At 31.8% G+C, this 115,533-nt stretch overlaps 8 protein-coding genes, 5 non-coding genes and 1 pseudogene across 16 annotated transcripts; 10 read left to right on the top strand and 4 right to left on the bottom strand.

Annotated features, from left to right (window-relative positions):
• Positions 1-1,712: 1,712 nt before the first annotated feature.
• On the top strand, positions 1,713-3,424 carry LOC124917467 (peroxidase A2-like). The gene is made up of 4 exons (XM_047457895.1): positions 1,713-1,988; positions 2,084-2,272; positions 2,602-2,770; positions 2,884-3,424. Exons 1-4 carry the CDS (start codon positions 1,767-1,769, stop codon positions 3,294-3,296), a joined length of 993 nt encoding a protein of 330 aa, XP_047313851.1. The 5' UTR covers positions 1,713-1,766; the 3' UTR covers positions 3,297-3,424.
• Positions 3,425-3,477: 53 nt separating this feature from the next.
• TRNAA-AGC lies at positions 3,478-3,550 on the bottom strand. The gene has a single exon. It is a non-coding gene; the product is annotated as a tRNA-Ala (tRNA).
• A 9,010-nt stretch (positions 3,551-12,560) lies between these two features.
• LOC124920306 (delta(12) acyl-lipid conjugase (11E,13E-forming)-like) lies at positions 12,561-14,608 on the top strand. The gene is made up of 3 exons (XM_047460772.1): positions 12,561-12,703; positions 12,954-13,117; positions 13,226-14,608. Exon 3 carries the CDS (start codon positions 13,236-13,238, stop codon positions 14,391-14,393), a length of 1,158 nt encoding a protein of 385 aa, XP_047316728.1. The 5' UTR covers positions 12,561-12,703; positions 12,954-13,117; positions 13,226-13,235; the 3' UTR covers positions 14,394-14,608.
• On the top strand, positions 12,606-51,724 carry LOC124920305 (delta(12) acyl-lipid conjugase (11E,13E-forming)-like). Of its 3 annotated transcripts, none has more exons than XM_047460769.1 (3): positions 12,606-12,703; positions 22,663-22,813; positions 22,925-24,289. In XM_047460769.1, the coding sequence occupies exon 3, from the start codon at positions 22,935-22,937 to the stop codon at positions 24,093-24,095; it is 1,161 nt and encodes a 386-aa protein (XP_047316725.1). In that variant the 5' UTR covers positions 12,606-12,703; positions 22,663-22,813; positions 22,925-22,934; the 3' UTR covers positions 24,096-24,289. The 3 variants fall into 3 exon arrangements, with proteins under 3 accessions (XP_047316725.1, XP_047316726.1, XP_047316727.1); XM_047460770.1 differs by lacking the exon at positions 12,606-12,703 and adding an exon at positions 39,383-40,436 and having other exon boundaries at positions 22,026-22,813; positions 22,925-23,043; XM_047460771.1 differs by lacking the exon at positions 12,606-12,703 and adding an exon at positions 50,590-51,724 and having other exon boundaries at positions 22,112-22,813; positions 22,925-23,043.
• Positions 31,872-33,253, top strand: LOC124920307 (delta(12) acyl-lipid conjugase (11E,13E-forming)-like). The gene is made up of 2 exons (XM_047460773.1): positions 31,872-31,892; positions 32,008-33,253. Exon 2 carries the CDS (start codon positions 32,018-32,020, stop codon positions 33,173-33,175), a length of 1,158 nt encoding a protein of 385 aa, XP_047316729.1. The 5' UTR covers positions 31,872-31,892; positions 32,008-32,017; the 3' UTR covers positions 33,176-33,253.
• A 6,018-nt stretch (positions 51,725-57,742) lies between the features above and the next one.
• TRNAK-CUU lies at positions 57,743-57,815 on the top strand. Its single transcript has one exon. It is a non-coding gene; the product is annotated as a tRNA-Lys (tRNA).
• A 6,881-nt stretch (positions 57,816-64,696) lies between these two features.
• LOC124917453 lies at positions 64,697-66,155 on the top strand (annotated as a pseudogene).
• Positions 66,156-66,302: 147 nt separating this feature from the next.
• Positions 66,303-66,375, bottom strand: TRNAA-AGC. Its single transcript has one exon. It is a non-coding gene; the product is annotated as a tRNA-Ala (tRNA).
• A 5,678-nt stretch (positions 66,376-72,053) lies between these two features.
• On the bottom strand, positions 72,054-72,126 carry TRNAA-AGC. The gene has a single exon. It is a non-coding gene; the product is annotated as a tRNA-Ala (tRNA).
• A 1,475-nt stretch (positions 72,127-73,601) lies between these two features.
• Positions 73,602-73,754, top strand: LOC124923260. The gene has a single exon (XR_007098252.1). It is a non-coding gene; the product is annotated as a U12 minor spliceosomal RNA (small nuclear RNA).
• A 19,077-nt stretch (positions 73,755-92,831) lies between these two features.
• Positions 92,832-95,896, top strand: LOC124917442 (non-specific lipid transfer protein GPI-anchored 14-like). The gene is made up of 3 exons (XM_047457883.1): positions 92,832-93,225; positions 93,527-93,619; positions 95,621-95,896. Exons 1-3 carry the CDS (start codon positions 92,880-92,882, stop codon positions 95,767-95,769), a joined length of 588 nt encoding a protein of 195 aa, XP_047313839.1. The 5' UTR covers positions 92,832-92,879; the 3' UTR covers positions 95,770-95,896.
• Positions 95,897-97,190: 1,294 nt separating this feature from the next.
• LOC124917434 lies at positions 97,191-98,159 on the top strand. Its single transcript, XM_047457878.1, has 2 exons — positions 97,191-97,725; positions 97,946-98,159. The coding sequence occupies exons 1-2, from the start codon at positions 97,258-97,260 to the stop codon at positions 97,988-97,990; spliced, it is 513 nt and encodes a 170-aa protein (XP_047313834.1). The 5' UTR covers positions 97,191-97,257; the 3' UTR covers positions 97,991-98,159.
• Positions 98,160-100,398: 2,239 nt separating this feature from the next.
• On the top strand, positions 100,399-105,452 carry LOC124920304 (serine/threonine-protein phosphatase PP2A catalytic subunit-like). 2 transcript variants are annotated; one of them, XM_047460768.1, is made up of 12 exons: positions 100,399-100,714; positions 101,666-101,722; positions 101,965-102,048; positions 102,846-102,917; positions 103,449-103,520; positions 103,677-103,717; positions 104,120-104,186; positions 104,301-104,492; positions 104,580-104,669; positions 104,758-104,865; positions 104,985-105,094; positions 105,244-105,452. In XM_047460768.1, the coding sequence occupies exons 1-11, from the start codon at positions 100,622-100,624 to the stop codon at positions 105,048-105,050; spliced, it is 942 nt and encodes a 313-aa protein (XP_047316724.1). In that variant the 5' UTR covers positions 100,399-100,621; the 3' UTR covers positions 105,051-105,094; positions 105,244-105,452. The 2 variants fall into 2 exon arrangements, with proteins under 2 accessions (XP_047316724.1, XP_047316723.1); XM_047460767.1 differs by having other exon boundaries at positions 104,985-105,452.
• A 3,591-nt stretch (positions 105,453-109,043) lies between these two features.
• Positions 109,044-110,738, bottom strand: LOC124912299 (phytoene synthase 2, chloroplastic-like). Its single transcript, XM_047452898.1, has 6 exons — positions 110,405-110,738; positions 110,269-110,319; positions 110,028-110,200; positions 109,601-109,836; positions 109,315-109,513; positions 109,044-109,226 (listed from the first exon to the last, which is right to left on the bottom strand). Exons 1-6 carry the CDS (start codon positions 110,736-110,738, stop codon positions 109,044-109,046), a joined length of 1,176 nt encoding a protein of 391 aa, XP_047308854.1.
• Positions 110,739-115,533: the final 4,795 nt, after the last annotated feature.

The raw sequence follows: 115,533 nt of genomic DNA, 5'->3' as shown, positions 1-115,533 counted from the left end.
TCCAAGTGGTTTAACCACATAGATGATTGTAAAGTAAAAGATTTTTTTTGATAAAGACAAGTTTAAAATCTTTTAAAAAGTCTTTTTTTTGTGTACTTTAAGTCTTAGAAGAACCCAAGATAAGTAAATCATGTAAAAGTTGGTAAATAAAACTAATAAATAAAAGGGTGATTACAAAAAAAAAACTATATTTAATTATATTAGTCTACTCTTGCTAATCCTTTATATATACTTAGAATAATGAATAAATGAATTTATTTTTAATATATAAATAAATTATTTTAAATACAAATTTAAAACAATTTATTTCTTCTAAAATGTAATAGAATCAATACAAAATATTATAAGCTAAATATGTAAGGGTTACTTTAATTAGAAAATTAATTCCAAAGCAACATTTTAACTGAAACATATTCGAAATTTATCGCAATGAAAATTATAGATTTTGGGATATATTTGGTTAGACAAAGATCAAACTTAAAAATAACAAAATAAAGAAATAATTAAATCACATGTGTTTGAGTGAGATACTGAGATTAAGCAGTACCCAAAATTTGACCTAGGAGCTTAATTAAAATAAACAAGTTGCTACAAAATCAATAGCCGTTATCTTGGACCATTGATCAATCATTTGATTTTTATTATATAGTTTATTTATTTTAGAATATGAGTTCCATGTTATTAGATATATAGGGCCACTTATAGCGTCGATTTTCACTCCATTATGAAATAATCACTTATTTAAAAGTTAATTAGCCTTTAAATTAGTATTCAAATGATAAATTCTAACTTCTTTTTTCTTATGTTCGATCAAAATAAAATATATAATGTATTAAATTAGAATAATATTATAATTAATTTTTTACAAAAATGAAATAAAAGAATGGGAAGAAAATTAAATAATAAATATAGTTTTGTCTCTCACAATTTTTCTAAAATGTTTTTTGATTAATTAAAACTTTTGTCTCCACATTGCATTTGATATAGATTATATGAATAAAATTGAAATAAAAACTTAAACAAACAATTGATTTTTTTAGCAAAGAGATGGTGATATATATATATAGCTCCATAGACCTTTGCTTAACTTATAATAATTATAATAATAATAATTATTATTATTATATTTTTTTATGGAAATATGATTTCCCTTTTAAAATTAAAATAAGTATTATTGGTGCAAATAAAAATAAAATTGATTAGTTTTTTTTTAATGTTATCATTTGATTAAATGAGATTTCTAAGTTAGTAAAATATAGATTTAGACGATGAATAGTTTAAAACAAATATTTCATTTAGAAGTAGTTAGAAACAATTTCAAAGTGGAGAGTTTTACATCAAACAAGGCCTTAATAGAAGAATAAATGAGATAGATAGAAAAAGTTGTGATTATTAAAAACACAGATGAGATGAATATAATACACATCAAACAAGCCCTAAACTCAATTTAAATAAATAAATGTTTCTTTAATCTTAATTGATATAAATAAATAAATAAATAAATGTTTCTTTAATCTTAATTGATATTTCAACCTACATCATTTGATTAGTCAATTAATCAAGAAAAGTATGCAATAGATATTTTTCTAATGTAATCCCCACTTGGAGCTGCACATGGGACTCTCTAGTCGAACCATATCCTAATGTATTATTTTTTCTATATAAACCAAAGTTTTATTCTCATTTCATGCATCATTGATCATACCAAGCAAAGCCAAAGCTAGTATTAATCCAATACTATCTAATTGTTTGGAATAATATTCATCATGACAATGAGTAATATTAGAGTGGTAATAACAATTTTTGTGGTTGTGGCTGCTGCAAGTTTGTTTGGAGGAGGTGAAGCTCAATTGAGCTCAACATTCTACTCCACCTCGTGCCCTAATGTAACCGAGGTCGTCACAAGCATCCTCACGCCCGCTTTTCAGAACGATGTTCGTATTGGTGCAAAAATCATTCGCATGCATTTCCACGACTGCATGGTCAATGTATATATAATTCTTTGTTTTCTTTTATTTACTATATCATGACCTTACTTATATCTGACTGAATCTTACTTTGTTTACTTGACACGTGTATGCAGGGTTGCGATGGTTCTTTGTTGTTGGATGATGGAAATGGAATAGAGACCGAAAAAACTACACTTCCAAACCAATCTATCACTGGTTATAATGTTATTGACGATATTAAGGCGGCTCTCGAGAGTGTTTGCCCTGGTACCGTGTCGTGTGCTGATATTCTTGCCATTGGTTCTCAAATTGGAGTTGAATTGGTATAAATTATAAACTCTTCTCTTTTATTAAAAAATAATTAGATATATGTCATTTTCAAGCAATTAATTTATTACCTATTATATATTCTATAATATTTATAAATACAATGATATTTTAATTGATTAATATTACAAAAAAGAGAGAAAAAATCATGCATCATACTTGGGAGTTGTTTGTTGTGAGATTATTTAAAAACAATTAGATTATATCAAATTATGATATTTAAAACTTGTTATAAATAACTTTACAAACAAATGTATAACAAATCACAAATATTGAATATTTTGGTATCACACCAAATACTAATGTTTATTATACTTTGATATAGGCACAAGGGTCTCCCACTACATGGACAGCTGAGTTAGGAAGAAGGGACAGTACAAATGCGAATAGAGCCGGAACAACAGCTATCCCAAGCCCCTTTGATGACATTACCACGCAATTACGAAAGTTCGACGATGTTAATCTTAATCCCACTGACCTCGTCGCATTATCGGGTATGTGGTTCTATAGTTGTAAATTTCTTCACCATATATAACAAAATAAATTCAATTTTGTAAGTAATTCATTTGGACTTTTACACCTTATAACTATTTTTTTCTGTTATCAGGTGCTCACACTTTTGGGGTAGCCAGGTGTGGAACATTTGTTCACCGTCTATACAACTTCAGCGGTACTGGTGCCCCCGACACTAACATTGATCCCACATACCTCCAGACACTTCAACAAACGTGCCCAAATGGTGGCAATGCTAACGCGATTGAGAATTTGGATCAAGACACTCCGAATACCTTTGACAACCGCTACTTCACCAACCTTCAAACCAACAAGGGACTACTACAAACCGACCAAGATCTTTTCTCGACTCAAGGGGGAGCCACGGCTGGGATTGTTAACCAGTTTGCTGCAAGTCAAACCGCTTTTTTCAACGCATTTGGTACGTCCATGATCAAGATGGGAGCTATTAGACCTCTAACCGGGACTAATGGGGAAATCAGAACCATTTGTGGAAGGCCTAACTAATTTGTAGCTAATTAAAAGTATTATTGTTGTTGCTGCTTTGTGTGTTCAAATTGATGACAAGTATAAAAAATATTTACTTGTATCAATCATACTTATCATTTTAAATAAAATGTAATTTTTGTTATTGTAACTTTATTAATGGTGTAACAAATATATATTAAGGATTATCGATAAAAAAGATTGGAGATGCGGGGTATCGATCCCCGTACCTCTCGCATGCTAAGCGAGCGCTCTACCATCTGAGCTACATCCCCTTTGTTTTACCAATAGAGAATTAAGAAGTTTTATCATTATATTATTAAATAATAATTGTTAAAATAAACACAAATATATTTTATATTTTAAATTTATTAATTATTAAGATTAAAAACATTAATCGGGTAAAAATAAGTGATAAAACAGATAAGGCGATAACAAATTCAGATAGGTGACTAAAATGATCCATGTGCCCTCTCACAAGAGAACTTGATGTGACTAAAAAAATAATCACATCAATCTCTCACAAGAGAACTTGATGTGACTAAAAAAATAATCACATCAATCTCCCCGTTGTGAAAGGGCAAATCGATACTTTTGATCAAAGAGGATCTCTGCATAAAACTAGTATCTTCGTTTGCAACTAACACTTTTGTTGGAGTATTTATTTTTTATATTTGATTGAAATTATAAATTAATATTTATTTAAAATTATGATAACTATACCCATAAGTTACAATAAAATCAAAACTAAACTATTTTGTGGCATGTAATTAACATTCAACCCAACAAAGATCCTTCCAACCGACTTCTTATGTGGTCATGATTAACCTCATTCAGTAATGCTTATTTTAATCTCTTATCTCCCATATTATTTTAATGAATTTTGTATGATAAACAATGGTGTTTATTTCTTCTTATTTATTATAATATTTTATTTAATTATGTTTTGATTTTTAATTAAATAAATAAATAAAATTAAATTATTAAGATAACTTAATTAGAGTGATTCATCCAAAAATAAAATAAAATTCAAAACAAAAAATAAATCAAATACTTTTATTGAGGAACTAAAATTTATCATAAAATCAAATTTTTTATCTAACAGTATTCCATCTAACAGTTTATATTATAACCAAATAAAAATAAAATTATTTTTAATTTTTACTTAGACAGTTTTTGAAAATGATTGTGATTGTAATAAAATTAGGGCAAAATATTAGTTTTAAATAATATTATAATATATATTTTTTTCTATTAATTTATTGAATTCATTCATTTTATATTTATGTTACTGAATCTTGTGGGATAATGTAAACTATTGAAAAAAATAGTTATAACATGTGTAGTGTGTATGCATAATCTACCATAAAAAAAAAATTAAAGACATGGAAAATCGAACTAATTAAATTAGAGGAGCTCTTACTTTTATCTATAATATTATTTTGATGAATTATATTAATTTTGTAGGATAAAAATAGTTTTTATTTAATTTAATTAATTTATTATCTTTAAATTTTATTAAATTCATCATTTATTTTTATTATATAGGGCGAGAAAATCCTCAAACCGTAATAATCCAATTAATATAATTCATAATTATATTATTACATCGATTTTTAAGTTTTTTTTACGGAAAACTTGTAGAGTCGATAAGATAATTTATCGTCTATTTTTGATAATTTGATGGGCAACATTCTTTTTTCACGTTTGATAACTATTTTTTTAATTTTTAAATCGATTATCATTATGTTTAGAGTTGTGATAGGGACAACGAAATTGAGAACGAGACGAATCTGATGTGTCTGTCATTTGTGCACGATAGAAATAATAAAAAAAAATCATGTTAAAAAAATAATAAATTAAAAAAATGGCAATATTCAAGACAATGTCTCGAAAATGCCAAATTCCAAACAATTTTTTTAATTTATTATTTTTTTTAGAATGATTTTTTTTATTTCTCTCCTGTTGGATTTGTGCCCTTATTTTTATTATATTTTCGTTGCCTAAATTATTTTTTTTTATTTTTAAAATACACGACGATTAACATAAAAATCCTAAGAACCGGTCTTATGCCCTAACTTAGGGCGACAAACGAGTCAAGCTGAACACAAACCAATTTGAGCTCGAGCTCGAACGAGTTTATAAATTTGAGCTCAAACTCGACTCGACTCGAAAAACTTGAATTAAAATTATTTTTAAATATTTATGAAAAAATATTTATTTTAAATTTTAATATAAAATAAATAAAAATATATATTATCATGTTTTCGAAAAACAAAATCTTTAAATTATCGAACTTGTATGAGTATGAGTGTTGTATGAGTATGAGTTTGACTCGAATATTAATTGACTCTTCGAATAAGGTCAAAATGAAATGTCATCGAGCAGCTAAATAGTCGTAAGGCTTATATAAAAAGTTCATAGAATCCTAAATCTCTGCTTGACGTTTCTTCGAACAGGGCGAAGTGAAGTTAGTTCTCTTGCAAAGCATGGACTACGTTGATCCAGACAAGAAGAGACCTGATTTCAATTCTGAAACTGGACATGTTAGTTTCTCTATCTTTAAGTTATTTTCTTAAACGCATCGATCGTCCCTGTCTTATCATAACATGTATGGATTCTTGAATTTGATTAATCTAGTATAATCTTAGTTTCGATTCAGCCTCATTTTGTTTTTTTTTAAATTTCATGGAGAAACTGCTGTTTGCTTTCTAATAACAGTTTATAGGATTTGTTGGTTCAGAAGAAGTTCAAAAGTCTTTCCAATGTCAATGTATGCACTTAACCCTAGCTAGCTGATACAAGCAGAAGAAAATAGTGAAACAATCATATCCCTGAATGCTGTTACTTAAAGAAATGTAGATCTTTATAGTATTGTTCCATTCCCCCCTTCTTTTCTCTCTCTTCTGTAATGTCAAATTGTCAATTGCAACATTTATATAAAACACTCAAGGAAGTGAAGAAACTTTATGCTGAATGGCAGGATGATGCTCAAGTGCCTACAGTACCAGAACCAAAGAAGCCCAAAAGCATGAACCGTTAGGAATTTCAAGTTGAATAATACTTCCTATTGAAATCAATTGATCTGATTAATTTCACAAGTCAACCAAATCATACTAGCAGATCAGCAAAGTAATAAAGAACACCAGATTTACGTGGAAAACCCTCTCAACACGGAGGGTAAAAAACCACGGGGCAAAACCAACAGATTTCACTAATCAGTAAGAAACCGATACAATTGTTCCTCTCAACTTTAAACCTAAAGTTGAGGTATACATACAGAGAAACTAATTTCATTCAAACCCAAACAAATCTAGGTTTGAGAAAACATGAAATTCCCTTTACAAGTAAGAGAGAAATGAACCTGAGGGTAATCAAGACAAAGAAGGTGATACTCTGTTCTCCTTCTCTTCTTCTTCCTCTATATCTTCTTCCCTTCTTCTTCCTCTGTATTTTCTTCACTCTGTTTCTCTTGATCTCTTCACAGAACTCTCTCTGAAAATTGTGGTAGAGAGAGAAACAAAATTAGGGTTTATTTGGTTTTATATTGCCTAATTGGGCTGGACCCATAAGGCCCAACAATCTCCCCCTCCAGCCCACGGAGAGAGGCACACCGATCTTCAAGTCATCACTTGGTATTCACGCCGACAAACCGACAACAAAGCTCAAACTTGTCTTTTGGAACTATCTTCGTAAACATGTCTGATGGATTCTTATCAGTGTGAATTTTCTTCAGCTTCATCTGCTGGCTTTCTATTGCATCTCTTAACCAATGAAATCTCACATCAATATGCTTAGTTCTGGAATGATATGTAGCATTCTTGCTCAAATCTATAGCACTCTGGCTATCACAGAAAACAACTGCATCTTCTTGTTGCATACCAAGCTCCAAGAGAAATCTAATCAACCACAATAGCTCTTTACCAGCTTCAGTGGCTGCAATGTATTCTGCTTCTGTGGTTGACAAAGCCACACATTTCTGCAGTTTGGATTGCCATGACACGGCTCCCCCTGCAAAAGTAAACACATAACCTGAAGTGGATTTTCTGTGATCCAGATCTCCAGCCATATCAGAATCAGTGTAACCTTCTAGCACATGTTCACCATTTCCAAAACTCAAACACAAATTGGAAGTGCCTCTTAGATATCTAAGAATCCATTTCACTGCTTCCCAATGTTGTTTTCCTGGATTAGAAAGGAATCTGCTTACCACACCGACTGCATAAGCTATATCTGGCCTAGTGCAAACCATTGCATACATCAAACTCCCTACAGCTGAGGAGTATGGCACACTTGACATTTCATCCTTTTCTTTTTCTGTTGATGGACACAACTTCTTGCTCAATTTCAAATGGCTAGGAAGTGGACAAGTTACTTTCTTTGCTCCTTGCATGTTGAATCTTTCAAGCACCCTTTCAATGTACTTCTCTTGTGACAACCAAAGTCTCCTAGCCTTTCTGTCACGAGTAATCTTCATGCCCAATATCTGGCGTGCTTGACCCATGTCTTTCATTTCAAATATCTTGGACATCTCTTTCTTCAACATAGCTATAAACAGAGCATCCTGTCCTGCAATCAACATATCATCAACATAAAGTAAAAGGATTATAAATTTTCCATTAGGAAATCTTTTGAAGAAAACACATGGATCTGCCTTGGTTTTCTGGTACCCATGACTCATCATAAAGGAGTCAAATTTCTTGTACCACTGTCTCGGGGCTTGTTTCAAACCATATAGACTCTTCTTCAATTTGCAAACCATGTTTTCTTTTTCTTTCACTTCAAATCCCTCTGGTTGCACCATATAGATCTCTTCTTCAAGGTTACCATGAAGGAATGCAGTTTTTACATCAAGTTGTTCAAGTTCAAGATCTAGGCCAGATACTAGACCTAACACTGCACGAATGGAAGTCATCTTTACCACTGGTGAGAAAATTTCCCCAAAGTCGATGCCCTGTTTCTGTCCAAAACCCTTTACGACCAGTCGGGCTTTGTACTTCATAAGTTCTCCATTTTCATCTCTCTTTAGCTTGAACACCCATTTATTTCTCAAGGCCTTTCTGCCCTTAGGAAGCTCCACAAGCTCATATGTGTCATTTTCTTGCAATGACTTCATCTCGTCTTTCATTGCATCCTGCCACTTAACTTTGTCTTTATGAGCTTGTGCCTCCTGAAAACTTTCTGGCTCTCCTTCTTCTGTCAACAGGATATACTCTGAAGAAGGGTATCTTTTAGAAGGCTGGTGCTCTCTCTCAGACCTTCTTAATGGGGGCTCTTCTGGCTCCTCTTGACGATGTTGCTCCCCCTGCTCAGGAACACCATAAACACTCTCATCATCATTACTACCATTCATGTCAGAGGTTTCCTCAGTGGCTTCTTCATTTTGTTCATCTTCATCCGTTACTGTTGACTGTACATGTGAAGGAATTGGTATGAGTTCTATGGACTCATCAACCCTCTCTGACTTCTCAATTATTTCTGGACTTATCCCTGTCTGACCTTCAAAGAACACAACATCTCTGCACCTGACAATTCTCTTCTTTTCTGAGTCCCATAACCTGTACCCAAATTCTTCATTTCCATATCCAAGGAAAATACATGGAGTTGCTTTATCATCCAACTTGGATCTTTGTTCCTTTGGAATATGCACATATGCTTTGCATCCAAACACCCTTAGATGTGAGTATGAAACATTCTTCTTAGACCATACTGTTTCTGGTATCTCGAATTTCAAAGGAACAGATGGCGACCTGTTTATGAGATAGCAGGCTGTGCGAACTGCTTCTCCCCAAAACTGTTTTGGCAACTTTGCCATCTTCAGCATGCATCTCACCTTTTCTACAATGGTGCGATTCATTCTCTCAGCCACACCATTGTGCTGCGGAGTTCCAGGCACTGTCTTCTCATGTCGAATACCATATTTGGTACAATATGTTTTAAATTCCTTGGAGGTATACTCTCCCCCGTTATCAGAGCGAAGACATTTCAGCTTACTGTCTGTCTCTCTTTCTACCATGACATGGAACTCTTGAAAGTAATTGAATACCTGGTCTTTTGTTCTCATAAAATAAACCCACACCTTTCTAGACGCATCATCAATAAATGTTAAAAAATATCGATTGCCACCCAATGACTCCACTTCAAAAGGACCACACACATCAGAATAAATCAAGTCTAACACATTATGTTTTCTTTCTGATGTCTGACTAAAAGAGACTCGATGTTGCTTACCAAATGGGCAGTAGTCGCATAGATCCAGAACCTCATCTTTGGTTGAGGGGATGTGCAGCTTCCTCACCAGAATTCGCAGCCCTTTCTCACTCATGTGGCCAAGGCGTTGATGCCACAGATTTAGAGAGCTTTCAGCTTGTACTGCATTCAGATCATCTTTGAGTACCTTCACATGTGTTCTGTACAATGAATGCCACGACTTCCCTTTTGCTACAATCATTGATCCTTTGCTGAGTTTCCATTCACCACCACCAAGATAATGCTTGAATCCATCTTTGTCCAATGCATCACCTGATATCAAATTTAGACGTAAATCAGGAATATGCCGCACATCTTTCAGTGTTAACCGATGCCCCTGTTCTGTCTGCAAATAAATGTCACCAATACCCACAATGCTTGAGTGACTAGTATTACCCATCTTCACTGTACCAAGATCTCCAGCCTTGTACGTGGTGAAAAACTCTTTATTCGGTGTAGCATGATAGCAAGCACCTGTATCAACTATCCACTCAACTCCTTGGTGATCTTCTACATGTAGATATTGTTCCTTTTCACAAGAAAGAATAACTACATCCTCTGCAGTTACTGTGGCTGTGGTATTTCTGTTTTCATCATCTTTCTTCTGATTTTTGCCTTCATTCTGTAGTCTTTTCCAGGCTCTACAATTTTTCTTCATGTGACCTTCTTTACCACAGTGATAACATTCTCTCCCCTTAGATTTTGATCTGCCTCTTGACTTGCTATGGCCTCTTGATTGTTGTCGGTGTTCAGCTCTTCCCCTGTTCTCTGTGACTAGGGCCTGTGCACTATTTGTATTAGTTGACTTCCTTCTTGTCTCCTCATTGAACAAGCTGCTAGTAACTATACTCATAGTAAGCACACCATTCGGAGCTGCATTACTAACAGTCACAACCAATGTCTTCGCTCTGATACCACTTGTTAGGAATTTCAAGTTGAATAATACTTCCTATTGAAATCAATTGATCTGATTAATTTCACAAGTCAACCAAATCATACTAGCAGATCAGCAAAGTAATAAAGAACACCAGATTTACGTGGAAAACCCTCTCAACACGGAGGGTAAAAAACCACGGGGCAAAACCAACAGATTTCACTAATCAGTAAGAAACCGATACAATTGTTCCTCTCAACTTTAAACCTAAAGTTGAGGTATACATACAGAGAAACTAATTTCATTCAAACCCAAACAAATCTAGGTTTGAGAAAACATGAAATTCCCTTTACAAGTAAGAGAGAAATGAACCTGAGGGTAATCAAGACAAAGAAGGTGATACTCTGTTCTCCTTCTCTTCTTCTTCCTCTATATCTTCTTCCCTTCTTCTTCCTCTGTATTTTCTTCACTCTGTTTCTCTTGATCTCTTCACAGAACTCTCTCTGAAAATTGTGGTAGAGAGAGAAACAAAATTAGGGTTTATTTGGTTTTATATTGCCTAATTGGGCTGGACCCATAAGGCCCAACATGAACTGCATAATCTTGAAAGCGAAATTAAAGAAACAAAATTCTTATGATAACAGTTTGATTGCATTAGAAATCAAAATCTTGAATGAGGTAAGTTAACGTTTTAGCTATATTCTTATGTCATTCTATTTTGATGCAGAAAGTAGGGCATACATTGAGAGTTGAGTTCGGAAGAAAGGATAGTCGAACGACGAATCAAGTGCCATCCCAATGTTTCAGATGCACTTTCAATTCCCTCAGCTGCTATCTTTACTGAAATATGCTAAACACCCACAAGCCTATGTTTGGTATGAGTATCTAGATCAATGTCATAGTAAGATTCTATATACCCAACTTTTTTGTGGATAGTTCTTTCTAATGCTGTCTTGTTTCCATAATAAATGAATTTTAGTGACTATGTTTTACTTTTAGAAATTAGAACTGGTGAATGAAGAAGACCCTTTGATGCAATAGTATATGTTCAAAACTTACAATTCTTTGGAAGAACACACTAGGGTACTCTTGTCAAAGATATCAAATGTCTTAGGTTCAATTCTCACTAAAAATAACTTAAAGGAATACAAATCCGATCTGAAAATTTCAAAATTTACTTACTCCATCAGTAACTAATAGACAATAGTATTAATTTATTTACTTCATTAAGTTTTTAGTGTGAATTAAAAGTATCATTACATCATTCACTGAACTTGCCTTGTTTATTATTATTATTATTTTCTTTTGATTAGTTGGAAGCTGAGATTCTCATTAACAGGCACACAATTGAAGATTTGTACACATTTTTGTCAAAGATGGACAGCAAGGTTTGAATCTTGTTTTACTTTTTAAGTATCCTATCATTTGTTTATATATATATTTGTTGTTTGTTTGTCAACAATGCATTGTCATAGTTGAAGCTACTATAAACAAGATTTGCAATTCTAAACATGCCATTTATTCAAAAAGAAAGTGTTTTGTAGAACAACAAAGTAACTATTTATCTAAACTGATGAAATACTATCATTATAGCCAATTCTTAATTAAGTATAGGGATGACAATGAGATGGTTTGGGGCGAGGAATGCATTTACCATTCCCGCCCCATTTTACTTCGGAGATTTTTTTACTACCATTCCCGCCCCGTTCGGTTTCTTGGAATCCTGCGGGGCACCAGGTATACCATATTCTCTTAAAAAAAAAAAAAAGTATATAAAATTTATATTATTACATAGAAATAAACTTAAAATTATTATAAAATATAATGAATAAATAAATATATTGTTGATTTTATTATTGTTATAGTGTTCGGGGTGATATCAGGGAGAAGCACAAATACCATCTCGCCCCAACCCCGGTCAACTACCGGTCAAATCGAGGAAAACCCGCATCTAACGAGGCAATTTCGCGTTTCAAATTGCCATCCTTTATTAAGTAACTAGTTATTCAACTAACTGAGATTCTATTATGTGGGATATCAAATATGAGGTTGTTTAAGTTGAAGATCGTGTTAGTGTTAGTTTATTATAGATAATAAACTCTAATTTCTTTTTCACGTATTGACAGATTGGGGCTAATTTGAGGTTTAATATTATTGTCGGAGAAAACTAAGTGGGGGAACAAAATGATCGAACTCTTCTGCCTCTTCCTTTGGCCAAGGCGCCAAGCTGAAAAAAGAAGAATCAAATAACACTTGTCTCTCTTTCCTGGATCGGTCCAAACAAATGTGAACAAGTCGTTCTCAGGTTTGTTTGTTTGCTTGCTTATTTTGTATTATAGTACATGCATAGCCCATTGTTTGTATTACAGTACATGCATAGCCCATTGTTTGTATTACAGTACATGCATAGCCCATTGTTTGAAAACTAAGCGGTTTAAGAAGAATTCAAAAATCATAAATCAATAATCAGAAACCCACCTAAAAGACACGAAAAGATCACATGTTCAATTCTCACTGGAAATGTATTATTTATATTGAGATAATGTTGTGGGCAGATTACTTGTCAAAATAGTAGAGACATGTGTCCATGTAACAGGGCTATAAGCTTTGCATGGAGAAGAGTAAGCTTTTCCATGTGTCCAAATGAAGTGTTATATAGAAAGGAGGTCTTCCTTGTGTAAACCTCACCTGAGTCTCTTTGAACCAGAGATACAATCGGGTATGGATTTAATGTTGTTTGAAACCTTTGCACATTAATTAATTGTCATTCTTTATTCCATTTGCTTTGATTTAGATCATTAAAGGGTTATTGTTTGTTTGTTTGTAGTATAAACAAGATGGGAGAAGTTGGACCTGGTATGACGTATCGAACAAGAACCAAGTCTGAGGAGATGTTGCAATCATCTATTGCAAGAGTTCCTCATGAAAAACCTCCATTTACACTAAGTGATCTCAAGAAAGCCGTCCCTCTCCATTGCTTTGAACGTTCTCTTGTTCGATCTTTCTACTACGTGTTTCAAGATCTCGCCATCTTATCCTTTTTATATTACGTCGCCACTTACATACCCCTCCTACCTCAATACTATCGTGTTGTGGCATGGCCTTTGTATTGGGTTTGTCAAGGTTGTGTTCAACTCGGTATATTGGTCATTGGTCATGAATGCGGTCACCATGCCTTTAGCGATTACCAATGGGTGGACGATACTGTCGGTTTCTTCCTCCACTCATCCCAATTGATCCCGTTCTTCTCATGGAAATATAGTCACCGTCGTCATCACTCAAACACAGGCTCGATCGAGCGCGACGAGGTCTTTCCGCCCAAATACAAATACGAAACGGTATGGTTTGCCAAATACCTAGGCAACCCTGTCGGTCGTTTTTTCATTCTAGTCGGAGCGCTATTAGTGGGATGGCCTACGTACCTCTTGTTCAACGCAAACGGCCGTGTTTACGATCGCTTCGCGTCCCACTACAACCCTCAATCCCCGATCTTCAACAACCGCGAGAGGCTGCAGATACTTGTTTCCGACGTGGGGATTGGCTTGGCTTATCACATCTTGTATAGGATCGCCGCTGCAAAGGGCTTTGTATGGTTGGCATGTGTTTATGGCGTGCCGTATTTGATCCTCAACGCGCTTATCGTCACCATCACGTTCCTACAGCACACGCACCCGACGCTGCCCCGTTACGACGTTTCCGAGTGGGACTGGCTCAGGGGAGCCCTGTCGACTGTTGACCGTGATTTTGGAATATTGAATAAGGTGTTTCATAATGTAACGGACACCCACGTAGTCCATCATTTGTTCTCCACGATGTCGCATTATCATGCTAAGGAAGCGACAGAGGCGCTTAGGCCGGTATTGGGGGAGTACTATAGGTTTGATGGCACTCCGTTTGTTAGAGCATTTTGGAGGGAAGTGGGAAAGTGTATTTATGTCGAGTCGGACCAGAATAGCAAGACCAAGGGAGTTTATTGGTACAATAACGAACTTTAGAAAATAAGTTATCTGTTGTTTAAGTGTGTGTTGTGTGTTGTGTCTTTGTTTATGTGTTCGTTTTTATGTTTATGTAATGGTCAAACAAGGGAAACTGAACTCTTCGGCTCGATAAAAAAAGTCTTAGGTACATGATTTGTTAAAGATAGACTCGAGCTTTGAAGAAGTGAAGTGATTTATCAATGTCGTTTGGGGTTCATATATATGTATGTGGTAATGTGTTTTTGTTTTTTTCTATTCATGTTATTTATGTTTAAATACTCATGAATTAGGGAAAAAAATTATTTTCCTTAAAGTTCTTTTTTTTTGGCTCTATCTATATCCAATAATTGCTTAAATAATTAGATTTGATTATAAGTGGAATATATTAATTACTCATATTATTTTAAGTGAAAAAGTCTTACTTACATGATTAGTTGGATATTGGGAAAAATTACAAATCCAACCTTATTTTGTATTAGGATTTTCAACACTTTTATGTTAACAGTTTTGAACGTTTCACGAGTTTGAGTATATAAAAATGACAATTTAATTAAATTGGACAACCGAGTTTGAGTATATAAAAATGACGAGTATATAAAAATGACAATTTAATTAAATTGAAAAACAAGTTACGATAAGTTATAAGAAGATTGTCAAAACTATAGAGAACTTAAAAATTGATTAATAGGTATTAAATTTATAATGATGTAGACATAACTTAAAAATTGATTAATAGGTATTAAATTTATAATGATGTAGACATCCCTAATTAGATAACAAACAAAGACCATCAACTCCAACAAATTTCACTCTTGTCGACCCTAAAATGGCTTTTGCCGACGATTAATCCCGCGTCGCTATATAAGCGTCGATAAAGGTTTTAGCGCTGCTTATATAAATGCCGGTAAAATTAAATAGTATTTTTCATTGGTTAACATGTGACATATGACTTGTGAGTCCATTAATCCAAGTAAATCATAATCAATTTTGATAAATTTTTTTTATTAAAATTGGTTACAAGATTATATTTTCCATAATAATATTTTCTAATATACAACTTCTTGTTGAATTATGGAGCCTACACTTCTAATAAACTTTACAATTGTCAATTATAGTTTATTAGGTTTATATTTGGTTTTGACTTGGGCCTAACCAAGAGTTATTTAAATTTATTACCTAAATATTTACCCTATAAATATGTGATTATTAAGGGTTTACATTGGTTAGACATGATTTTAGAGAGATAATGTGTGAGGCAAAAACTTTGTATTCTTTTTTCTTCATAGTGAAATCTGATGGTGGCTGAAGTGAACGTAGCTCAATTTGAGTGAACCACTATAAATCTGTGGCTGAAGTGGACGTAGCTCAATTTAAGTGAACCACTATAAATCTGTATTTTCTTGTATTCTTTTTTCTTGCGTTTTTACAGATTGTTTCAAACTAGTCGGATTTGGGAGATACAAATTCTAACAACTAGTATCAGAGCAGCTAAGCTAGATCTGAGCATTGAAAACGATGGCAAGTGAGAGCAGTTTAGGACATGAGATTGGAAGATTCGATGAGACAGATTATGCCTTCTAGAGAATGCAGATTGAAGATTATCTCTATGAAAAAAAGCTTAATGTTTCTTTGAGTGAGAAACCTGAAAAGATGGATGAAGATGAATGGAAAATCCTTGATAGACAGGTTTTGGGAGTTGTTCGATTGACGCTAGCCAAGACGGTTGCTCACAATGTAGGAAAGGAGAAGACCACCATGGGTCTGATGAAAGCTCTTTCTGATATGTATGAGAAACCATTTGCTAACAACAAGGTACACTTAATGAAAAAACTATTTTACTTAAAAATGAATTTAATACAATTGTGAATCAAATGCTATTTGTTGAGATTGATTTTTGGGACGAAGTTAGTGCCCTAATTTTGTTGGCATCACTACAAAATAGTTGGGAACCTATGAGGGCAACAATTAGTAATTCAGTTGGAAATGTTAAATTGAAATTTGTTGAAGTTAGATATCGTATTCTTACTGAAGAGATTCGTAAAATTGATTCTGGTGAAACATTCAAAGATTCTGTTTTGAAAGTGGAAAATAGGGGCAGAGGTAATGATAGAAATTTTAACCGAGGTAAGAACAGATCTATATCGAGAAGTAGGAGGAGTAAGTCCAAATCTAGGCGGACATTTGAGTGCGAGAATTGTGGTAAACATGGTCATTTGAAGAGGAACTGCAAAGTACCGAAGAAAAACGGTGATGATAAAAATGATTCAGCCAACGTTGTTACAAAAACTGTAATTGATGTGTTACTTCTGTTTGTTAATAGCCCGATAGATTCATGGGTTTTGGACTCGGGAGCATCTTTCCACACCACTACCCTCAAAGAATTAATGGAGAATTATGTGACTGAAAACTGTGGGAAAGTTTATCTTGCAGATGGTGAGCCACTGGATATTGTTGGCATGGGGGACATCAAATTAAAGATGGCAAATGGTTCTGTTTGGAATATTAATAAGGTGAGACACATTCCAGGTTTAATGCGCAATCTGATTTCTGTTACACAACTTGATGAAGAAGGTCACAATTTCAGTTGTAAAATGGTGCGTGGAAGGTGACTAAAAGAGCAATAGTTGTTGCTCTATGTCACAAAATTGAAACATTATACACGACTTCAACTTGTAGAGAAACAGTTGCTGCTGTAGTTGATGACTCGAAGAAAAGTGAGTTGTGGCATTGCAGGTTGGGCCATATAAGTGAAAATGGATGAAAATTTTTTTGAAGAATGGACATATTCCAGAATTGAAGTCTGTTGAACATCAGTTATGTGAAAACTGCATTCTTGGAAAATAGAAACGGGTGAGTTTTTTAAAAATTGGGAAGGGGCTCAAAAAGAAAGGCTAGAGTTGGCATACACTGATGTGTGGGGACCTGCACCTGTTTTTTTCTATTGACGGATCACAATACTACGTGACGTTTATACATGATTCGACAAGAAATGTATGGGTATATTTTATGAAGCACAAGTCTGAAATATTTGCTATTTTCAAGAAATGGAAGACTTGGGTTGAAAATGAAACAAATCAGAAAGTTAAGTGATTGAGATCCGACAACGAAAGTGAATATATCAATTCAGATTTCAAAGAGTATTGTGCTGTGAATGAGACCAGTATGGTGAAAACTGTTCCCTAAACGCCTCAAGAGAATGGAGTAGCTGAACGGATGAATCATACATTGAACGAACGTGCTAGGAGCATGAGATTACATGCAGGACTGCCTAAAACCTTCTGGGCATAAGCTATCAATACTGCTGCCTATTTGATAAATAGGGGACCCTCTGTTCCTCTTGAATTCAGAATTCCTGAAGAAGTCTGGAACAATAAAAAGATAAACATTTCTTATTTGAAAATGTTTGATTGTTTATCATATGTTCATATTAATGAATGTGATAGGAGCAAGCTTAATCCAAAGTCTAATAAATATGTTTTAATTGGTTATGGTGATATCGGGTTTAGTTATCGTTTCTGGAATAATCAAAATCAGAAGATCATTCATAGCAGAAATGTTATCTTTAATGAACATGTTCTCTACAAAGATTGTGTTGGAAAGACATCAGATGGTGATTCAAAGTTGGAAGAGACTGATACAAATTTGAGAGAATTTTCAGCTAAATATATACCGGCTATCAAAGAAGAACAATGTGGTGTTGAAGATGAAATAATTGAGAACGTGACTTTAGAGGTAAATCAGCAAACACCGGTTATACAGTTGAGAAAATCGTCAAGGAATCACAAACCATTTGAGAGGTGGTCTCTATCTCTGAATTATATCTTGTTGATAGATAGAGGTGAACCTGAATGCTATGAGGAAACAATACAATCTGATGAATCAGTTAAGTGGGAGTCTGCGATGAAAGATGAGATGGACTCTTTTATGTTGAATCATACTTGGGAGCTCACTGAGCTACCAAAGGGAAAGAAAACACTTCACAACAAATGGATCTTCAGGATTAAAGAAAAACATGATAAAACTATGAGGTACAATACAAGGTTAGTTGTGAAAGAAGGTATTGACTACAATGAGATCTTCTCTCCAGTAGTTAAATTAATGACAATCAAAACTATTTTGAGTTTGGTTGTGAAAGAAGACCTTCATCTTCAACAAATGGATGTCAAAACCGTTTTTCTTCATGGTGATTTAGATGAAAAGATACGAAGGTGAAGTTTAGGCGGTCAGTTGAGGTGACTCGAGAGACGCCCAGATATGTTCACTCAGACTTGTAGGTGGCGGTAGAGATGGCAATGGGTACCCGTATGCCTGATACCCGTGGGTACCCGATAGTCGGGTTCGGGTATTTTAAATCGGGTTCGGGGTCGGGGTCGGGCATGGGGAGAGGGAGAAGGTACCCGGTCGGGTACGGGGTCGGGGATGGGGAGTGTGCTAAACCCAAACCCGATACCCGATACCCGGTTATATTAATATTATTGATTTTTTATTATTAAAGTTTAATGTGTGACTTTTCAAAAATACTTCATCATTGCAAATGTATCATAAATATGCATCATTTAATTTGATCTTATCCACACTTCACTCCAACCATAGTCATAAATACACTACATTCCAACTTTAATTATTTTATATTCCCAAAACAATATTTCTCTACATAACTTCAATTTTTATTTTAATAACAAAATATTACTCTCTCTCATAATTCTTCATATTCAATCTCTAATTTTTTTTTAATGTTCATTCTACTTTTTTTTTTCATTCTAGTTTATCTTCTTCAAGATTTACAAAAATTATGAGGTATGTAAGTAATGGTTTTATTTTTATTTTTAATATTTTGATATAACTAATGTTAAAATTATTTATTAAAGTTGTGTTTCTTTTTTTTCAAACTTTATAATTTTATAAGTAATTTAATCGGGTAATGGGGTACCCGTCGGGGATCGGGTACCCGACGAATCGGGGATGGGTATATAAGTAGAGATACCCGTCGGGTTCGGGGTCGGGGTCGGGTAGTGAAATGAAAATCGGGTTCGGGAATGGGTACTCCACTATCCGTCGGGTAGGGTACCCGTTGCCATCCCTAGGTGGTGAGGACAGCAACTCCAGCTTTCATATTTTTGAATTAATCATCTTTTTGAATTATTTTAATATTTTTTAATTTTCTCAAATTATGTTATTTTATTATATATATTATTTGTACTATATATTGACCATTTAAAAAAAAAAAAAAACAACCGGTCGTATGTTGTAACTTGGTAGTCGTACCCGGTTCGAACAGTCCAACCGTGTCTCCGGCTTGTTTAAGAGGTTCATAGAATCATTATTCTCTTCGAGTTCGAACAGGAGAAGTTAGTTAGTCAGTCCTCTTGGAAAGCATGGACTACGATGATGAACCAGACAAGAAGAAAATCCTGTATCTTCATCATACCTTCGATCCTTCTGTTAGTTTCTCTATTCCTTAAAAGATCGATCGTCCCTGTCTTCTCATAACGTGTATGGATTCTTATCATTGGAATTATCCGAACTAGGTTGAGTTTGATTAATCGTGTATAATCTTAGTTTCGATTCAGCCTCATTTTTTTTTTTTAAATTTCGTGGAGAAACTGCTGTTTGCTTTCTAATAACATTTTATTTGATTTGTTGGTTCAGCACTTAACCTAGAACCAACAGCTGATTAACCTAGATGATACATAACTCAAGTATTAACCTAGCTGATACATTTTATTGGATTTGTTGCTTTCTAATAACATTTTATTGAATCCACTTTCTTTTTTTCTCTCTTTTGTAATGTCAATTGCAACATTTATATAAAACACTCAAGGAAGTGAAGAAACTTTATGTTGAATGGCAGGATGATGCTGAAGTTGCTACAGTACCAGAACCAAAGAAGCCCAAAAGCATGAACTGCATAATCTTGAAAGTAAATTTAAGAAGCAAAATTCTTATGATAACAGTTTGATTGCATTAGAAATCAAAATATTGAATGAGGTAAGGTAACATTTTAGCTCTATTCTTATGTCATTCTATTTTGACTCAGACAGGAGTGCATACATTGAGAGTTGAGCTCGGAAGAAGGGGAAGCCGAACCATGAATCAAGTGCCATCCCAATGTTTCAGATGCACTTTCAACCCTCAGCTGCTCTCTTTACTGAAATATGCAATACACACACAAGCCTATGTTTGGTATGAGCATTTAGATCAATGTGATAGTATGATTCTATATACCCAACTATTTTGTGGATAATTCTTTCTAATGTTGGCTAGTTTCCATAATACATGGATTTTAGTGACTATGTTTTACTTTTAGAAATTAGAACTTGCGGATGAAGAAGAGCCTTTGATGCAATAGTATATGTTCAGAACATACAATTCTTTGGAACACAATAGGGTGTTCTTGTCAAAAAGAACAAATGTCACCAATGTTGATTTGTTTTTACTCTGAATTAAAAGTATCATAACATCATTCACTGAACTTGCCTTGTTTATTATTATTATTATTTTCTTTAGATTTGAACCTTGCTTCTACATTAATTGAGTTGGAAGCTGACATGCTCATTAACAGGCACACAATTGAAGATTTGTACACATTTTTGTCAAAGATGGATAGCAAGGTTTGAATCTTGTTTTACTTTTTTCATACACCTATTATTTGTTTATATATATATTTGTTGTTTGTTTGTCAACAATGCATTGTCATCATAGTTGAAGCTATTATAAACAAGATTTGCAATTCTAAACATGCCATTTATTCAATAAGAATGTGTATGCACATAAAAAGTTTTTCTTTTTCTTCTTCTAATTTTGCATATCATGTGTGAACGGTCTAAAGAACCAACTCCAAGGTGTGTTGCCGTTCAAGGATTATCTTTTGTTCTGAGTCTATCTGATTTATTTGTCCATTGTTTTTTTATTAGTGGTAAATTTCAGAGAAAAAGATAATGTATTAAAAACAATATATTATTTATCTGCAAAAAATTGAAATCTGAATACAAGATAATTTTTTATTTTATTATTTATATAGAATAACAAAGTATCTAGGGCGGTAAATGAGTCAAGCTGTTCGTGAGTCGCTCGCGAACCGTTCGGTCAAAACTAGACTTGAGTTTGACTTTGACCAAGTTCAATTCGAGCTCGAGCCGATTCGTTTAATATTTGAGTCGAACTCGAACTCATATAATACTTTTTCGATGACTTGTCGAGCTTTTTCGAGCATGATAATAAATAATATTTATTTATTTTAATATTAAAATTTAAAATAAATATTTTTTCTTTACACATATTTGAAAATTTAATTTAATTCAAGTTTTTCATAGGTAAATAGTCGAGTCGAGCTCGAACTCAAATTTATAAACTCGTTCGTGCTCGAGTTCGAGTCAAGCTAATAAATACTAATCGAGACGAGCTCAGACTGACTTGAGCTCAGCTTGACTCATTTGCAGCCCTAAAAGTAAGTATTATTATTTTTTTTTAGAACACTGAGTTCCGCTTTTCTTTTGGAATGCGACTAATCCTCGCGGATTAAACACATAACCCGCAAACACACTTAATCATTTAATCAGGCACATAACTTGTCGCCTGACGGGTTTGAACCCAAAATTTCAGGGAGACTAGGAATATCCACCTCTTGTTACCCTAAACTAGAAGAGGGGATAACAAAGTAACTATTTTATCTAAATTAATAAACTACTATCATTATAGCTCATTCTTAATTAAGTAACTCGTTATTCTACTAATTGAGGGTCTATTCTGATATATCTAAATGAGGTTGTTTAAGTTGAAGATCGTGTTAGTGTTAGTTTATTATAGATAATAAACTCTAATTTCTTTTTCACTTATTGACAGATTGGGGGCTAATTTGAGGTTTAATATTATTGTCGGAGAAAACTAAGTGGGGGAACAAAATGATCGAACTCTTCTGCCTCTTCCTTTTTCCAAGCTGAAAGAAGAATCAAATAACACTTGTCTCTCTTTCCTGGATCGGTCCAGCTTGCTTATTTTGTATTATAGTACATGCATAGCCCATTGTTTGAAAACTAAGCGGTTTAAGAAAACACAAAAATCAAAAATCAGAACCCCACTAGAGTGGCTCGGTGGGAAATGAAAGAGTCGATCTAAGAGACGAAAAGATCATGGGTTCAATTCCCACGGGTTCAATTCTCACGGGAAGTGAAAGCGGTGGGCCATGAATGTGGGGTGTTAGGCTAGTTCTCTATAATTTTGAAAAAAAAAATCAAAAAACAAAACAAAATCAAGTGTATTATTTATATTGAGATAATGTTGTGGGTAGATTACTTGTCAAAATAGTAGAGACATGTGTCCATGTAACAGGGCTTTAAGCTTTGCATGGAGAAGAGTGGGGTCCAAATGAGGTGTTATATAGAAAGGAGGTCTTCCTTGTGTAAACCTCACCTGAGTCTCTTTGAACCGAGATACATTCGGTAAGAATTTAATGTTGTTTCAAACTATGCACATTAATTGTCATTCTTTATTCCATTTGCTTTGATTTAGATCATTAAAGGGTAATTGTTTGTTTGTTTGTTTGTTTGTAGTGTAAAATAGATGGGAGAAGTTGGACCTGGTATGACGAATCGAACAAGAACCAAGTCTGAGGAGAAGTTGCAATCATCTAATGCAAGAGTTCCTCATGAAAAACCTCCATTTACACTAAGTGATCTCAAGAAAGCCATCCCACCCCATTGCTTTCAACGATCTCTGGTTCGATCTTTCACTCACGTTTTTCAAGATGTCGCCATTTTATCCTTTTTATACTACGTAGCTGCCACCTACATCCCACTCCTCCCACGAAACCTTAGGTTCATTGCATGGCCACTTTATTGGGCTTGTCAAGGCTGCGTTCAAACCGGTATATTGGTACTCGGTCATGAATGCGGTCACCATGCCTTTAGCGATTACCAATGGGTAGACGATACCGTCGGTTTCTTCCTCCATTCCTCCCAATTGATCCCCTTCTTCTCGTGGAAATATAGTCACCGCCGCCATCACTCAAACACGGGGTCACTCGAGCACGACGAGGTCTTCCCGACAAAACCCAAATCCGAACTCCCGTGGTTCGCGAAAGCCTTGGGAAACCCCGTGGGCCGACTAGTTACGCTAGTCGGATCGCTATTAGTCGGGTGGCCGTTGTACCTATTCTTCAACATGAACGGGCGCATATACGACCGGTTCGCGTCCCATTACGACCCTCGATCCCCTATCTTCAACAACCGCGAGAGGCTTCAAATATACGTTTCCGACGCTGGGTTGATGGTGGCGTACTTTGTCTTGTATAAGATCGCCGCGGTGAAGGGTATCGTTTGGTTGGCGTGTGTTTACGGTGTGCCGTATTTGATTTTGAATGCGTTTATCGTGACGATCACGTTCCTGCAACACACTCACCCGACATTGCCACGTTACGACTTGTCTGAGTGGGACTGGTTGAGGGGAGCCCTGGCCACGGTCGACCGTGATTATGGGATATTGAATAAGGTGTTCCATAATGTAACGGACACTCATTATGTCCATCATTTGTTCTCAACTATGCCGCATTATCATGCGAAGGAAGCCACCGAGGCGGTTAAGCCGATATTGGGGGAGTACTATAAGTTTGATAGCACGTCGTTTTTGAGCGCAATGTGGAGGGAAGCGAGCCAGTGTATTTATGTTCAACCGGACGTGGGTGGCAAGAGCAAAGGAGTTTATTGGTACAATAACGAGTTTTAAATAGGAAGAGATTCTCGATGTTGGTTAATTTGTGTTGTGTTGTGTTATGTTCTTGTATGCGTGCGTTACTTTATGTTTCGGTTGGGTACAATAAAGAGAGCTTTGAAGAAGAATAAATTGTCAATCATTTTGTTAATGTAATATATGGTTGTGTTGTTATATGTGAACTATATACCTTTGAGTGGTGTTTCTTTATGTCAAGTATAAGAAAAAACTAGGGGAAATTGGTCTTGTTCTCTTCAAACAACTTGGTCTTGATTTGTAGAATATGATGAAGGGTTTGTCGGTGTTTGGGACAAAACCTTAAAGATAAAGAACCTTGAATTTTGAACTCATTTAATGATGTCCCTACATAGTGGAATTGATGATGTAAAGGGCACTGAAAACATCACAATTAGTGACAAAAAAAACAAAAACAAATGGTGGAGATGTAATGTCTCGACACGTGCATCTTGTACGCTAAATTATACAATCTGAGGATCTTCATTAGAAAATTATGATTCCATTACAAACTTCATTTTAGAAGGTCTAATTGGAAAATGTCAATATTTTATTACAGGCTTATAAAATTGACTTTCAAAGTAATAGAGACTCTTACGACCGACCGACGAGAGTCGTGATATCTAGTCGAATAAGCATATATCAATAGATGCATGTGCGGCGTTGCACAATGCACACATTGATGTTATCTCAAGACAAAGGGAGATATGCCCAAAATCGTGAAACCACCCACGCCGTCAAACAAATATTGGGTTATGTACCATTTCTTTTATTTTTCGTGTTACTAAGTCTTCTACCTATGCACTATCCTAGTTCTAAAGGAATCGTTCATTCTATTCTTAAAGCATGCTTCTACGTTATATCAAAGATGGATAGCAAAGTTTGAATACTGTTTTGCTTTTCTCATACACTTATTACTGATAGGAGATCTTCAGCTCCCAAATGACCCATGCTCCCCTCCCCTCCCCTGTTCACTCTCACATAAGGAAGGGGCAAAACATACATTTTACACAATAATAATAATTAATTACACTTCTGTCCCTCCCTGTGAGGGAGAACAGGGCAATTTAATTAAATGACCCTCAAAAGAAAAGAGGGGTCATTTCAAAACTAACTCCCATAAAAGACATTTGCAAAAATATTTATTTTTATAAATTCTGACCATTTTACCTTTCTCAAATTTTACCTTTTTTTTCCCACGCAAAATGCTTTTTGCGCCTTTGCGTCCCCACGCAAAATACTTTTTGCGTCCCCACACAAAACGCTTTTTGCGCCCAACGCAATTTGCCCACCCTGCGCAAAATACAGTTTGCCCACCTCCTGCACAAAACTTGTTATTCGCATGAACTAGAGTTTTTTCATTTGTTTGTATAAACGAGCTGAAATATGATGAACAAATCCTGCTTTTGACTTAGCCATATGTTTAACTCTATGGACTAAAAGGAGTGTCCTTTAACAAGAATCAGTCATTTCCTTTGAGAAATAGTCCATTCTTGTAGTATGATCCTAGAGGAGATTGTCCCGAGTTTCTCATCAAACATTTTTAAGTACCTCTAGTATCGACTTAAGATTTTATTTACACGCTTGTTTTTTATTTTCATGTCAATGAAAATGCACCTAGTATTGACTTAGGATTTTATTCGCATGCTCATTTTATTTAATTTTCATGTAATGAAAATGCCCCTAGTGCTGACTTATGGTTGGATTTGTTTCAAGATTTTTATGCAAATAAAAATGACCTTAGTGTTGATTTAGAGTTGGATTTGCTTGATGATCTTTATGCAAATAAAAATGTCCCTAATGTTGACTTATGGTTGAATTTGTTTGTTTTTTTTCCGTATTTTTATGCAAATGAAAATGCCCATAGTATTGACTTAAGTTGTATTTGTTTAATAATTTTTTATGCAAATAAAAATTTCCCTTAGTGTTGACTTCGGGTTTGATTTGTTTAGAAATCGTGAGTTAGAAATTCAATTAAAACCCCTCTAACAATTTTCCAATTTCATCACTTTGTCGGATCAAAATATTTTCGAGGCTCGATTGTATGAATGTACTTCGATAGTCTTGAAGGATTCAAGACTTTGTTTTTTTTGTTTGGCTCTATTATTACATTTTTATTTTTTCGAAAATTATAAAACTTTAAAACCTTTGGACTTTGAGAGAAATAATTATACTCGGGGAATATCTAATAGAAACAGTACATTCTCGTTCTCGCTGTGACGACAATTATATCGATGATATGATGAGTTCAAGTGGTGATTTCAACGTCTCAACCAATTACGGTGTATCTAATAGAATCGGTACACTCAATTCTTTCCTTGGAGGCACTCATCATTTAGCTAAGTAAACAAAGAATGATGATTTCAATATCTCATCCACTAAAGAATATTTATCATTTTTAGCAACCATGGGTGTGTATCTAACAAAATCGGTACACATACATTTTTGTTTTCGCATTCAAGGTTAGGTCTAGGTGAACGATAAGTGGTGATTTCAATGTTTCAACAACTATTGGAGATTTTCTCTCTTCCTTTTTTCATAGTTTTCGAGCTTTTTTTAATCGTTCTAGTTTTGGCACAAAATAATCCTAGAAGCGAACAACCCTCTTAGATGCGTGGTTTTCAATCTAGCCTAGATGATTATTGATCATTGTTTCCTCGGATTTTAAACCCTCCTTAGCAATCACAAGATACGAGAACAAGAACAATCTAATATCTTTTGACATTTTCCCTCTCAAAGAATTCGGATCCTATTGACTATCGTGAGTGTAAAAAGATTTTCTCTTGCCCTTACTTTTCATAACATTCTTGTTTTCGTATGTTTGAAAGAGGATCACAATGTTATCATTTCTCACGATTAGGAAAAAAAATTATGATATGATTTGGAATGACCTATTAATAGGCTACATATGTATCCCCTTTGGAAGTGAATCAAGTCGAACATAGTTCATAAGATTTTGAAAAAAATGCAAAAAAATGTTGTTGTCTTTTTTATATATGTATATTGTAATGAAAACCTAAGAAAATCAACCATTTCAAAGTTCCTTCTTCATGACCATTTTGAGTTTCCAATAATGTTATTACTCGAGTATGACAAACTTCTCTTGTTTTGAAAAAAAAGTTCATAATATTTTCTTACACATTTTTTTTGTTTGGATATAGTTGAAATCTTATGATTAAGATCTTGATCAATGATTAAAAATTAGACATTTAAATTGAAAATTCATGAATTTGACATGTCATATTCAAAATTGTTATTGTTAGTTGCTCATACTCGAGTTGTTTTGGAATGTCATTGTCTATCATATAGAGCATTGTTAGAGCTACCGTCAAGACTATAATAAGTGTCTCATCAATATGGATTGCATTACCTCTTGGTTTATGACTGAGTTAATATTTTTTGCACGCTTGTTTGTCCACAATGCATTGTTCCAATGTTGTATGGTTAACTTTTGCACGCTTGTTTGTCCATTTCATTTGATTTATTTCTCCTTATCATTTATTTGATTTCTCTCTGCTAATTAATTAATTTATTATTTTTTCTCTCATCATCATATATATTTAAAATTATATATATTCTTTTCATAAAACAATTTTTTATTATATTTTCTCATCATATAAATATATATATTTTAGTATTTTTTTAATTATTAATCATATAAATTATATATCATACACAAAATTATAAATATAAATTAACAATATTAAGTGGTTTAGTGGTTACAGTGTTTATGGTATATAATAAAGACCATGGTTCAAAACCCATTACTCGCAACTTTACTATTAAAAAATAATGATGGTTTGCCAAAGTGAGGAGATGCTTGGATGCTAAATGAAATTGGTAACTTAAACCGAAGGTCACAAAATTAGGGGTGCATAAATATGTGGATGAGATGGTTGATAAATCGAGTTGTTTATTGTAAAATATATGATGATATTGGTAGTGTGACGAAGTGAAAGTGTAAAGTCGTGAGTTGTGAATGGGATGGATAAATATGAAATGAGTTGTATGGTTAGCCGAAGTGAGATAAGAAGGTTGAGTTGATATTGAGAGGTCAATTGAGGAATGGTGGAGTAAAATAATGGTAAAAAAGAGATTGGTAATGTTTGAAAATTTTGATTTAAACAAAGTGAAAGTGTAAGGTCACAAGATTAAAAGTCTATTTTGAAAGAATATGTGAGAAAATGAGTTATTTGACCGAAGTTAAAGTTAAGGTTAGAGGTCTGTAACCCCCGAAAAATTCTTGTCCCGAAAAAACTCGAGGTTCAAGAAATTTCAACATTGGTTTGCGTGTCAGAAATATTTTTAAAATAAAATATTATTTTAAAGATTAGAACAAATCCCGAAAGATTGAAATTAATAACAACTAAGTTTTGATTAAATTTGAAATAATCAAATAACAATTTTATTAAAGAATATTTTATTTAAATTAATTAAAAATAATTATTTTAAAAGATTTTTTATTTGATAAAGAGTCGCCAATTGATATTTAGTTTAAAATCCATTAAAAGGCATACGTATACAAACATATTTTTAATTAGAGATTCGTTTTGGTTCGTAGTTTGGTGATACTCGGGAAAGAGCTTTCACATTTCATCCTTCGTACCCATTTTAAAAACGGTTTCTACTTAAGAAAACCTTGGCTTTTGAAAATTTGTAGTATAACGTTTTATTTTAACCAATTATTCTTCCGGTTCTGGACATGCAAATATTTTTTTTTGTGTATTTAAAATTTAACGGCAATATTTAAATGCTGATACATGTTACTGACGATGGTGACTAAGGAGGAATATACCTGAAGAAGATCAGTTTTTAAAGACATTAGGGTTTAAAAATAAATCACAAACAAGTCCTTATCAAAATATTTATTTGTGGAAATATTCCCAAAAATATTTTGAAATCATTTTTATTTTTTTTTGGATTTTTTAAAAATGGTTTAGAATCCAAGAATTACAGAAATAATTTTGGAATTTGAAAAGTGCAACCAAAAAGACCCTAGGACCGATGTCCTTAGTCATATGTGCAATTTTTATCGGTCGGGGCCTAAGGCCCTGATCCTAGGTTGGTCGGTCGGGGTGCCGAAGTCCCTCGGTCGGGGTTTAGAGATCACCAGTTCTGGGTTAGTCTGGGGCTAACTTCGTCGGTCATATATTTGAGAATTCTCGGTTGGGTGCGAGATTCCTCTGTCCTGGGCTGAAAAATCTCGGTCGGGTGTGAAATTCCTCGGTCCTAGGTTAGCTCTGGTCTAGGTTTTGTTGGTCCTAAGTATCAAGAACACTCGGTCCTAGCTAAACCTATGCTAAAATTTGTCGGCCGTAAGGACTAGTATCCCTAGGTTCTAGCTAGACATGTGCTAAGTTTTCCTCGGTCCTAGTTTGACCTGGGCTAGTTTCCCTAGTCCTCAAGAACACAAATACTGTAAGTTTTCAGTTTTGATTAAGGCCTAAATCCTTTAATTCAGGGCCTATTCCTAGAAACATTATGAACATCATCCTGATGTGTCATTCAACCTGAATGATGTTCCATTTAATCAAAACAGTTCTGAGATAAAAAAATCGGGTTTTTGGTTTTTAGGCTTTAATGAGGTGTAAGAAGCTTGTCAATAGCTTCTTTATACTTCATATGATTGATTGGTACCAAAACATGAATATTGGTTGTTCGTTTTAACCAATTCAAGAACTAATTTTTTTTTTATAAAAAAATAGTTTTTGATCAAACATGATAAAGATGGATCAAACATCCAAATAAATTCTCAATATCATTAGAAACATGTTGGGAAGCTTTCTAGGTTGTTGTTCTTGAGCAATAACTCAAGAATAGAAAACCCGATTTTAAATTTTTCAGGATTTTTCTGATTTAAATCAATTGATTGTGTTTGATTTCAACAGAAAGCTCACAAATGATCCTAAGATCATTTCTCAATCAAGGAATCGAATAACCTGACAGTATACAAAACTGTCAAAATAGAAATGTAAAAATTCCAATTCAAACTGGTAATTCAATATAGAGGATGATTGAAATTTACCAAGAGTTAAAGAACACTCCTTAGACCTTAGGGAAATATGAGGGATGTCTGGATCCAAGATTTAAGGCCTTTCACATAATTCCGGAAAATCCAGAAGCTTGAAGCTTTAATGGCGGATTTCTGAAAAAAATTCGATCGGAGGTTTGATAGTTCATCTCTTGCCTTCAGATTGATTAAAGGAGGGTATTTATAGCCTCCAAAGGTCGGTTCATCGACCAAGTAAGCTTTATTTAGTCAAAAGACCATTGATGGTCTTTTGCTGTTTTTCGGCTAGTCGTCGATGTAGGCAGCAATGATGCCCCTATGCGTAAGGGAAATGATCAATGAAGTAGGGTGATCCTATCAGCTTTTGAACGATGTCAAAATGTGAAGAAAGGATAGAGTTCTATCTTTGAAAAATCAAAGATGGTTGTTGTTCTTATCCGTCGGACGTCACGAGAAAGACAACGAATCAGGACGAAACAACGTCGTTAGGGCGAAATTTGGACGCGGGACGCTTCATTGGAATTTCGTCCGCAAGGGAGCGTTCCGTCGCGTTTCGGCTAACGGCGATGAGGCATGCGTTAGTCGATCAAGTGTTTCACGGGCGCGCCTTTGCTTCATTGCAGTGGGCGACGCGGACAACTCCTGGGCGTTGGATGATTTCCAGCGCCTATCCGATGACTGTGACTCGTGTTGCAGCGATTCTTCTAGGTTTTGGCTACACTAGATCACATATTTATTTTTTTATTTAACCTTTAGTGATTTATTTGAAATGTTTTTTTTCACCCTTTTGCCTTTGTTTTTAAATCTTTAAAAATATACAATATATTTAAAATTAATATGACATATATTTTGCCAAATTTATTTATTTATTTATTTATTTATTTTATTTTGTATATTTTTGGGTTAAATGAATAATTTATTTGAGATAAAATTGATACAACATTTATCCTAAATTATTTTTTTAAAATTAATTTGAGATAAAATGAGTATAATATTTATCCTAAATTATTTTATTTGTTTTTTTGGATATTATCTTTAATTAATTAAGATTTAATTATCACAATAATTAATCTAATTAATTGTTTAATTAGGTTTTGACCTTTGTTTTAATTATTTTGATTTTATTTTATCAAAATAATTATTTTTAAATTTATAAATTAGTTGGGTATAATTTTAGTGTTTACAATGTCGATTATGATCGGTGGATAAAATGTGGAACGTGGGTGGTCCAATTATTTTATTTTAATATATTATTCAGGATTTTGTTAAATATTTAAAATATTGAATAAATATTTTAAAATCCTTGTAAAAATTAGTTATAGATAATAAACTCTAATTTTTTTGGTATTGACAGATTGGGGCTAATTTGAGGTTAATATTATTACCGGAGAAAACTAAGTGGGGAGACAAAATGATTGAACTTTTCTGCCTCTTCTTCCTTATGCCAAGATGAATGAAGAAGGAATCAAATAACAATTGTCTCTCTTTCCTTGATCGGTCCAAACAAATGTGAACAAAACTCTTTTAGGGTTTGTTTGCTTGCTTATTTTGTATTATATATAGTACATGCATAGCCCATTGTTTGAAAACTAAGCGGTTTAAGAAGAAATCAGAAATGACGTTGTGGCAAAAAAGTCACAGAGACATGTGTCCATGTAACAGGGCACTTACGTTTAAGATTTGCATGGAGAAGAATGGGATCCAAAGGAGGAGGAGGTGTTATATATAGGAATGATGTCTTCCATGTGTAAACCTCATCCGACCTCCTTGAAACAGAGATACATTCGGTATAGATTTAATGTTGTTTGAAACCTGTGCACATTAATTGCCATTCTTTATTCCATTTACTTTGATTAAGACATTAAAGGGTTATTGTTTGCATGTTTGTTTGTTTGTTTGTAGTATAAACAAGATGGGAGAAGTTGGACATAGTATGAAGAATCGAACAAGAACCAAGTCTGAGGAGAAGTTGCAATCATCTAAAACAAGAGTTCCTCATGAAAAACCTCCATTTACACTAAGTGATCTTAAGAAAGCCGTCCCACCCCATTGCTTTGAACGTTCTCTTGTTCGATCTTTCTATTACGTTTTTCACGATCTCGCCATCTTATCCTTTTTATATTACGTCGCCACTTACATACCCTTCCTACCCCAATACTATCGTTTTGTAGCATGGCCTTTGTATTGGGTTTGTCAAGGTTGTGTTCAACTCGGTATATTGGTCATTGGTCATGAATGCGGTCACCATGCCTTTAGCGATTACCAATGGGTGGACGATACCGTCGGTTTCTTCCTTCACTCGTCACAATTGATCCCGTTCTTCTCGTGGAAATATAGTCACCGCCGCCATCACGCAAACACGGGTTCAATCGAGCACGACGAGGTCTTCCCGACGAAATCTAAATCCGAACTCCCGTGGTTCGCGCAAACATTGGTAAACCCTGTGACCCGACTAGTCACGCTAGTCGGCTCGTTATTAGTTGGGTGGCCGTTGTACCTAATCTTCAACATGAACGGGCGCGTATACGACCGGTTCGCGTCCCATTACGACCCTCGATCCCCGATCTTTAACAAACGCGAGAGGCTTCAAATATACATTTCCGATGCTGGGGTCATGTTGACTTCCTTCATCTTGTATAAGATCGCCGCTGAGAAGGGATTCGTTTGGTTGGTGTGCGTTTATGGTGTGCCGTATTTGATTCTAAACGCGTTTATTGTGACGATCACGTTCCTGCAACACACGCACACGACGTTGCCACATTACGATACGTCCGAGTGGAATTGGCTGAGGGGAGTCCTAGTGACGGTTGATCGTGATTATGGGATATTGAATAAGGTGTTCCATAATATAACGGATACTCACTATGTCCATCATTTGTTCACAACTATGCCCCATTATCATGCGAAAGAGGCTACGGAGGCGGTTAAGCCGATATTGGGGGATTACTATAAGTTTGACAGCACGCCGTTTTTGAAAGCAATGTGGAGGGAGGCGAGCCAGTGTATTTATGTTCAACAGGACGTGGATGGCAAGAGCAAGGGAGTTCATTGGTACAATAACAAGTTTTAAAGAGGAGGAGATTCTCGATGCTGCTGTTTAGTTTGTGTTGTGTTTTGATGTCTTGTCTTTGTGTTGTGTTGTGTCGTGCTGTTGTCGGTGTGTGTATGTGTGTGTGTTTCGATTGGGCTCAATGAAGAAGTCTTCCTTAAATGATTAGCTATTACAATAAAGAGAGCTTCTGAACAAGAATAAATTGTCAATGTTGTTAGTTTGTTTATGTAATATAGGTTGTGTTGTTATAATGTGAAGTATTTACCTTTGAGTGGTGTTTCATTATGTTTTATGTACCATGTTATTTATGTCAAATAAGAAAAAACTAAACTAGGGAGAATTGGTCTTGTTCTCTTCAAATAACTTGGTCTTGATTTGTAGAATATGATGAAGGGTTTATCGGTGTTTGGGACAAAACCTTAAAGATAAAGGACCTTGAATTTTGAACTCCTTTAATGATGTCCCTACATAGTGGAATTGATTATGAAAAGGGCTGGTCCTCTGTCGGTCATGAATATGGTCACCATGCATTTTACCAAAAAAATAAAAAGGTGGAGATGTAATGTCTCGACACGTGCATCTTGTATTGCTAATTATACAATTTGAGGTTCTTCATTAGAAAATAGCGCAAATACATTTTAAGCTTATAAAACTGACAATTTTACGCTTATAAACCCGACGAACCGTCTTTAAGGGTAGTTCACGACCAATTTTAAATTGGTCGAAGCCGATGCCTTACCTTCCGCTCGTGTCCCCTAAGCCGGGACGAGACTTGAGAGATTTAAATAATGTAAAAGAATTATTTGTAATTTTTGGAGCCACCAAATAGAAGTTATTTATCCTGCAAGTTGGATAAAATAATAAAATTCAATCAAATAGGCTTAAAAAATATTTATATTTCAACTAATAATCGAGAATTTCTTTAATTTTATTATTATTAATAATAATATTAGATAAATATACAGGGAGGGATTCTATACGATGAAAATTTCTTTATTCCTTTTTTCTCATCTCATTCCCACCTAACTCTAGTCCATTCCCCTTCCCGTTTTCTCTATCTCGACTCTTCTCTCCTTTCCCTTCTAGCCTTCTGCCTATCAAAACCTCGAAGCGAATAAGACTATTAGAAGAAGAGTACGAATAAGACTACCCTTCCTCAAACAACGAGTTGTTGAGTGAGTTTGTAAATGCCTTTGGTTTATTGGAAGAGCAGGGGATCATCAAAAATTCACAATTTGTGTTAAAAATATTTTGAGAGTGTTTCTGTAAGTGTTTTAAAACTAAAATGTTATATTTTTACAACTTAAATATAATATTTTTAATACTTAAATGTTATGATTTGTAAACCGAAATGTTAAGTTTTAAAACTGAAATGTTATATTTTTAAAACTAAAATATTATGTTTTATAAATGGAGTGTAATATTTTTAAACTGCAATGTTATAGTTTTTAAACTGAAATTTAATGTTTTTAAAACTAAAATATTATGACTTTTAAACTAAAATGTTATGTTGTTAACTGAAATGTAATTTTAATATCGAAAATTTCTTGTCCCAGAAAAAACTCGAGATTTGAGAAATTTCAACAACAGTTTGTGTTAAAAATCTTTTTAATAAATATTATTTTAAAATATTTATAAAATTATGTTTTAATATTTTAAAATTAATTATAACAATAATTAATTTTATGATCAGATTTAAACAATTTTTAAATTTAAAATAATCAAATTATATTTTGATGAAAGAAATATGTATTTAAATTAATTAAAAATAATTAATTTAAAAGATTGTTTATTTAATAAAAGAGTCGTCAATTGATTTTTAATTTAAAGCCAATAAAACGTTTTGTATACGTATACAAACATATATTTGACCAGAGATTCTTTTAAGCTTGATGTTTGATGATACTCGGGAAAGGACTTTCGCACTATATTCTCTGTACCCGTTAAAGAACGATCTTTATTTTATAAAATCTTGATTTTAAAAAATGGATTTTATTAAATTTTATTTAACCAATTATTTTTTAAGTCTTAGACATGCACAAGTTTTCTTGCATTTAAAATTACAGAATAATATTTAAATGTTAATACCTACAATTAATGTAGACGATTTTTTTAGGAAAGTACCTAAAAAATATTCGTTTAAGTCATTAGAATTTAAAAATAAATTTCAAATGGCCTTTATCAAAATGTTTTTTATGAAAATATTTTTAAAAAAAATTGATTTTTTTTTCAAATTTTTAAAAAATGGTTTAATTAAAAAATTGAAATTATAAATCCAAACAAACGGACCCTAGGACCGGTCCTCTCGGTCGAGGGTGTCGATCCCTCAGTCTAGGGCTAAAACCCCTTGGTCATGGGTCGAGACCTCTCGGTCGGGTACAGGGAACTCTCGGTCGAGGTGCGGGGAGCCCTCGGTCCTAGGCTAGAGATCCTCGGTCGGGTGTTAGGAACTCTGAGTTTAGGTGCAGGAGGTTCTCGGTTGAGACTAGAAATTCTCGGTCAGGTGCGGGGATCTCTCGATCAAGGTGTGGGAAATTCTCGGTTTGACTAGAAATCATCTGTCAGGTTTAGGGAGTTCTCGGTCGAGGTGCGGAAAATTTTTTGTCGGGGCTAGAAATTCTCAATCGGGTGCGGGAAGCTCTTGGTCAAGGTGCGGAAAGTTATCGGTCGAGGCTAGAAATCCTCGATCTAAAACCATGTTGGGCTTATTTTCTCTGTCGAAAATCAAGCCCATGCTAAAAATTTCTCGATCGGGTGTGGAATTCATCGGTCGGGTGCAAGGGTGGGTTCGATTATCTCGGTCAAAAGAGTAAGTTTAAGAGACCAAACGGTTACGAGTTCGATTTTATCTGAAAACGTTTTTAGTTGAAACGGAGACAACAACGGTATAATGTTATGCTAATTCTTAAAATGTTAATTGAAAAAAATTAGGCTAATTAGAATAGAATTTATTGTAGTATATAATTATAGAACTTAGATAGTATTTTAATTAATATATTTTTCTATATTATTATCATTTTTGAAGCATATTTGAAAGTATATATATATATATTATTTAATAGATTTTTTTAATGAAAACAAATAAAATTGCCAGACTGAATGAATTAACCGATGATTGAACCGTTTAAATCATTATTAATTAAAAAAAATAAATTAATTTGTTGAAGGAAGAAAAAAACAAATGTGACGGTCTCTCTCCTTGATCGGTCAGGAATAACGCACGTGATCAACAAAACAAAAGAAAATTAATTTGTTTGATTTGTCCTTTTGTTTTGAGATTGACGTCTGTTTTTTATTTAGAGAAAAAGCATATTCCCTTATTTGAAATATATATATATATATGATATATATATATATATATGATCGGTTGGAGAAGAAATCAAAACATGCATGATTGTTTGATTTGATTATTATTGTCTGTTTTCATATCATTTAGTAAAACATATATTCCTTTTTAACTATATATACAGTTCAATTCTTCTTAAAATATTTTAAGTTAAAATGAGATATTATGGTTATTGATATCGTACTAATCTTTAAAAATGACGTAAATAAAAAAAAGAAAAATATAAATTTAACGTGATTTATCAATATAAAATTTGTATACATCACTCAAAAGGGAAAATATTATTGAGGAGATTAGAATATATTATTACATCATAATAATATAGGATTATGACACAAATCTATATATAATGATGCTTAATTTTTAAGGTATTCGGATTGTAGGGTCGAGGGCTGTGGTTAATTTGGATATATATGTGAGGGTAAATGAATACTTGGGTCGGATTGTGAGTTGACCCGCCCATAAACTTAAAACGGTTAAAAATAAAATTAAAAATGCTATATGTATGTTTCGAACTCACAACCTAACAAAACAAATACAACGTACCTTTTAACCAACTAGGTTAATAAGACCTTACATTTTCAATTCAACACCAAATTTGATGAACGCGGGACATTTTAACAATATAAGTTCAACTTTTTAACTAACTAATATATATATATAATGATGCTTAATTTTTAAAGTGTCCAGATTGTCGGGTCGAGAGTTGTGGTTAATTTGGATATATATGTGAGAGTAAATGGATACTTGAGTCGGATTGTGGGTTGACCCGCCCATAAATTTAAAACGGTTAAAATAAAATTAAAAATGTTATATGTATGTTTCGAACTCACAACCTAACAAAACAATATATATATATATATAATGATGCTTAATTTTTAAAGTGTCTGGATTGTCGGGTCGAGAGTTGTGGTTAATTTGGATATATATATGAGAGTAAATGGATACATAGATCGAATTGTGCGTTGACCCGCCCATAAACTAAAATCTGTTAAAAATAAATTTAAAAATGCTATATATATGTTTCGAACTTGCAACCTAACAAAATAAGTACAACCCTTTAACCAACTAGGCTAATAAAACTTTACAACTTCAATTCAACACCAAATTTGATGAACGTGGGACGTTTTAAAAATATAAGTTCAACTTTTTAACTAACTAATATATATATATATAATGATGCTTAATTTTCAAAGTGTCCAGATTGTCGGTCCAGATTGTCGGTCGAAAGTTGTGGTTAATTTGGATATATATGTGAGAGTAAATGGATATTTGGGTCGGATTGTGGGTTGACTCGCCCATTAACTTAAAACAGTTAAAAATAAAATTAAAAATGTTATATGTGTGTTTCAAACTCGCAACCTAACAAAACAAGTACAACCCTTTAACCAACTAGGCTAATAAGACTTTACATTTTTAATTCAACACCAAATTTGATGAATGCGAGACGTTTTAAAAATATAAGTTCAACTTTTTAACTAACTAATATATATATATATATATATATATATATAATGATGCTTAATTTTCAAAGTGTCCGGATTTCCGGGTCGAGAATTGTGGTTAATTTGAATATATATGTGAGAGTAAATGGATATTTGGGTCGAATTGTGGGTTGACCCACCCATTAACTTAAAACGGTTGAAAATAAATTTAAAAATGTTATATGTATGTTTTGAACTTACAACCTAACAAACCAAGTACAACCCTTTAACCAAATAGGCTAATAAGACTTTATATTTTAAATTCAACATCAAATTTGATGAACGCGAGACATTTTAACAATATAAGTTCAACTTTTTAACTAACTAATCTATCTATATCTATATATATATATATATATATATATATATATATATAATGCTTAATTTTTAAAGTGTCCGGATTGTCGGGTCGTGGTTAATTTGGATATATATGTGATAGTAAATGGATAATTGAGTCGAATTGTGGGTTAACCCACCCATAAACTTAAAACAATTAAAAATATTATATGTATGTTTTGAACTCGCAACCTAACAATATAAGTTCAACTTTTTAAGTAAGAATTAAAAATATATATATAATATGATGTTTAATTTTCAAAGTGTTCGGATTGCCGAGTATAAGTTCTACTTATATGCTTAATTTTCAAAATGTCTGGATTGCTGGTTGAAAGTTGTGGTTAATTTAAATATATATAAGAGTAAATTAAAAATATTATCACATTTTTACCGTAATTTTTTTTCTCGATTTTTATATTATTATCTCAATTGACACGTTTTATTTTAGAATGATAAATTTATCTCAAGTAAATCCCTACAACTATGGAAAAGAGGATGGGCGGAGGAGGGTGCAACTATTAAAATGGTCTCTCTCATTAATTACCTACTCCTACAAAGTACAAAGTCATATGTTACATCTTTAAAGTCATATTTTACATGCGTTACATCGATCCTTATTTAATGCAAGAATAATACTATAGTCTTCTAATGCAACAAATTAAGATAGGAAATTGAATATTATCCTTTTGGCAAAATAGGAACATAAGCACGTGTCCATGTAATAGTGCAGTTACGTTTAAGCTTGCATGAGAGTGGGGTCCAAAAGAGGTGTTATTTATAGGAATGAACTTCTATGAGTAAACCTCACACCTTAATATTAATTACTTGACCGATCAAAGAGGAAATAAATTTGGTATGTGTTTATATCTATATGCTTTAATTATTTCTGATCATTTGATTAAGTGTGTTCTTTAATAATATGTTCTCAATTTATTGATCAAAATAGCTAGGTTGGTGGGAACAATATGGGAGAAGTTGCACCTAGCATGACACACCGAAAAAGAACCAATTCCGAGTATGACAAGAGAGTTCCACATGAGACACCTCCATTTACACTAGGCGATCTCAAGAAAGCCGTCCCGCCCCATTGCTTTGAACGTTCTCTTATTCGATCTTTCTACCACGTTTTTCATGATCTCGCCATCTTATCCTTTTTATATTACGTCGCTGCCACTTACATACCCCTCCTACCCCAATACTATCGTGTTGTGGCATGGCCTTTATATTGGATTTGTCAAGGTTGCGTTCAACTCGGTATATTGGTCATTGGTCATGAATGCGGTCACCATGCCTTTAGCGATTACCAATGGGTGGACGATACCGTCGGTTTCTTCCTTCACTCGTCACAATTGATCCCGTTCTTCTCGTGGAAATTTAGTCACCGTCGTCATCACTCAAACACCGGCTCGATCGAGAGTGACGAGGTCTTTCCGCCCAAATACAAATATGAAATGGTGTGGTATGCGAAATACCTAAGCAACCCCATCGGTCGTTTTTTCACACTTGTCGGAGCCCTATTAGTCGGATGGCCTATGTACCTCTTGTTCAACGCAAACGGCCGTAGTTACGATCGCTTCGCGTCCCACTACTACCCTCAATCCCCGATCTTCAACAACCGCGAGAGGCTGCAGATACTCGTTTCCGACGTGGGGATTGGCTTGGCTTATTACATCTTGTATAGGATCACTGTGGAAAAGGGATTTGTTTGGTTGGTTTGTGTTTATGGCATGCCTTATTTGATCCTTAACGCGCTTCTTATCACCATCACGTTCCTACAACACACGCACCCGACGCTGCCCCGTTACGATGTCTCTGAGTGGGACTGGCTCAAGGGAGCCCTGTCTACTGTTGACCGTGATTTTGGAATATTGAATAAGGTGTTTCATAATATAACGGACACCCACTTAGTCCATCATTTGTTCTCCACGATGTCGCATTATCATGCGAAGGAGGCGACAAATGTGCTTAGGCCGATATTGGGGGAGTACTATAGGTTTGATAGCACTCCGTTTATTGTCGCGTTGTGGAGGGAAGTGGGAAAGTGCATTTATGTCGAGTCCGACGAGAGTAGCAAGACCAAGGGAGTTTTTTGGTACAATAACGAGCTTTGAAAAAGAAGTTATCTGTTTAAGTGTGTTGTGTCGATGTTTATGTGTTCGTCTTTATGTTTATTTGTGTCAAATATATTATGTTATGTATTGGTCAAATAAGGTAAAACTGGTCTCTTTGGCTCGATAAAAAAAAGTCTTAGGTACATGATTTGTTAAAGATAGACTCGAGCTTTGAAGAAGTGAAGTGATTTGTCAATGTAGTTTGTGTTGTTAAGTATGTTGTACTCAACCTATTTTTAGTAATGTGTTTTTGTTTTTTTTGTTATCATGTTATTTATGTTTAAATACTCATGAACTAGGGGGAAAAAAATATTTTCCTTAAGTTTTTTTTGGCTCGATCTATATCCAATAATTGCTTAAATAATTAGATTTGATTATAAGTGGAATATATTATTTTAGGTGAAAAAGTGTTACTTGGAGATTGGGAAAAATTACAAATCCAACCTTATTTTGTATTAGAATTTTCAACACTTTTATGTTAGCAAATTTTAACGTTTCATTTTTAATAGTTTATAATCATGTTACTTACTCAAAAAACTGATATTATTTAAGTTTAAATGAGCTTGGGTAGGTTAAAAATGAAAATTTTAATTAATATTGGGCAATAAGTTACGATAAATTCTAAGAGGATTGTCAAAATTTTAGCGAACTTAAAAATTGGTTAATGCCTATTAAATTTATGATGATGTAGAGACAACCCTTAGATAACAAACAAAGACCATCCACGCCAACAAATTTCACTTTTGCCGACCCTAAAAAAGACCTTTTCCGACGCATTAAAAGTCTCTAAACATTCACCGACGCATTAAAAAGTCTCTAAACATCCATCGACGCTTAATCCAGCGTCGCTATTTAAGCGTCGGTAAAGTCTAGCGATGCTTATATAAGTGCCGCTAAAATTAAAATTAAATTAGTATTTTCATATGTTAACATGTGAGCCCATTAATCCAAATAAATCAGAATCAGTTTTGATACTATTTATTGAAAATGGTTAAAAGATTATAGTCTCCACAATAATATTTTATTACATTTTCAAATCCATTAAGCAAAATTATATAACTGCATATATATAAGTGACTTTATAAACTTAAGAATTTGAAATTGAAGTTTTCACATTTCACCTAAATGCATATAAAACTTCTTAATTTATTTTTATTATGTTATGCTAGTTGACAATTCAATGGCATCTATAGTCACTAAGAATAAACTCTGATCTTAAGAAAAAATAATGTATTAGTTATCTAAGAATTTAAATAATAAAATAAGACATGAACTAGAGGTAAGTTAACTTTGACCTTGGAATTTATCAACTTTCAAATTTATCAACTTTCTACCTTTGGTGACATACTTATTAAGAATAGTAACTTATAGTAAGCAACCTTGAAACTTGGAATATTTGATTCTAATAAATCAATCAATTTATTAGTGTTGAGAAATGAACATTTTAACCCTAAAACTTAATTTTATAGTCTGATATTTGTCTCAAATTAAGAAAGATATTGCGAAATCGAATATTTTGAATAAATGTTTGGTTAGAATTTATAATGAAACCAAGCCATCTTTATTGTCTAAATAAAATATACATAAAGTTTGACCCTTTATGACAGTATCCACCTTAGGTTTTAAACCTATTTAATTTGATGAGCAATGTTTATTATCTATGTGCCGGAATTAATCTAATTTCATTAATTAAATGGAATTAAATGGAAGTGATATTTGTACAAAAGAAATCACATAAAATTCAAACATGAATTAAAGTGAAATAAATTCAAATTAAATTCACATCAAATTCAAATGTGAAATTAATCCAAATAAAATTCAATGTAAATTAAATGAAAATAAATTTGTTAACTGTTACAATTAACATTAATGACTTTAATGAGCCAATTAACAAATTGTGTTAATTGCTATTGTAACTACAAAATACTTATTGTTGGATGGAACTTGTAAGGATGATGGAAAGGCAAGTAATGATAAATGTTGAATGTATGAATGATGGATTAGTGGCCGTTATATTAAAGAATTGATTATGAGTTTAATTTTCAACATTAAATTAACAAAAAAAAAATGTATTAATAAGTTTGTTATTTTTTATAAGTTTGATGGTAGCATATGACCGGCCATATGTTAACCTAACCAGACTGAAAAGAGATAAGTTTCAAATTAGGTTATTTATTCATGATCTCGTCTTCTTATCCTTCTTATACTACATTCCTTCCACCTACATCTTCTTATCCTTCTTATACTACATTGCTTCCACCTACATCCCATCTTTTCCAATAGTCGGTTTGTGGCCTTGCCTCTTTAATGGGCCTTTCTAATGTTGCATGACCAAACTTATAAAAAAAGATAGGTAACCACCTATAAATAAATATATAAGTATTCTACCAAGGTGGCCTAGTGAAAAAAGTCGATAAAATAGACCAAAATATTACGGGTTGGATTTTCACCGGTGACGCTTTGAATGAAAATGGAGGGCATCACAGGTGTTGAATAGACTTGAATAGTTGGGTCTTTTTAATGGGCCGGCCCAATTCTCTATTTGTTAGAGTTTCTGTATTAGGGTTTCAGAGGACCGAGTGTTATATAAATTCGTGTTATAACCCTAGTTTGTTATATCATCTATGTAAACAATCTTCTCAATAATAATTTATCTCTTCTGGATGGACGTAGTCAAGTTTTATCTTGGTGAACCACGTTAAATCTCTGTTTTTTTATTGTTTACGTCATTCTCATAGGTTCCGTTATAACAAACTGGTATCAGAGCTTTAGGCTATTCGATTGTTTGTTCTTCAACTGAGATGACAGTAGTGAACATTAAAATCGACAAGTTCACGGGGAGAAACAGTTTTAGCATATGGCAGATCAAGATGCGGGCTTCGTTGAAACAATAGGGCCTATGGGGGGCACTGAAAGTGTCATCAGGAGCAAATATAACCGCTGAGATGGTCATTTTGGAGGAGAAGGCGCATTCAACAATAATGTTGTGTCTTGCAGACGATATTATCATCAAGGTCTCAGAGGAGGAGAAGGCCATTGGGTTATGGTTGAAGTTAGAGAGTCTCTATATGACGAAGTCACTCACCAACAAGTTGCTTCTAAAGTAACGTTTGTTCACTCTACGAATGTAGGAAGGTATGCAAATCAGAGAACACCTAGATCAATTATATTTTATTATGTTAGAATTAAGAAATATTGATGTTAAAGTTGATGATGAAGATGCTGCATTAATCTTGTTAGTATCTTTGCCTCCATCATATGAAAATTTTGTCTAGTCTTTTATTGTTGGGAAAGATACAGTAAGTCTGGAAGATGTCAGGTCTGCCCTTCATTCAAGGGATCTACGTCATATGGAGTCTGGTACAATTACAGATAGTCAAGCTTCAAGGTTGTTTACCAGCAGAAGTCATGGGCAAGGGAAAGAGAAGAAACACGACAAATCGTTTACTTCAAAGGGTCCTAAGCCGACTGATATCTGCAATTACTGTAAAGAGAAAGGACATTGGAAGAATGAATGCCCTTTGAAAAAAATCCCCAGAAATTTGATTCTGGTTCTGCAGCTATTTCAAAAGATAATATATTATCTGACGATGACATTGCTCTAGTGGTAGATGGTCATACCCATTAAACCGATGCATGGGTTCTTGATTCTAGAGCTTCGTATCATATTTGCTCTCGAAGAGAGTGGTTTGAATCTTACAAACAGGTAGATGGTGGTAGTGTTTCTATGGCTAATAGTTCTGTTTGTAAGGTAGTTGGGATTGGCTCAATCAAGATCAGGACACACGATGGTAGATTCTGTACATTAAATGAGGTTAGACATGTTCCACTTATCACTAAGAACTTGATATCTCTAAGTATGTTAGATAGTAAAAGATTTTGGTTCAACGGTGAAAGTGGAGTTCTGAATGTCTGCAAGGGTTTTGATGTTATTCTGAAAGGTGTCAAGAATGGCACTCTATATTTCTTGCAAGGCTCTACTGTCTCAGGTACTGTTTCTGTTGCATCCTTAGAGATTCACAAGGATGATATGACTAAACTTTGGCATATGAGGCTTGGTCATATGAGTGAAAGGGGGATGCAGATCCTAACAAAGGAGGATCTTCTTGGAGGTCACAAGATCACGAGTTTTAACTTCTGTGAGCATTGTGTTTTTGGGAAACTACATCGCAACAAGTTTCTAAAGGATATTCACACGACAAAAGATGCACTTGATTATATCCATTCAGATTGTTGGGGTTCAACTAACATTGAATCTATTGGAGGTCAGAGATACTTCTTGACAATTATTGATGATTTCTCAAGGATTACTTGGTTGTTTGTCATGAGAAATAAAGGAGAAGCCTTTAGATACTTCAAAGAATGGAAAACGTTGGTGGAAAATCAAACTGGAAAAAAAATCAAAAGGTTACGAACTGACAATGGTCTGGAGTTTTGTTCATTTGATTTCAATCAGTTCTGCAAAGATGCAGGGATTGCTCGGCATCACACGGTAAGGCATACGCCACAGCAGAACGGTATAGCTGAAAGAATGAATCAGACATTACTAGAAAGAGCAAGGTGCATGCTCTTTAATGCAAAGCTTGATAAAAGTTTTTGGGTAGCGGCGGTGACTACATCATGTTATTTAATAAATCGTGGGCCTCACACCGGAATTAACTGCAAAACACCTTACGAGATATGGTCTGTAAAATCTGCTAATTACTCGGGTCTAAAAGTCTTTGGTTGCACAGTTTATTATCATGTTAGTGACGGTAAATTAGAGCCAAGAGCAAAGAAAGGAGTATTTGTGGGCTATGGAGATGGTGTACAATGATACAAATATGGTCTCCATCTGAAAAAAAGAGTTATTCTGAGTAGAAACGTCATCTTTGATGAAAACTCTATACTTGACTCTATTGAGAAATCTATAGCAGAAAGCAGTAGTGTTAACAAACAGGTGGAGTTAGAAACTACTTTACAAAAGGAAAAAGAACCCCATGTTGAGGGTCAGTTGCCAGAGCCTGAACAATTAGATTCTCAACCGTCTGAAGTTATTCATGAGAGTATAGTTGAAGGTCGGTTAAGGAGGATTGGAGTTAGACCACCTCAGAGATACTGTTATGAAGATATGATTGGTTATGCACTACAGGTTGCTGAGGAGGAAGTGAATATATCTATACCATCCACTTACAAAGAAGTTATATCCGGGTTTGAAGTTGCGCAGTGGTTCACAGCAATGGGAGATAAGATGGAATCACTTCACAAAAATCATACTTGGGAGTTAGTCTTTTTGCCTACAGGGAGAAAGGTTATTACCTGCAAATGGGTTTTCAAGAAAAAGGAAGGTATAACAGTTGTTGAAGGAGTCAAGTTTAAGGCTCGAGTTGTTGCAAGGGGGTTCAATCAGAAGGAAGGAGTATACTATAACGAAATTTTCTCACCAATAGTCAAACATACTTCTATCAGGGTGTTACTAGCAATAGTGACACGTCAGGATTTGGAGCTCGAACAACATGATGTGAAAACAACCTTTCTACATGGAGAGCTAGATGAAGAAATATACATGACTCAGCCATAAGGTTTCCAAGTTCCAGGAAAGGAAAAATATGTTTACAAGTTGAAGAAGTCTTTATACGAACTTAAACAGTCTTTAAGGCAGTGGTATAAGAGGTTTGACAACTTTATTATGTCTCTTAACTATAAGAGGAGTGCATATGATTGTTGTGTGTACTACAACAAGTTGAAGGATGACTCATTCATCTATATAGTCTTGTATATAGATGACATGTTGGTATCAGCAAAGAGAAAATTAGATGTTCAGAAGCTAAAAGATTTTCTAAATGCTGAGTTTGAGATGAAAGATCCAGGAGCAGCTCGGAAAATTCTAGGAATGGAGATTCTTAGAGATAGAGGGCAGAAGAAACTTTTCTTATCACAAAAAGGTTACATTGAGAAGGTGTTGTAAGGTTTGGGATGTCATCTGCTAAACCTATAGATACACCATGTGCTACTAATATTCATCTTACTACTTTGTTTGCTCCTCAAACAGATGAAGAGAAAAAGTATATGACTCGAGTTCATTATTCTGGTGCAGTAGAGAGTTTGATGTATGCTATGATTTGTACAAGACCAGATCTGACACAGGCAATGAGTGTTATGAGCAGATTTATGGCATAACTAGGGAAGGAGCATTGACAAGCTGTGAAGAGGATATTCAGGTATCTACGGGGAATTTTCGGTGTTGGTCTCATATATGGAGGTGATACAAAATGTTTGATTACTGGGTATTCAGATTTTGATTATGTAGGAGACGTTGATAGTAGGAGATCTATGACTGGTTATGTATTTACTCTTAGGGGCTCAGTTGTTAGTTGGAAAGCGACTCTACAACCTACTGTGACTTTGTCTACAACATAAACAGAGTACATGGCATTAACAGAAGTTGCTAAAGAGAGAATATGGCTGAAAGGACTAATTAATGATCTGGGCCTACATCAGGATCAAGCAACTATCTTTTGTGACAGTCTGGGTGTTATATGCTTAGCCAAAGATCAAGTTCATCATGAACGGACTAAGCATATTGACGTGCGATATCATTTCCTAAGGACCAAGAAGAGGATAAAGGTGAAAAAGGTAGGAACTGCTGACAATCCTACTGATTTGTTCACCCAGCCAATTCCTCATAGCAAGTTCCAACATTGTTTGGACTTACTTAACGTCAGAAACTGTTAGTTGCCCTAGGGGCAACTTTAGAAAAGAGAGAGAGAGAGATTTTCCCAAAAAGAATAGAGAGATAGAGAAGATTGAACATCTAGACATTGACTAATGCATCTGGGCCATCTGGGCATTGACTAAGGTATCTGGGTCATTCGGACATTGACTAATGCATCTAGGCCATCTGGTATTGACGAATGCATCTAGGTCATCTAGTATTGACTAATACATCTGGGCCATCTGGCACCGGCGAGTGCATCTGGGCCATCTAGGCATTGACTAATGCACCTGGGACATCTGAGAGAATTCAAGTCAAGGTAAAGATTTGTTGAATAGACTTGAATAGTTGAGCCTTTTTAATGGGCCGGCCCAATTCTCTATTTGTTAGGGTTTTTGTATTAGGGTTTCAGGGGACTGAGTGTTATATAAACTCGTGTTATAATCCTAGTTTGTTATATCATCTTTGTAAATAATCTTCTCAATTATAGGTGGACGTAGCCAAGTTCTATCTTGGTGAACCACGTTAAATCTTTGTTTGTTTATTGTTTACATCATTCTCACGCGTTCCGTTATAACAACAAGGTTTAGATATTATATACCTAGATATTATATACCTAATGGTGGGATGAAATGACAAAAATAGGCACATAACATGTGTTCATGTAATAGTGAAGTTACTTTTAAGCTTTGCATGAAGAATAGTGGGGTCTAAAAGAGGTGTAACATATATAGGAATGAACTTCCATGTGTAAAACTCACACTTAAAATTACTTGATAACCCTTTGGTATGATATAATATATATATATATATATTAATTAATAATTTAATGTAAAATCAATAAAATTAACTTAATTTAATGCACTCAGGATCTTCTGTTGCTAAATATCCCATGTTCCTTCTTACAAAGGGAGGGACAAAATAATCTTTTCACAAAAAAATCCACTTTTACCCTCCCTTGTAAGAGGAACAGGGGATTTGGGCAACAGAAGATCCTGCTCCAATTTAATGGTCCAAAGATTGAATATCTCGCCATAGTAATTTTTATTTCATTTGATTTTTGTAATATTTTTAAAATGATATAGAGATATATAATAATTTAATATAAAATTAACTTAATTTAGTTAATTAGTTATTTACTTTATAAACTTAATGATTATAAACACAAGAGTTGAAATTTTAGGAAAACATAATTTTTAACCGTTTATTTTAGATATATATAAATACATTTTTAAAAAAAACTCTTAAAAAATCATTTTATTCTTGTCAATTTAATGACTTATTTAATAGTAGGTTTCTTATTTTTTTTCATCACTCAAATTTAAGTTTGTTATATTTTATTCGGTGTGGTATCTTTTTAACTGCATCAAATTTTTCATTCATATTTTGTATATTCCGAATAATACTTTTATTTGTTGGTGGTTCTTTTGTTGCTCATACATTCCGACTATCATAGTGATCAATTTTCAAGTACAAATACATGTTCAATTCCAGCTAAAAATGCTTTAAGTTAGGACGAGATATTATGATTATTGAGATTGTACTAATCTTTTAGAAAAAAACATTAAGTTGGGGAATATCTGAATAATTTAATTTGAACTTGTTTGATTAGATTGCGAAAAATTACGTAAATAAAAAAGATAGAAATTTAACGTGGTTCAAAAATATAAAATTTGACTATGTTATTTAAAAGAGAAAATATTATTAGAAAATCAGAGCATATATTATATCACAATTTATGACACAAATTAATATAATACTCGATCCTTCGAAACTTTAACAAATATAGAACTAGACCAAAAGTGGTGCTTTCAAAGCAAATACTCCAGCTTTCTAAAATGTATGGTTGTTGTTAAATAAATTTCAACTAGTCAATATTTGTCTAAAAGTCTCCAAAATATTGTAACAATATTTTTCTAATTGTATTATAAATTTATAATAGCAAATAAAAAATAAATAAATAAATTATGTTAATCTTATTTTCTTATATAAATATATAGTTTAATCTATTTAATATTATTTTTTCTTTGATCAAATAATTCAAAGAAAATAATATGAGAAAATAAAATAATAATATCACATAACATGAAAATAAGAAGAAAAAGAATACAAAAACATTACTCAAGATGTTTACCAAGCTTGTAAATTTTGAACAAGAACAGTTAACTCATTCAACACTCATCATGCTAATCACTTAATTAATTAGCTCATTTTGTTAAATAAAATTGAGCTCAATTGATTTTCGTTGAGAAAAATTATGGGAGTCTAAGATGTCTACCAATATTTTTTTTGATGTGTTATTCATAGAAGAATTATCACTGATAATAGATGTATGTGAAAATACGCAATTATTATGAGTCGTTGTCATATGTGTTACAAGGAGGTCGATATGTATTCTCATCTGTTTTTACATTGTCACGTTGTTGCGCGTATATGTAGTCTTTTATGAAATTTAATCGGAATTCAATGAGTTATGCAGTAGACCGTCAATGACTATTGGGAGGCATGGATGGAGCGGCTAAAAGAACGAGACTTAGTCTTTTAGAAGATAGACTTATATCCCTATAATTGTCTAGTGTATTATCTGGTTGGAAAAAATTGGAAACATTTAAAACCAAAGTATGCCGTTAAAGATTATTCACAATGCCATAATCGACGATGTTGGAGATTAGATCCGGAAAACTTATGTATTCGGGTAGAGACCCTTATCTAATTGTTTGAAGACTTTTGAGTCAATAAATTGTTATTTTAATTAATATTTACTCTCATGTTTTTATCGTGCATACTTAAACGATTTTTTTAATTAAATGAATTAGTTAGAAATTTTGTCAATTGACACGTTTTATTTAAGAATTATAACTTTAGTAAATCCCTAAAACTATGGAAAAGAGGATGGGCGGAGGGTGCAACTACTAAAATGGTCTCTCTCTCATTAATTACCTACTCCTACAAAGTACAAAGTCATATATGTTACATAAGTCATATTTTACATACGTTACATCCTTATTTAATGCAAGAATAGTACTATAGTCTTCTAATGCAACAAATTAAGATAAGAAATTTAATATTATCCTTTTGGCAGAATATGCAGTACATAAGAACGTACGTGTCCATGTAATAGTGCAGCTACGTTTAAGCTTGCATGAGAGTGGGGGTCCAAAAGGAGGTGTTATTTATAGGAATGAACTTCTATGAGTAAACCTCACACCTTAATATTAATTACTTGACCGCTCAGAGGAAATAAATTTGGTATGTGTTTATATCTATCTATTTGCTTAATTATTTCTGATCATTTGATTAAATGTGTTCTTTATGATATTTTCTCAATTTATTGATCAAATTAGCTAGGTTGGTGGAAACAATTAATATGGGAGAAGTTGCACCTAGCATGACACATCGAAAAAGAACCAATTCCGAGTATGACAAGAGAGTTCCACATGAGACACCTCCATTTACACTAAGCGATCTCAAGAAAGCCGTCCCGCCCCATTGCTTTGAACGTTCTCTTATTCGATCTTTCTATTACGTTTTTCACGATCTCGCTATCTTATCCTTTTTATATTACGTCGCGGCCACTTACATACCCCTCCTACCCCAATACTATCGTGTTGTGGCATGGCCTTTGTATTGGATTTGTCAAGGTTGTGTTCAACTCGGTATATTGGTCATTGGTCATGAATGCGGTCACCATGCCTTTAGCGATTACCAATGGGTGGATGATACCGTCGGTTTCTTCCTTCACTCATCACAATTGATCCCGTTCTTCTCGTGGAAATATAGCCACCGCCGCCATCACTCAAACACAGGCTCAAAAGAGCGCGACGAGGTCTTTCCGCCCAAATTCAAATACGAAATGGTGTGGTTTGCCAAATACCTAGGCAACCCTGTCGGTCGTTTTTTCACTCTAGTCGGAGCGCTATTAGTCGGATGGCCTACGTACCTCTTGTTCAACGCAAACGGCCGTGTTTACGATCGCTTCGCGTCCCACTACTACCCTCAATCCCCGATCTTCAACAACCGCGAGAGGCTGCAGATACTTGTTTCCGACGTGGGGATTGGCTTGGCTTATTACATCTTGTATAGGATCGGCGTTGCAAAGGGCTTTGTATGGTTGGCATGTGTTTATGGCGGGCCTTATTTGATCCTTAACGCGCTTATCATCACCATCACGTTCCTACAGCACACGCACCCGACGCTTCCCCGTTACGACGTTTCCGAGTGGGACTGGCTCAGGGGAGCCCTGTCGACTGTTGACCGTGATTTTGGAATATTGAATAAGGTGTTTCATAATGTAACGGACACCCACGTAGTCCATCATTTGTTCTCCACGATGTCGCATTATCATGCCAAGGAAGCGACAGAGGCGCTTAGGCCGGTATTGGGGAAGTACTATTTGTTTGATGGCACTCCGTTTATTAGAGCATTTTGGAGGGATGTGGGAAAGTGTATTTATCTCGAGTCGGACCAGAATAGCAAGAACAAGGGAGTTTATTGGTACAATAACGATCTTTAGAAAATAAGTTATCTGCTTAAGTGTGTGTTGTGTCGATGTTTATGTGTTCGTCTTTATGTTTATTTGTGTCAAATATATTATGTTATGTAATGGTCAAATAAGGGAAACTGATCTCTTGGGCTCGATAAAAAAAGTCTTAGGTACATGATTTGTTAAAGATAGACTCGAGCTTTGAAGAAGTGAAAGTGATTTGTCAGTGTCTTTTGGGGTTCATATATATGTATGTGGTTGTGTTGTCTATGTGGTATGTAACCTATTATTTTAGTAATGTGTTTTTGTTTTTTTTGTTTTCATATTATTTATGTTTAAATACTCATGAAATAGGGAAAAAAATTATTTTCTAAGTTGAATATATTAATTACTCATATTATTTTAGGTGAAAAAGTCTTACTTACATGATTAGTTGGAGATTGGGAAAAATTACAAATCCAACCTTATTTTCAACACTTTTATGTTAGCAAATTTGCACGTTTCATTTTTAATAGTTTATAATCATGTTATTTACTCAAAAACTGTTATTATTTAAATTTAAACGAGCTTAAGTATGCTAAAAATGACAATTTAATTATAATATTGGATAAGAAGTTGCACTAATAAGTTACAAGGGAATTGCCAAAAAAATTAGAGAACTTAAAAAATGATTATTAGCTATTAAATTTATGATGATGTAGAGAAATCCCTTAGATAACTAACAAAGACCATCCACTCCAACAAATTTCATTTTTGACGACCCTAAATAAGGTTTTTGCCGACGCATTAAACCGTCGCTAAAAAACACATCGACGCACTGAACCGTCGCTAAAAGACACGTCAGCACTTAATCCTGCGTCGGTCGGTATATGTGTTAGCAATGCCTCATTGCTGGATAAAGGAAAATGAGAGCAAAAAGAGGAGAGAAAAAAAAATGTTTCAGTCAATCAAATTGTGGCATTACATTTCCTTCTCACAGTCATTTCTCTTCTCTCTTTCCGTAATGTTAACATTTGAGTCCATTAATCCAAATATATCATAATCAATTTTAATATTATTTATTGAAAATAGTTATAAAAGATTATAGTCTCTATTTTATAACATTTTCAAATCTATTAAGACGAAAGTATATATATATATTAACTTAAGAATTTAAAATTTAAGTTTTCACATTTCACCCTAAATGCATATACAACTTCTTTATTTATTTTTACTTATTAAGAATAGTAAGCAATTTGATGGTAAGAAAATAAGCAATTTTTTTAATCAGAATTTTTTGGAGAATTACTCATTCTTCTTGAGTATTTACAAATTTATATAGAGATATATAATAATTTAATATAAAATTAACTTAATTTAATTAATTAGTTATTCACTCTATAAGTTTAATGATTATAATTAAACTCAAGAGTTAAACTTTTAGAAAAACATAATTTATTTATTTTAATAATGATAGAGAGAGTGACATTGGAGCAGCGACTCCACAGTAACCCTTACCTGACAGTCACGTGGAAAAAATATGTCACGGTGAGAAAAAAAAATTATCATAGATAAAAATTTAGAGAGAGAAAGTCATGCTTGGGAGCATTCTGTCCCGAACATGGTTTTCTCTCTCTAACTTTTTACATAATAATTTTTTTTCCATTGTGCCTTATTTTTTCTACATGGCTGACAGGTGTGGGGATCGCTGCTCTAGCATCGCTCTCTCTATCATTGCTCTTTTTTTTTAAAAAAATCCATATATATTAAAAATGAAAAAAAATTGTTTAAACATAACGACAAAACAAACTACAACAAAAATGACTTTCGGCGACGCTTAAAAAGACTTCTGCCAACCTTTAAAAGCGTCGCTAAAAACATTACCGACACTTATTCTTGCGTCGCCAGAAGCAGGGTGGGCGCAAGTTTTTACCACGCTTATTTAAGCGTCGGTACAAGCGTTGCCGAAAGGCGAAAGTTTTAACAACGCTTATTTAAGCGTTGGCAAAATTAAAAAACGTTGCTAAAAGTCTATTTTATTTTTAAACTATTTTTTAAAATTTGTTTTTTTCTATTTTCATTTTAGATGTTATTTTTTTATCTCTACTATTATCACATTTGCCCTTAATCTTCCTAATGAACATAACCATAAACCCTTCGTGTGAACCCATAGTCCAGGACATTATAACCTTAAAAACACTTCAAAAATTAATGAACTCTCTCATATTTTATATACCAAAACTTCTCTTTTTCTCCAATGTGGGATAAATGTCATATTAACACTTCAGAAACTACTGAACTCTCTCATATTTTACTTTTAATTAAATTTAAATAATAATTAAATAAAAGACATATATTAATAATACTATAAAAAGTTTTAAAATTATGTTATATAAAAAATATTAATTAAATTTTAATGTTAACAAAATTTTAAGTCAAATTTAATTTTAAAAAAATTAAAAAATTAAAATAAAATATTTACAAAGTTTAAAAATAAAACATAAAAATTATTAAAATTTAGAATATTTAAATTATAAGGTTTTAACAAAGTTACAAAGTTGGTATGTAAAAAAAATAAAGGTGGTGGTATATATATAAAGGTTGGCAAAAAAAAATTTCTTTTAATTTATACTCACGCTTAATATGGGTTGGCATATAAGGATCGCTGAAAGTATGTTTTGTTGTAGTGACATGACATGAAAAGAAAAATAAAAAATAAAACTCAATAAATTAACGAGTTCGTAAATCCTCGAGTAGACCGATTAACTCCCCAACTAACTCTACTAATTTTGGTCTGTTTATTGAATTTAGTGATAACGGATAGCAAGAAAGCTACTAAAGTGAGAAATATAGCACATACTATTTTAAAGTTGTTAATTAATGTTACAAAATGAAATAGGCTTAAAAAATCAATTATTTTTAAGTTCGATTCCAAAACTGTTGGATAATCGTGGTCAATAAGAGATAAATAATAATATGCCAATACAAAAAGTGCAAACAGAAATCGGATTGGAAAAATAGGTTTGGATTGCATTAGAGGAATCATCGAATAGTTTTTAATTAGTTCAGTTAACGTTTTGATAGGAACCATTGGAGTGTTTATTTTTATTCTCTTATATTCTTTTACTGAATTATCAATTTTGTATACTGGTATTTGCAATTGTATGGTTATAGTGGAAGCGGAAGAAAAGAAAATTTTAGTAAATTTATAATAAAGCTTTTGCTTACAATCATTTATAAGTAAGAATCAACCCATTAGGGTGTTTTAAATAATAAAAGACTTAGTCAAATATCTCAAGTTTGTTTTCCATTAAAAAATCTAAAATTGAAGTTGTTTTTAATGATTTTGGGCTTCCTAAATAAATAAAAGAGAAAATTTTATTTTATTTTTAAAAAATGATTTATACAATTATATTATGAAATGGATAGTCGTTTAAACATTGCGATAAAAACATTACATTTATGGGGAAAAATCACACAAATAATACAAAATTAACGTGTGTGAAGATCTTCGAAAAGGGCAATGAGTTCTCCAACTGAATTTGTTGGCTTCCCACATTGAACCACATATAAAGTAGGATGATAGCATTATGAAGGATCCGCAACGGTCGTTTGAGATTGATAAATATTTTACGATTTCTCTCAAACCAAATTACCCACTAGAAAATAATGGAGATATAACCCCATTGTTTTAGGCTTTCAAATCTAGCTGCCTCAATCCATGTTTCCCAACACGCACCAATGGTTTTCGGCATAACCTAATAATGAATACCAGTAATACTTCAAAAAAGACTCCAAATACTAGCGACATCATTACAATGTAAAAGGAGATGAGGATGCGTCTCTACATCCTTAAGACACAGACGACATTGACTAACTGAGATAAGACCATTGCGCATACATCTATCATCAGTTAAAATACCACAGTGGATTGCAGAAAACTCATAAATGATCCTGAGATCGTTTCCCAATCAAGGATTTTCGAATAACCAGATAGTATACAAAACTGTCAAAATAAAAATGTAAAAATTCTAATTCAAACTGGTAATTCGATATAGAGGATGATTGAAAGTTTACCAAGAGTTGAAGAATACTTCTTAGACCTTAGGGAATTTTTGGGGATGTCTAGATCCAAGTTTTAAGACCTTACACAGAATTTCCGAAAATCTAGTAGCTTGAAACTTTATTGGCGGATTTCTGAATTTTTTTGATTGAGGCTTGAGAGTTCATCTATTGCCTTCAGATTGATTAAAGGGTATTTATAGCCTCCAAAGGTCATTTCATTGATCAAGTGAACTTTATTTAGTCAAAAGACCATTGATAGTCTTTTGTTGTTTTTCGGTCAATCGCCCGTGTAAGCAGCAATGATGCTCATAGGCGTAAGGGATATGATCACCGAATTAGGGTGATCATTTCAACTTTTGAACGAGGTGAAAAGGTGGAGAAATGGCAGAGTTCCATCTTTAAAAAATCAAAGATGGTTGATTTTCTTATCAGCTCGACATTGCGAGGAAGATGACAAACCAGGACGAAACAACGTTGTTTTGGGCGAAAAATCGGATGCGGGATGCTTCATTGGCGTTCGTTCGCAATGGAGCATTGCGTCACGTTTTGGTTAACGGTGTTGATGCACGCGTTAGTCGATCCGATGCTTTGCAGGCGCACATTTGCTTCGTTGCAGTGGCAATGTAGACAGCTCTTGAGTGTTTGATGATTTCAGCGCCTATCTGATATGTGACTCTCTTGAAATGATTTTTTTGGGTTTCAGTTGCACTAAATCACATATTTATTTATTTTACTTAACCTTAAAGGTTTTTTTGAAATTGAATTTTTTTTCACTTTTTTTTCTTTATTTTTAAATCTTTGAAAATATATAAAATATTTAAAATAAATATAACATATTTTGTCAAATTATTTATTTTTTATATTTTTGGGTTAAATGAACCATTTATTTGGGATAAAATGGTTAATTTGAGATAAAATAAGTACAACATCTATCCCAAATTATTTTTTTTATTTTTTTTAGCCATTATTCTTAATTAATTAAGATTTAATTATCACAATAATTAATCTAATTAATTATTTAAATAGGTGTTGGCTTTTGTTTTAATTATTTTAATTTTATGTTATCAAAATAATTATTTTTAAAATTATTAATTAGTTGGGTATAATTTTAATGTTTACAAGGTCGATTATGATCGGTGGATAAAATGTGGAATAAGAAGAATTTACTTTTTTTTATTTCAATATATTATTCATGATTTATTAAATATTTGAAATAGTGAATACATGATTTAAAATCATTCTATTTTTTTTATTAAATTTATTTTTATTTATATTTGTATAATCTTATTAGTGAGAGATAATAAACTCTATTATTTTTTTTCGCATTGACAGATGGAGCTAATTTGAGATTTATATTATTATTAGAGAAAACTAAGTGGGGAAACAAAATGATTTTACTTCTGTCTCTTCCTTTTGCCAAGATGAATGAAGAAGGAATCAAATAACACTCGTCTCTCTTTCCTTGATCGGTCCAAACAAATGTGAACAAAACTCTTTTAGGGTTTGTTTGTTTGCTTATTTTGTATTATAGTACATGCATAGCCCATTGTTTGAAAACTAATTAATTAAGCGGTTTAAGAAGAAATCAGAAATGTTGTGGCAAAAAAGTCACAGAGACATGTGTCCATGTAACAGGGCACTTACGTTTAAGATTTGCATGGGATCCAAAGGAGGAGGTGTTATATATAGGAATGATGTCTTCCATGTGTAAACGGTTGAATTAAGATAAATTCAAACGTGAATTTTCAACTTTAATTAGCCTTTCAATTAGTTAACCGTATAGACTTTTTTCATTAGCTAGCAAGAATATTTAATGTTTAATTCTCTAATTCTCTGTCATATATATCCAATCTTTATTTATTTCATATCACTTTATTCTTTATTTTTTTTCACTTCTTGTTTTTTTCAAAGTCTGCCTAATAGAGCACAATGCTCTTTAACTTTGTGGTCGAGGGTTCGTGCCCCTCGGTGGGCGTCATATTTAGTGGTTTTAGATTTGACAGTAATAAAACTAATACATATATCTTTTTATTCGTTCAAACATGTGACAAACTAATTATTATTATAGTAAAATTCATAAAAACAAAGCCCGTCTAGCTCAGTTGGTAGAGCGCAAGGCTCTTAACCTTGTGGTCGAGGGTTCGAGCCCCTCGGTGGGCGTTTGTGTTTTATCATTTTTTTTTATTCGTTTAAAAATGTGAACTTAATTATTATTTTAATAAATTTCATGAAAACAAAACTCATCTAACTCAGTTAGTAGAGTGAAGAGCTCTTTACCTTGAGCCACTTGATCGGTGTCATTTTACTTATTTTAGATTTGACCATAATAAAAACTTATACATATTTTTTTATGAAAACATAGTCCTTCTAGCTTTCTTGGTAGAGCGCAAGGCTTTAGTGGTTAATGTTCAAGTCCATTTGTGTTCATCATTTAACTGGTTTTAGATTTGATTGAATTAAAACTTATACATATATTTTTTTATTTGTGTAAACATGCAACGACCTAACAAAACTCATCGAGCTCAGTTGGGTACAAGGCTCTTTACCTTGTTATGGAGTGTTTGAGCCTCTTAATGGGTGTCATTTTACTGATTTTATATTTGACCATAATAAAAACTTATACATGAAAATATGATCCGTCTAGTTCAATTGATAGAGTGCATGACTTTTAACCTTGTAGTCAAGTGTGAGGAGTTCAACTCATGATGGAGTCCATCCACTTAGTGGGCGTCTCGAGGAGCTCAACACATGATGGTGTCCATCCACTTAGTGGGCGTCTCGAGGAGTTCAACCCATGATGGAGTCCATCTAGCTTAGTTGTTACTTGTTTGAGCGCTAGACTCTTAGCTTGTGGTTGTCTAGCATCAAATAATTTATATTATAATTTTAAATTAATAATCAAGATTAATGTTTTAAAAATCATACAATTTAATAATTATAGTAAAACTGAAAAAAAAATTATATATATATAAATTTAAACTATATTATTTTGTGAAAATTCCATTGGTATGCATTAAAATATGTCAAAATTTATAGTATATAAGCAAATATTTATCTCAGTTTGAATATATTTAATATTCATTCTCTGTGACCATTTAAAATTAACATGCAAAAATATAACAATATAAAATAAAATCACATAATTAGGATATGATAGTAAAACTCACAAAAAATAATAATAATAATAAAATAGACATAAAATGATAATTTAATATATTAGAGTTATATTGTTTTATTGGACAAAAAAAGCATGTTAAATTAAAAATATGTTATATTTTTTTAACCTACAATTTATTTTAATTACATGATAAAAACTTTTATCTATTTTTAACTAGAATTGAGATATTTAATTTTTTTAGAAATAAAATTTATTAATAATATATATCCTTAAAAAATAAAATACATTTCTATTTATAATAAAATATTAATAAATTTATAATAAATTTAAATATTAACTTTATAAATTAAATAAAAGTCTCATTTATAAAATAAAAGGATTAAATCTCAATTTTATAAATTAAATAAAAAATCTTATTTATAAAATTAATATTTGATCCTAAAAATTCCAATACATTATTATATTTTCTCATAAAATCTCCATGCATTGCTTTTAACAAATTGATTAAATTTTAATTTACTAAAATTAATAATAGATAAATTAAATAATATAATATTCTCTTCTAAAAAAAATATACACTATTTTTATATAATTCATTATATATTTGTAATTCTGTAGTAAATTAATTATTTAAAAATAATCTTAATCATTCAAAACTTAACAAACTTTACTAAACAAAAAAATCATTTAAAATGAATCATCTTTAACTTTAAACCCTAATATAACACATTTAATATATATATATATAGTAACTTAACATATTAACTTAAGTTACTTAATTGAATTAATTATTTATAAGTTTTACAAACCTTATCTAATAGAAGTTGAGTTCTTGGTGATGGTTTAATCTATAGATAAAAAGTTTTTTATAATTAAATGTAACATTTTAATTCATTGTGTATTAAATTATCTCTTAAAATACATATTATTCTTCAATTTAAATTAGTCTAAATAACATATTTAGTATATTTAATATATTATACTAATTTAATATATGAGAAATGATTGATAGAAAGGAATTTGAGAGAGGGAACGACGTGCTAACAAATTTTCTCTTTCTACTCTCTCCATACCCTTTATCATTTTTCTAACTCCCTCTTTCATTCTCTTTTCCAAATTCTCTCCCCTATCACTTATCTTAATATATTTAAGTCGTAATTTTATAATAAATTAATAACTTTAAATACAAAATTCTCTTTAAAAATAATAAATATGAAATTAATTTAAATTATATTTAAAAATTAAAATTTTATTTTAATATATATTAACATATTTTAATACATAAAGAGTTAGGTCCTGAATTTTCAATATTTATTTTTATTGCCCTATATCTAACTTAAAATTGATATCGTGTGAAATTCGAACTCATAACTAAATAAAATTCAAAATTCTTATGTTAAACCACTAAGCTATAAATCTTTATATTTAGAAATACAACAAATTTATCAAAATATCTTACTATTTTTAATAAATGGGTTGTCTTAGCCCGAAGGCTTATCGGGTCTATCCTAAGGTCGGCCGGAATACATCCCAATGAAATTTTAATATATTATCAGAACTAATAATATATTAAATTATTTAAATATATTTAAATTATTTTTATAAAAAAAAATAAAAGTTCAATACCATGTGTATTTCATATTTTAAGACGACACTGCATGAAAACAGGTTTGACACATCATGTCACGATTAAAATTTAACACTATCAAATAGAGGAACTTGATATATAGAGTGAAATCCTCTGTACCCTGATCTAAAACATGTCAAAAAGCAACAAACATAGAAATCTCAATTTACACTAATTTCAATGAGGAGTAGTAGGAGCAGTAAGGAGAGGGAATAATGTGTCACTACATCACTGGTTGCAGAAAAATGATAAAGGATGAGGAGAGGAAAAAGAGAAAAAAAAATTATTAATTTTTTATCGAATCACATTGCGTCACATAATTCTCTCTCAAGTTATTTCTCAAACATTTCTCTCCATCTCAATTGATTATATTGCAAGGTCTTTCCAATGAAACCCAAAGCTGAAATCCCATGGTTTGCAAAATACCTAGACAAACACTAGTAGGGTGGTAAATGTAGCATGGCCATCCCCAGAATTGCATAATAAATAAATAAAGTGAAATAAAAATTGACTGCCTTAATATTAGTTACAAAAATGTTAAATTGTTTTTTTTATTATTCAAACCCATAACCAAATATTTTTTTATTTTTGACCTGAATTACTAAGTGTGTAAGGGTAGTCTTGATTGGTTGATATTTTTTTATGGTGTCCCACCTTGATTGGTTGATATTTTTTTGTTTATGGTGTCCCGTATTTGATCCTTAACGGGTTTCTTGTCACGACTCGGGTTGTCTCATCACTAATTGTGTACAATTTAACTAGAAATAATTTTACATAAGAGACTAGTCTCATATTCGATTATCATTCGAATTTTACGTTCGAATTCTCAATAAAACCTATATTTTATAACTTAAACGCTCGGGAGTCGTGTTAAATTTGAACTGGGTATGGGTCGGTGATTTCTCGAGTAATATAAAGTTTCATTGGAAGAGAGATTGCCCTATCTTGGTATATACTATATGTTGTTTTCTAGTAAATTCTTTGGCTGGAAAGGAATGGTAAAACTTTCATCAACTCCATTAATTTGATTCACAGTCGTGACCGAGCTCGATTGGATTAACATCCGAGATCGCTGATTTTTTCTTTTTTTTTCTTGACTTCGATCTGGGTTGTTTTCTTATTTATATGAACTTGAAAATGACAACTAGATGAGTGTGTAATTACTAAAATGGTCTCTTTACTCTATTATTCTCATTAATTAATTAGTTCTACAAAGTCTTCTTGTTACATCCTTAATTAATGTACATCAATAACAATATAAATCTCTTTCTAATGAAATACAAATTAGACTTAGTCATGACATTAATTCCCTGTCAACTTGTATATTTGGACATTTTATTATATATGTTGATTTATTTTGTATATATATTAATAATCAAATTGTGTGTAAAATTAATTAAAGTAGAAAATATATATCTCTTTTAAACAAGTTAACTGAATTTGTATTTACTTATTTATTTCATAAAATAAAATGTGGAAAAAATGAGGTTATTTATTTACTAATCAATAATAATAGTATGTCGATTACATATTTGACAATGTCTAGAATCTAGATGAGATGACGAAAAGTCAAGAGATTAAAAGACATACAATGTGGATGTTTTTCAATTCAAAATCAGCAATAATTAATCATTGAATCATTATGCATCGTTTGATCTTATTATACCAGACTTTTCTCTATTTTTAAATATTTGTAATTTATTGGCAAAGCCTTGCTTGGTTTGAGGTGATTCTATATTTTTGAATCATCCTAATATTGTCGGGATTACACACTAAATAAGTTATGGAGAGTCATTTATAGATGATACGCATCGGTTAAATACAATTATTGAAAATGTGTCCACCAAAAGATATTAATGTGAGTGATCAAACGATTCAGGTTTGTCCATCCAAAATTTTAATCGCTATCGAGACTAGAGCATCACCAATATGACTCAAAATATTTGTTACCGAATAATGTGAGACTTCGATTCAAGCTTTATAAAAATCACAACTAAATATAATACTTAATGTATTTTGTTTTTATAATCCACCATGAAAAGCACCCAAACATTAAAAAAAAAGAAATTTTATACTATCACATCTTCTTCCAACAGAATCACACGAAACACAACTCAGGAAACAAATTATAATATTTCATCATATTTGTACACAATCTAAAGTTATCCATTAACATTATAAAATTATTATAATAATATATTTGTGCAATTTTGACAATTAGGATATGCTAAGTTATAAGAAAAATCAATTATGTGTATATATATGTCATTAACTCACTTAAATTAATGTGTCAAAAGTAAAACATACCCCTAAAATCTTCCATTTAAGAAGTTACACAACCATGAGGTCAATATATTGATCAAGGAAAACAACAAAAAAAAGATTGTCCAATCATTAATTAACAACATTATAAAGAATTTTTTCATAGTGAACTAATTAACAAAAGTGTAAAAAACAATCAGCCCAAACATTAGATTATAATTATTAAAAAAAGTTTTAAATCGATGATTAACTCAAAACTTTATACATGAACCAAATGAGAAATAACTTAACTTGACTGCTTAACCTTTGTTTTTACAACTATAAATTCAAAATAACCTTTGTTATTGTGACGGTGAGAAATGACACAAATCTCAATCTCAGGAAAATCCCATCAAACCCATAAGCTAAAAAGTCAACCGAATATGTAAAAAAATATTTATTTTTTTAGTTTATTATATATAATAATTCAATCATTTACAAACAAAATAATAATAATTTATGTGTTAAATGAAAACAACTTATGGATGTGGATATTTATTAAACTAGATAAAAAAAAAAGTTAATATAACTAGGATCAGAATCTAATAGCTATAAATTCAAAATAACCCAATATATACCACTAAACAAATTATCACAAATATCTGAATCAAAATAATATAATAAACCAAGAATTGGAGTATTTGAGTGAGGTAAGAACCCTAAATTGACCAAAATAATAATATGGCCAAGCATCTGGCTGCAAAATCAGCCGTGATCTTCGACCATTCAATCATTTGATTTTTATTCTAACTTTATTAATATTAGGCCCACTATATAACGCTGAGTTTCACTATATTTATGAAAAATATAAACTACAATATATTCCCAAAAAAAGATAAATTTAATAAATGATGTAACAATTGATTTCTAGAAGAAAAAAAATTAAGATATCAATTAGATAATACAAACAAAAGTTCAGAAAACAAATGACAAAATTATAAGTAAAAAAACAAGCAAATATTATAGTTGTTGCTGTAACAGAAATTAAGATGATTTAAAAAATAAATTAGGCTCTTAAGAATTTAGAGAAAATTTTGTTTGAAATTTGTTAAACAATTTCATAGTGGGAGAGACTTGTAAATTTGTAAGCAAAACATTGTGAATATATTAAAGACTTATTTTTTAATTTATTAAAAAATAATAAATTCTTTAAAAATAAGTAGTAATAATAATAAATCCCTAAAATTAATATTTAAATTTGAAAATAATTAACAAAGCCAACTAAAAACAAAATCCACAAAAAATTCATATTGACTTTATAAATTTGATTATATATTTAAATTGTAATTTAATATTTTATTGCTCTCAAAATGCAATTTAAATTTATGAAAACTTTAGACAAAATGCTATTATTTTCTAAGATATTGACTCTATTAACCCATCATCTCTTTCATAGACTCAGAGGCCGAAAAGACAAAATTATATTAAATTAAATGTTGTTAGACTTTTGGGCTTTTTATGCTGGATTATTCTACAATAATATTTAAGATAAATAATTAAAATTATTTATATATTTAAAATAAGGATATTTTAATTGACAATTTAACTATTGTTTTGTTTGATATTCACTAGTTATTTTTAAAATTTTAGATATTTGAAAGAAAATATTGTTTTACTTTTTATTATAATCAATTGAGCTATTATTTGTAATCATTTTAAAACATCTATAAAAATAAAGTAACAATATATATTTATATTAACATTTGTAATAAAAGCAATAAGATGAATATATACCCATCAAACAAGTCCTAAAAACCATATAAATAAACAATATTTTTTTTATAATCTTAATTGAATATTTCAACTTATCATTCAATTAGTCAATTAATCAAGAAAAGTATGCATTAGATAATTTTCTAATGTAGTCCCACATGGAGCTGTACATGGGACTCTCCTACAATAGTAGCACCTTATCCTAATTCATATTTTTTCCTATATAAACCAAAGTTTTATTCACATTTCATGCATCATTGATCATACCAAGCAAATCCTAATATTAATCCAATACTATCTAATTGTTTGGAATAATATTGATCATGACAATGAGTAATATTAGAGTGATAATAACTACTTTTGTGATTGTGGCTGCTGCATGTTTGTTAGGAGGATGTGAAGCTCAATTGAGCTCAACATTCTACTCTACCTCGTGCCCTAACGTAACCGAAGTTGTCACCAGCATCCTCACGCCCGCTTTTCAGAACGATGTTCGTATTGGTGCAAAAATCATTCGCATGCATTTCCACGACTGCATGGTCAATGTATAATTCTTCATTTACTTTTATATATTATTGTCACCTAATTATAATCGACTTAATCTTGTTTTGCTTACTTGATATGTCTATGTAGGGCTGCGACGGTTCTTTGTTGTTGGATGATGGAAATGGAATACAATCCGAAAAAGTGCAATCCCAAATCAATCAATCACGGGTTATAACGTTGTTGATGATATCAAAACAGCGCTCGAGAGTGTTTGTCCTGGTATCGTGTCGTGTGCTGATATTCTTGCTATCGCTTCTCAAATCGGAGTTAGCTTGGTAAGTTAGGACTTTGACATAAATTATATAAATAGTGTTTCTTTTGACTATATCTTTTATTGTTTAGATTTATTGTGTCACAATCAAGCACGTAATTTTTACTTATATTAAGACCTGTTAGAATTAATAATTTGATGATTTAAAATTAATTCACATTGATTAGAACGTTAATTCTTTACAAATAAATAAATATATATATATATATATATAAACTTATTCATATAGTTGATGATTTAAATAATTTGAGCAGACGGGAGGACCAACATGGACGGTTCAGTTTGGAAGAAGAGACAGTCGAAACGCGAATCAAGCCGGAACAAGCGCAATTCCAAGTCCTTTTGATGGAATTTCCATACTAAAACGAAAGTTCACCGATGTTAATCTTGATTCTACCGACCTCGTAGCCTTGTCAGGTACATGTTTTAAATCATTTTCTATAAATTTTAACATTTGAATATGAATTTTGTATTTAAATTTGATGATATATTTTTGTGTGTCAATAGGCGCCCACACTTTCGGGGTAGCTAGGTGTGGGACATTTGTTCATCGTCTCTACAACTTCAGCAATACGGGTGCCCCCGACACTAGCATCGACACCACATATCTCCAAACTCTCCAACAAACGTGTCCCAATGGTGGCAACGCAAACGCGATAGAAAACTTAGATCAAGACACTCCAAACACTTTCGATAATCGTTACTTCACTAACCTCCAAACAAACAAGGGACTCCTTCAAACGGATCAAGAACTTTTCTCCACTCAAGGTGAAGACACGGTTGGAATTGTTAACCGATATGGGGGAAGCCAAACAGCTTTCTTCAATGATTTTGGTACATCCATGATCAAGATGGGAGACATTAGCCCTCTAACAGGGACAAATGGAGAGATTAGGGCTGTTTGTGGGAGGCCTAATTAATATTGCATGCTTCTATTGTATGGGATTGAAAATTACTTTCCTTTATTTTGTTTGTTAAATGAATTGTATACTAGTACTTCACAATCTCAAGGGAAATAAAATGTGTATGTGTATGTTTATTGTGAACAAGTGTTAAAAGATAAAAGAAAAATGGAGATGCGGGGTATCGATCCCCGTACCTCTCGCATGCTAAGCGAGCGCTCTACCATCTGAGCTACATCCCCTTTTGTTTTTAAAAGAATATATATTAAAATATTTGACAAAATGTTTTTATAAATAATTTTACAAATATAGTCTGTTTATTGAAATCCCCGTACCTCTCGCATGCTAAGCGAGCGCTCTACCATCTGAGCTACATCCCCTTTTGTTTTTAAAAGAATATATATTAAAATATTTGACAAAATGTTTTTATAAATAATTTTACAAATATAGTCTGTTTATTGAATTTAGTGATAACTGATATAGCACATACTAAAATATGTGGACTATTTTAAACTTATTAATTAATGTTACAAAATAATATATTTTTAAGTTTGATTCCAAAATTGCTGGAGAATTGTGGTTGATAATAGAGAAATAATAATATGCTAATAAAAAAAAGTGCAAAAAGAAATTGGATGGGGAAAATAGGTTTGGGTTGCATTAGAGGAATCATCAAATAGTTCTAATTAGTTCTGTTAACGTTTTAATAAGAATCATTGGAGTGTTTATTTTTTATTTTGTCATATTCTTTTATTGAATTTTATCAATTTTATATACTGGTATTTGCAATTGTATGGTTATGGTGGAAGTAGAAGAAAAGAAAAAGTTAGTAAATTTATAATAAAGCTTTGTAAAGTTGTTTTGGTTAGACATATAAAAACAAGCATGTATAAGTAAGAACCAATCCATTAGGGTGTATTAGGGTGTTTTAAATAGTAAGAGACTTAGTTTGTTTCCCAATAATAAATCTTAAATTGAAGTTGTTTTTAATGATTTTGGGCTTCCTAAATAAATAAAAGAAGGAATTTTATTTTAATTTTGAAAATGATCCATTCAATTATATTATGAAATGGATAGTCGTTGGAACATAATGATAAAAACATTACATTTGTGAAAAAAATCACACAAATAATACAAAATTAATGTGTGCGGAGATCTTTCAAAAGGGCAATGAACTATCCGACTGAATTTGTCGGTTTCCCACATCGAACCTCATATAATGTTAGGATGATAGCATTGTGAAGGATCTACAACAGTCGTTTGAGATTGATAAATGTTTTACGATTTCTCTCCAACTAAATTACCAACCATAAAATAATGGGGATATAACCTCATTGTTTCAGGCCTGCAAATCTAACAGTCTCAATCCACGTTTCCTAACACGCACCAATGGTTTTTGGCATAATCTAATGAATATCAGTAATACTCCAAAGAAGACTCAAAATACTAGCGACACTCTTACAATGTAAAATTAGATGAGGGGCGTCTCTACATCCTTAAGACACAGACGACGTCGACTAACTAAGATAAGATCATTACGTATACATCTATCATTAGTTAAAATACCACAATGGATCGCACTCTACCTGAAAAATAGATCTTAGTGGGAATTTTAAACTCTCATAATTTCTCCGAACACAACTAAGTTGGAACGACTCTATCAAAGAGATAATAACAATGTATCACATCAAACTTATACAAATTTCTTCATCGCACCATATCCCGGTTCAACAAAAACCCCTTGTTGACAACTAATGATAACAATCTATCAAGAGAAGAACTTTCCTCAAATGATAACCTCCTTTTATATCTAATATGATGCGCAAAACTTTGGAAGCGATGGTCATACATATCTTTGATTGTGGCATCTCTACAAATAGTAATAGAGATCAACACAGGGAATAAAACAACAAAACTCTTACCCTCAACCATGCATTCTCCTAAAAACGGGTAGATGAGCTGTCACCTCTGGTAAACAAAGAATGTTCACGATAACTTTTCCACATGATTGATATGTCACTCTATATGCTACATCCTACGTGACGACTTGATATTTTTGTAAACTAACTAGACAAATCCAACTCATATTTGCTTCTAATCATATTTACCTAGAGACTTCCTTATTCCAAACCAAAACGAGCACACCACTTTGACAATAAGGCCTTATTAAAAGCATATGGGCCACGAAAATCCAAACCTCCTTCATCTTTGGGCATTTTTACTTTGTCCCAACTAACAAGATGTGAACGAAGACTCAAAAGACCCTCATAAAAATCTACACAGCAATCTCTCCATTTTTATTTCCACGCTTTTAGGAATCACAAATAATGAAATCATGTAAGTAGGCATAGATTCTAATGTGCTCTTGATAAGAACCATACGACCTCCCTTAGAGATCAACTTGTTTTTCCAGATATGGAGTTTTTTTTTCATCTTAGAGGTAATCGGATACCAAGAGACTTTTGATCGAGCCTTTGCAACTAGTGGAAACCAATATACGTGATCGAAAAACATCTAATGCCAAATCCCAAAATACTCGTCGAACGAGATCTTCTCCTAGCCGACATAGAATTAGAGAATATTATTTCAAACTTGTCAAGATTAACACGAAATCCCGAGCAAGCACCAAATAACCACAAAATATCACAAAGGTGCTTAAAATTTCTACGGGAAGCATGGATCATACATAGTGTATCATAAAAAAAAACAAGTAAGAAATGGAAAACGGAGCTCTCCTCGATCTGCAATCAACCCCATGGATAAGTCCGTTTTTTTCAATGAAGATCATCATCCTAGAAAGAGCTTCTATGACAATGACAAACAAAAGAGGGACAATGGGTCGCTCTTCCTAATTCCCCTCGAACTCTCGAAAAAACCTTGAGAACTACCATTCACTATAACATAAAATTTAACCGTGAAAATGCAAAAATTTATCCACCGGATCCACTTTTTGTCCATTCTCATCATAGCCATGACATCGATGAGAAAGTATCAATTAACATGATCATAAACTTTTTCAATATCAAGTTTGACGAAGGTGCATTGAGCACCATTAGAGTTAATTGAATCAATGCACTCATTGGCAATCAACGCCGCATCAAAGATCCCCCTTAAGGAAGGTCCATGCCTTTTTGAAGAAAGACAAAGTGAAACCATTGCTACCTAGAGCCTTGTCACTACCACACACATTAATAGAATTTTTCACCTTTTGCACCGTAAAGCGTCTCTCAAGAATACACTTCTTCTTAAAACTAATAGCCATAAAGTTTATGTCGTCTAATTTTGTCCTATCGATAAACAGTTCGAAAAATATATTTTTATAAAACTAGATAATGTTTACGGAAATAGTTGGATCACTTTCATGAGTAACCCCGAGAATTGAGATAGAATTAATCGCATTATTTTTAGCTCGAACATTCGAAACATTATGAAAAAACTTTGTGTTTTTATCACCGTATCTTAACCAGGTAGACCTACTACGTTGATGGGCCCCGATTTCCTCTTTCTTACATAGAGATAGCAACTCACTAATCAAATTAATTTGAGAACTAATATCAGAATCCATCAACTCACGCACCTCTTCAGACCCATCATTAACATTGATCTTATAACATAAAGTATCGACCTTATATCGAAAGCAATCACGGTCCCCCACAAACCAACTTTTAAGCAGCTTCTAAAGATCTCTATATTTAACAAAAATCTTGGATGAATGTGACCCACATATCACTTGGTTCTTCCACAAGTTTGCACCCTCACAAAGAAATCTAGTCTAATCAACCATTTATTCTCGAACCTAAATGGACGATAAACCCTCAAAACCAAACCTATGTTCATTCAAGATTGGTCAATGATCAGAGCAGCTCCATGGAATAACTTTTTGGAAGACATTAACTACCCCACGAAATATTGAATCGCTTATTAGAAACATGTCTAAACGAGACTGAACGAGCCCACTATGATAGTAATCTCTCCTAAAAGTATATTGACATTCTTCTAATGATAAAAATAAGCTAAAGATTCTCAATGGTTTCAGAAAACTCTTGCATTACGCTCGTGAGTCTTTTCGCACATTTTCTTTGAGAATGGGATCTAACCTCATTCATGTCGCCCGCGAACACAATAGGAAGATCCCATAGGCTGACAACACTAGCCAAATTAGAAAAAAAAAATTGTCTTTAATTGTGGAAGGACAACCCATAAACAACTAAGATAGCTCACCTAAAATTATTCCACGATTTTTCAACTGAATGCTCACAGAAAATCTTCCAATACTAACATCCATTTTTTTGAACATGTCATCATTCCATGCCACTACTTCCACAACATTTTTTCCGTTATCCATGACAATCGAAGACGATAATTTAACACTGGGCTTACATGTTTAACCCAAATACGTTCCCAATCACTCTTTCTCCTATGTCTAGTATTTTAGTCCATATACATAAAACCCCCTAAAATCTATATATATAATGATGCTTAATTTTTAAAGTGTCCGGATTGTCGGGTCGAGAGTTGTGGTTAATTTGGATATATGTGAGAGTAAATTGATACTTGGGTCGAATTGTGGGTTGACTCGCCCATAAACTTAAAACGGTTAAAAATAAAATTAAAAATGTTATAGGTATGGTTCGAACTTGCAACCTAACAAAATAAATATAACCTTTTAACCAACTAGGCTAATAACACTTTATATTTTAAATTCAACTCAAAATTTGATAAAACGCGTGACATTTTAACAATATAAGTTCAACTTTTTAACTAACTAATCTATATATATAATGATGTTTAATTTTTAAAGTGTCCAGATTACCGGGTCGAGAGCTGTGGTTAATTTGGATATATGTGAGAGTAAATGGATACTTGGGTCGGATTGTGGGTTGACCCGCCCATAAACTTAAAACGGTTAAAAATAAAATTAAAAATGTTATAGGTATGGTTTGAACTTGCAACCTAACAAAACAAGTACAACCTTTTAACCAGCTAGGCTAATAACACTTTATATTTTAAATTTAACCTAATATTTGATAAACACGTGACATTTTAACAATATAAGTTCAACTTTTTAACTAACTAATCTATGTATATATATATATATATATATAATGATGCTTAATTTTTAAAGTGTCCGGATTGCCGGGTCGAGAGCTGTGGTTAATTTGGATATATGTGAGAGTAAATGGATACTTGGGTCGGATTGTGGGTTGACCCGCCTATAAATATTTTACCGTAATATTTTTTTCACGGTTTTTTATATTATTACTCGTGCAAATGCACGGGATACATGCTAGTATTTCCTAACCTTCTTAACATCATAAAACTCCACATATCACGAGGTAAATCGTATAAATGAACCCACATACTAGGTATAAATTATGACACATTGCGAGTAACAATCATTATATTCACCAGTTGACTCTCCTACAAAGAAGTTTTCACAATCGGAGAAACTAACGACACATCTGGAAGTATGCATGATGGTTTTACATATGGGACCTCGGATGATGATGGCACCAAAACTGTATGTCCATCCTTCAAAATCTCGGGACGATCGTTTATCATTCTATTTAGTCATTTATCCAACAATGGCAGAAACGAAACATTTATAGGCAAAATAAAAAACAGTTGTATTGTTATGCCATAGAGCGACATATTTACCACGGTTATTGAATACAAAACAAAATTTGCTAGTTTTTGGACTTTTCCATGGTCCCGAACCCAAACGCCTATTGATGCGTTTATTCTCCACCACTACCTTCCGTAGCAGTCGTAAATCTCGAGCATTTGCAGTAAACTCTCTACAAATTCCTTGGCAAGATTCAACCACGCCGACGAGCTCTGGATCCGACAACTTAGTAAACAACTCGATAGTTTTTGGCCCACACACAATCGACCTGGAGGGAAAAAAGTAAGAAAAAAATGGAGATGCGGGGTATCGATCCCCGTACCTCTCGCATGCTAAGCGAGCGCTCTACCATCTGAGCTACATCCCCTTTTGTTTTTTTTACAAAATATTAATTAATTTGACAAAATTATTCTTATGAATATTTTACAAATATGGTCTATTTATTTTAGTGATAACTCAGGATAATTATAGAGATAAAATACTAGCAGCAAAGCTACTACAAGTTAGAAAATAGAGAACATACTTTAAATGTACTGTTTTTAACTTATTAATTAATAAGATTACAAAATAAAATAGGCTTAAAAAAAATCAAATATCTGTAAGTTCGATTCCAAAAGGTTGGAGAATTGTGTTCAATAATAAAAGAAGTGCAAAAAGAAATCGGATGGGGAAAATAGGTTTGGGTTGCATTAGAGGATGCATCAGATAGTTGTGATTAGTTCAGTTAACTTTTTGATAGGAACATTATTGGAGTGTTTGTTTTTTATTCTCTCATATTCTTTTATTGCATTTTATCAATTTTGTATACTGGTATTTGCAATTGTATGGTTATAGTGGAAGTGGAAGTGGAAGTGGAAGAAAATAATAAGTTTGTAAATTTATAATAAAGCTCAAGTGGTTTTGGCTAGACATATAAAAACAATCATTTATAAGTAAGATTCAACCCATTATAGGGTGTGTTTTAAATAGTAAGAGTCTTAGTCAAATATCTCAAGTTTGTTTTCCTTTCAAAAAATCTTAAATGGAAGTCGTGTGTAATGATTTTGGGAAAATTAGAATACGAAAAATACAAAATAAGACGTTTTAGATATAGTAACAGATTTGATTATGACTAAAAACAACATATTGAAATGATATGTCATGACAATAGAATAGATTGTTATGTTAGCTTCTCTAAAAAATTATTTGTCGAGGTGCGCGAAAGCTAATACAAACACCCTGGGTTGGTTGGTCCGCACTCTGAATCCGAGGGCCAAGCCCATTTGAACCCAGAACAGGCTTGTTAGTCATCATTGATTGTAGTATATATGGAAGGAACATTGATGGTGCTAAATGCAATAACAATGTTAAATTTAAGAAAAGATGCAACATAGATCTCTTGATGGCAGTTGGGTTGTAAAAAAAGTTGAAAGATAATAGTAATTTTGATTTGTGAAGAATACAATGGTTTTTACCTATTTGCTGTCCTGATTACAGCATAATCAGGTAATTTTGATGTGCTATTAACTGGGTTATGCTTCATTTGTTCTTCTTTGTTTTGCCCCTATTTTTGGGTAGTCTCCATGAACCAAAAACAAGAAACAAACAAACAACCAACCATCAGAAGAAGAAGAGACCGTGTTTAAAACGAACACGTTTTCCATTTAAAAGCACAAACAAAAACCAAACAAAGACAAGTAGTAATAATAATAAGAAGAAGAAGTTACAATGATTTCTCAACCAACAAACGATCTAGTGATTCATTCATTATTTATTCTTTGTAATTTGTCCCACATCGGAAGTAGAGATAAAATACCTTGTCCAAGAGTGTTATAAAAGAAAGCACGCTGGCAACTTAAAAAATTGCCTTAAACTAATGAGTAAGGAAAACAAAGCGAGGGGTGAGAATCGCTCGCAGCGCTAACTCAATATTCGCGCAGTAATTTTTAGAGGGGTTATAGGCTGGCTAAGTGTTGACGCTGCTTACTTTGGCAGAACTCGCTTAGCGGGCCTCCTTTTAACCACCCACCTAATTCTTCAGTTTCAAATTTTATTATTTTTAAAATTAAATATAATATTATTTTAATATTTAAATTAAAATGCTTTTGCAGTTATTTTCTAGCCCAATTTGTATTGTATTGAAAAAAACAAATATGATTAATCTTATTTAAAAGTATAAAATAAAACATTTACATAAATATTGATAAAGTTGTATTGTCTATATCCATTTAGTGGATAAACAACATAACCATGTTCTTATATTTATTCAGTGTGGGGACAATTTATGTCGTACGGCACCTTAAAATTGGGCCAAATATCCATTTTAACTACTTGTATCAATAAATAACACAATCAAAGAGAATTCATTTCAAAACTTTTGCCAAAATAAAAAAGAGGGAAGTTTATGGACGGCATTACATACAATTAATTACGAGAAATATCCATCCCACTCCCTAACACCTAATAATCTGATGCTATAATAATAATTAATGGACGAACTTTTATTTATTTATTTGAATAGAGGATTCTATATCATGATAACACATTAACAATTTGAGTTATTTGTTTAGGCTAGATTGAAATTTCAGATATTTTATTTAAAATTTTACAATTTGAAATTTTATTATTAAATTATACAAAATAAAGTTTTGTTTTAACCGTTTTAACTTATATATACGTGTCATTTATAAATAAATAAAATTAAAAAATTTGATTACCGAATTTAAAGAATTGACCGTCAAAACTCTCAATTTATTGAAATTGAGTAGTTAAATTAGTGACATAAATCTTTTTTATTTATTATTTATTATTTATAAATGACACGCTGATAATAAGTTAACGGTGTTTGAAACATAAAAGGCAAAATCTCGTTTGTTATACTTTTAACCATAAAGAATCTCAAATTGAGACATGAAATAAGAAATACGAAATCACACTAACCTCAATAAAGAGTATTATTTGAACATTCAATCGTTAATTAAATACAATTTAGAGAATAAGTTATAATAAGATCAAATTTAAAATATTCCACTTATTTCCACTTAAAAAATCTAATATTTCATATTAAACTTTTACTATAAATGCTTAAATTTAAATGAGAAACTGAGAGAGGTAATGATATTTTTCTATTTTTTTTAAAGAAATTATAAAAGTGAACTCATGATTTCTACTATTTTAAATCCAAAGATTGTAATATTATTAAGAAAATTTGATTTAGACACATAAAATCTGTTTTTTATTTTTTATTCATCTTCATTTTCTAAAGAGATCATAATGGGAACGTAATGAACACTTGCAGACAGGAATAACAAATAATTAGGTAATTACATTCAATTAATTATTATAAATGTGTATCCACCGAACTATAATATATATATATATATATATATATATATATATATATATATATATATATATATATATATATATATATATATATATATATATATTTTGTTTTAGAAAACTAACCCAACTACACAATTAGGTCGTGTTTTTAGTATAAATTGAACTTGAAATTTTTAGTTTATTAAATAAGATTTTTGTCATTAAGTTATTATTTTGAGTTATTGACATGCAAGAGAAAATATCATATTATTTCAAGTATTTTTGTAGTTATGTATTTGATGATTGTGTTTGTAATCGTAATTGTTTGTATCATTGAAATGAAAATTCTTCATCCAAATTTTATTAGATGAAGTCGTGATCACCTAATTAATGAAATAACTTGATTCTTTGAAATATAATTGACATATAAGTAAGCTCAAAGGAATTCAATGAATTTGAAATATTAGAAGGGTAAAAAAAACGTTAGTATCATTACGTTGACTGACGTGAGATCCAGTAAAACGTGGATTCGACGGAAGATTTTTGTACTCTATGATTTTGCATTTTTATTTTTCTCGTTTTGTTTTTCATTTTTCTCTACATATTTAATGTAATACATTTGTCGTTGTTTTAAAGGCATTTTAATTTTCATGGATAATTTCTTAAAATAAAAATGAAACCTCCAACAACCATATCGATTATCGGGTATAACATTTAATGTTGCCAAAATAGTACTTTCTTGAGTAATTTTGTAGTTGTGTATTTAATGATTTGTGTATATATATAATTGTTCAAATCATTGTAATGTAAATTGTTCCTCAAAATTTTCTTATATAAAGTTGGGATTAGGTGATTAATGAAATAATTTAACATATAAGTCACCTAAAAAAGAATTCATTGAATTTAAAGATTAGAGACATCTAACAACCTTATCGAATTAATATATAATAGAGATTGATTATCTGCTCCCTCATATCTTTGTTATCTCTCACATAGAGGAGACAAAACAATCATTTTAGATAAATTAATAAAAATAATAAAATAATAATTACACTTTTGCCCCTCTCATGTGAACCGGAAACAGGTGGGAGCAGCGTAAGCAACCCAAGTGCATATAATGTTGTCAAAGAATCTTAAGTGTGGTATTTTGAATCTGAAAATTTTGAAATAAAGTTAGATATATGTAAATATTATAAAATTATGAATGAAAAAACTCCTAAAAAAAAGTAAAATCTAGAAAGAAATAATATTTAACTGCTAGAGAGTAATGTAAATTAAAATATTACGGGTCGAAAAGCTTAGCCCATAGCCACTTGAGATCTTCTGCTACCAATGTAATATGTTCACATATTCCCCTCTCACAATGGGAGGGGCAATATGGTAAATAAATAAAAAGTTTTTTTATTTATTTACCATATTGCCCCTCCCATTGTGAGAGGGGAACATGGGAACATATTACATTGGTAACAGAGGATCTTCCTTCGCTCATAGCACATGCTAAAAATGAGTTTTATTGAGTTATTTTTCATGCCTATTGTTGAGTTGTTATCTAAAATTTTAATAAAGTTGTTGAGTTAGGGTTATTTGAATAACCCATTGAGATATTTAAATCATTCATTGTCCTAATACAAAATAAAAAAAGTCAAATTTTTTTAAAAGAAAAAGAAAGTGAGGATTTAAGCACCAATTTGATACAGCTAACTTAATTGAATATTGATGGGATAGGACTCCAACTTGGAATTGATTGATATGGACCCTAACTACTTAATTTACTTACTTATTCATCAATGTCCGTCTCCCTCTGGTCTGGTCTGGCCCAGCCCTTAATGTGTCTGCGACTGCGAAGTTAATTATTTCTGTGTACATTGCTTTGCTTAATTATATGTACACCGAAATGCACAACAAAACTGGTAAAGTTGGTTTGAAAAAAGTCGTTTCGATTTATTGGTTGATTCAATTTGATCATATAGAGGATCGGTTCGATTGATTTCATTTGTTCGTAATTTGTTTAGTTTTGTCATTTAGAAGATCAATTTCAATTTATTTAGTTTGATCAATTTGATTGATTTTTTTTCAGTTTGATTTAGATATTTGAGTTGCTTATATTATATTTAAAATATTTAAATAAAATAAATATTATATTTTAAAATAAAAAAAAAGTTACGAGTTTGATTCACAATTAAAACGCGATGTAAAACGCGATGTGTTGTAGTGAAGTTGGGTAATAACTATGATCATGTTAACTAATGACAAAATAAAAATTAAAATAAAAAATGAATAAAATATATTTACCTAATAATTTTAGAGGAGTAATAGAGGATGAATAATTAGAGAATGAGAATGATAAAAAAAATATGGACATCACCTCATTTAAAAATAAAAATAAAAAGTAAATTAAAAAAATTAAAAAATTAATTAATTTATTCAAATAATCAAATTGTGTCATGCATCTCTTTTCTTCCCTCCCTTCCCAATTATCTATTTTTATTATTTTTCTATCTTGTATATCATGGAGAGAATTGCTAGTCATATATATATATATATTATTTAAAAAGTTAGCATTTCAAAGACATTATTAAATCTTATACTTTTAGTTTTTTAATTGTAAGAAATTATATTTCAATTATTCTTAGTGGGTTAATTAAATATATATTTTAACCATATAACAATTTTAATTTATTATGAAAATGTTATAACATACTTATAATTATCTTATATCAAATATATAGTTAGTATGACTTTTTAAAAATATATATAACAATTTAGAGTTGGAGTTGGAGTTGGAGTTGGAGTTGGAGTTGTAGATGGAGTTGAAATTGAAGTTAGAGTTGAAGCTGGACGAATAAATATAATTAAATTGATTAATATATATATAATTAAAATATTATTTCATATAAATTGTAAATAATATATTATTTGTAAGTAAATTAAAAAAAAAAACTCCTAAACCCAGCTCCAGAGTTGGGCAAACCAAACAGGCATACATGTGCACTAATTATTTTCTCACAATGCTAGAGGAATCCATAGGTGTTTTTATTTCGATAAAAGTATTTAGAATGTAATAATATAAATGATAGAATGATTTAAATATATATATATATATATATATATAATATTTTAATGAATGAATTAATCGAATTTAATTGAAACTCAAATAGCCTTGATTAATTAAGTTTGAATTATTAAAAAAATAAATAAAACAAAACTGTATCATATCTTACCGTAACAAAGACTAACAATCTAACTAGTTAGATTTTTTTTAAAAAAAAAAAATAGTAATCTAACTAGCTACTACAGTACTTATTATATGACATGTATATATATAATATATATAAAAATAGATATTTATTAAATGTTTGTCTCATACCAAATAAAACAAGATACCTCTAGGTCATTTATAAGTTACTTTCTTTATTTTGCTGTCTTAATTTAGTTATATAGTAAAATTTATGTAAGAGTAATGTTTGATATAACATTTAAGAGAAAAATAAAATTTAAATGATACTCAAATAAAGGGAGTGACTTAAAAAATATATATATTAAATTTGAATTATATTAATAATTAATAACACCCTAAGTTTAACGATGAAGTTTATTTAGAAAATTATGTTAGTTTTATAATTTTTTTTGTAATAATTTTCAAACAATAGTATTAAGGTTTGAGTTAACAATTTGACTCACACTTTGTCCAGTACATAATAGAGATGAAGACAATTGTCTGTCTCTTTGAAACTGTCCACATTCACAATTGATATATGAAAGAAAATTCTTAACAACTATACATAGGTAGTAATATATAGTTAATAGTAATAGATAGTTAATGTAGAGAGGATAGTATGATTGAAAAGGAATAATTGTATATATGAATGAGAAATGTACAGGTTATTTATATTACAATTTGTTATATGTAAAGTCTAAATATTGGTAAGAATTAGCTGTGCAATCACTATGATTATGGAGGAATATATTGTGACTTGATTGTATCTTTGACTTGCAGATTTTGTGGAGTCTAAATATGGGTAACAATTAGCTGTGCAATCACTAAGATTATGGAGGAATATATTATGACTTGATTGCATGCATCTTTGACTTGCAGATTTTGTGGAGTAAGATTGTCTGGTTCCTTAACATTCTCCCTCAAGATGGACCTTCCATTGAAGAGGCCAATCTTGGATAATAGGAACTCAAAACGCGGGCGAGAGAGAGGTTTGGTGAGGCCGTCGGCGAGCTGATCATGTCCACTGATGTGTTGTACCCGAAGTGTTCCAGCTTGGACTTGTTCACGAACAAAATGAAAAGCGAGAGCAACATGCTTCATTCGAGAGTGAAAAATCGGATTGGCGGAGTAATTTGTAGCACTTAAGTTATCCAATATATAACAGGTGTAGAAGGTAAGTGGATGTCGAGTTCTTGTAGAAGGGATTTTATCCAATTGAGTTCGGAAGTGGTGTCAGCAATGGCACGGAATTCAGCTTCGGTTGAGGATCGGGCTATCGTTTTTTGTTTGCGAGATGTCCAGGAGATAGCATTTTTGCCGAGATATATGATATAACCTGTAGTGGAGATGAAGTTATCAACATCGCTTGCCCAATCTGCGTCACTAAAGGCATGTAGTGATGACGGAGTATTGCGATGTAATTGCAAACCAAGGTGAGAAGTCCCGTGAAGGTAGCGGAGGAGCTTCTTGAGAGCTGTCCAGTGAGCTTCTTGCGGGTGTTGCATGAACTGGGCTAACTTGTTGACAGAGTAAGCAATGTCAGGATGTGTGAGGTATAAGTATTAGAGGCTTCCAACAACAGAACGATAAATAGTAGGATCACATGGAGGTGTGGAGGTATTTTGTAGCAGTTGAGGGTGAGCAAGCATAGGGGTAGTTGATGGTTTGCAGTCAAGCATGTCATGACGTTGAAGGAGGTCGTGTATGTACTTTCTTTGGGAGAGGAGACCAGAAGTGTTGTGTTGTACTTCCACCCCTAAGAAAAAGGAAAGTTGCCCCAAGTCCTTGAGAGAAAAGCGTTTGGCAAAGTTGGAAATAAAAACCGAGACAAAATCAGGTGAAGGACCAGTTACGATAATGTCATCGATATAAACAAGTGCATATATGAGATCGCCATTTTTTTTGTAAATGAAGAGAGAGGGGTCGGCGAGAGATGCTGTAAAACCGAATTGTAGTAGATAGGAGGTGAGGGCTGTAAACCATGCGCGTGGAGCCTGTTTTAACCCGTATATGGCTTTGTTTAAACGACACACATAAGAAGAGTTGTTAGCGTCGATGAAGCCGGATGGTTGCTGCATGAAGACTGTCTCTTGGAGATCACCTTGGAGAAAGGCGTTGTTGATGTCGAGTTGGCGTAATATCCAGTTGTGTTGGAGAGCAATTGAGAGGGTGAGTCGAATCGTGACTGGTTTGATAACTGGGCTGAAGGTGGCAGAGTAGTCAAGACCAGCTTGTTGATGAAAACCTTTTGCGACAAGCCGAGCTTTGTATTTGTGAATCATGTTATCATGATTATATTTGATTCTGAAAACCCATTTACAACCAATGACATTTCGAGCTTCACTAGGTGGTGCGAGAGTCCATGTATTGTGTTTCCGTAGAGCATTGTATTCAGCAAGCATAACATCACGCCAATGAGGGATGGAGAGTGCTTGTTTGGGGGTGGTTGGTAGTGACGTGGGTGAGGAGATAGTGGTAAGTTGGGCATACTTTGGGTTAGGTTTGGTTATGTTGTTTGTGAGACGAGTTACAGGACGAGGGAGAATGGGCGGAGGGGGGGGTGGTGGATGTGGTGGCGTAGGAGGTGTGTTTTGTGGGGGTGTGGCAGTGGTGGACGGTGTTGTAGGGTTATGTGATGGATGTGGTGGCGTAGGAGGTGTGTTTTGTGGGGGTGTGGCAGTGGTGGATGGTGTTGTAGGGTTATGTGATGAAATATGTATGAGAGGAGTGGGAAACCATTCGTGAGGTGAGGGAAGCGAAGTTGAATTTTGTTGGTTTGATAGACGGTGGAATGGAAAATCAGGCTCAATGAAAGTGACATGACGAGAAGTGTATATTTTGTTTGTGGTAAGATTTAGGCACAGAAAAGTGCTTTGAGTTAGGAAACGACCAAGATAAATGCATGGTTAAGATCGAGGATCTAGTTTATTGGAAGCATAAGGTCGTAGTAATGGGTAGCATAGACAGCCAAAGGAGTGATTTGGAATAGATAGGTTTGACATTTAGGAGTCGATAGTAGGTAGAGTCATTTTGTAAGGTTGGTGTAGGTAATCGATTTATGAGATACACAGCGGTGGAGAATGCATGTGTCCAGTAAGTGACAGGTAGATTGGCATGAGATAGGAGAGAGAGACCAGTTTCGACAATGTGACGATGACGGCGTTCTGCATAGCCGTTGTGTTCAGGGGTATGGGGAGGTGTAGTAAGATGTGAGATGCCATTAGCGCGTAAGGTGGGAGCCAATTTGATGAACTCGCCTCCATTGTCAGAGAATAGGGTTATGATCGTTCTTTTGAAATAGTTTTCAACTAATTTTTTGAAGTCAAGAAAGACTGTGAGAGGATCGGATTTATTTTTGAGAGGGTAAAACCATACATATTTAGTGTAATGGTCCACAAAGATTAGATAATATTTGTAGTTGTCATGTGAGAGGTGGGGTGAGGTCCAAACATCTGAAAATAATAATTCAAGGGGAGCTGAGACGTAAGAGTGGATTGAGAGAAAGGAAGTTTGTGTGCTTTATTAATCTTGCAAGAATTGTAGTAATCAAGGGATGAAATTGAACCTAAATTACATAAATTTGAAATATAAGAAAAAATTTTAAATGACGGATGGCCAAGACGGTGATGCCATAGGAGAGCAGACGTGGTGGATAGCTTTGAAGTAGATGATGTGAGAGATGTTTGAAGGGCACATTTGTAGGAAGAAGACCAGATGTACATGTCATGATTAAAAGTTCCTTGGAGTAGGATGGTGTTCGTGAAGATAGCCTTGAAACGAAAGGAAGAAGAGGTAAACTCAATTTGTGCATTATTATCAAGGCAAAACTTGGAGACATAAATAATGTTTTGTGCAATTTTTGGAACATAAAGAACATTTTGAAAGAGTAAAGATTTGTTTTGAGAGGTGATAATGAATGAACCTGTGTGAGAGATTGGAAGAGATGAGCCATCACCGATGATAACATCATCGTTGCCTGTATAAGGAGTGTGAAGGGATAGATTATCGAGATCATGTGTGACATGGTGAGTAGCACCGCTATCTATAATCCAGTCACATGGAGGGGCGTGAGATGAATAGGCAGTGTTGGCTTGAGGACGAGTGTAGCGAGATTGACGTACAAAGGGTTTGAGTGTAAAGTTAGGATAGGCGCGAGAGAAGTGGCGACAGACGGAGATGGTGTGACCAGTGTAGCCGCAATATTGGCAGACATCAGGTGATTTGGTGTTGGGGTAGTGTGGTGAGGACTGTCGGCTGTTGTCTTTAGAGTATTAGGGTCGGGAGTAATTGTTATTTTGGCGAGTATTGGATGATGGTTTGTAGGTTGCGACAAAAGTGGTGGTAGGTGTTGATGAGGTGGAGTTGGTGTTGTCATGGAGTTTGGTGAGATCATGATGTATGAGTTTTTCATGGAGAGCATCGAACGGGATGAGAGTATCTCGAGTTTCAACGGTTTCGATGATGGAACGGTGTTGGGTTTGATCGAGCCCATTTAGAACCTTTACAATGATGTCTTCGGGATCTAGAGTTTTGCCTAGATTGGCAAGTTCAGTGGTGCATTGTTTTATTTGATGCATATAGTCAGTGATGGTTTGATCGGGTGTCTTTTTGATTGAGTCAAGTCGTTTCTTGACTTGGAGGATATGGCTGCGAGTAGGATTTGCGTAGAGAGATTTGAGAGCAGTCCATGCTTCATGAGATGTAGCAGCAGAGGCTACAAGAGGTGCGATCTTGGCGTCAAGAGTGCCGATGAGGGAGCCTAACAATAGTTGGTCTTGTCGAGACCATGAGGCGTAACTGGGATTAGGGGTGACAGTGTTGTCGTCTTTGGTGATTGTTGGTGGTGGGCATTTCTTTTCTCCAGCGAGGTAGTCAAATAGGCCGAAACCAAATAAGAATGACTTGATTTGGGAAGACCATTGTGTAAAGTTGGTGGTGTTGTTTGTAGTTTGTAAGGGTTTGCATTGCGATAGGTTGACAAAGAAGATGGGATAGCCGGGGTCGGTAGGGTTTGGGACGGAGAAGGCGTTTGATGACATTGTAGGATCTAGACTTCTGATACCATGTAGAGAAGATGTATGATTGAAAAAGAATAATTGTATATATGAATGAGAAATGTACAGGTTATTTATATTACAATTTGTTATATGTAAAGTCTAAATATGAGTAAGAATTAGCTGTGCAATCACTAAGATTATGGAGTAATATATTGTGACTTGATTGCATCTTTGACTTGCAAATTTTGTGGAGTAAGATTGTCTGGTTCCTTAACAGTTAAAAAGGCAAGAAACAACATAGTTGTAACTAACGCTCTCTAGAGTACCTTCAGAGCTGCAATATATCAAATTTGGTCCAAATCTAAGGGTATAAACAGATAAACGAAGAAATTTGGCAAGATATTTGAACCAATTTACGATATCACTTGCATGTGAAGAAGAGTCTCGATCACCCAACAAAACTAAAAAACATCTCAAAGTTTGAGTATTGATTATGCCGAACATACAGAAACCATGTACCCTATATAATGGGAGAGTTAATTTCATTTGGGTATGTTTCTTAATATTTTAATATAATTGTTTAATTCTGTTTGAATTTTAAAATATACAAAAATTTTACCTACGCAATTATATATTTTAAAATAATTATTTGGAATAAATAAAATCAAAATAATTAAAATTAAGGAAAAAACACAATTATATGATTAATTTGATTAATTGTTGTAATAATTAAACTCCAATTAATTAAAAAATGGCCAAAATAAATAAATAAAATAACTTGGGCTAAATGTTATATTCATTTTATCTCAAATTAATTTTAAGAGGTCAAATAAATTAAAATAAATAATTTAAAATAAATATTTTATCCATTTTATCCCAAATAAATTATTTATAAAAGCCTATATATATATATATAAAATAAATAGACAAAACAAACTTCATATTTTTAAAAATATTTGGTAAGTAAAATATGGAGTCAAAAGGGATTGAAAAAAATCAATTTTAAAAAAGCTTCAAGGCTGAAAAAAGGCCGAAATCTGCTGTAGCCGAAATCAGAAGAATTCAGTGCGACAGATCCAACAACCATCAGATGAACGTCCATGCTTCATCCAACGGACAACAAAGGACCGCGTAGCCCACTACAACAAAGGAGAAGCGTTTTCGCACAACAATGGATCAACTAACGCGCACCTCAACGTCGTTAGCCTATACACAACGGAACGCCCAAGCGCAAACGGAACGCCCAGGCGTCCGCACTTTGGCTAGAAACGGTGCATTAAGACTCTTAGTGCTTAAACGTGGAAGAAGCAAACAATGATGTTTCTCTTTTGGAATATTGTCTTCTTTCTCGCGACGAACAACCATGATGACCGACCAAAACTTGTAATTTTTCAAAAGTGGAATTCGGTCGATACTTCACCAAAACAGTTAATTTGAAAGTTGAAATGATCATCCTAACACGGTGATCATTTCACTTACAACCCTAAGCTTCATCATCACCTACGTAGAACAACTAGATGAAGAGCATACAAAACACCATTAATGACTTTTGACTGAAATTTGACCCCCTTGGTCGATCAACCGACCCTATAAGGCTATAAATACCTCCCTCTAGGCAAATCAAAGGGAATGATCCCAATCATAAGCCCTCAATCAATCCAACACGAAATACGCCATTAAAATTTTCAAGCTTTTCTTAAAAATTGTGAATCTTTGTGTAAGGCTATAAAACTCGGATCTAAATATTCATAAAACTTCTAAAAGAGTTCAGCGTGTTCCCCAACTCACAGTAAACTTCTAGTCATACTTTAATTCAATTTACAATTTCAAATTAATTTTTTTACATTTCAGTTCGATTAGTTTTATATACTACTTTATTCTTCAATTTCTTGATTGGAAAACGATCTTAAGATCATTTACAATTTTTCTATCGAAATTAAACTGAATCAATCAATCTAAACGAAATTACCCGAATTTGATTTTGAAATTTTTCAAAATCGGGTTTCTATTCTTTAGTTATAGGTCAAAAACAACGACCCAAAACATTTCCAACACGTTTATAAGGATGTTAAGAGTACATCTAGACCAATTCCAAGCAATTCCGATCATGTCTGATCAAAAACTTTTTTTTTTATAAAAATAGAAATTCCAGTTCTTAAATTGGTCAAAATGAGCCGTCGCTGTTCATGTTTTAGTTTCATTCAATCATATGAAGTGTAAGAAAGCTATTGGAAAACTCCTTATGCTTTATTAAGCCTTAAAAACAAAAACACGTTTTTTCATTTCAAAATAAATGATCATTGGGACTAGACAAAGCTCTCATGCCTTCAAATTGAAGGATTATGGGCCTAGTCGTATTCATCAAACTTGTAGTTTGATGTTCTTGACAACTGACCGATGGCTTAGCTTGTGTTTGATTTTCGACCGAGAAAATTGAACCCTCCCCTACACCTGATCGAGAAAAATTTAGTCCGGGCTTGATTTTTGACCAAAGATTTCTAGCCCCGAATAAGGTCTCCTCGCACCCGACTGAGGATTCCTAGCTTAGGACCGAGAGCTCCTCGCACACCGACCGAGGATTCTCGTACCGACCGAGGATTTTTAGCCTAAGACCGAGAGTTCCTCTCACCCCGACCGAGGAATCTCACCCCTGAATGAGGATTCCTAGTCCAAGACCGAGAGATCCTCGCACCCCAACCGAGGAATCTCGCACCTAATTGAGAATTTTTAGCCTAGGACCGAGAGCTCCCCGCACCTCGACCGAGGCCTCTTCACACCCGATAAGGATTCTTAGCCCATGATCGAGAGCCTCTCGCACCTCGATCCAGGGTTTCTCACACACGACTAAGAGGTCTCGACCTAGAATTGAAGGTTTTAGTCCTAGATTGAAAGGACGGGTCCTAAGGTATGTTTGGTTGAAATTTTGAATTTCAATTATTTTTTTAAAATTAAAACCCTAATCCATTTTCTAAAACACTAATAAAATAGAAAACAATTTCAATATATTTTTAGAATATTTTCATAAAAAAATATTTTGATAACGGTCTGTTTGATATTTATTTTTAGATCTTAATACCTTAAACTGACATTTTCAGGTATTTTTCTCAACAACTATCGATATCAACTACATGTACCATCATTTAAATATTATTATACAATTTTAAATGCAAGAGAACCTTGTGCATGTCTAGGATTTGAAAAGTAACTGGTTAAATAAAACGTAATAAACTAAATTTTCAAAAGCCAAAATTTTATAAACTAGAGACCGTTTTTAACGGGTACGGAGGATATAGTGCGAAAACTCTTTCTCTAGTATAACTAAATACCGAATTCGAATGAATCTCTAGTCAAATATACGTTTGTATACGTATACAAAATATTTTATTGATTTTAAATTAAAACAATTAACGACTCTTTTATTAAATAAATAATCTTTTAAATTAACTATTTCTAATTAATTTAAAATATTATTATTTTTAGTCAATGATCCTAAATCTAAAGATTATTTTTATTCAAAATTAATTATTATTATAATTATTTTTGAGATGTCGGACATATTTTCATAAATGTTTTTGAAAATAATATTTTATATATATTAAAAAAATTCTTTAACACGCAAATTAACGTTGCAATTTTTCAAACTTTTTCGGGATAAAGGGTTTTCGAGGTTTCAAAGACCAATGTTTGTTTTGTCCAACAAAAAGATAAGTCAAAATTTTAAAAATAAAATAAAATTTGAAAAATGTTTTTCATTGATTTTTTCAAGATTTTTCATTGAGCTTTTTAACTTGATTCATAAATTTATAATTAGTTATTTTCATTTTAACTTTATAAAAATTGTGACCAACAATTATCTATTAATGTATTAAAAATCGTACTTACTATACCAACGTTACGTGTTAAAACTTAAAATTTAAAAAACAACATATAATAATTATAATGATTTTATCCATTCACAAGATATATATTAATTAACGCACTTTATGTAGGACAAATTAACAAGAAGCATAAATATTGAAAACATGTAACATCATGAAATACTTCAACAATATATTGACCAAATTTGAAAACTAGCCAGATTCGGAACTGGAGGTGTGGTTTGGTAAAAGAAAAAGTATTAAGGCGAGTTTGATTCAGCTTATATTGACGCCAGCTTATTCTTAGATACGTTTATATGATCTTAGCTTATTTAATCGTTAAGCTTGAGTATATTTGATTCAGCTTATACGCCCAATTATTTATTTTTTTATATTTATAATATTATTTAATAATTAATATTATATATATAATGATATATATATATTTATTAATTTAATTTTAAATATTAATAAATGATTTAAATTAAAAAATAATATATATTTCAAAATAAATTATATTAATATATTAATTTTTATAAAAAAATTATTATTATATAATTTTAAATATTAATAAATGACTTAAATTAAAAAATAATATATTCTAAAATAAATGATGAAAAAAACAATTTATTATTATATATATACTTTTCATATTTTCACGCTCTCCCTCTGATTTAATTTTCAATTGTCCATTTATTTTCAAGCTCTCTCATCTATTGGTACTATAATTTATTTCGATACTTTTGGATAATTAAGGCTAGTTTAATTTCTAAAACTATAATTATAAATAAAAAAATTATAATGTATTTATATTTTATATATTAAGATATATATATATATTATAAATAATAAATAAAAATATATTTAAATGTAGATTTTTTTATTATAATAATTTTATAAAAATATTACAAATATATGAAATAGATGAGAGAAAAGAAATAAAATAATTAGAGAGAGATTAAATTAATGAGAGAGAATGAATAAAATGATTAGAAAAGAATGAAATAGATGAAAAAAAATGAATAAAAAAATATTTAAAATTGATGAGAAAGAAAAATGCTGAGATTATAATCTTAAACGCTGAATAGGGATGTAGAGAAAAAATTGAGTTTAAACGCAAAAGTGTGTTTGATTATAATTTTTTTTGTGAGCTTATTACGCAAAGTTACTGTAGCAGCTTACGCAAACGCCCAAACTCAGTTTATAAACGCTAAATCAAACAAACCCTAAATTTATTAAAATTAGATAAAATAATATTTTAATTATATATATATATTAAAAATTTTAATAATATTTTTTCATTTAAACTCAACCTCACTCCCATCTGTCATGTATTTTAAAACAATTAATATTATGTATGATGATTATAATATATATATCATTCTCTCATTTATACATTAACACTAAAATATTTCATTAAATTAGTGATATATATTGTCTCATAATATATATATGATCACGTAATTATGGATATCATATTTTTTTTATTCATATTATATATTGCACCGAAATTTTTAATATAAAAAAAATTATATTGACATCATACCGAAATTTTGGTATACCGTAATCTCGGTATGATACAAGTAACACATCGATCATATCAAATATTGACGGTATACTAAAATTTTGGTACGATATCAATATTATATCGTTCTAACGAAAAACATATTTAGAGATGTATTTAAAAAAATATATATTAAACACTTTATGGTGATATCAGCCGGTGACATTTTAACATTGGAGGATGTGTTTTGTTATTTCTACCACACAAATTTGAGTTGATGTTGTATTTTGTCTGATTTGACATTATATTTAGTTGGATCGAATTTGTCGTCTAAGATTTTTATAATCTAAATAATATTTTCAATTTTTTGTGTGTCGTTTGCTTCTCATACATGTCGATTGTTCTTGTGATATTTTCTTGAGTTCGTGTTCATCCTCTTCTTAACAATAAATGAGATGAAGTTGCTAAATCTTGAGTTATTTCTCATTTGTTCAATAATGAGTTATTTAAACTGATATTCCATTTAGAGGTTCTCTTACAAGTATCATCACTTGTTTTTATGAGTTTTTCATTATTTTGATAATATATGTAGATGTTCAGTTATCATTTGACTGAACATTTTCCGATGTTTCTTACCAACCTATGGACAATGAAAATTTTCACTATCACTCAGAATATTTGTTAGAAATATTTCTAACACCGTTAAGTTAGTTTGTTTGGCTTGCTCTACTTCCACACATATCCTTATGGAACTCAAATGAACTCGTCTTTGAAATCACCCTAAAATATGCAAAATTGTTGGATCATATCTATTATTATTTCAATTTATGCAAAGATATATTATTTAATGTCAATAATATCATTTAACCATTTTGATTATTAAGACTTATATTGTATTATTTGTAAATTAATTTTGTATTTGTAATAATTAACTCTTTACAAAAATTATTACAGTTTAATTTGATTTTTTAAAATTAAGTTATTATAATTGAATTAAAATTAAATCTAATTGTAAATAAAATAAATTTGTTAAGTTTATAGAGAAATAATAGATACATATTGAGAGTAGTCTAAAATATGTTTGAGAAATAAATAAATTTACTAATATTAATTGATTAGTTGATGATTGTTTAAAAAATTGTTAGGTGAATCTAATTTTTGAAATAAAAATGAAAAATTAATTAGTCATTATTTATTATTATTATTATTATTATATATATATATATATATATATATATATATTTATAAATATTATTTCATTATTATTATTTTGGTATATATCAAAATTTTAATAATTTTATACATTTCAGATCGATAACATACCGTAAGCACTAAAACTTTATTTATCTCAATTATAAATTTTAAAATAATTATTTTGAATAAATAAATTCATAATAATTAAAATCAAGTTCAAAATATAATTAAAAGATTAATTGGTTTAATTATTATGATAATAAACTAAAATTAGTTAAGAATATTAATGAAAAAAATAAATAAATAAAATAATTTGGAATAAATGATTATATTCATTTTATCTCAAATTAAATTTAAGAAAATTAAAAAGATTAAAATAAATAATTTAAAATAAAATTTATATTCATTTTATTCCAAATAAATTATTTATTAAAATCCAAAAATATACAAAATAAAATAAAATAAATTGACAAAATAAATATCATATTTATTAAAAATATTTTTGTATATTTTATAGATAAAAAAAATTAAGCCAAAAGAGTAAAAGAAAAATCAATTACAAACAAACCCTTATATTCCGATCCACTTGCTTCACAAACCGAAGGCAAAAGATCCACTATCAAGCCTCAATCAAAGTTTAAAAAAATTGCAATTAAAACTTTAAGATTTTTTTTTGGAATTTTAGAATTTTTGTACCAGGCTTTAAAGCTCTAATCCATGCATTTAGGAAGCTTCCCTAAAAGTTAAAGATGGTTCTCCAACTCCTAGTAAGCCTCCAATCACCATCTATTTTGAATTACGAGTTTAGATTGAAATTTTATATTTTAGTTTTACTAGTTTCACATACTCCATAATTGTTCGATTTCTTGATTGAGAAACGATCCTAGGATCATTTTTAAGTTTTTTATTCGATCAATCGACCTAAATCAGAAATTCCTAAATTTGAAAAATTCAAAATCGGGTTTTCTGTTATTGAGTTATTGCTCAAGAACAACAACCCAAAAAGCTTCCCAACATGTTTATAATGATGTTGGAACCTATTTAGACCAGCTCCAATCTATCCCGATCATGTTTGATCAAAAACATTATTTTAATAAAAAATAAAAAATTTAGTTCTTGAATTTGTTGAAACGAGCATGCAGTATTCATGTTTTGGTTTCATTCAACCATATGAAGCATAAAGAAGCTATTCACAAGCTCTTTGCGCTTCATTAAAACCTTAAAACCAAAAAAACACATTTGTTGTACCAAAACTGTTTGGTTTAAATGGAACCCCTCCCAATTGAATAATACATCGGGAATATGTTATAAATGATCATGGGATCTATTAAAAGTTTCTCATACCCTTAGATCAAATGATCTAGGCCTCGAACGAAAACATCAAAATCTCCCGAGGACCGAGAAACCTAACCCAAACTTAGCCTCGACTAAGGGAGTCCGACCGAGGTATCTAACACCATGACCAAGAAGTTTCGAACCTCGACCGAGGGGATCCGACCGAGAGTTTCAACACCCCGACTAAGAATCTTCGAACCTCAACCGAGGAGGTCTGACCAAGAACTCCTGTACCCGACCGAGGAACCTCAACACCTTGACCGAGGACTCCAACATCCCGACCGAGCATCCTTGCACCTCGACCGAGGGGTTCCAACCGAGGACCGAAGGTTTTAGCCCTAGACTGATGAAATTCGCACATAGGATCGATAATATCGGTCATAGGGCCTATTTGGTTACACTTTTTAATTGTCAAAATTATATTTATAACTTTAGAAACCCAAACCATTTTCTAAAAATTTGAAAATATTTTAAAAATATTTTTGGAATGTTTTCACAAAAAATATTTTGATAAAGGCTTGTTTAAGATTTATTTTTAAACTTTAATGCCCTTAAAATCAAGATTTTTCATGTACATTCCTCTCAAATCAATGTCATCAACTATATATATCATCATTTAAATATTGTTGCTACAATTTTAAATACATAAAAAGATGTACATGTCTAGTACTAGAAGAATAATTTGTTAAAATAAAATGTTATACAACCAATTTTCAAAAGTCAAAAATTTATAAAGTATAGACCGTTTTTAACATCTACAGAGGATATAGCGCAAAATCTATTTCTCGAGTATCACCAAACTACGAATCAAAACGAAATTTTGGTTAAAAAAATGTTTGTATACGTATACTTTTTATTTATTATAAAAATTAAAAATCAATTGACACTTTTATCAAATAAATAATCTCTTAAATTAATTATTTTAAATAAATATCTCTAAATATATATATTTTAAATGTTTTATTTTATAAAATTTCTGACACGCAAATTGATGTTGAAATTTCTCAAACCTTGAGCTTTTTCCGAGACAAGGGTTTTCCTGGATTACACATACCTTAACAATTTTTTTAGTATACCAAATAAAATATATATTGTTGATAGAGGAGTGATAGGGGAGAGAATGATGTGTTACTGTATCACTAAAAAAGAATCAAGCGTGAAAAGAGAAGATAAAAAAATTTTGTTATTTTTTCGACCAATCAAATTGCGTCACGTCATTCCCTCTCCCAAATTCTCTCCCTCAATCATTTCTCTTTTTGATATTAAGTAATACGGTATTTTTGATATACTAAAATATTTGTAATTTTTATTTTATTTTTATACGTAACTAATAAAACTCAAAATGACCATGATTTTAAAAAGAGGCAATTACTAAAGAATACTGCTTACCGGTAGTTATTTCAATTGAATATTCAATATATTAATATATATATAATTAATATATAGTACACTATGCCATTAATATTCCTCCACAACTGTTACCCAACCCATCTTGATCAATCTACATATTTATGTCGTCTTAAGAGTTAGCCATCTAGCTACCTCTATTCTATCTAGCTAATTAAATTAATGTCTTTCAAACCAAATAAAAAATAAAAAATAAAAAAATAAAAATAAATTAGTACTATAAAAGCTAGCCCAGTCCAACCCAACATTATCATTATCATTATCATTATCATCATACAACCAAGTCTAAATTAATTAATTAATAATATGTCGTCTTCTTCTTCTTCTCTTCCGTTTTGTATGGGATATTTGATTATCATGATACTATTGATGGGTCAGGTTACAAGATCAGATATAACGCAGGACAGGAACGAGTGTGCGGATCAGCTATTGGGATTGGCCACGTGTATCGAGTATGTAGGTGGAAAGGCTAAGGCACCCACACCGGATTGCTGCACCGGAATGAAACAAGTGGTGGAAAAGAGCAAGAAGTGTCTTTGTATATTGGTAAAAGACAAAGATGACCCTAGTCTTGGCCTTCATATCAATGCTACTCTTGCTTTAGGTCTACCCTCCGTTTGCCATGCTCCTACAGATATCTATCAGTGCATTGGTACCTCTCTCTATCTCTCTTAATTATGATCTTTTTAAGGGCAATTCTTGATCTAGTGTTAATTAATTAGTAGTTTAGGGTACCCCAAATCTGGACTTTACAACTTTTTAGGGTTTCATGTTGTTCTAGTTGGATTGACAGTTTTTGTAGTTTTTTTTGGAAAATAAAGAGATCTAATTAATATTACAACCGACAGTCATCACCATCAATTTTCATTCAAAGATAATAAAAATTTAATGACATGAACATCTTGGTTTTTGATTTTTGTTTTATGGTTAATGTTGATTGATATTTGATGCAGCTCTTCTAAACTTGGCACCTGGTTCACCTGAAGCAAAGGTTTTTGAAGATTTTGTACACAGTTCTAATGGAACTGCCTCAGCTAGCCCTATTGGTAACTATTATTACTAGTTTATATATATATATAAGAGTTTTATATTAAACATAAGTAATAAATATAATTAATATAATATATTGAAAATATAATATAAAGATAATATATTTGTATAATATAATATCGATATTATATTTTTCAATATAATACAGATGGATTCATTAAATGTAGTTGGGGGTGGGAAAAAAAATTGTGATGAGTTTGAATTTTTTTTTTTAAAAAAACTTATAAATGAAATTGGTAGATCAAAAGTACATTTTTACATATTTCTGAAATTATAAAATAAATAGTGAATTAAATTTAAAAATAAAATAAAATTAGGATAACATCGAGGTGTGTTTGAAACCACATAAACCTAACCTAAGAGAATAATTAATTTATTTTGATCATTATTGTGAAAGGTAAAGTGAAAAAATTAAAAGAGTATAGATTTAAGAGATTAACATCTAAAATTTTGATTTTGAAATTGCCTTAAATGAAGGGTTGGTGGTGAAAAAATATTAAAGACTCACGTTTAATATAGTTTGGGCCTGTTTTTATATAGGGTTTATTAAAATTTTATTAGTGGTATAAATTTATATTTCTATATAATTTACCTCTTATATCTATTATAAAATTGTAATTAGTACTAATAGGTACAATATTTTTTTATATCATTTAATTTTTAATTTATTATTATATTTTTTTATTAATATTATATATAACTTATTATTATATAATATATTAAATATATTTTATTTAGTTTTAATATTATTATTATATATAATTATTTTAAATATATATTTTTATAAATAATTCAATATTTTAATTAAAAATATTTATTTATTTTTATAACAATAATTTTGTTAATTATTATGTTATATATTTACTTATTATAAATAATATTATTTATTTTATATATTAATTTTATTTTATTACAATTATTAATAATATTCAAATTAAATAAATATAATTTACAGTTTATATTATAATTATTTTTTATAATTTAATTAAAATTTCATTAATTATTAAATAATAACAGTATAATAATTTATAATAATAATAAACAATATTATTTATAATATATGTAAATATAAATAATAATAATAATTTTAAATTCATTTTTATACAACATACTTATACTATATACCAAACAAAAAAATTACAAACCATATACAACTTACACTATTTTTTATAATTCATACCAATCATCAATAATAACCTATACAACTTATATCCTATATAATTTGTCACGTACCAAACGCTATCTCTAAGTATAATTTAGTTTACTTTTAAAATTTAAAAAAAATATATATAATTTTTTTTTTCTAAAACTGTTTAAAAACACTGAGGTGAGGTGAGGTTGGAATAGAAAAAATATTACATTTATTAATATATTTATTATTAAATCAATAATTAAAATAATATTTTTAAAATTTCTTTCAAAATCCTTATAATCTAAAAAGAGATTCACCTAAGGTGGTGAAGATTTAAGTAATTTTGCTTTTTATTTATATAAATAAATATTAAAAGTGAATTTAAATTTGTCTTTAAACGAAAATGTTTGCGAGCTCACAAATTAATATTTAAACGAATATATTTACATATATTTAAACGAATAGTGAGCTTATTAACGAGCTTCACAAACCAAAACCTTAACTTTGTTTGGATTGGAATTATTGAGAAAATCAAATTATTTAAAAAATAATTATTAGTGATAATTTTAAGAAATTGATATTTTTTAAAAATATTTGTACTATATTAATATATAATAATAAAATAAAAATTAAAAATTCACCCTATAGAGTATTTTAATATTTTTAATTAATAAATCGAATGATGTAATGAATTAGAATAGTAATATTAAATTTTTTTATTTGGTTATTTAAATAAGCATAACCGAAAAGTCTAACTTCACTCAATTAAATTAAACGAGCTTGACTCGGCTTATTAAGAGTTTCGAAAAATATCTTAAATGTAAAATTAAAAATATAATATTTCATTTTTTTTTTTATGATTTAGGTGGCAAGGTGAATACCACGAGCAGTAGTAATACCACTTCTACGCCATCAACCAAAAGCCCCAACTCTGGTGGTGAGAGAAGGAAGAGATGGCTGGCAGCTGACGTGGCCATCATAACTATTATTTGTATCCTCCCTATTTCACTTTAATTACTCTTAATAATATTAATTAATTTTAATATCTATTGAATAATTATTTGTTTAAGTAATGTATTTCTTTTCCATTGTTAAGAGATTCCCAAAATCTTTTAATGAAAATAAAAAAATTGTTTATTTATCTTTTCTGTGTCAAATTGATTTTTATGAAAATATTTAAATAAGTATACGTGTTTATCTTTGAGTAAATTTTCGAGGACCTGCTGACGTGACAACTTTAAGTTAATAATGATTCATGTGATTTTGTAAACTCTAGTCATGAAAATTTTGTTAATAAGTTATTATTATATTTCACTAATAATTTAAATGATTCTTTTGAATGTTCTCATCGATGTAGCGATTCCAATTTTCCCTATTGTATGTATAGTTCATATTATTTAGAAATTTTTGTAATTGGAGCTATATATATATATATGATCAAATATATATGAAATTGATACTTACCTAGACCACATACATACTTTAAATCTAACTTCTTTATATTTATAAGTAGTTTTATATCACAAGATTTGTAATAAATTGGTTTCTTAATATTTTTTTTACTAGACAATAATGATTTCTTCTTTAGAATATAAAAAATAACATATGAATCCATGTGTAAGATGTCGACGACGTCATCTATCTTTAAAGGTGAATTTTGCGTCGCGTAACGTACATCATCTATCTTTGAAGGTGAATTTTGCGTCGCGTAACGTACATCATATATCTTTGAAGGTGAATTTTGCGTCGCGTAACGTTTTTTATAACGTTCATTTTTATGTTTGACCTTCATCTCCACACACATTCTTTTCTCCATCTCCAAAACTATATATTCTTTTATGACTGGATAATTTTATTTTTGTCAATTTTTTCAAAAAATATACCGATCAAATTTAATGTTGTCATGTCAATTTCGGTCACCCGAAAATTTGGCTGAAGGTAACACATATATATTTGTTTTTGAGTATTTTTAAACACCGGTAGAATCTATATATTTTCTATAAAGAAATAATTTGGGCAACAAAGTTATATAACGAAATCAAAACCACAAATTCAACGTGGCCTATAATAATATTTTTTTTTGGGATTTAGTTATGTTCGAGAGATTTTTATATCGAACATGCCTAGGAAAGAGAAAAGAAACAAAATTAAAGTATTTTTTTTCGAAAAACTATCCATGTTCAGATGATTTTTTTTTGTTATTTCTCTCCAGCTCAAATAACATATCACGTTAAATTGGTGATCTTACTTTTATTTTCAACTTCTTTGCTCGTTTCTTTTTATAAAAAAAATAGTCAAATATCTTTATCCAAATTATTTAAAATAAACATTTAAGGGTATTATAGTAATAAAAAAATATATACCACCGGCATATATTCTTAATGAAGACAAAAACACAATGACAAAAGAGTATTTAACAACACCGGAAATCTGCCTGTCTCCTCTCTCCGCCTTGAAAATCTAAAAAAAAAAAAAACTTCATCTTCATCCTCGTGCTCAACCATGGCTTCTCTCAATGTCAAGCTTCTTTTTCTTCATTTCTTCATCTTCTATTGCTTCACCTTCACGATCGCCGCTTCTTCATCCACCAATGGTCCAACAGTCTATCAAGTATTCCCCAAATTCGGTCTTCCGACCGGTCTTCTCCCCAATTCCGTCAAATCATACTCTCTTTCTCCCGACGGCGAATTCGTCATCGAGATGGAGTATCCCTGCTTTATCCGATTCGAGTATTTGGTTTATTACGAGACAAAGATCACAGGAAAGCTCAAGTATGGATCAATCAGCGATCTAAAGGGTATTCAGGTTCAGAGATTCTTATTGTGGTTTGATGTTGATGTTATTAGGGTTGATTTACCTCTCTCAGATAGTATCTATTTCCAAATTGGAATGATCAATAAAAGACTTGAAATTAATCAGTTTAAAACTGTTCATACCTGCACCAGAAAGGAACTTGCTTCATCAATTCAGGTACTTTCCTTAAATCAATTTTATTCATTATTAAGAAACTAGGTTAAGGAAATTGAATGAGAACTTCTACAGGTTTGATCAGATCTTTTAACACATATTTATGCAATTTCTGAAAATTATTTCTGGGTTTGCAAGATCTTGTTAAGGGTGTGTTTTCATTGATTGAATTAGCTTTTTCTATGATTGAAATATTGGGTTTTTTTTTGTTGGAAATTTGCAGCCTCCAAACCCTAAAGGTGATATTGAAATGTTGATAACAGAGTAGTAGCAGAGAAGAGAAGTGAAGGTGGTGGGTGTTGTGTTCATAACATTAACTGTATCATCATGATTCATACATAATTGAGCAATATATATATATACATTAATAATACTATATATGGTTTTTATATGGTTTATTAATCAATCAATGGGTTTTACCATTTTGAAACTATAATGAGTTTGGAAATTGTCCAAACATTTATGCCTCATCATATGTAGTCAGGATTGCTGGAGCAGCTTCCACCATCTCACACAATAAAATTATTATTAAAGATTTGTTTGGTTTGGGTATTGGTGGATAGAATTTTGAAAATTTGATTTTTTTTTTTATAAAAAATTAAAATATATAATGATATTTTTTTTATTTAAAAAAAATATATTAGTATTTTAATTAGTTGAGGGTTGTGATTTTTTTAACTCAACCAAAAACAAGTTTAAATTAATGATAATATTAAGATATAGAACATAGTCTAATTTTAGATTTTCATTTGAATTATTTCAATATAACCCAAATTCAAAATATGTTTCACTCTTTTTTTTATTATATCATATAATTTATTAAATAAAATACTAAAATATTCTTTAATTTAAATTATAATTTTTTATTTTATTATTATATATTAATAGTTTTTAATATTTTTACATCTCTTCAAATCACCAAATAAATAATAAATTCTAATTAAGTCTGGTCTAAAAACAAATAGGTGTATATTAACAAAAATTGCCTTCTTTTATCACGATATATTAAATAATATTAATAACAAATAATTCATTTTCCAAACTTCACAAAATAAGATTTTATAGGGTTAAAGTTATAAAAAACAAAATTTTGTCTTATCAAAAAAATCTCAATATAATTTTAATAATAAAGAAAGATATAAATTGTGAAGTTTAAAAATGATACCAGAACCTAAAATTACCAATTAAACATTTTGAAGACTTTCGTCCCAATAATGACGCAAACAAATATCATTGTATGAACAAGACTTCATGCGTTGACTAGATACTAGATATGAATACTTTTCACGTAAGATATTGTTACAAGTTATTCACTAAGATAATTTTATATAATTTTTGTTGAGAAAAACTTTTAGAGTCAAAGATTTAATCTAAGATCTCATTCTTTGGATGAAACGTTATTTATGATGGAATTCTAACGGATGATATGTGTGCAATTTTTTTTTGTATTATAGTTAGTCGATTTCGTATGTGTCACAAAGAAGTTGAATCGACAACTCACTTACTTTTGGATTGTCAATGTGTGACTAATATATGGAATCTTTTGTGGAGTATTACTATGATTCATTGAGTGATGTCCGAGTCTTTAAATAGTTGTTAAAAAGTTTGGATTAATGTGACTGATATGACAATCATACATATTTGGGTTACCATCCAAATTTTTTTTGATGGATTATCTAGTTGAAAAGAAATCATCGAACTTTCAATGTTCGTAGTTGTCTGATGCGTATTATTCATAATACTATTATTACGACTCTTTCTGAAATTAGTTTAGGAAAGCAGTAAAGTTTGTCGGGGAATTAATCGTTTTTCTTAAGAATTTACGAGCTCGATAATTTATTTAGTACCATTTTTTCTTATTTTTTTTATATTTTTTTTTCATGTCATGATTTATTGTTTTATTTAAACGATTTTTTTTTCATTTTTAATATGCATAACCTTTTAGAAAAAATATAAATACTGTACCATTTTTTAAAAGTTATATATATATATATATATATATATATATATATATATATATATATAAAATGATGCTTAATTTTCAAAGTGTCCGAATTTCCGGGTCGAGAGCTGTAGTTAATTTGGATATATATGAGAATAAGTGGATACTTGGGTCGGATTGTGAATTGACCCGACAATAAACTTAAAACGGTTAAAAATAAAGTTAAAAATGTTATACGTATGTTTCAAACTCGCAACCTAATAAAAACAAGTACAATCCTTTAACCAATAATTAGGTTAATAAGAGTTTATATTTTAAATTTAACACCAAATTTGATAAACATGTGACGTTTTAATAATATAAGTTCAACTTTTCAACTAATTCAACTTTTTAACTAACTAATATATATATATAATGATGCTTAATTTTTAAAATGTCCGAATTGCGGGTCGAGAGTTGTGGTTAATGTAGATATATATATGTGTAAATAAATTAAAAATGGTATCACATTATTACCGTAATTTTTTTTTATCAGATTTTACTTTTCATATATTACTCTTAAATATGAGTAAATGTAAAGGATTATAGGCTAGTTCATTTTAATTCTATAAATACCAAATTTAATATAAATAATAATTTATACCCCCACAAAAATCATCCTATAACCAAAAATAATAATAGTTGGTTTAGAAAAAAGAAAGAAAAAAAAAAGTCCAATAGTTTCATCCCCCAATAGTTCTCACTCTTCTCCATGCTACGCTCTCTTTCTTTCTCTCTCTCTCTATATTCTCATTTCTCTCTCTGCCTGTTTCCTTTCTTTTTTTTGGTGGTCTCCAGTGATCTGTACCTGTCTCGAGAAAGAGGGAACGAGAAGGAAGAAGATATCCGTGGTTGTTGAGACCTAGGGTTTCGAAACGATCTCAGATCTGTGATTTGAAGGTAGGGTGGAGCCTGAAGATGAGTTTCGATCCGGTTCCTCCGAGTTCTCATGGCAACCTCGACGAGCAGATTGCTCAGCTTATGCAATGCAAGCCTTTGTCCGAACAAGAGGTTCTTTTCTTATTTCTTTATCTTCTTCTAGATGTATTTCTCATCGTTTGATTGATTGATTGATTGTTTTGTTTTAGATCTTCAATTCAAAGATTTTCGACTTTCAATTATCAGAATTTCTACCGTTCTCTTAGATATTTACCTTTAGAGGATACGGGAAATGTTTTTTTTCTCTTGAATTGCTTTGTGTACGGGAAGAAAGAGGAATGATATTATTTATTTTCGTTATCAAATCTGATGATCTTTTTCAACATAGGTGTGCACATGGGTGTTCACGTTATAATTATATCATCCCAAAGATACAATCTTTCTTCTCTTTTTCATTGGTTCCCTGTACTATTTTTTTCTCTCATGGTAATAGAATTTGTAATCTTTACTTCTCACCCATTCACCTCGAATTCTAACATCTTTAAGATAAGTAGGATGGTATGTGGGCTATGAATTGAGAATTCCAAGTGGGCTGTACTATTGTTTTCACCCTGTGCAATTTAATCTGTAGTCGAAATGAATGGATTATGCTCTTGTCAAGATGTACAAGCTCCTTTCAGAAGTATTATAGCAATAAGAAAGGCATGTAAAATTTTGGAAGATTTTGATCCTGTAATAATGTAATTGAAGGGTCTGATTCTTTGTTTAATTCATGCCTTTGTTTGTATGTCATTTATCCTTTGTTAAAATGGTTACTCATCCCTGAACTCTATGAATAAATAGATTCATGTAGCTGACCACTAATGAAAAGGCTTTGTTCATTGTAGTTCCTGTAATCGTCTCTAACAAACAATCACCATGTACATGCACAATCATTTAAGTACAAGGTGGTAGCTGCAGTCTTTGGGATTGGCATCCATACGTGTTTTAGTTTTCTTTTATTATATCTTTGTCTTGGACTCTTGGTATATTATCTTGTCACTAAGCTGTTCTTATGGTATTTATAAGCTTATTCTTGTGTAGGTTAGGGGGCTTTGTGATAAAGCGAAAGAGATTTTGATGGGTGAAAGTAATGTTCAGGTTTGTTTCCTATCCAATACTTAGTGCACTTAGGATTGACAATTTGACATTATCCTTCCAGAGGCTGTGCTCTACACTTTGTAGTAGCATATAGAGGTTGATCCTTCTGTTTGTTGATGAGTGTCTGGTTGCGCTCAGTCAACTTTTCACAGGAGAGGAATCGTGTTTTTTATCTTTCCATTTTCCTCCTCAAATAGTATAACATGATGGTAATTTTTATTTTTTTCTGTTCATTTATGCAGCCTGTGAAAAGCCCTGTTACAATTTGTGGGGATATCCACGGGCAATTCCACGACCTTGCGGAGCTTTTCCGAATTGGGGGAAAGGTAATTATGTATTTTCAGTATTTAAACGCTTACATTATGAGATAAAGGTCTTACATTTTCCCTTTACGGCTACAGTGTCAATAGGTTGTGGCATCTTTACTATTCAATATCTCTGGATATAGAATATGACTTGTAGTTTCTAAATCTTATTCTTGGTAATTTTACAGTGCTTGAGATGGATATAGTTATCTGGAGCAAATTCTTGCTAATAAGTTAATAACCTTGATAAGCCTATTTAGTCCATCTACATCCTATAACCTGAAAAGGATTTCATTTTCTTTACCTAAATTAACTGCTTTTAGAATGAATAGCTACAATGTTTTTGTGAGACTAGTGACCATATCAAGCTCTTAGAGTTTCTCAAGGAGATTTCTGAAAATCTTTTCACCTCCTCTTAGGGATGGCATCAAAGATATATATATATATATATATATTTTAATTCATCTGATGAATTTGGTGAATCCACACTCTGTATGAAGCAACCATGCATTTGATAATTTATATATAAGTATATAGAACTGTGACCAGGTATTTCCACATGTTATTGTTTACATTATTATTCTCTTTTTCTGTTATGGTTGTGATAGAAAACCTCTATATTTTGGTCATTAAGTATGTGTTTACTTTCTTACCAAATCAACACGGTTATCATACCCTTTTTCATTTCCCCCCTTGACTGCTTCATTTGCTTTTCTGTATGTTCTTGCTTCAGTCATCTGTATGATTTGGTTTATAGCTCTTATCTCTTTGACACATTAAAAGAAACTAAGCTATTTAATTTATTTTCTGTTTGACAGTGTCCGGATACAAACTATCTGTTTATGGGAGATTATGTTGATCGTGGCTACTATTCAGTGGAAACTGTAACAGTAAGTTCTGTTGTTGGTTGAGTTCTTGTATGCTGTCAGTATTCGCTCAGGAAAACTAATACATGACAATGTCTTCAACTTATCTGCACGGATATGAGTTTTTTCTTGTCAATCTGGGGTGAAAATATTTTGACTCAAGAAAATTTTCAAATTCAAGTAGATAGAAAACTAGCAATTGATTTGATCTAAAGAGTTTTGTTAAGCTTTTAATAATTGTGTAGAGTGCATTTATCTTTTCTAATTTATTTTATGTGCCTCAAATCAGACTTATTCCACTTTCTGTTACTTTGGCATCCTTGGTGCATGCATAGGTTGTGGTGAGTGCGTCAAAGAACTTCACGATTAAATCTTGGATTATAATGTTGATTTAGTGTGTCAAATATCCAGTTTAATGGTTTATATGTATTTTCTCGGTGATGTTGCTGAGTGGGTGTACCATTCTGCTTTTTTATCCATATAAACAATAAATGCAAATATAGATTATCATCTTTCTGTTAACACCAGTACCGTACATATTGTTCCTTGTTTCAGTTTCTTGTGGCCCTTAAAGTGCGTTACCCTCAACGGATTACTATTCTACGTGGAAATCATGAGAGCAGACAGGTGTAAATTTTCTTCATATATCTAGCCTATTAATTTTCTATTATCATTGCACCGTAAAAAAACTTAGTTTTAGTTGTATATTTCTCATGCCAGGGGTTTGATGGTTTGATCTGATCCAAACATTTGTGATAAGTGTTTTCTGTTCTCTGATTGCAGATTACTCAAGTTTATGGCTTTTACGATGAATGCCTGAGGAAGTGAGTTCTTCTCTAACTTTTGTTTGAGCATTATTGAAATGATTTTGGAGAGTTCAACTTATGTATAAGTTCCATTTATGATAGTTTGAGCAAAAGAAATTCTTGAACTAGTCTTTCGAAGTTGGTTAATTTTATTAGTTAATAGATAAGCAAATATATAGGATGAGTCATATACCTCATTTTTTAGAGTCTACTGGTTTTCTTTGTCACTATGACAAATTTTCAAAGGACATTGGTTGGACATCTTAATTGGTAGTGGAAAAGAGGGAAGAAAGGTGTGCATAATAAAACATCTCACGGTTTTTATATATCCTTTTTTATTATTTTCCTGTATTCCCGTTTATATTGATGTCTGATCAGCAATCTCTGTAGATATTTACCACCTCCGTGCTACCTTTGCAGATATGGTAATGCCAGTGTCTGGAAGACATTTACAGATCTGTTTGACTATTTTCCTCTTACAGCACTGGTTAGTATCTGTTCAACCTATCTGTTAATAGTCAGTATGGAATAACCACTTGTAAAAGTCTAACCACTTGTAAAAGTCTCTGTTGGTAATATTGAACATATTCTCTTCATTTAGGTTGAATCAGAAATATTTTGTCTTCATGGTGGATTATCCCCCTCAATTGAAACTCTTGATAATATACGTAATTTTGACCGTGTTCAAGAGGTCCCCCATGAGGGGCCAATGTGCGACCTTTTATGGTCTGATCCTGATGATCGCTGCGGTTGGGGTATCTCACCCAGAGGTGCTGGCTATACTTTTGGCCAGGTATCCATACTTTCATAATTTTATATTTCAGAGGATCAAGAAGAGCAATCAAAGAGCTATGTGCCTAAACTTTAATGATACTTGCAGGACATATCCGAGCAGTTCAATCATACCAATAGTCTAAAGCTAATTGCTAGAGCTCATCAATTGGTTATGGAAGGATTTAACTGGGCTCATGTAAGAAGCATTATAACCCTTTAAAATATTTGTTGTACAGAAAGTATTATTGTTAAATTTAATGATAACACGATTTTACTGGTCGCAGGAACAAAAGGTGGTTACTATTTTCAGTGCACCTAATTATTGTTATCGCTGTGGTAACATGGCATCCATCTTGGAAGTTGATGACTGTAAAGGCCACACTTTTATTCAGGTACTTTTAGGATTTTAACCTACTATCCATCATCATTTAAATCATCAACCAAAATACCAAATTATAGTTTGGTATGAATTTAGAAGTTTGGAAATTTGATATTTATTTCTAATTTGTAGTTTGACCCTGCTCCGAGGAGGGGAGAACCTGACGTAACTCGTAGAACGCCAGATTACTTCCTATGATGTGGGTTGCTGCAAATGAGCCTGTGGCGGTGCTCTTTTGACAGGTGAGATCCTATTCAAGAGCTGTTTTTTTTTTTTCTTTTTCTCATATGTAAAAATGAAGAGTTCCGTCTATATGTTCCGCTGGTGGGTGGAGAATGGTGGACAAATCGAACCCTCCTTAATATGGTTCTTTATTTCCCAAAATTTGTAGCCCTAATGAAGCATCAGAAGCTGATAGCAATTCGTAGTATAACTGCATATGTACCATTTCCTGTTGAACAATCCGGTGTGTACATCTTTTTTAACCTTTTTTTTTTTTTAATTTCATTTGTTCTACCATTTTTATTTTGTTTCCAAGATAATTGTTTTGTAAAAATGATATTCCTCTAAGGTGGGATTCTTTTAGATTTGTAGTTTTGACCTCCCTGTTCTTATGTCTTTATCATAATGCTCATCTCTTCATTTACTCTTCCCATATATAGTTGTTAATATGGATACTGGTTAAAGCCTCAATAAGTAGTTTACTTATCTTCTCTTCTCTTAAAGTCATTGCTCATAAATAGTATTAATTCTTCTTAGCCACAATACCAGCTTTATCAATGTTATGCACGCATAATTTGAAGTTCTGGGATATGTTATTCAGTCTATTTAAAAATATTTTATTATTACTAATTTGTTTTGAAAGCAAATATGTGACTATTTGTTATGACAAAAATGTGGCTTGTCCTAAAACCTGTTTTCTGAGTTTATAGTAGTTTACATTAAGTTTACTTTAATGTAAACGTGTTTGGATGATGAGATGATCTTGTGTTATATGACAAATAATGGTGGTTTTGGAAACATCAATATGGGGTTGTTCCTTACCGAAGTCATTGATCTCCGGGTGTTTCTCACTTTATTTTGGCCCTAATCCTGATTACAAACTGAACAATGGTTAAACATGCTTGGTTATTAAAACTGCTATTTCACCTGCTGGAGACTGTTTGTTTGGGCTTGGTTGTGGCTCAAAATGTCCATTTTGAAGAGATCCACAAACTATCCAAATTTTGAGATAATTAGCTTAATTGCATTGTAAGTAGGCATTTGGAGTTAACTTAGTGGGATAGCTCAAGTGGAAAAAGTCTTGCCTAAGAGATCTTTCCAAGAGTTTAAATGTTTCATGTTAAATTTCCACTAAGAACATTCTAACTAAGTTGAGACTGTAGCGTCGTGTTAGTTTCCTTCGTATAATAAACTCTGGTTCAAATAAAGAAAAAGTAACACATTTAGCAGTGATATTTCCTAGTGAGATCTTAATAGAGATGCAAACCCATTTTAAAAAAGGCAAAGTTTCATCTTGATTATTATTATTTAAATGAGACAATAATCATTTTCCTATGATACAAAATAGGGCAAGGATATGAAACCCTAGACAACAAAGACTGTGATGCAATCAAGAAGGCAACCAACTCATAAGTAATGTGGAATGAACATGCAAGAAGATAAAGACAAATATAACAAATACATAGTTATTAGGATTCAAGCCTAATAACAAATATAATAAAAAAAAAATGGGACAAGAGATTAAGTAAGTATGTAGCTCGTAAACACATTTAACCAGACGCAGAACTTGTCGCCTACCGGGCTCAAACACATGAACTTATGGTTAGTATCAATCTTTTATTAGCCTAGCTATCTACCTTTTATTGCCGCTAGGCTAGTAGTGGCAATAAGAGGGGATAACAAATATAGTATAGTATAAAGAGTAACAAGCCTTCTTTAGTTTTCTCTAGAGTCTAACTACCAAATTTAGGGGTTTTATCATTGGTATAAGAGTTCTCTAAAGTCTACCTACCAAATTTAGGGGTTTTATCATTGGTATAAGAGTCGGTCCACTCTGTCTGGCAGGGATGACCCTCATTCCCAAAAATACCTTTACTATTTTCATTTTTTAAATTTAACCTTTTTTTATAATTTAATTTTGAACCGTTTTACCTTTCTTCATTTTCTTTCTTCCTTTTTCTTTTCTCTCCTCTTCTTTCTCTCTTCTCATCCGGCGACGCCTCCCCTCATTTCTCTTCTTTTCTTTCCACCTTCGGGGGACATTGATCTTGATCAGCGCCACCCCGACTCCCCAAGCGCAGCAACTCCAACGACGCCGCCCCGACCAGGTTAGTTTTTGTGTTTCCTTCGTTTTTCGTCGTCTTCAACATTTGAATGTATGAAATGATTTTAGGGTTTAGGGTTGTTTTGTGTAAATGTTGAATGGTTTGGTTTGAATGCTGAATATGACCGGCTCAGATTGCAATTTGCGCTCCCACGCAAACGCATTTTGCGCCCCACCCACGCCCTTATTGAAAGTAGGAGACAACATTAAGTACGATCTAATCCTTCAACAGTGCATATGGCTGCTCTTGGGTTTTTTTTCGGAATTCATTTTATTAACTGGATTTTAGATTTAATTAAGCATATATTAGATTGCTAATGAGTGTTCACTCAGTATATGATTTTTCTCTTTAATGTTCCTTTACATACTTACATATTTCACCTATATTTCAAAGCTTTCAATTCAATCCAAAAAAGAATGTATATCAGATTTTGACTTGCTTCTATTCCTAATAAATTGCCCTTCTCCATTAATCATCATAACAATGATGGACTCGTTTACTTTTTGACACAAACACTGAATGCAATAAGTCGATAATACTGTTGTCCAAGTAAACTGGAGTATGCCGGTCTTTTGTAGAAGAATTTCATGAAGCCAAATTGCTGAAGCCGAAGTATACAGTTTTCTGATGAAATGCATTGATTGCATAGTCGGCCTGAAAATGGCCCAATTGGGACTTGAAACGAAGCCCATAGCCTAGTCCAACTCCATTTCCTGGTTTTCCATGCCTCAAGGAAATCCTTCCTTAAAAGTCCCCAAATAGACAAACATCAAGCTTATCCATCAGATAATTAAATTGGCTCTGATAAAGAGCAAACTCTAAACTAACCAGGAACATGACGACCAGATCCCAAATCAGTTCCACAGTCCAAGAAAAGAGCACCTTCCACCATCTGATTCTGTACAGTGTACAATAAAAGGAAAAAAATGCAGGAGCTTCCACCAGTGAACAATCCCACCTAAAAAGCAATTACCAGATGTCATAGTAGAAGAAAATGCAATTAGCTTAGAAAGATTCCCCTAAACCTATGTCTAACAGATGGAGGGCGTGGGGCGAGGGACGTGGGGCGTGAGGTGCAAAATGCGTTTGCGTGGGAGCGCAAATTGAAATCTGAGCCGGTCATATCCAGCATTCAAACTAAACCATTCAACATTTACACAAAACAACCCTAAACCCTAAAACCATTTCATGCATTCAAATGTTGAAGACGACGAAAAACGAAGGAAACACAAAAACTAACCTAGTCGGGGCGACGTCGTTGGGAGTTGCTGCGCTTTGGGGATTCGGGGCGCCGCTGGTCAAGATCAATGTCGGGGGAGAAGAAGAGTGAAAGAAGATTAAGAAGGTGGAAAGAAAAGAAGAAAAATGAGGGGAGGTATCGCCGGATGAGAAGATGAGAGAAAATGAGAGGGAAAAGAGAGAAGGAAGAAAAAAAAAATGAAGAAGGGTAAAATGGTCCAAAATTATAAAAAAGGTTAAATTTAAAAATGAAAATAGTAAGGTTGGTACAATGATTGTTATGACCACCCAATTGGTTAAGAAATGGAACTTGGATCCCACATTAGAATTATGGATTTCTAGGTTAAATAATAGTTGGTCTCTCCAACCTTAACTAGATTTTTTGAAAGCATGATTCTCCTATTCCATTAATACCTAATTTATAGTACTAGTTGCACCTTCATTCAGTTTTTTTTGGTGTGTTATAACAAGTGTTCCTCAGAGGATAGAATAGATATAGACTTCTATACTTCCTTGAATTCTTTACTTGTAGATTTACATGGATATCTATTTTAAACAATTCCAATTTAGGAATCAAGTGTGCATTACATTAACATACAGACAAGACAGACAAAACATGTGTTCCTTAACTCATCCAGTTAACCAAACCAGGCATAGTAGCTGATACAGAGAGAGATCTGGTGTATGCTAGAGGCAATGTTAGTAGCTTCTTTGTCTTCCCTACATAAGCTCTCTTTGTTAAACTATCATAATCATTCTCCTCAATTGCATCCAATATCTTCCTATATAACATCAAAGAAGCCCATACCTGACCAACACAAAAAACAAAAACAGATTTAAGAAAAAAAAACATGTTCCAATCTTTGAGTATTTTGAAACTGTAATAGGATTATTACCGGCCATCGGCTGGCCTTATCGAGCTGAGAAGCTCCCTCCTCCGCCTGGTTAAAGTAGAACCTCGCCCGATCAATCTGTTTTTTCATGAAATGCCTCCAACCTTCACTGGAAGTCACCTTTCTTGAGAAAACATCTTCATCACTCAATCCAAATTGCCTTAGTTCATCTTGAGGAAGGTACACTCTCCCTCTCAATGCACTATCAAGATCAAGATGAAGATCAAAATCATAAGTACAAATCAAAACTTTCACAATCTTTTTTATTTTTATTTTAATTATCACTTACTCTTCTCCCACATCTCTCAGGATATTTGTAAGCTGATTCCCAATTCCCAACTGTACAGCTGCATTATATATACTCTGAGATGAAAGGATAGACTCCGGGTCGATTCCCATTACTGGGACGCTCATCAGCCCAACCGTCCCTGCCACACAGTAGCAATACGAATATAGTTGCTGAAAATTATCGTAGCGATCCTTCCTCAAATCCATCCTCATTCCTTCTATCATGTCCCTAAATGGCTACAATCCAACAAAAATCACTAATTAAATCTCACCAAGCTGATATATGGGTTATATCTGCATCTAGTATTGCAATGTATAGATCTCGTATTTTCTCATATGGAAACACTGAATCTAGATCCAAAAGTAGGAAGTGTTTCCAAATGGGTCAAACCGATATTAAAAGTTTCGAAAACCAGCCAATATTTTACCTTGATGTCTAAAGGGAATTTGTGAACAGTATCAGTAAGTGCAGCATCCAATATATCATAAGGTTTCCCATCAAAGATATCTTGAAGTCTTTCTTCCCATTGATCCAAAACTGTCGAACCCATGTAAATGGCGTTTGGACCATCAACCAGCTCGTCCGTTCTCCTGCACCAAACTGAAACGAGGATTCCATTGATGAACTATAAAAAAACATTCCTTTTGAAAGATTTGATTGCTAATTACCATAGATTGCCCATATTGCTTTCTGTCTATCTTCTGTCATTAGTCTTGTCCCTGAAAATCACACAAGATTAATCAAACTCTAATCTCAAAGTCAAAGTTCGAGAGTAGTTAAGAACAAAAAACAACACACACACACCGAGATAGAATGTCTTTGCGTATTCATCGCAAATATATCTGCATCTCTCGTAAGCTTCTTCGAGAACAGCAGCCCGCAGTAAATTTGATTTTCCTAGACCTTCTTCTTCTTTTGTTGCCGTGTTGAATAAGGGTTTTGTTCGAGTCTGTCTTTGGACTATCTCTCGAATGTGGAAATCAGGATGAGGAATCCCTTGTACTGATAACTCAGGAAAGTTTTTCGGGCTGATTGCTACCTTTGCTCTTATGATTACTCCATAGGTTTTTGCTTGCAAGCTTCTGCTTGTTGATATCATGCAAGGCCTGGCTGATATTAGAGATGATGATGTACTCATTTAAGAAATCTTGGTTATAATAGAGTGAGAGAGATAATTCTTGGAGGGTTTGAAACACTTTGCCACCTTCTATTTATAGCATGTGTGTGTTTTTGTTTAGTTTAATGATATTGGAAGCTAAAACTAAATATATAATCATTAGAATATGCTAAACTTGTCTTAAAATATTAAGAAATTATTGAGAAAAACAATGTTGAGCTTTTCTCAAGATAAAATTGTCAAATATGCCCCTGAATTTGTTAGAAACAATCATACAAAGCCATGGCTTTTTTCTTTTAATAAATTAGCGTGTATAAATAAACTCGCAAAAAATGTAGTCTGAATCCCGATGTAACCAATTATTGTTCTAGAACTCAAGAAACCATAATGTGAATTATGGAGGAAACTAATATATCTTAGGTATGGGAGCTGGTGATTTATCTCAAAGTGATCAAGATAATTTTTCTTATTAAGATAATAAATGGACCATATGCTCATCTATCAAAAAATTGGAGGGCATATTTAGCTTATTTCCTGTCTTTTAGTGTATCTGAAATTAGGATCTTCATCCAACTTTGATACCCTTAATTAGATAGATAAATCCAAATCCAAAATAAGCATCTTTTTTCTTTATCTTGCTATAAGCTTTAAATAATAAGTTGTATGATTTTGTCTTTTTCAAAGGAATCTGAAGTTTGGGGTTCCTAAGTATAACTAGACACTTGACATAGATAATGCTACATTAGTTAATTTATAAGCATCTTTTAACATTGTAATTATCACTCTTTGCGAAAGTGACCAAATAAGCATATTTGAGAAGAGAAAAACTATAGTAGGTTTATGTTTTAAAGAGTTTATGCAATGATAGAAATTGTGTACATGATTAGGAATTGTGACACACTATTAGGCTAAGACTGGTACATGTCATACATCAAAAGCTTCATTGTACGGTTGGTCGATTGTGTAGATTATCGAATCCTTCAAAAGAGATATAACTATAATCATCTTATGTCTTATGAAATCTTTCTATTATATATTGTAATTTAAACTTATAAAATTTTGGTATATATCATTCAAAGACTTTGTGAGGACCATGTAACTCATCAAAGATCATATTTTTTCTTTTGGATATGATGAAGTCCACTAATATAATATTGTGTTACCTGTTAGATAATCTTAAATTTTAGCATAAATAATCACCCTCTGGATTAGGACGAGGCTTTAAATTTTCACTTTATCAAGTACACATTTATATGGTAAATAATCATATATAAAAGTAATGAGTAATGAATTATATATTCTCCTTATGCTTCAATAGACATAGGACCACATACATGTAATATCTACTAGTCCTAGTAATTGTGTAGCATTGCTCACATTTTCTCTCCTCTTCGAATGCAAGAATCAAACTTGTTATCTGATTTATATTTAAAAAAACGACTTAAAAAGAAAAAAAAACGAGTTCTTAAATTAAGCTAGATATGCCGTATACTTGATTTTAAAAGAAACAAAGGAATGAAAAAGTAAGCATTCAAATTAAAAAAACATGAATAAAAAGAAACACAAATCTTTAACTTTTAACGTGCATTGAAAAAAGAAGCAATTTGAGTGATTTCTTTATATGAAATTCTCTAATATTTGCAGACTCTAATTCTACTCGCACATGGATATTCTCCTCCACGTTCTCATGAGCGAGTTATCATTTGTCACGATATCCCTCCATACCTCCTCAATATCTCGTCGAACTCTAGAGAAAACTCTCGCATTTTGCTCAACCCAAACATGATAGACAATAGAAGCAAAGTAACATTTAAACACATTCGAGAAAAATCGATCACCCTTCGCTTTGACGATAACAACTTCCTTGATATCCTTCCATTCCATGGGGAGGTTGAGAAGCTTCATGGACTTTGAGAAAATTTTCCACAATTTCGATTGGAATAGACAACACTCTAATAAATGATCCATAGTTGACCATCATAAAGGAGACAATTAGTATTTGGAATGTCTATGTACCTTATAATACGATCTCTTGTTGAGAGTCTTTCAATATCACCTCTACAACGAATAAAATTCCAAGCTAAACTCGAAACAAATTTTCATTTTGCTCAACAATCTAATCACGAGAATCTCTACGACCATTAAGATGCAAGTATGAATTACATTTAGAATTCTCATACCTTTTGGAATATGCCTTAGAAGGTTGTTCCACTCCCTGTCCTTAACTTCCCGAACCGTAGCCATTTGACAATTCGGTCTTATCTGAGTTCTTCCAAACTCCTTCTTGAGGACTATTGGTTGATCCTCAAACCAATGATCATGCCAAAATAGAGTTCCATTACCATCACCAATACGAATGCTAAAGAGTGACCTAACACTATCCTTGAGCCTCTTGATTTTTTTTGAGTGATCAATCCATGTCCATCTTGATCTTGCATGTCCATACCCTTGCCTCCATCTTCATGAACCTTAAGTGCACTTATCCAACCTATAACGAATCTTGTTTCTTTCTCAATTATCCAAAAGTATCGATAAGTAAGAGCCTTATTTCATTCAACACAATTTTTGAGCCCATGTCACCTTCTTCCTTTGATTTGCAAATGTCTTTCAATTTGATCATTTTGCCCCCACGACCTTGATTGTCCCAAATAAAGTCCCTCCTAAGACGATCCAAATCTTTCATGACTTTCTTCGAGTGAATAATTTGTTGAGCCTAGTAGCCAATGATACCCATGACGATTCTCATAATGATAACTTTTTGTCGTCCAACCATTAATTGAATTATTGATTTTCTCAATGAGGGCCTATATTGTGAAACTTGAAACTGTTTAGATGATAAGGGAATACCTACCGAATCGGAAGAGAGCCCTCCTTGATACTTATGATATTGAAAATGTCTTCCTTCACGGCTCCACCATAAAACATGAGACTTTTATCTACATGAGACTTTTATCTTCATTAACAAACAAACCTAAACATTAGAGAAAAGAATTAATAATTTCTTACTAATTTTTATGGAGTCCACATTCACATGCCACCCAATTTATATTCAAATGAAACTAGATTTAAAAGAGACAATTTTGTAGGGATCAAGTACTTAATTTTCAATGTTATAATAGGTTTGAATCTACTCAATTAAAATTGGTTCATTTAATATAGTTAATAAGTTATAAATTCATAAAATTATCTTAAAATTGTATGAGTTTATTTAAAAAAAATATTAGTTATGTATTATTAGTTATATATATAATTAATTATTTTATATATTATAATACTATTTTTTAAATATAAGAATTTAACCTATCTTCATAACCATATCATCCTTTTCAAGTTAAGACGTTTTAAGTGAATTCAATTTATTAAAAAGTAAATAAAATAATATAAAGAAGTTATATTTACAAATAAAATAATATTTTTTTTTATAATTTATAAATATATTTATTTTTCTTTAATAGTAAAATTATATAAAATTATAAAACTAAAATTATTTATAAAGTTGTAAACTCTTATTTTCGTAAATTTAAAATCGTAAATGATTATTTTCTGTTTTAAAATCTTAAAATTTTAAGATTTTAAGAATCAACTTAGAATTTTAAAAGTTTGAATAAATATGTATAATATTTATAAACTAAAACATGATCTTAATTAGGAATAACATGTTATAATCTTGTCTCAAGGTTAAGAATGTACTGCAGAAAACAATTAAATTTTGATATTTTCTCAAGACATAAAGGTCAAATATGCCCCTGATATTTGTTACAATGAATCATATAAGACCATATACATTTTTTATATAAAAAAATAATGCCAATGAACAAAGGGTAATTGAGTATTAACAACTAAGCTATAGAATTCCAGTTTGATTTCTTATTTATACAAACTAGGGAAAACTCGTGTGATATGATGTCAAATTGGTTTGTTATTCCTTTAGACATGGATCAATGATAAATCACATCATTGAGCCGTGCTAAACACAATTCTTTGCACATGATATATATATCATATTATCACCACATATATATATAATTAAAAAACTGATTTATAAACTACACGCATAAAAAAATATCAAACTATTGACAAAATAATGATCATCAAATTTTCTTTAAAATAAATTCATTAGCTCCTATTTGGGTTTGAACTTATTTTTCAGTTCTATCTTCCACAATAAAACCAAAAACAAAATCTGTATAAAAAAACAAAAATAAATTTGTTAAATTACATAATAATGTCAACAAAATCAAAATAATTAAATAAAAACTTAAAAAAAATTGAAGTATTAAATAATATACAATAATTAAAATTCTAACGATGAAGATTGAACCATCTTTAAATTCTTAAGGGCGACTCCAAAGATCAATAACAATAAGTGATGAAGTAGTGCAAGTCGAACAAATCAATCAAACAGTGTCGTAAGTATCTTTATAAAATATTATGAGCGGTATAGAATTTTTTCCTTGACCGATAATTGTTAAACAACGTCGAAAAATGTCATATCAAATGATAATTGACTATCTACATATATGATAAAAAAAAATGTTAGAAACCTGTAAAAATAATGAGAAGATATGTAAGAGGGCCCTAAAAAATCTTAATCGGTGACTCTTTATTGGAAAATTGAAAAACAACTACAAATCTGATAACATCATCTCCTTTGTTGCTAAAAGTAGACGAATACAGACTCGAGAAAACATTACAATTACAATCGGATGATATGAGTAACAAACAATCCACCGAAGATTATGAGAATTATTCGAATCACAAAATCCTGGGTTAAAAATTCGACCTAGCTAAGTAAAATGTACAAAATAAAATAAAA

Source organism: Impatiens glandulifera, chromosome 1 (genome assembly GCF_907164915.1).
Source record: "Impatiens glandulifera chromosome 1, dImpGla2.1, whole genome shotgun sequence".
Taxonomy (NCBI): Eukaryota; Viridiplantae; Streptophyta; class Magnoliopsida; order Ericales; family Balsaminaceae; genus Impatiens; species Impatiens glandulifera.
Note: the sequence above shows the minus strand (reverse complement) of the source record. Positions and strands in the feature narration are given on the sequence as shown.

Excerpts from the sequence above, each read along its gene's own strand:
- LOC124917467 (XM_047457895.1), top strand. The coding sequence starts at position 1,767 with ATGACAATGAGTAATATTAGAGTGGTAATAACAATTTTTGTGGTTGTG. Across the intron at positions 1,989-2,083 it reads TCCACGACTGCATGGTCAAT|GGTTGCGATGGTTCTTTGTT; the intron begins GTATATATAATT and ends ACGTGTATGCAG. Across the intron at positions 2,771-2,883 it reads TGACCTCGTCGCATTATCGG|GTGCTCACACTTTTGGGGTA; the intron begins GTATGTGGTTCT and ends TTCTGTTATCAG.
- LOC124917434 (XM_047457878.1), top strand. The coding sequence starts at position 97,258 with ATGGCTTCTCTCAATGTCAAGCTTCTTTTTCTTCATTTCTTCATCTTC. Across the intron at positions 97,726-97,945 it reads AACTTGCTTCATCAATTCAG|CCTCCAAACCCTAAAGGTGA; the intron begins GTACTTTCCTTA and ends GGAAATTTGCAG.
- LOC124920306 (XM_047460772.1), top strand. The coding sequence starts at position 13,236 with ATGGGAGAAGTTGGACCTGGTATGACGTATCGAACAAGAACCAAGTCT.
- LOC124920307 (XM_047460773.1), top strand. The coding sequence starts at position 32,018 with ATGGGAGAAGTTGGACATAGTATGAAGAATCGAACAAGAACCAAGTCT.
- LOC124920305 (XM_047460771.1), top strand. The coding sequence starts at position 22,935 with ATGGGAGAAGTTGGACCTGGTATGACGAATCGAACAAGAACCAAGTCT. Across the intron at positions 23,044-50,589 it reads AAAACCTCCATTTACACTAA|GCGATCTCAAGAAAGCCGTC; the intron begins GTGATCTCAAGA and ends CATTTACACTAA.
- LOC124917442 (XM_047457883.1), top strand. The coding sequence starts at position 92,880 with ATGTCGTCTTCTTCTTCTTCTCTTCCGTTTTGTATGGGATATTTGATT. Across the intron at positions 93,226-93,526 it reads AGATATCTATCAGTGCATTG|CTCTTCTAAACTTGGCACCT; the intron begins GTACCTCTCTCT and ends TATTTGATGCAG. Across the intron at positions 93,620-95,620 it reads TGCCTCAGCTAGCCCTATTG|GTGGCAAGGTGAATACCACG; the intron begins GTAACTATTATT and ends TTTATGATTTAG.
- LOC124912299 (XM_047452898.1), bottom strand. The coding sequence starts at position 110,738 with ATGAGTACATCATCATCTCTAATATCAGCCAGGCCTTGCATGATATCA. Across the intron at positions 110,320-110,404 it reads CGCAAAGACATTCTATCTCG|GGACAAGACTAATGACAGAA; the intron begins GTGTGTGTGTGT and ends TGTGATTTTCAG. Across the intron at positions 110,201-110,268 it reads AGCAATATGGGCAATCTATG|TTTGGTGCAGGAGAACGGAC; the intron begins GTAATTAGCAAT and ends TCCTCGTTTCAG.
- LOC124920304 (XM_047460768.1), top strand. The coding sequence starts at position 100,622 with ATGAGTTTCGATCCGGTTCCTCCGAGTTCTCATGGCAACCTCGACGAG. Across the intron at positions 101,723-101,964 it reads TGGGTGAAAGTAATGTTCAG|CCTGTGAAAAGCCCTGTTAC; the intron begins GTTTGTTTCCTA and ends TCATTTATGCAG. Across the intron at positions 104,187-104,300 it reads ATTTTCCTCTTACAGCACTG|GTTGAATCAGAAATATTTTG; the intron begins GTTAGTATCTGT and ends CTCTTCATTTAG.